The 144,179-nt window shown below is 39.3% G+C and overlaps 1 protein-coding gene, 1 long non-coding RNA gene and 1 pseudogene across 13 annotated transcripts; 1 reads left to right on the top strand and 2 right to left on the bottom strand.

The window, feature by feature from the left end:
* Nucleotides 1-52,737: 52,737 nt before the first annotated feature.
* Nucleotides 52,738-53,561, bottom strand: LOC101338079 (serine/arginine-rich splicing factor 3 pseudogene; annotated as a pseudogene).
* A 3,444-nt stretch (nt 53,562-57,005) lies between these two features.
* Nucleotides 57,006-141,953, bottom strand: LOC109547580 (uncharacterized). Of its 12 annotated transcripts, none has more exons than XM_073805902.1 (15): nt 105,258-105,632; nt 90,439-90,566; nt 81,205-81,311; nt 80,104-80,179; nt 79,001-79,128; nt 75,883-76,006; nt 66,676-66,994; nt 63,887-63,977; nt 60,450-60,512; nt 59,834-60,033; nt 59,230-59,362; nt 58,249-58,733; nt 58,071-58,154; nt 57,494-57,646; nt 57,006-57,368 (listed from the first exon to the last, which is right to left on the bottom strand). In XM_073805902.1, the coding sequence occupies exons 12-15, from the start codon at nt 58,611-58,613 to the stop codon at nt 57,326-57,328; spliced, it is 645 nt and encodes a 214-aa protein (XP_073662003.1). In that variant the 5' UTR covers nt 58,614-58,733; nt 59,230-59,362; nt 59,834-60,033; nt 60,450-60,512; nt 63,887-63,977; nt 66,676-66,994; nt 75,883-76,006; nt 79,001-79,128; nt 80,104-80,179; nt 81,205-81,311; nt 90,439-90,566; nt 105,258-105,632; the 3' UTR covers nt 57,006-57,325. The 12 variants fall into 12 exon arrangements, 3 of the variants coding, with proteins under 3 accessions (XP_073662003.1, XP_073662002.1, XP_073662004.1); XM_073805901.1 differs by having other exon boundaries at nt 58,249-58,801; nt 105,258-105,630; XR_012332425.1 differs by lacking the exon at nt 57,494-57,646 and adding an exon at nt 62,651-62,908 and having other exon boundaries at nt 58,071-58,801; nt 105,258-105,628.
* LOC141278948 (uncharacterized) lies at nt 68,779-71,532 on the top strand. Its single transcript, XR_012332432.1, has 3 exons — nt 68,779-69,028; nt 71,010-71,105; nt 71,434-71,532. It is a non-coding gene; the product is annotated as an uncharacterized lncRNA (long non-coding RNA).
* Nucleotides 141,954-144,179: the final 2,226 nt, after the last annotated feature.

Genomic DNA, 144,179 nt, shown 5'->3' with positions numbered 1-144,179 from the left:
GTGACCTAGTATGTTTAGGAAGATAAGCAATCAGAAATAAGAACCTTCTACCCTCCCCAAACTCACCCTATTTTTTTTATATTTTAATTTTTTAAATTTCAAATTGAGTTATAAATGACATAACATTACATTTTATGTGTACAACATAATGATTCAATATTTGTATATACTTTGATATGATCACTAAGTCCAGTTAACATCACCTTACATAGTTACACTTTTTTTCTTGTGATGAGAAATTTAAGATCAACTTTCTTAGCAACTTTCAAATATGCACTATGGTATTATTAACTGTAGTCACCATATTGTACATTATATTCCCATGACATTTTATGACTGGAAGTTTGTACCTTTTGACCCCCTTCACCCATTTCTTCTACCCCCATCCCTTTCCAATCACCAAGCTGTTCTCAGTATCTATGAGCTTGGTTGTTTTGTTTTTGTTTTATATTCTACATATAACTGAGATCATTTGGTATTTGTCTTTCTGACTTCTTTTACATAGCATAATACCTTTGTGGTCCATCCATGTTGTCACAAATGGCAAGATTTCATTCTTTTTTTATGACTGAATGTATTCCATTGCGTATATATATCCATGCATCTGTAGATGAACACAGGTTGCTTCCATAACTTGGCTATTGTAAATAAAGCCACAATAAACATTTGCATGTGCATATCTTTTTGAATTAATGTTTTTGTTTTCTTGGGGTAAATACCCATAAGTGAAATTGCTAGATTATATGTTAGGTTTATTTTTAGTTTTTTTGAGGAAACACCTTACTGTTTTTTATAGTGGCTGCACCAATTTACAATACCACAAACAGTATGTGATGGTTCCTTTTTCTATACCTCCTTGCCAACACTTGTTGGACGTGCAGGCTCAGCGGCCATTGCTCACGGGCCCAGCTGCTCTGCGGCATGTGGGATCTTCCCGGACCGGGGCACGAACCCGTGTCCCCTGCATCGGCAGGCAGACTCTCAACCACTGTGCCACCAGGGAAGCCCTCTCATTGTGGTTTTGATTTACATTTCCTTGATGATTAGTGACGTTGAGCATGTTTTTCATGTTGCTGTTGGACATCTGTATGTCATCTTTAGAAAACTGTCTATTCAGGTCTCCTGCCGTTTTTTTTAATCCTTTTATTTGTATAAGTTCTTTGTATATTTCAGGTATTAACCCCTTATAGAATATATTGTTCACAAATATCTTCTCCTATTCAGTAGGGGGGCTTTTAATTTTGTTCAGTTTCCTTTACTGTACAAAAGCTTCCTAGTTTGACATGGCCCATGTCTTTATTTTTGCTTTTGTCCCTTGGCAGAGGAGACAAATCCAAAAAAAATTATTGCTAAGATCAGTGTCAAAGAGCATACTGCCTAGGTTTTCTACAGGAGTTTTATGGTTTCAGGTCTTATGTTATCTTTTTAGTCTATTTTGAGTTTATTTTTGTAAACGCTGTGAGAAACTAGTCTAGCTTGATTATTTTGCATGTAGCTGTTCATTTTCCCAGCACCATTAATTGAAATGTCCGTCTTTTCCCCATTGTATAATCTTGCCTCCTTTGTTGTAAATTAATTGACCATAAAAGTATGGGCTTATTTCTAAACCCTCTATTCTGTTCCTTTTTTGTCACTACCCTACTGTTTTGATTACTGGAGATTTTTAATATAGTTTGAAATTGGGGAGCAGATTTGTTCTTAAGATTGCTTTGGCTTTTTGGGGTCTCCTGTGTTTGTATATAAATCTTAGAATTCTAGTTCTGTGAGAAATGCCTTTGGTATTTTGATAGGGATTGCACTGAATTTGTAGATTGCCTTGAGGAGTATGGTCATCTTACCCGTATTCTTTTAATCCATGAGTACAGTATATCTTTACATTTGTTTGTGTCATCTCTAATTTCTTTCACCAGTATCAGTTTTCCAAGTACAAGTATTTTACCTCTTTGGTTAGATTTATTCCTAGGTATTTTATTCTTCTTGATGCAATTGTAAATGGGATTGTTTTCTCAATTTCTCTGATAGTTTGTTGTTAGTATATAAAATGCAACAGATTTTTGCATTATTAACTTTGTACTCTGCAACTTTACTGAATTTGAGTTCTAGCAGTTTTGGGATGGAGACTTTAGGGTTTTCTATATATATAAAATCATGTTGTTCACAGATTACAGTTTTACTTCCCTTTTCCAATTTTTATTTCTTTTTCCTAGGATGCATTTTATGTCTTTTCCTTGCCGAGTTGCTCTGGCTAAGACTTCCAATACTATGTTGAATAAAAGTGGCAAGAACGGCTGTCCTTGTCTTGTTCCTGACCTTAGAGAAAATGCTTTCAGGTTTTCCCTGTCGAATGTGATGTGAGCTGTGAGAATGACATATGTGGCTTTTGTTATGCTGAGGTGTGTTTCCTCTACACCCACCTTGTTGAGAGTTCTTACCATAAATGAAGTATTTTTTCAAACTTTTTCTGCATCTATTGAGATGATCATATAAATTTTATTCAGTTTGTGAATGTGGTATATCAGGTTGATTTGCACATATTGAACCTTCCTTGTCTCTCTGGGATAAATTCTACTTGAACACGGTGTGGATGATCCTTTTAATGTATTGTTGAATTCAGTTTACTAATATTTTGTTGAAGATTTTTGCATCTCTGTTCATCAGGGATATTGGCGTGTAATTTGTGTGGGTGGGTGGTGTCTGGTTTTGGGATGAGCATTATGCTGTCCTAGTAGAATGAGTTTGGAAGAATTCCTTCTTAGATTATTTTGGAATAGTTTGAGAGAGACAGGTATTAACTTTTCTTTAAATGTTTTGTAGAATTCACCTGTGAAGTCATCTGGTCCTGGACTTTGGTTTGGGAGTTTTTTTGTTTGTTTGTTTTAACTGGTTCAATTTCATTACTGGTAAATTTGTTTATATTTACTATTTCTTCCTGATTCACTTTTGGGAGATTTTATGTTTCTAGGAATGTATCTATTTCTTCTAGGTTGTTCATTTAATTAGCATATAATTGTTCTTAGTAATCTCTTATCATTTGTTTTTCTGTAGTGTTGTAACTTATTTCTGATTTTAGTTAAACCTCTTTTTTTCTTAATGGGTTTTGATAAAGCTTTATTAATTTTTCCAAAGTAACAGTTCTTAGTTTTTTGTTTTGTTTTGTTTTTTTCTGCGGTACGCGGGCCTCTCACTGTTGTGGCCTCTCCCATTGCGGAGCACAGGTTCCGGACGCGCAGGCTCAGCGGCCATGGCTCACGGGCCCAGCCGCTCCACGGCATGTGGGATCTTCCTGACCGGGGCACGAACCCGTGTCCCCTGCATCGGCAGGTGGACTCTCAACCACTGCGCCACCAGGGAAGCCCAACAGTTCTTAGTTTTAATGTTTTCTCTATTTTATTAAGTCTCTTATTTCCACTCTGATCTTTATTTCTTTCCTTCTTCTAACATTGGGTTTTATTTGTCCTTTTTCTAGTTTCTTTAGAGGTAAAATAGTTTCAGATTTTTGTTTCCTGAGGTATGCTTGTATCACTATAAACTTCCCTCTTAGAACTGCTTTTGCTGTGTCCCATAGGTTTTGGATTGCTGTGGTTTTTTCTTCATTTGTCTCCAGGTATTTATTAACTTTTGTTTCTTCAGTGACCCATTGGTTCTTTAGTAGCATGTTGTTTAGATACCATATGTTTGTGTTTTTTGCAGTTTTTAACCATGTAGTTAATATGTAGTCTAATACTGTTGTGGTTAGAAGATATGCTTGATATTTCAATCTTCTTAAATTTATTGAGACATATCTTGTAGCCTAACATATGATCTATCCTGAATAATGTTCCATGTGCACTTGAATATAATGTGTATTCTCCTGTCTTTGGTGAAATATACATATTAATTTTACCTATTAATTGTATATTTATATCTGACCTACTACCTCATTTAAGGCCAATGTTTCCTCACTGATTTCTTTTTTGTCTGCATGATCTGTCCATTGATGTAAGTAAGATGTTAAAGCCCCTTACTATCACTGTATTGTCAATTTCTCCCTTTATGTTCGCTTCTAAATGCCAGAAGTGAAGAATGCACTGAGCACTAGACAGAGGTAAATAAGATGATACAGCAACAGTTCTGTGAAATTATTGAAATAGTGATGGTTTGAGTAGTGTGCTTTCAGGCCTACAAAATTCCTATAGAGTAGATTCTGTCAAAGGCCTTTAGTATTAGTGGTAAGGGAACTAACTAAATCTGCCACCAGAGAAAATTAAGCTTGCCTTTGTCATAACTCTGTGTGGGGCAACAATTCTCGCAAGAAATCAAAAGAGTAGCCCTGCAACTTTGATGTGTTTGAACATGAATTTACACTATGCTCATAATATGGGGATATTCTAAGCTGAGAAAGTAGCAATTAAAAAATGATCCTGGTGTCATGAAAATCCTAGGGAGTCTAGAAATCAAATGCAAAATTTCTCTGGAGGGACACATTGGTCCATGTAGGATTTATAAAGGGGAAAATCAAAAGAGGCCAGATTAAGATGAGCTCACAAGCTCAAAATCATAAATTACAAAGTTCATAGTAAGTGAAAGTCATCAGTCACAAGCACCAGGAGAACTCAAGCTATTGGATTTAAAACCTCAAAGTAAAACCCAAGAGCATGAGATCATGGGATGACAGAAAAACTGCACACACATGTATACATACATATAGCCTAAATGTCTAAAAGGATTAAAGAGATAGCAGTGCCTTCTGCTTACATGCAGTAAGCTTGGGAAGACAGAACCTTAATTTAGCAGTGGGGAAATTTAAGAATGAAGTAAACCTATCCCCATAGAACTTCCAGAAGCCATACTAATTGGTGGCAGTAAACTCTGAAAGGTAAAGGAAGGTGACCTTTACAGCAGGTGGACTGGTTGAAAGTCTAATTGAGAAGAAATTATACCCAAGTATCCTCCCCCCATTCCAAGCAGGCAGGAGATTGTAACTTCACTACTTAAGAGAAGACTCAGAATTATACTCTAGAGTGTAAAATATAAATTATCTTTCTTGGAGGAAAAGTTGAAGCTTGGGGGACGATCACATGAGGATTAAGGAACACCCAAGGGCTTTTTCTGCTATTTGGTATTCTAACTGGGACAAAGGTGTTCACACTTAAAGCAGGAGACGGACATTATCTTCTCTACAATATATGGGAAGTCCAAGCAAATGAAAAAATAAATAAATAAAAAATATTATCACCAGCGATTTCTACAATAAGTGCCAGCAAGATCAATCTACAGTAAGGATAGAGAGGCCAAGTATTCCCACACACCTGTTAGTTGACCTTGCTTTTTAGTATCCCTATCTTATACATAAGATGATTGATCAAGATCACCAGGAAACAAAATAATATGAAAACAAACCAAAGCAACTTGAGAGAATCAATTTATTTATGGGGAAGAAATACTACTATTATCCTTAAAGATATGAGAGAATACTGCATCCTTCTAAAGTCAGATGTAATATACCTTTATATTAATATATAATACATATATATGGCATAAATATATATATGTGTGTGTGTATGTATATATATGTATATATATATATATATATATATATATATATATATATACACTTCTGATACAATGCTGAATAGAAAGCAGACAGTCTTGTTCCTGAGCTCAAGGGGAAAGTATTCGATCTTCCATCGTAAGGAAGATATTTGTTGTAGCCTTATCAAATATGCTCTATATCAGGATAAGGATGTCTCTGTGGCAGCCAAGGGAGTGCTCCACTCAGAACTCTCTTCAAGAGAGAATCTGTGTTGGAAAGAGTAAAGTTACTTGAGAGCCTCCAATTGCCATAACTTAAGGATCTTCCAGAACATTTTATCAAACCACACTCTTCCCAGACTACTCCCAGCCATGACTGAACATGGTTCAGGTACTTGAGCTATGATACATATTCCTGCCTAATATGTGATTCCTTAAATGGGACATCTTTGTCCTGAGGCTCTGATCATCCTGGCCAATACTTTGTCAGAGCTGCATTACAGGCTGAAGCTCTTTCTATCCCTCCTTTTCTTCTCTCCCTGCGTTTAGGTTTGAGGGTCCATTTTTCTCTATGCTCCATTTTTCCACTACTGCTCCATTTTTCTCTATGCTCCCCAGTGTAGAATTCTATACCTAGTTAAATACCATTTAAAATGGAAAGAAAATAAATATTTTATAACATGAAATATGAGATAATTATCTCCAGGAGATCCATACTAAAAAATGTTAAATGTTGTTCTTCAGACAAAAAGAAAGTAACAACCAAATGGAAATAGGGATCTACACAAAAGAATAAAGAATACTTGGAATAAACATGGGTCAGAAAATAGACTCTGCTTAAATTATACTAATTTAGAGTTGTTTTTATGGTCCATCTTATTAATTACCTTAGTTAATTACTATGTACACTTGAGAGGAATATTTAAGCTTCAGTGGTAAGTTGTATTTGTCCTTTAGATGTCAGTTAGGTCAGTTAAATCCACAGAACTTAAGTTGGTTGATAGTACTGATCAAATATCTGTATCTTTACTCATTTTTTTACACTTTCTCTATCAATTACTAAGAGAGTATTATTGAAATATTTAACATTTATTATGGATTTGTCTACTATTTTTAGCTTTGTCAATTTTTCTTCAAGTATCTTATAGCTCTGTTAGTGGGTAAACACTTAGGATTGTTAGATCTTCCTGAATAATTGATCCTCCTTTAATTATAAAATACCCTTTTTAACTCTGGTAATACATTTGACTTGAAATCTACCTTGTCAGGTATTATTACAGCCACTACAGCCTACTTTAGCTTAGTGTTTTCATAGTATGTAATTTTCAACATTTTAGTTTCAGCCACTATGTCTTTTTTTTTAATGTGTTTCTTATAAGCAACATATAATGTGGTCTTACTTCATCATCTGGTCTGACAATCTTTGCCTTTTCATGAAGAATCTTAATTCAAACATATAAAATTAATAATGGATTTGTCTGGGTTAAGACTCCTGTCTTGGTATTTGGTTTTAATTTATTCCATTTGTTTTTGTTTTTGATTTTTTTTTTGTTCATCCTCTTGAACAATTTTATACAAGTTTCCTGGTTAAATATTTTATTCTTCTTCATTAACAATCTTGTCTCTTATTTTCCTGGCAATACCTTTTTTTAAAAAAAAAATTTAATTTTTTATACAATTTTTAAAAGTTACTTTCCATTTACAGTTATTACAAAATATTGGCTATATTCCCCGTGTTGTACAATACCTCTTTGATCCTATCTTACACCCAATAGTTTGTACCTCCCACTCCCCTATCCCTACATTACCCTTCACCTCTCCCACTGGTAACCACTAGTTTATTCTCTTTATCTGTGAGTCTGCTTATTTTTTTAATATTCACCAGTTTGTTGTATCTTTTAGATTCCACATATAAGTCATCTCATACCATATTTGTCTCTCTGTCTCACTTGTTTTACTTAGCATAATGCTCTCCAAGTCCATCCATGTTGCTGCAAATGACAAAATTCTGATCATTTTTATGGCTCAGTAGTATTCCATTGTGTGTATATATATACCATATCTTCTTTATCCATTCATCTGTTGATGGACACTTAGGCTGCTACCATATCTTGGCAATTGTAAATAATGCTGCTATGAACATTGGGGTACATGTATCTCTTCAAATTAGTGGGTTTTTTTTTTTATTTCTTTGGTTTTTGTCCTCTGCCTATTTGTGGTGAGTGTACCCTTTATTGACTTATTATCTATATATTTTTGAGTTTGCTATGCTAGAGATATTAATATATAATAATATGATATTTCATAATCATTTTACAAAACATCAAATCATATCACAGTAAAATATATTTACTTCCCTTCAAATATTTGTGGACATTTTATATTTTACTTCCTTCTGTATTATAAACCCGCTAACATATTTTACTCTAAAGAGTCACTAGGTTTTTAACAACTTAAAAAATCTAAATATAAAAATACAAATACTAAAACAATGATGTTCTGTTATTTCCCTAGAGATATTCTTTTTCTGGGTCTTCATCACATATATAAATCTGGCTTTTTATCTGTTAGTTTTCCATTCCACTTGAAGAATTTAGTTTAACCATTTATTATAGTGCATTTACTAGATGCAAATACTTTCAGGCTTTGTCTGGAAATGTCCTTTAAAATCCATTAAAATTTAAGCAATATTTTTACTGAATATAAAAGTGTAGCTAAAAATTAGTATTTATTTTCTATTTATTTATGTTTTATTTATTTATGTTTTCCCTGATGGGATGTTGACATCATTAGTCACTCATTTTGTTGTTCTACTATATGTAATGAGTATTTTTAGCCTTGTCCCTTAAGATTTATCCTTTTTTGGTTTTAAATAATTAATTTATAACATGCTGGGTGTGGTTTTATTTGTATATTATTTGCTTGGAGTTTTGCTGAATTTCTTGCACATATACAATAATATCTTTCATCAATCTGGAAATCCCCAACTCTTTATTTCTTCAAAAAGTTCTTCTGATATATCCTATCTTTCCTCTCCTTCTTGGATACTAGTTAGATACTAGATACAAGTTTTTCATTTGCTAATGTAACACATATCAGCCATGCTCTATTCTTCTTTGTTTCTCACTCTTTTTTCTCTTTCTGTTCCACTTTGACTAGTTATTTTCAACCTGTCTTCAAGTTTTCTGGCCTTCCTATTTCAAATCCAGTCTGAAGTTAAGGCTATCTAGTGGAAAATATTCAAAATGAAACACAGAGAGGAAAGAATAAGGCAGCACAGAAAGGAGCATTATAGACAAGTGCAAAGTGGTGAAAAAGTTTAGCCTGCATACAATTTGATTTATAGGGGAAAAGGAGAGAAGAAAATGGAGTAGAAGTAATATCTGAAGATATATTCACCATGAATTTTCTAAAACTGAAGAAAGATACCAAAACACAGATTCATAAAGCATTGTGAACACCAAGTAGTATAAATGAAAATAAAATGACATCTATAAACATCATAGTAAAATATTTGGGAAAAACAGGGAAAATATTCAAGAAAACAATTTTTTAAAGACAGTATTTTAAATTAAGAACCAGTAAAACTGACATCTGACTTCTCAGCAAAATCAGTGGAATCCAGAAGACAGTGGAATTATATCATTAAAGCAGTGCAATAAATATAAAATTCTACAAGTAGTAATCTTCAAAAATTAAGATATTTTATAATACTTTAAAACAAACAAAAATAAAAGTAATGTTTCATCAGCATTCCTATACTACAACACAATTCTGTAGAGTGAAGGAAAAATGATCCCAGTCAGATATGGGGATTAAGGGGAAAAAAGTGTACTTGACAAGGAATTGAATGTCAGGGTAGACAAGTTTGAAATTTTTAAATTAATGTGCCAAGTAGATGAATGGGTTGATAAAATGAATTTAAAGCAGACAAAGATAAATTAACAGAGAACTAATATACAAAGAAGATAGCTGTATAAAGGGAATAGAAACAATTATTCTACCACTTTATATTTTTAACTATCCCAACTTTAAAAAGTGATGAGATTATGTGAATTGAAAGGGACCATTCGTTTTCAGGGAAGTGAAATGTTGAGGAGCAATGTCCAGGCTGCCAGTATTTTGTTCCAGGGAAAGTTAATGAAAAGTGAAGCGGGTTGAAACCAATCTTATTTTTTTGGTTTTTTGTTTAATTAAAGTGCATTTTAAATAGTTGATAATAAACAAGGGGAAGGGAAGCACAATAGCAAAATAAAAGCAAAACTCTCATAGCTTTCTGAAAATTTTCTTCAAAATATGTCTGGTTTAGTACCTTCTGATTTACTCATATCCAAGATGAGAGATGGGTCTCAAAATTTCAAGTTTGTTTTCTTAAGTCCATTAGTGTCCATTTATTGGATTCTGTTGAAATGTGACACTAGTATTGCCCACCCTTACTTAATTGCACTCTCCATAACTACCAGCTGATCTACTTGACAATCTAAAATCGTCATCATTCTTACGATACTAAAGTTTTGCCTGCATTTATCTCTACATTCAGTATTTCTCAGGTGGATCAACCTCCCAGAATGCAATGTTACATTATTGGCCCCTCTCACTCACATCCTGTCTTGTTTCTTAAAGTGTCACCACACAGGGACATAAAATAAAAGATCTACTAATAAAGGATAGGTACAAAATCCATTTTTGAAGAAAAGTGTGGCTGCCATACAGCAGCAATTGCAAGAGAGGTGTGGCTATTTGGGTTTGTAACCAGCTTGAAGGCAGTAGAAAACCTTTTTTTTTTCCAAGCAGCAAAATTTCTGTATAGATTAATTAGTCAATTGTATCCTTTATTTATTGCCTATAAAATGTATTTATCTATGAAACCTTGAAAAATGTTTAACACTTTTCATTATATCTGTGCCTTTGTGTGCCTTAATTTATCGTTTTTCAAGTGTATTTAAAATATGTCTTTTATCTGATTTGATTCTTACTCAATGCTCTGAGATAAACTAAGTGTTACTAGCCACATTTTAAACATAAAGAAACTAGAGACTAGTGAGATTTTAATAGCTTGCCCTGGTGAAAGAAAGAAAATGGGACTGCAGTGGTTGTTGTCATTTCTATTGGGTTGGCCAAAACGTTCATTTGGGCTTTTCTGAAACATCTACTCCTGCCTCTCTGTCTTAAGAATAAAATGAGACCAACTGCTTTTTTTGAAACATATTTGGATAAAATATAGATCCAGTTTTTAAAGTCTATACTTCTAATTGCATCTATTGATATTGTCATTTAATTTGCTTTTAGTAGGCTACAGTTTGAATATATGGGAGACTTTTTGTGTATTCTTATGTTTCGATTATTTCCCCCAGGATTCCTTCCTTCCAGAGTATGATCTTATTTAATCAAAGAGAAATAGTCCATCATCTCAGTACTTAACCCTAATATAATGTGCATCATCAGCAAACAATATATAAAACATGATGCCAATATAATATATTACTGGTTTCTATCATGAGAATAATGTTATGGAAAAGTAGCAGCGGCAATGTTTTACTGAGTGCTTACTATGTGTCAGAATATTTTTATGTCTTTTACATACATTAGATCATTTAATTCTAAAAAAAAAGAGCAAAATAAATTAGAAAGGTATTATTGATTGATATCCATCCTCTAGAGATGAGGAGTCATTGGGAGGAAAGCAAATAATTTGCCCAAGGTCATCCAGCTAGTAAGGACAAGGTTAGGATCAAAACCTAGGCAGTCTGACCCCTGCTCCTCTACCTTCACACTCATCCACATTTCCATGTCCAGCTCCCAAATCTGCTTCTCCCCAACTTGTCTTATAAGCAGATTGAAAAGGAATTCCTTGATACTCCTATAAACCTCAGCAGTTTCCTCTAGGTTGCAACAAGATGTGTTGTATTTCCTGTTTTTTGGCTTCATCACACTAAGCTCCTTGACCTTATTTATACTTTGCAACCCAAGCACATCCTTAGGTAAGAATTCTTACTCAATAAACTATGGTTGAATAATAAATGATAGGATGAACACATTATCAAATTTTATTGAACATCTGCTATGTACTGGGCATGATCTAGATACAGTGAAAGCAGTATTAAACAAAAAACTAGCAAAATATTTTGTTGCCATGGAGATTATAATTGTTCCAAAGGTCTTAAACAGCTTCATATGATCCTGAAAGACTAAATCCTATTTCAAATTAGTTGAGTTTCCTGGCATCTGAGGCTGAAATAGACAATATTTACTAGTTTCAAAATGATACAAATGTCAGTTCATTTAATTCTTTTAAAAGTCTAAACCTGAGAACCAAGCTTGTCAAGATGGTGCAACATAAGTCTTTCTCCATACAGTTTAATTAGACTTTGTTAAGTAGAGTCATCTGTGCTTTTACTTACCACTTTTTTTATCCCACATTAAATAGGGTTACTCTGCTGTCCTTATCTACTTTTTCTTTCTGTATTTTGTTTCCACTCTGTATAAACACCTAGTCTTTGACTATTTCAAGTCAATCATAAATTTAGTTTAAAAAAATCTTCTTCTGCATGATCAAACCTATTTGAAGTGCAGGAATCAGAAATCATCCTGGTCGATCTTATAGTTTTTGTCAGAACTGAATTTACCTCTGAGAAGGGAGCTAAGTGATTCATTGAAATATTATAGAGTTGTCTCCTAAAAACCTCAGTATACTTGTGTGATTCAACTCATCACAAAAATCATCTATTATTTTAAAAATATATGTACTTACCAAAGGAAATAATTTATTATATCATCTCTGAATAGATAAGTTCAGTTTTTACTACCTTTAATATCACTTGTATATATATATATGAACATTTGCTAATTTATTTATAAAAATACATTTTAAAAAATGCTTTAATTTTTCTATGCTTTGTCATTTTACGTTCTATAGCAATAGGGTGCTACAAACTACGAGCCAAATTATGTGTCTGAATTTACTTAGAGTTTGTGTACTTTCTGTGATATCTTGTGTTTTCTTTCTTTTAAAAGTTATCTAGTTGATTCCCGTTGGTGTGTTGAAAGACTTGCCATTTCTCAACCATATAATTTTAGGCCTTTTACTTAATATTGTAATGGCTTATTCCCTACTACCACCACTAATGTAGAGATAATAATACTTGCCTCAAAAGGTTATGGAAAATGAGTCATAATATTAAACAACTAAATGTGTGAAGTATTGCCTAACATGTAGTTAAGTATTTATTAAATCTAGTTTTATTTTCATATCCTGATTTCATTCATTCATTCATGAAATCTTTTTGGATAACTTTTCATGCCAAGAACTGCATAATGGTTGGAAATTTAAAAAAATATATATATATATAATAAAACATTCTCTACTTCATGGTGCTCCCTGGGTATCATAGGCGTTTAAGATGATGACACAATACAATATGTTGAATGTCAGAAGTGGAATTATCTGCAGTCCCAAAGTATGCCATTCCATGTGTATGGGCACACAAAGAAGGGGCATTGATCCCAGTTAGAGAACTAGAGGGAAAGGAAGGAGAAGAATTGGGATTGGTAGGAAAGAACAAGAAAAGCAGGTACGTAGGATGAAAATGTGGTGACCACTAAAATCGCTGATGTAAATAGAGAAATCTAGAAAGCGGTTGAGATACATGTCAGAATCTAGAGAATTATTCTAAGCATGAAGTATACTTGGAGATGTAATCAACATCTAGAGTGAATAATAGCATCAGGGGAGGAGGGCAAGTAGAGTGAAACAGCCAGTTAGTGGCTAGAGAAGGGAATGCTGGGGAACCCTAGCCTTTAAGGAGCATGGAGAGGAACTCTTGAAGAGTGAGAGGAGGCAGCCAGAGCTGTCTCAAAACTACATGATGGGGCTTCCCTGGTGGCACAGTGGTTGAGAGTCCGCCTACCGATGCTGGGGACACGGGTTTGTGCCCTGGTCCTGGAAGATCCCACATGCTGCGGAGCGGCTGCGCCCGTGAGCCATGGCCGCTGAGCCTGCGTGTCCGGAGCCTGTGCTCCGCAATGGGAGAGGCCACAACAGTGAGAGGCCTGCGTACTGCAAAACAAAAAACAAACAAACAAAAAAACTACATGATGGGTATAAAGTTTCCAAATGCATAAGAACTGAGGAGCAAAAAATTTTGCAAAAAGGTCAGTCGATTTATATAAGGATTGAAAACCTTTTCAGATTTAGAATTAGAAGTTCCCCAGAGACTTCATTTTTTTTAGTAGTAATTTTTAAAAATTTTATTGGAGTATAGTTAATTTACAGTGTTGTGGTGGTTTCAGGTATACAGCAGAGTGATTCAGTTATACGTATGTTCATTCTTTTTCAAATTCTTTTCTCATATAGGTTATCACAAAATATTGAGTAGAGCTCCTTGTGCTATACAGGAGGTCCTTGTTAGTTATCTGTTTTATATTTAGTAGTGTGTGTATGATAATCCCAAGCTCCTGATTTATCCCCCCCATTTTTCCCCTTTGGTAAACATAAGTCTGTTTTCAATATCTGTAAGTCTGTTTCTGCTTTGTAAATAAGTTATTTTGTGTCATTTTTTAAAAATTAGATTCCTTATATAAGTGATATCACATGATATTCGTCTTTGTCTGACATACTTCACTTAGTATGATAATCTCTAGGTCCATCCATGTTGCTGCAAATGGCATTATTTTGTTCCTTTTTATAGCTGAGCAATATTCCATTGCATACATGTACCACATCTTCTTTATCCATTCCTCTGTCAATGGACATTTAAGTTGCTTCCCTGTCTTGACTAGTGTAAATAGTGCTGCAACGAACACTGAGGTGCATGTATCTTTTCGAGTTATGGTTTTCTCCAGATATATGCCCAAGAGTGGGATTGCTGGCTCACACATTAGTTCTATTTTTAGTTTTTTAAGGAACTTCCATACTGTTCTCCATAGTAGTTGTACCAACTTACGTTCCCACCAACAATGTAGGAGGATTCCCTTTTCTCCACACCCTCTCCAGCATTTATTGTTTGTAGACTTTTTGGTGATGGCTGTTGATTTTACGTTTCTCTGATAATTAGTGATGTTGATCATCTTTTCATGTACTTTTTGGCCATCTATATGTCTTCTTTGTAGAAATTCCATAATGATGAATATAAAAGCATCAAATCTCTTTGGACAAAAAAGTGTAGAGACTGTGAACGGCCTGTGTAGTGGAAAATACAAAACAGTGGAGGAATGTGTAAGATATGGCATTCACAAAAACTGATCTAATTATATGCATAGAAGGATGGTTTATTATTGCCAAGTAAAGGACCTGACAATTATCATCCTGTTTTTCTTTCTTTTTATCCTCTCTCCAGAGACTTTAAAATTAGAAAATTTCAGTAGATTATTTCAGTAAGATTATTTTATAGATTATTTCAGTAGAGTAAATGTAAACTACTCTCTCAAAACACAAGATAAAAAGAGAACATATAGGTAAATTTTTCCATTTGGATTATCAGTCAATATTATCACTAAATATTGACCACATGCAATTTAAAAGCCTGTTTCTATATTTTTTCTATTTAATGTTTCTAAATATGAAAATGTATATGTAAATATAAATTTTTAAAAATTGTTATTAAATCTAAATATTTTCTGAAAAATGAAGATATTCCTTTTAAGTTCTTTGCTCAAACTCTCCTATTTGATAAATTCTCTAGTTGGATTTTAATGGAATTTTTCTTCCAAATTGTGCATTTTTCCTATATAAAATTCAGGTCATTATCATTCATTTCTGCATTAAATTTCTTAATCTTTGAAAAATTTTTCATTTAAAAATTAATAACCTATATTCTGTATAAAATTCATATTCAATTTTTCAGAATAAAGAAAAAATTGAGTATTAGGACTTCACATTGTAAAAATTTACATATACATTTTAAAATGTTTATCTTTGCTATGATTTTTTCATAATCTATTGTTTTTTTCTTTACATGTACCCACTTACTTCCTGACCTAGTAAGGCAGCTATTCTATTTCATATACAAATGAAGAGAGGAAGGATGAGCAAATCTGAAATTTTAATTGTATGTGCTTTAAAAAGTCAAACAAAAATCCTTAAATGATCTTGGTGCTTAGACTATAAATTCAGTGACCCTATTTTGGTCTTTTTGGTGGTTAGTTTCTTAAAGTCTGAATATCATGTATGCTGAGTTGATAGTTATGGATTTTTTAAAAATCATAAACCACTCAGGTGATTGTGGGCTTCTATACTTTTTCTGCACCTATTATTCCTATATTCTACCCTGTCTTAAATTTTTTTTAAGTTATAAAAGGAATTCTTTGTATCATCTTTTTGTATCCTCTCTCCCACGTCTGCCTCTAACTGTAACCCGTTCTCGCTCTATTATCACTCAATTTTAGCCTCTAATTATGTCCCTGCTGTCTTTTTATTTCTCCCTCTTTGTCCATATTAGCCCTTTGAACCATAACTTTCTGAGAAAATGGAAATGCCCTCCATCTGCACTGTTCAATATGGTAATGAGTAGCCATGTGTAAATACTGAGCACTTGAAATGAGGCTAGCAAGTCTGAGGAAGTGAATTTTTAATTTTATTTAATTTTAATTAATTGAAATTTGAATAACTTCACATGGCTAATGGTTACCATATAGGACAATGCAGCTTTATACCCCTTATTCATTCTCATTTTCTCATTCTTTCTCCTCTGCCTTGGTATATATTTCTTCTTTGTCTCTGTCTCTAATTCTAACTGTAGTTATTTTTTTTTCAGAACTTAGGGTCACTTGCTTAACCCAAATGAAAGGCAGAAACTATACTTCAAGTGCAACCACAAGGCAATGATCCTGTTCATAACATTAACTCCTCTTCCAGCACCTCCAGGGGCTGCTGACTAGAGCTGTTTGAATCTTTTGCTGGTTCAGTTGTGATAAACTCTGAGGGGGTTTATCATACACTACTTTTTTTTTGGTTATTGTTCTTGAACTCCACAAAAATCAGAAGCCATTAGGACACTTTCAAGTTTATGATTCTTGAAGTGAGTTGAAGGCAAGGAAATGTTGCAAACGACTTTAAGCTTGAACAATGTAGGCCTTTACTCTCATGATCTTTTACTCTTTCCAACATTGTTCCTCACATTATTTGCCCTAACTCACTTATCGATCTTATACATTTTGCATCTTCTTTCAGATACTACTCTATTAAAATACATCTTCAGTCTATTCTTTCAATACTTAAGGCATGTCCAAAATTTGATATATCCCATATTTTAGAGATCAGGTGAAGCCTCAACTGAAGCAAAGACCATTCAATTTTAACTTTTACAGCATTATTTCTAAAACCACTGTATTATAAAGCTGTTTACTTTTCAAATTCTTAGATCCATGGGAAATTTTATTTTTGCTTATATACATTGTAGGATTTACTGCTTCGTTTAAGAAAAGTTAACTTACTAATCAGGAAAATGAATCAAAAGCCTTTAAGTATTTTGTATAACACTAGTAAGAACAGGCTAAGGATTTTTAAAAAGGGCTAGCTAAGCTTGGTCCCAGAAAACTTGTGAGCACATTACAATTGCATGTTAAATTGTAATCTCTCAGTAAACTGATTATGTCATTTTAAATTGTGTGAATCTGTGCCTTCCTAATGATTTTATTTTTCTTTGTGATAGAATGCCTCCTTTTCCCTTTCTGTCACATATACATGTGCAGACACACACACAAAGGTTTTCAAATTCTTGTGCTGGATTTGAAAAGCTCTGAAAGCCAACCAAACTAGTTTCACTCCCTTTGAAATAAAATAAGCAACCTGTCATCTACTGAGTTTAAAGCACTATTCCAAAAATATGTTCAATAAAATTTATATGTTTTAAAGTTTAACTTTGGAGTTTTTTTCTTTTTGTTTTGTTGCTTTTTAAAAATGGAGACATTCATATTTCATGGCTATTTTTTTGGAAGAATTTTCAGAAACATTTTAAAGAAGAAACTTTAAATTTAATTCAAAATTAATTTATTTATACATTCACACTTATAGACAAGTTTTAAGATTCCTGAGAAGCCCCAGTTTCCCAAACAATACTAACGCATTTATTTTCACCACAAAATGAAATCGATCCAAAAACATGACTTTTATGATTCTATAAAACCAATGCTTATCATCTTATCAACAATGACCAAAACTATATTTGCCTCTGAGGGGTGGGATAGGGAGGGTGGGAGGGAGGTGCAAGAGGGAGAAGATATAGGGATATATGTATATGTATAGCTGATTCACTTTGTTATACAGCAGAAACTAACACACCATTGTGAAGCAATCATACTCCAATAAAGGTGTTAAAAATAATAAAAGCTAAAGTGATATACACAGTGTTTCACTGCTCCAACTTCAGGTAGTGGGTAAATAAGAATGACAATAAAATACAGTGTGTGACAGGATGAAGTCAGGTAACAGGAATCCAGTAGATCTTACTGAAGTCACCATTCATCCTGCTTATACAGGTAACAAAGCTTGGCTGACATGCAGGTGATAGATGGCTGGCTCTATCCACTCACTGAGTGGAACATGTAGATGAATAATCATGATTCAGATTTGTACCTTAGTTATTCAACAAGTTACTCTGTATAGTGAATTTGGGGGGTATCTTGTGGGTATCACAAGAATAAACACAAAAGTAAAATCTGCCAATATTAAATATGTAAATTCTAATTTTTTCTTATCTGGACTATTGTCTCCTGTAAATAAGAAAATTTAAAAACTATCAGTGTTGGCTAAGAGAGTTTCATATATACTGTATCCATACTTTTTGTGCTCTTACTATTGTTTTAAGATTTTATGATTTTTCTTGTTTCTGTTAACTCAGGCCAATTAAAGCAATTCCTTTTGTGGGCATTTGGGTCATTGTTTTCAAGTTTATTGATTCAACTGCATTCTATAAATATTTGTGAAAAATCACTTCTTGTCATACTCCATGCCAGATGCTGGCAAAATAAAGATAAATGAGGCACAATTACTATGGTGAAGGAAGTAACTAGATACCATAGTAGATGATGGAGTTCTACAACTTGAGTACGGAAGAGGGCTGCAGTCTGTAGTACCTCATTACCCACAGAATTATGAAGACAGAACACATCAGGGTGGAGATTTTGGTGTGTATATTAGATGTCACCTCCAGAAAGAATTGCAGTCTTTTTTTCCAGTTTGCCTGGTGCTATTAAGAAAGTACGAATCCACTGAATTCTGAATACTAGTCTTGTGACAAGTACTTTCAAATGTATGACAACTATAGGTTTCATGTTGTGGACAGCTTGGCTACAAAACACTAAATAAATGGAGAGCCTAGGTATAGTGGCACTAGGTGGGAACACTTAGGCTTTCCTGAGAGTAGAGTGATGAGTATCCACACAGATCTGCATTGGTATCAAGGAGCAAGGCTAACTGTTTGATTGATGTCACTCCCCACTCCTTGATTGCAAGTCTGTTAAATAAAACAATGTAGGCTGTCTTGGACACATCATGTGCTATGGAAGATATTAAGTTTCAATTCCTTTTCTCATAAAGTCGACAAGTTCTTATATCATACCATAAAAAAATCCTCTGTCTCTAGCAGAAACCAATCAACATATAGGAAAGAGAAGATACTTAATATTATAAAAAGAATGTAAAGTTAAAGGCAACGTAGTAAAGAATTATTGGCAAACAGTTGCTATTTGTGTTGATCTTTCCTTTCTTTCCAAGTTTTGATTTTAGATTTTAAGGATTTTTAGGTTAGCAACATCATATCTAGGTTTTCTCATATTTTTGTATATCAGCAAGATTTCACACTTCTTGATATGTTATGATTTTAGACGTTTGTGCTTTAAGAGTCCCCCCAAAATGTATCTTGGGTATTGAAATTCTAGACTTCAAATTCACAGAACAGGAACCATGTCTTATTTCTTTTTGTATCCCTCACAGATTGCTTTGTAAATAACTATTTATTTACTAAGATATAGGGTTTACTAAATAATATCTGAATGGCAAGTCAAAAATCAGTAGTTTTTTTTCTAATTTGTCCAGGCACTTAGGAAAAATTCTCGCTAACAATTTATAGCATAACACCAAATGTAACACGTAGGGAACATAATGCATATAAAAGGCGTGGAACATATTTAAATGCTATGTAAGCAGGATTAGACATGAATTATCTGTGGAAAGATCATGTTTTCCTTAATTTACAATCTCTAGGTACATATTATTTATTATATATGAAACATAGTGTTCTAACACACTGTTTTTCCAAATAGTCTGAGACTTGGTAGGTGAATTAAATTTCACTGGTGCTACTTTCACTGGCCTAAGTCATTCCTAGTGATGGCTCACACTCTTGTTTCTTGAATTCAATGCTGCCCACAACCTGGGGTTATGCTTTTGTTATTTGATAAAGCAATGACCATGTTATTGAGGAATAAACATCTAAGTCCCTAAAATACGCACATATTTTTCTCCACTTACCCCAAACATAACTACCGTGTAATATAATAGATGCTGAAGAACTGAACATTTCCCACTGACCCTTGCTAAACACTAGCCCCAACTATTCCTCACTACCCCTCTTTTTTAAAATTAATTTTTTATACTGGAGTATAGTTGATTTACAATGTTGCATTAGTCTCAGGTGTATACCTATTCAGTTATACAAATACATATATCCATTCTTTTTCAGATTCTTTTCCCATATAGGTTATTACAGAATATTGAGTAGAGTTCCCTGTGCTATACAGGAGGTCCTTGTTGGTTATCTATTTTATATATAGTAGTGTGTATATGTTAATCCCAAACTCCTAATTTATCCCTACCCCACCATGTTTCTCCTTTGGTAACCATAAGTTTTCCAAGCCTGTGAGTCTGTTTCTGTTTTGTAAATAAGTTAATTTGTATCATTTTTTTAAGATTCCACATATAAGTGATATCATATGATATCTGTCTTTATCTGACTGACTTCACTTAATATGATAATCTCTAGGTCCATCCATGTTGCTGCAAATGGCATAATTTTGTTCTATTCTATGGCTAATATTCCATTGTATATATATACCACATCTTCTTTATCCATTCTTCTGTCAGTGGACATTTAAGTTGCTTCCATGACTTGACTATTGTAAATAGTGCTGCAGTGAACACTGGGGTGCATGTATCTTTTCGAATGATGTTTTTCTCCAGATATATGCCCAGGAGTGGGATTGCTGGCTCACACATTAGTTCTATTTTTAGTCTTTTAAGGAACTTCCATACTGTTCTCCATAGTGGTTGTACCAATTTACATTCCCACCAACAGTATAGGAGGATTCCCTTTTCTCCACACCCTCTCCAGCATTTATTTTTTGTTTGTAGAACTTTTGATGATGGCCATTCTGACAGGTGTGAGGTGATACCTCATTGTAGTTTTCATTTGACCACTCCTCTTGTTATACCCAAATTGACTCACCAACGGAGGCTAAGCCCGGCTTCAGACATAATGTCTTTATATATGATCCTGTATTTGTCATAGCCACATACAAATACTCAGAAAAAACAAATCTGACTGATCATCTTCAATCTAAGGTATATAGATTTGGCTGAGAATCAGAGCATGGCCAAGGAAGATAGAAGGAGAAACCAGAAAGTAGTTAGCTGAAATACAGGGCAAAGCTGATGAAATTGGAAACTTGAATTTATGTGGTTTTCAAGGTCACATATAATCTTTATCAAAATTGTCTATATTGGTTGCTGAGAAGTTATCAACAAAGATTGAAATCAGATATATATATATATATTAATCTATATTTATCCCCTTTTCTATAAGTTATTTACATGTTAAAATGACCAAAAATTTTTGTTATATAAAGGAATGATCAGGGTTGAATCTGGAAACAATTTTAACTTTTATCTTTTGCACTCTACTATATAGTAATATACACATATGTATATCTTTATTTTAATGTGTATATGTTTATATACATATATGTACATATATAAAATATATCCATATGTGTGTCTATATACACACACATATATGCAAAGATGCACATTTTCTAGAAATATATCCCCAAATTTCTATCCCTGTGCTTCTCCTAAGTGTATAGTACCCCAAGTTAGTTTTCTTTGACTCTTAGAAGCATGTAATCTGTTGGAAGAGAAGATATTGCATTAATAAGTAATTTTTATCTTTAAATGTCTAACTTCCTATGGATACTTACGTTTGTATACTCAAAAATAGTTCAAGTCAACAAAACCCAGTAGCAAAAACTACAGTTGATGGCCAGATCTTGTTTCGTAATACCATTCTCCAAAATGCAACCAGTACTCTTTGGAGAAATGGCTGTTTCTAGGACTGGGACAGAAAATGTGTATGATGATTGTAGAGTATTTTGTAGTGCCAGAAAGTAAGGAAGTGACACACACACACACACACACACACACACACACACACACACACACACGCAATGATGAAGAAATACAAAAGTGATACAGGGGCCAGCCAAAAGACCTGGCACAATTTGAGAAACAAAATAGAATACTTTTAGATTATAAGGTATAAAATATCCATGCATTCATGTCGATATAAAGAAATGATTGAATAAATGAGGAATAATAGACAAATTTCCTGCACAGAAGAATTTAAAACCATTTATGTAGATATGCTACCCTTCAGAAGGTACAGATTAACTCCCCACACCTTAAGTGTGAGCTGTGCGTAGTGACTGTTTTCAGGAGTACAGTATGGAAAGGGAAGAAAGTTACTTGACAGTGGAGAAACCTAATAAACACTACCTCAAGTTACATGAACAAGGTTAGCATCAAAAATGGTGTCATATTGACAGTATATACTCATGAAGCAATGTGCTAAGAATGGCATTTTACTTCTGAGCTCTTCCTCCAAAAAATACACAACCCCAGTCTAATCATGGGACAAAAATCAGACAAATCCCAATTGAGAGACATTCTACAAAATGATGAACAGTAATAAAAACTGTTAAGATCATCAAAACCAAGGAATGTCTGAGAAACTGTCATAGACAAGAGGTGTCTAAAGAAACAACACTGTTAGATGCAAGATGGTATCCTGGATGAAATCCTGAAACTGAAATGGGGCATTAAGAAAAAAATGAGGAAATCATAATAAAGCATGAACTTCAGTTAATAAAATATATCAATATTAATTGTGACAAATGTATCATACTAATATAAGATTTTAATAATATGGGGGACTGGGCATGGGGTATATGGGAACTCTTTATCTTCACAATAATTCTGTAAATCTAAAATTGTTCTAAGTTTATTAACACAAATAACTCAATTTACCAGAAAAATTATCTTTATATCAGTCCTTAAAGTATATTTTTGTGTATATGTATTAGTTCATAATATTTTTTGCTTTCACCCACTATTCCATATCCCTTGGGGTATAGTATGCTTTTCTTCTGCACAGATTATGGATTTGCCTTTGACTTGGTTTGTTCAATGATCTGTGAGTGGTTTTGGTTCTTGTGTGGTTTGGCTTGAACTCTTTTACTCCTGGGTCGACCATGAAAGTAATATCCCTGGGTAGTGCTTGCCCACGGAGAATGTGAACACATGTGGAATATATCTGAACCCTACTCAAATCCCAGAGCCAAGTTGAGCTCACTGAAATATGATGCAGTGTCACCCAGTTGTTAAACAGACCATGAGTAGAAGAATAAATGCTTGCTAGATAGGCCACTGAATTTTCTGGTGGCCTGTTAGTTTATTGCAACAATAGCAGAATAATTTAGTGTGTAACACAAATCTTCATGGAGATGACCGTTGCTCTTTGCTGTAATGTATGTGCATCCCTATTAATTGTGTGTGTGTGTGTTCAGTATGAGCACAAGTCAAATTTCTAAAAAACTTGTTCTACTGGGAAAATGCCAGCTAAGTGTATAATACTATTTTAACTAGTATTCAATAAATCAGTAAAACCATATGTAACTGACATACTTTGATTATAGTCTTTTATTTAGGAAATGATTTTAGTTCATCATAGTTAACGTGGTTTTTTTATTCAAGATTTTGTGAAGCAGACCCAGTCCAATTTCACAGTCATGCCATTTGTAAACTGGTGTAATCCAGTGAATTATGAATGTTGGAATGGACTCATATATTAGGGGCTGTCTCTCTCTGCGAATATTGAAATGTATTTTGCTGATATAAGTGATAATTGTTTAAAAAGAAATTTAACAGCATCAGCAGTAAATGAAGTACTATTTGAATATATGTGTATGTCTTGATTTTTTAAATACATGGTGCATATGTTTTTGTGCATATATAACGTCATGCATTTAACACACAGAGATACATAAAATCTCATGTACGCCCCCCTCCAAATATGTGTAAATGAGTAAATACCTAGGCAGTGCGCTAGATGGCGCTATAGCATATAAAAATGTAATTTTCCTTTAGAATCCATGGATTATGACCCCATAGGTCTAGGTCTTGAGAAACTCTAGCAACAATAGTCTGTATGAAATGCATTAAGTATTATTTTTCTCTTATTGAATAGAATTTAATTGTAAATATATGGAATATAATCTTCCTGAGTCACATAAAATGGCACTAATAGTAAAGGAAAAAGTTTTAGCAAAGAATATTTCTGTTATGCTCCTTATATGTTGAAACATTTTTCATAAGAGTTTATATAGTTAAATACTGAACTATCAAAATGTGTTATTTTCGGCAATGTGCTTTGCTGACGAGATAAGCATATGTTTATTGTTTTAATTTATATATTTCACTTTTTATTTTTACAAGCTTCTTTGAATAATGAAAAATATTTGGGGCATAATATTTAACTTAATATATGATATTACGTTGAATGGCAAGTAAAATGTTTAAAAGTTTTTCTTACTGTGGCTATTATATTAGCCATAATTTCAGGTTTCAGGGCCAAAAGAAGGATATCCTAAAAAGCACAGAATGTTTCATAGCTTTTCATCCTTCTTAACCTTCTACATTGTCCTCCTGGTAACACATCACATATCAGGAGATCATTAGGCAAATGCAGATAATTGGCAATTTTGATTAAACGTGGAAAAAACTATTTTGTAAAGAAATAAAAACATGTATCATAGTGGACTAAGTGTCCCTAATAACTGTGAGTAGGTTGACACATATAGTAATTAGAAAATGACTCTAAAATAAGACATTCTGTACACACACAGACACACACCCATAATTCCATTGATTTTTAAGTTACATGTAGCATCCTGAAGGAAAACTAACAAGAATAGTAAGTCAATACTTTTACAAAGGTCTGAAAATTTAAGGGACAAACTTAACAGTAATATCCAACATCAAATGTATGTGTGCAAAGCATTTCCTGAACAGAAAGGAAAGAAAAGGCATGGTGAGAATAGGTTGAGGATGGAATAATAATATTTGTGGACAGGGAAATTATTTGTCCAGTACTGTGTTAGTTTTCTTAATATTGACTATAATTATATCAAAACTCCTTTCATATTTATTTTCTAGGCATCTTTCAAATATGCCACTGAGAATTATTCTATTCCCAAAGTGATTTTCAATGTGTTTATTGAGATGTCAAATACCATAAAATTCGTGGCCCTTGTTTTCTAACAGTCACCATCGTGGAGGGTAAAAGTAGTTGGCTCTGTACTTTCATGATGCTGGATGTCAGCAGTGGAGGATTCCATGCTTTATAGTAGGAGATATGAACCTCCCTCCCCATTTAAAAAAAAAATATTTATTTATTTATTTTTGGCTGCGTTGGGGCTTCATTGCTGCACACAGGCTTTCTCTACTTGCGGCAAGAGGGGGCTACTGTTCGTTGCGGTGCACGGGCTTCTCATTGCGGTGGCTTCTCTTGTTGTGGAGCACAGGCTGTAGGTGCACAGGCTTCAGTAGTTGTGGCACGTGGGCTCAGTAGTTGTGGCTCGCGGGCTCTAGGGCGCAGGCTCAGCAGTTGTGGTGCACGGGCTTAGTTGCTCCGTGGCATGTGGGATCTTCCTGGACCAGGGCTTGAACGCATGTCCCCTGCATTGGCAGGCGGATTCTTAACCACTGCGCCACCAGGGAAGCCCTCCCTCCCCATTTTTTTTACCCACTCTGTTATCTTATCACTCTTAGTCTTCAGTTGGCTCTATACTTAGGGCCACACGGAGACAATTCAGGTATCCCTTTTAAGTTGCACCCTATTAACAGAGCCTACTGAACTGAGAAGTAGGAGTGTAAGGCCAATTAATAATCAAATGCTTTTGCTTTTTGTTTTTGTTCATGTTTGATGTTTTTCTCTGTTGAGAATCTCAGGAGAAGGAGTGTTGTCTTATCTGGTAACAATCCAGTATTCAGTAGTCTTAGGATCATCATATCTTATATTACATTTTGCCTAAAATGTATAATTGTGGGCTCTAAAAATAAATCTAAGATTAAAATATGATTGAAGTAAAAAAATATATATAAACAACATTTTTGAATGCTGTCAGAGACAATTTTCTTAAATAATTTTCTCTAAAAGAGAATAATAATGATGGTTGAAAATGTTGTTTCATGATCCAGGCAATGCAGGAAAGCAAAATTTTAGAATTGCTTAGAAAATAACACATTGATTAGAATTAAAAGTTTTATTTTCTGCTTTTTAAAAAAATTTTGGGTTTTAGTGTCTTCACTCCTTTATGTCTTGCCTACTTTTGACTTTTTCTTTTTACCTGGATTCAGTTGTCATCTCCTAGATGAACCAATCTTGATTACCTAAACAAGTTATGCTTAATTAATTGTAATATTTGTATTAGTGTTATAAACTGAACTGTGTTCCTCCAAATTCATATGTTCAAGTCCTAACCTCCAGTACCTCAGAAAATGACTATATATGGAGGTAGGGTCTTTAAAGAGGTAGTTAAGTTAAAAATGAGGCTGGTTTGGTGGGCCCTAATCTATTCTGACTTGTGTCTTTATAAAAAGAGGAGATTATAACATACAGAGAAACACCAGAGGCACATGTGCACAAAGGGAAGACCAGGGGAAGACACAGAGAGAAGGTGGCTATTTGCAAGCCAAGGAAAGAGACCTCAGAAGAAATAAGACCTGACCATATATTGATCATGGACTTCTGGCCTCCAGGATAGTGAAAAAATAAATTAGTCTTCTTTAAGCCACCTAGTCGGTGGTATGTTATTATGGCAGCCCTTGCAAACTAATACAAATAGTAAGCATTAACCTTAACATTTTGGAATGTTGACTAATACTTTATGCATTTTATGAGTCAATGCTCATGTGAAAAGTAGTTTTTCAATCACATAGCACGTTTTTCTTCTTAGGAAATAGTAAGATGGGCTGTTTTGCCCAAGAATCATAGTAGTTCAATATTACTGGCATGGTGCACATTTGATCATGCTCTTGAGTTTCCTCCAGTTAAATATTATGAAAATGTAGATGTCCAACATGACTAATGATATCACTAGTTTATTCCTTTTGTATGTCCTGAATTTACATTTTACAATTTGATTATATTAATCAGTAAAAATATATATATATATTTTAAAAATTCTCTCTCTATATATAGATATATATAGATAGAGTTTTAATACTTTCAAAGCAAACGAAAACCCTGCCGCCCTCCACATAAAAGAGTTTGTTTCCTTATTGAACAATTTGTTTTCTGCTTTGTTTACTAAGTTCTTAAAATATCACAATAATATAAGGCAGGTCATAGAGGAATTAATTTCTAATATAGCAAAATTAACTTTAGTGTTAAATAAAACCCACCAATATTCATTCATTTATTCAAAAACATACTCAGCACCTCTTAGGTACTAAGCACTGTGTTTTACATTGCAGATACAATTTTGAACCAGACAGAAATGGCCCCTAATCCCCTAGAGTACAAACCATATTGACTGAATAGAGCGTGTGATTTTCTTTTCCCAACACTGATAAGTAAAAAAGTTTTGAAACAGTGCCATTTATTAATAGTCTTTTATACCTAATGATTATCTAATTTATACTTATACCTCAGAAAACCAAATATTAATAATTTAACCTGTTATTATGATTTAATAGAAGAGATTGCAAAATTTGGAACGAAAACATTCCTTAGTTTACAACCTAGCTTTGCTGTGTCATAGTTTTATTATTTTGGGCAAATTACTTAAACTATTCAAACCTGTTTGCTTATGTGTAAGCCCCCATTATTAATATTTACGTTGAAGCTTGACTTAAAGTCAGAGATCATAAGAAGTACATGGTGGGCATATAATAATTATTACCTTTATTTTTATATTAAAATTAATAGTATTAGGTTTAATCAGATAAAATTATGTCAGAACACATATGTCAGAATTACTTTCAAAGCAATCTTGGGTTCCAGATCAAGCTACTTTTTTGATGGTCAGGTTTTTAACCATTGTGCATTTTACTTAGCAAATATATAAACTTTTAAAGAGACAAACAAAAAAACCTTTTATTATATTCACCAGAATTAAACACAGTATCCGATATGGCAATATGGTTCCAGTTTTTCATTTCCAAGTGTCATTCTAACAAGATTCAAATATAATATTTTTTAGTGAGGTTCTATATAAATTCACTAATGAGAACAGTTGTGTTGTTTTAGCTTAATTTTTTTTCTGCCTCACATTGTGCCTGAGAATTCTTTTTTATTCTTATGGTGTGTGTGTGTGTGTGTGTGTGTGTGTGTGTGTGTGTGTGTGTATGTATGTGTGTGTATGCATGCATGTGTTTGTGTGTGTTTAAAGTGTCCTGTTCTGATTCTATTACCCTAGGGCTCGATTTTCTTTTGTGAGTTTTGAGATTCTGTAGAAAGAAGACTGCTTTCAACATGTAAATGCTTCTGCCACTTTACATTTAGTGAAGCAGGTCGTTTTAGCTTCCTTCCAGCAGTAAGATTCATTATTTTAGTGAGTTTTGACATAGGCTCTGATTGGTTAAAAAACCCATGTTCATCATTTGCAGTTTTACTTTTGTTTTGGTATTAGGAAGAATATAGAACATATTCAGCAGTAAAACCCTAGTCAAGTGATTTAATCTGTAAGAAAAATAAGCCTTACCTTGAAATGCTTTTAAATATGTTTTTTGTTTATTTAGGGGTTGGAGGAGGGAAAGGTCACTGTTAATAGAGAGCTTTAACCAATTCTGACAAATCTGTAAACTAAAATGATGGTTCATCATAAGATTATGAAAACTCCTAAAAAGGGCATAATGGAAATATTTAAACTTTCTACTTTAGGATAAATGGTATTAAATCATGACCCTCATAGTCATCCTACATAAAGTTATGCTGCAATCACTGATCTTTCCTCAATCTCCTCTGGAAAGTGGTATCAACAACATTGACACATTAAAAAAGGAAAGATAAACCCACTAGCATTTGATGAGTTAATGTGATAATAATTGGCATTGTGCTATTCATTTAGAAGTATTTAGAAAAAGAGTAAAAACCTGCAGAAACCTATCATCTTTATATGAGGCTCCCAAGCTGTCTCTAAGCAGACTGGCTGTACCTCAGTGGTCACATGAAGCCCCCTTTGTCATATGACTTTAGGGGCATGAACATATAACTACCCTCTTGAAAACTCTATCTGAATTTAAGTTTTAAATGATACTAATTAAAATGGTACTAATTAAACGTAAATGGTACAATTACTCTCACAAGAATAGGTACAAAATATTTTTGAAGTAATCTGCACTTCTCAAATTTAGGACTATGTTTCTAATTATTTTTGTATATTTTCTTGAACATTCTTGTTTTTCCTATCTTCCAAATGATGCGCCACTGGTTCTTTTTTTTTTTTTTAATCTTTATTTTTGGCTGCGTTGGGTCTTTGTTGTTGCGCGTGGGCTTTCTCTAGTTGCAGCGAGCGGAGGCTACTCTTTGTTGTGGTCCGCAGGCTTCTCATTGCGGTGGCTTCTCTTGTTGCAGACCATGGGCTCTAGGCATGCGGGCTTCAGTAATTGTGGCATGGGGGCTCAGTAGTTGTGGCATATGGGCTTAGTTGCTCCGTAGCATGGGAGATCTTCCCAGACCAGGGCTCAAACCCATGTCCCCTGCATTGGCAGGCGGATTCTTAACCACTGTGCCACCAGGGAAGTCCCATTCCACTGGTTCTTGTTTTGGATTTTCATATTACCATTACTCGTTTTAGTGACTCTAATTCTTATTGAAAAAATAAAAAAGCTACATACCCATTCCTAACAAAAACAATTGGACTTCCCAAAAAACATAAATGGACTCCATAGATCAAGAATCCCAACTTTGACAACCTTTAATAAACTTAGAAAATGATAACCCATTTGTCTTAATATATTTATTCTAATATTTTCTACAATATACATTTTTGAGGCTGCTAAATACTGTGTGTGTGTGTGTGTGTATACACACACACACATATATATTTCTGAGATTAAATTTGACCAGCTCCTAAATCTGAGACTTGGAAGATTTGGATATACTTTTCTCTCTCTTTTTTTTTTTTTTTTTTTTTGGGTATGCGGGCCTCTCACTGTTGTGGCCTCTCCCGTTGCGGAGCACAGGCTCCGGACGTGCAGGCTCAGTGGCCATGGCTCACGGGCCCAGCCGCTCCGCGGCATGTGGGATCCTCCCGGACCGGGGCACAAACCCGTGTCCCCTGCGTCGGCAGGCGGACTCTCAACCACTGCGCCACCAGGGAAGCCCCTACTTTTCTCTTTATGTTAGAAAATGAAAGTCCCTTTGCACGCCGTGGAAAAATACACAATTCCCAGGCTTTTAAAATACTATATCCCATATAGTAGTATTTATTGATTTATTACAATATAACACAATTTCCACTTCATTGAGTGGACATTTATTACTATCTAGCCTTCAAGTTAATTTCAGTGATATTATTAGGTCAGTTTTAACTTTTTGCACAAAATGTGAGCCCATATCCCTTATTGGATGTCATTAACGTATCTAAAGGTGTAATCTGGCCATTGAATGTGAAAATAGGTATGCTTTTCATCGCCTGTCAGTGCTATTAAACTACAGTATTTTTCACTTCCATAGTAATTTAACTGTATGTTTTTAACTTGATGTTTCTACTATGATTTTTTTTAATTGCGCTTCATACTATGTCTGCCATCAAATTTCATCCAAAAACCTATCTCTGCCAGACTCAAATGGATACAATTATTTTCCTAGAAAAAATGTGAGCCTGGAATATGTCCACTTTGCTTCCGTTTGAACTAATCTAAGCTTTTATGATTTTAAAGTTCTCCATGGATATTCTTGGGCATGTCAGAGATCTTTTACCTTTGTTCATCAGTATATGTTGCTGTGAGTTGGTTCTGGTTTGTTAAGCACTTTAAAGAAATGGAAAACTTTAAATTCTACAGGGTTAAGAAAGGGAATCTTATAGAAGAAAATATGCTTTACTGTTATCCATGAATTTAATCTTTATCTTTTAAATATTTATTATTTATACTAAGTGAATTTAACAATATATGTGATCAATAATGAACTTTTTAAGTATAGAAAGATGTGTGGAGAACATGAACTGAACGTTTTATGACTATTTGACCAATGTGAAACTATCCCTGGCTAAAGAAATTTCATTTTCTGGCTCCTAAATCTTGAAATAAAGAATGTTTAACATAAAAACATCTTTATAATTGGCTCTAATATAGGCAGAAGGAGACCGAACACACAATTAATACATAATCTCAATTTAGGAATGATTTCAGAAATTTCTGGAAAAACAAGTGATTTCACAAGAAAAATAATAGTTGTAGAGCATCTTGGTCTGATTTCTCTGAGCTTTATTTGCAAAGGAAAGAAGTTATGAATGACTGTTGAAAGAAGGTAAAGTCCTATCTGATCCAAAAAGACTAAGCTTCCTGAAACACTATTTTTTATAATACAGTCAGGCCACCATTCAGTATGGTGTTAAAATAACAATCTGAACTCTTTTATTTAACTGAATATTCGCAAATAATAGATTTTCCTGTGACCTCACCAAGCTCTACAATGTCAAGGCTACCTCCTTAAGAAAGGAGACAGAATTAATGCCCAAGCATGCCTTCCAATTATATCTCACTTTGGCTTTCCTGTGTCCAAGGAAATACATTTCTGTCTCTTGTACCCTGCTTTGAGTGGCATTAATTTCTATTGATTGATTATTCCATTTCTAATTATTTCCATAAATGATACAGGGAAAAACATTAAATACATTTTATCTTCTAATTTGTGTCTGTAAGATATTTCGAGTAATCCACCTATTTGTTATTTGTGTTAAAATTTGACAGGTCAATTTGCCCAAATAAGGGTAACCTGGATGCCTCAGGATCTGAAAATAATATCAAATGAAAAATGATTTAAGAGTTGGAAAAGGCATTTAATCAAAAATCATGTGACATAAAAACCATGAATTTTTATCATCTGGAATCCTAAATTCCTGCTTCCAGCTCCACTATCTAGAGCCAAACCTGGCTAGTTCAAATCAGACAGGTTTAATTTCTCCCATATTGTGGAAGAGATACTCATATGCCTAAGAAGTTCAGTAAAAGACTGATGCAAAATAAAATCTTACCACATGGTGAGGGACATGAATATATCCTGATAAATTGTGGGAAGAAGGCAGAGGTTAAGCAAACAGTGAAATAGTGACCCCGTCTGCTCATATTACCTATGTAACTTGGAAGAGAATTAAAAGTTATCAAATGCTTTACAGAACATTGTCTTTAATATCCTATTCAAAATCAGTGCTTCAACTTGTCTTAGTAACAGAATATCTATTCCCATTTCCCAAATCTATGTTATAGAAAGGCAGCAGGGCTCCATGCACTTAAACACAGCTGTACAATAATACTTATTGGTTTACTATTCAGTATTAGCCACCTGAATAATATTTGGGATTTCTTAGAAGCTCTATTTGGTTTTAGTGTATATTACACTAAAGACACAGAGTTAAAATGTTGTATTCTAAAGTCATTTGAAATAATTATATTTTGTGCATGTATGTTTAGGTCCCCAATATGATATGTGGTTGGATTAATTTATTTTAGTTAGTTTTCAATTAGAGGAAATTGCTTTTGTAATTAATTTGGTTTTTATTTTTTTAATTGAAATACATTTGACATACATTGTTTAAGATGTACTACATGTTAAATATGTATTGTAATATGACTGACATTGTAGTGATAATTAGTAGCTCTTTCACATCACATAAGTATTTCTTTAGTTGGAATAATTAAGATAAGTTTGATGATTATAATACAGTATTGTTGTCTATATTGACTATACTGTGCACTAGATCTCTAGGGCTTATCTACTACTGGTTGCAAGTTTGTACCTTTCAACAACATCTATCCTATCCCTCCCACCTCCATTCTTAGCCCCATCCCCTGGTAACCACCATTTCACTCTCTGTTTTTACAAGTTTGGCTTTTTTAGATTCCACATATAAGTGATATCATATGGTATTTATCTTTGTCTGACTTGTTTCACTTAGCATAACATTCTCAAAGTCTATCCATGTCACACATGGCAGAATATTCTTATTTCTCATGGCTGAATAATATTACACACACACACACACACACACACACACACCCCACATCTTCTTTATTCATTCTTCCATCGATGGACACATAGGTAGTTTCTGTATCTTGGCTATTGTGAATACTGCTGCAATAACATGGGAATGCATATATCTCTTCAATGTCATGTTTTTATTTGGGTATTTACCCAGGAGTGGAATTGCTGGATCATATGTAAGATCTATTTAATTTTTGGATAAACCTCCATATTGTTTTCCATAGTGGTTGAACCACTTTATATTCCCACCAACAGTGCAGAAGGGTTTCCTTTTCTCTATATCCTTGCCAACATTTGTTATCTCTTGTCATTTTGATGATAACCATTCTAACAGGTGTGAGGTGATATCTTATTGGGTTTTGATTTGCATTTCCCTGATGATTAGTGATGCTGAGCATACTTTCATGTACCTGTTGGTCATTTGGATGTCTTCTTTGGAAAATGTCTATTTAGTTCTTCAGGGCATTAAAAATTTTTTTGTTGTTATAGAGGTGTATGAGTTCTTTTTATATTTTGGATATTAATTCCTTATTGGATATACAGTTTACAAACATTTTCTTCCATTCTGTATGTTGCCTTTTTTTTTAATTAATTGTTTCTTTTGCTGTGCAGAAGTTTTTGGTTTTATATAGTCCCATTTGTTGAATTTTGCTTTTGTCTGTGTTTTTGGTGTCATATCCAAAAACTCATTGTCAAGATCAATTATTTTCTTCTAGGAGTTTTGTGGTATCAGGTGTTATGTTTAAGGTTTTGAAATTTCAAGTTAATTTTTGTGAGTGGTGTAATACAGGGGTCCAATTTTATTTTTCTGCATGTGTTTATCCAGTTTTCCCAGCACCATTTGAGGAAGAGACTATCCATTCCACAATGGGTGTTCTTGGTTCTCTTGTCATATATGAGTTGACTATATATATGGGGGTTTAATTCTGGGCTCTCTGTTCTGTTTATTTGTCTATGTCTATTTTTATGTCAGCATCATACTGTTATAATCACTATAGCTTTATAGTATAGTTTGAAATCAGAAAGTGTGATACCATAATTTGGTTTTTAAATATGTAAAATTATACCATTCCAAAGGCAAAACTATAAAATGATAAATATTTAGAAAAACAAACACCATATTTCTCTTCCTATTCTCTCCAATCTATGCCTTTCACTCTTTAAAAGAAACAATTTGTATTATAATTGTGGTTATTTCAGTGTTTCCTTTTTCAAATATATATTTTCCTTCATTTCTTTCATAATATGCAGCTAATATGTGTACATACACACACAAACTCTCTTGCACCTTTTCCTTGTCTTCTTAAGAATATTTGCATGAAGGTATGACTCCATACCAATGTATAAAAATTTTCCCCATTCATTTTTATGGATTCTTTGTATTCAATTGGGCAGGTATAACAAAACTTATTCATTCAAGCCCTTCCATTAATTTGGGGTTGTTTTAAAATTTTAATGTCATAAATAACGCCAAAATGAACATATTTGTGTATAAGTCATTCTTGGAGAAGAGATCAGTATTATCTTTTACAGCTTAAAATTTTTAATTTATTTTAGGTTTGAGAAGAGAAAATAAAATTTATATATTTGAGGTCAGTGTGTACAGACAAAAATGGTTAACAGGCTGATTTTATCTCTTGCAGCCTAGGTTAAGTTGGAGGTTCAATATTTAGGTGGACACTGTGATAATGCTTTTCTTGCATTAGACTTGTGTCTCCATTGTTACACTGTAGTATTCATATATTGAGTAGAAGTACCCATATAATAGTCATATACTGAGTATAAGTACCATAGAATAACTAGTCCAAAGATAGAAGTTATACAGTGTTCAATTGCCAAAGACACTCCAAAAGTAAGCATTAAATGCCCTAACATAAGAAGAATGAGGTCATGTTGTTGAGTACAGAAATTCCCTATGCACTAAATCACTTACAAGATTGTATTTAGTGAATTCTTAATTTTATAAAAGGAAGTTTTCAAGAAAAGATGAAGAAACTGTTGCACAAATATATATCTCATTATAAAAAGCAGAATGAGTAGATTCTTAGAATTGAAATTGCTAGGTGAAAGGGTAAATGTATATATTGTTGATATCATCAAAGGAATATAACATTTTTCATTTTATTGTGGAAAAATGCCTATTTTCCCATAGTCTTGTCATTACAGTATATTCTCAAACTTGGATTTTTCCAGTCAGATAGGTAAGTAAGTTTAATATTTATATGAGTTTAATATTTTTAAATTCTATATTCAGTTCTAAATATATACTTAATTTACATAATCTCATTTTCTTTATTGATATTACAGATTCTAAGTGTGTGACATAAATTACAAATACTTTTCCTTTGTTTCCTATTTGTGATTTCCTTTTTGATTTTTATTTTTAATGCATGTAAAGTCTGATTTGGTTTGTTTGTTTGCTTTTTAAATGAGTTGTATTTATCAATCACTATTACTATTGCTTTGGAATTTTACAATGGTATTACGCATTCCAAGATTACAAAGGAATTTAACCATTTTTAACATCTGTATTATTTCACTGTTTACTATTTAGATCACTCATCCATCTGGAATTTATCCTTTATACAATACCATACAGGTTCAATTCTATACTCATCTGAATATCTATTAAATAATTTATTTAAAAAGTTAATCTTCTTTCATTGTAATGTGATGCCAAGTTTATCAGCTAGCAAATTTTACTATCTTCTGTGTATATTCCTGGTATTTTAAATTTTGATATGTTGCTCTTATATTTGTGCATTAATACCACACACAATTAATTATAGAAGCTATACATTTAAATAGCTGGAAGTATAGAGCTATACATTTAAATAGCTGGAAGAACCTAATATTGCTTTTCTACTTTTTCTTTGTCTATTTATTTTGCTTACTCATGCTTTCCAAATGAATATCATAATCAAGTTAGCTGGCTCCATGAAAAGCAATTGTTGGAAATTTTATTTTATATGAATTTAATTAAATCTATAAATTAGGTTATGGAAAATTGACAGTTTATGAAGTTACAACTTCCTATTCAAGAGCATAGACATTTCTTTCTGTTTAATAATATATACTCTGTGCGTTCCAGTTTTGCACATTACTGTTTAGGTTTGTACTGAGGCACGTTTCTGTAACTGTTTTTTGTTGTTAACTCAAATTGAATCTTCTCTCTCATTATATCCCGTATTTACTGTTTTACTTTTATTGTCACATTTCTGGTAGTTATTGTGCTGATATTGGTTTTATCCTAATATTCAGTCATATACTGTGATGATGAATGTAGTTTTATTTCCTTTCTAATTATTTAGATTAGAACTGAATTTTCTTACCTAATTGCATTAGTTAATACCTCGAATGCTGAGTAAAACTGTACTAGTCATAGTGAACATCTTTGTCTTATTCTTTAGTGAGGTAAGGGTTTTGTTTCTGACACTTGAAAAACAAAACAAGTATTTTCCTTTTCTCTTGACAAAAATAGTAATTACATTTTTATTGACAGATGTTGGAAGGAGCAAAGAAAAAGGCTTTATTAAAGAAACCAGTGAGCTTTACCCAAGGAATTTTATTATATACAGGAATTTCTCTCTCCCTATCAGAATCCATTTCAAATGGCAGAACAAATATAAAAATATTAAATCTGCAATAGTTCTAGAATTAAAAATCAGAACCCATTTGTTCTTGCTTTTAGCAGTATTTCATTTCTGTTAAGTTCTACAGCAAATTGGATCAGAAGGTGTTCAAATCCAAAGACCTATAAAATCTACCACTCAACACCAATAAGAATAAGTCCATCAAAAAAATACTCTTAGTATAATTCCTCATTATTAGCAAAATATATGTGGGAGAGTTGAGAGCTGGGCGATGGAATGAGCCTTGGATTTTCATTCCCAAACAATTGACTAAAGAACAATGAAACCACTCTGATATAATGAATGTGAGAGTAGGATTAAAAAGTAGCTCCCCCTCTTTAAATAAAAGGGAGAGAGAATTCAATGGAAGAAGCTGTTCAAATGTGAGTCCTCTCAACTCTCATGTAGAATCATGGAGCAAAGACATTTTATTTCTTATCAGAATTGTCTCCATACTCAGGAAAACATCCCTCCTTTAACTAAGGAAACTAACTAGAGTGATATCCCTCTAGATATCTGTGCTGATCAAGCAAAGGTCTGGATTACAATAAGAAAAACATATATCTGAGGTAGCATAACTATCAAAGAAACAAAGTATCATACTTAAAGACATGAGCAATACTCAAAATATCTTTTAGAGAAAAGAATTTTTGAAAAGTACATACAGTATTATTATCTATATTGTATTATAAACAGAAAAGCAAAAATAGATGAATAAGCATTTATTTTGGAAAGAGGCAAGTAGAGGTTTCAGATGATAAAGCCAAATGTTTTTTGATGTGGACCATTTTTAAAGTCTTTTATTGAATTTGTTACAGCATTGCTTCTGTTTTATGGTTTTTTGGTTTGTTTGCTTTTTGTTTTTGGCCACGAGGCATGTGGTATCTTAGCTCCCTGACAGGGGATTGAACCCCTGAAGGCAAAGTCTTCCTGCATTGGAAGGCAAAGTCTTAATCACTGGACTGCCAGGGAAGTCCTAATAAAGACAAAAATGAAAACAAAAAATCTACATGTAGTGTGAATAACAGAATGCACAATCCAGAAAAAGAATTAGAAAGCCAGAGGTAGTCAAGACTTATTTCTCTAACATACCACAGAAACAAATAAACACACAATATAGGATAAATAATTATGGTAGAAAATAAATTCAGAGTTCTTCATATATGCTTGGTAGGAAATACAGCAAAATATATCAGACATAGAGGAAAGTAATATTTAATGTAATAGAATGTCAAAAAACATTCATTTTTGTTTGAACTTTTTACAACAATCAAGTGGTCAAATGTTCCAGTAAAAATTTTACAATGTAAGCTTATACTCCCTGTGGTACTTGAATGGTATCAAAAGTAGATTATGCTGCTTCCTGACACTATAGATATAATCCTTCTAGAAAAGGAACATTAGCCTCTCAAACTCCTACATTACAAAGGGCTTAACAAAAGAGTTTGTTATATATGGGATACTGCTTAAAAATAATTTTTAAAATGAATAAATTCTAAAGATTTTTAAAATCTTAGAAATAGTATCTCAATAAATTTCCATGCATGTTGTAGTTCACACTACTTTTGATGTTTCATTTTTTGTTGTTATTTATCACTATATGAAACATGCCCTCATCCTTTAGCACAGCCTAAGGCTTTCTCTGGAAAAAAAGTGTTACAAGCAGCTTCTTCACAAACAGGAAAAACACTGCAAATTTGTGATTGCTATTCTTAAAAAGGTATGTATTAGTTAGTGTGCTATATAGTACTAAAAATGCACCTTTAGGGCTTCCCTGGTGGCGCAGTGGTTGAGAGTCCACCTGCCGATGCAGGGGACACGGGTTCGTGCCCAGGTCCAGGAAGATCCCACATGCCGCGGAACAGCAGGGCCCGTGAGCCATGGACGCTGAGCCAGCGCGTCCGGAGCCTGTGCTCCACAACAGGAGAGGCCACAGCAGTGAGAGGCCCGCGTACCACAAAAAAATAAATAAATTTAAAAAAATAGTACCTTTATTACTAAATTAAGATGATTATTCTGTCAATAATATTTATTGGGCCCAGAATTTTGAAGTTTTTGGTTAGCTATGATTCATAAAGATAATTTAGAAATATATGAATTGTAAAAAAAAAATCATTTGATCTTTCCTAATTCTGAAACCATAATATTTTAGACATCTTTAAAGCATGATAAGGAAATAATTTATAACTAACTGTAAAAAGAATCATACATGACAATTACTTCTCTTAAACAGCCACATCACTAGTAATAAAAATACAATATATCCTACATTGAATAAGTATGTACTGAAGCTACTACTCTTAGCTTATTTATTGCTTTTATTATTTGATAAACATATCCATTACTATCATTTAAGATCATTTATCATTTTAATAGAGAAAAATGTGCCAGTCTACCCAATTTCTAAGGAACTAGAAATCATGAAGTGTGATATAAATACATTGATTATCATCAAAAACAGTAACAAGTTGTTCACCATCTAAATTATAATTTTTTCTTAATTTGTACAAATAATTTTATAATTTTTGCATTCTTCTTTTCCTGAGACTAAATAACTTATATTATCATTGTATCGTTACATGATGAAGCAAAAACAAAAAGGGGAGGTAGGTCAATGTAACTCACTTTTTCTCGTTTTAAAGGCAGGATTATTGTGATTTAATATACCTAAAGTAAATTTCATCCTTTAAAGATGTACATTTCTATGAACATGTAGATACTTTTCTCTTACTAATGTTTCAGATATATCACAAAAACTTAAAAGGCCCAAAAGACAAAACTACCTCAATTTCCTACCCTCAATCCCCACAGCACATGCTCTTATTTTTTCTTTATTACTTATTGAACAGGAGGGGACGTCTGTCTTCTTACCAAACACTTTCCTGTCTTCCCCTCCACTCCCTTCCACTCCCTGGCTCTGGATCCCATCGTACCTGACATCTCAACAAAGTTATGCCATTATTTTTTCTTTCTTTTCTTTGGTATTGCTACCTTTTCCTTCTCTACCATTTCCATTAGCATGTATACAGGCATACCTTGTTTTCTTGTGCTTCGCTTTATTGCCCTTTGCAGATATTGCATGTTTTACAAATTGAAGGTTTGTGGCAAGCCTCCATCAAGCAAGTCTATTGGCACCATTTTTCAACAGTATTTGCTCACTTTGGGCCTCTGCATCACATTTTGGTAATTCTTGCATATTTCAAAATGTTTTATTATTTGTTATGGTGATCTGCGAACAGTGATCTTTGACGTTACTATTGTAATTGTTTTGAGGTGCCACAAACCACACCTATATGACAGCAAATTTAATCAATAAATGTGTGTGTTCTGACTGCTCCACCGATGGGCCATTCTCCATCTCTCCCTCTCCTTGGGCCTCCCTATTCTTGAGACACAATACTGAAATTAGGTCAGTAAATAACCCTTCAATGACCTCTAGGTTTTCAAATGAAAGGAAGAGTTACATGTCTCTTACTTTAAATCAAACTCTAGAAATGATGCAGCTGGGTGAGAAAGGCACGTTAAAAGCAGATAGACTGAAAACTAGGCCTCTTGTGCTGCCAGTTAATCAACTTGTGAATGCAAAGGGAAAGTTCTTGGAAGAAACTACAAATGCTACTCCAGTGAACACAAGAAAGCAAAGCAGCCTTATTGTTGATATGGAAAAAGTTTTAGTGGTCTGCATCAAAAAATCAAACCAGTCACAACATTCCCTTAAGCTAAAGACTAATCCAGAGGAAGACCCTAAATCTCTTCAGAGGAAGGCCCTAAATCTCTTCAATTCCATGAAGGTTGAGAGAGGTGAGGAAGCTGCAGAAGGAAAGTTTGAAGCTAGCAGAGACTGGTTCATGAGGCTTAAGGAAATAAGTTGTCTCCATTAATGTTAAGTGCATGCAAGATGAAGCAGCAAGTGCTGATTTAGAAGCTGCAGCAAGTTATCAAGAAGATCTAGCTGAGGTCCTTAAGGAAGGTGGCTACCCTAAACAACAGATTTTCAATGTAGACAAAACAACCTTATACTGGAAGAAGATGCCATCTAGGACTTTCATAGCTAAAGAGGAGAAGTCAATGCCTGGTTTCAAAGAACAGGCTGACTATCTAGCTAGGGTCTAAGGCAGCTGGTGACTTGAAGTTGAAGCCAATAATTTACCATTCTGAAAATCCTAGGGTCCTTAAGAATTATGCTCAATCTACTCTGCCTGTGCTCTATAAATAGAATACCAAAGCTTGGATGACAGCACATCTGTTTATAGCATGGTTTGCTGAATATTTTAAGCCCACCTTTGAAGCCTATTGCTCAGAAAAAGATTCTTTTCAAAATACTACTGTTCATTGACAATGCATCTGGTCACCGAAGAGCTCTGATGGAGATATACAATGAGATTCGTGTTGTTTTCATGCCTGCTAACACAACATCTATTCTGTAGCCAATGGATTAAAGAGAAGTTTTGACTTTCAAGTCTTATTTAAGAAATACACTTCATAAAGCTATAGCTGACATAGATAGTGATTCCTTTTATGGACCTGGACAAAATAAATTGAAAACCTTCTGGAAAAAATTCACCACATTCTAGATGCCGTTAAGAACATTTGTGATTTATGAGAAAAGGTCAAAATATCAACATGGGTTTGAAAGAAGTTGATCCCAACCCTAATGGGTGACTTTGAAAGTAGCAGGAGAACTGGAATTAGAAGTGGAGCCTGAAGATGTGACTGAATTGCTGTAATCTCAGGATAAATCTTTAACAGATAAGGAGTTGCTTCTTATGGATGAGCAATGATAGTGTTTTCTTGAGGTGGAATCTCCTCCTGGTAAAGATGCTCTGAAGATTGTTCAAATGACAACAAAGGATTTAGAATATTAGATAAATTTAGTTGATAAAGCAGTGGCAGGGTTTGAGAGGATTGACTCCAATTTTGAAAGAAGTCTACTGTCGGTAAAATGCTGTCAAACAGCATTGCATGTTATCGAGAAATTGTTCATGAAAGGAAGAGTCAGTTGATATGGGAAACTTCATTGGTGTCTTATTTTAAGGAATGCCACAGCCATCCCAACCTTCAACAACCACCACCCTGGTCAGTTGGTAGCCATCAACATCAAGGCAAGACCCTCCACTAGCAAAAAGATGACAACTTGTTGAAGGCTCAGATTATGTTTAGCATTTCTTAGCAATAAAGTATTTTTCAATTAAGGTATGTACATTGTCTTTTTAGACATAATGCTACTGCAATTTAACAGATTATAGTGTAAAAATAACTTTTATATGAACTGGGAAATTTTTTAAAATTTGGGACTCACTTTATTGTGGTATTTTCTTTATTGCAGTGGTCTGAAACCAAACCACAATACCTCCGAGGTATGCCTGTACACGTTCCATTCTCTTTGATCTAAAGACAAGCAATCACAAACTCTAAACCGCAGAACCACATATACCTCTTTAGCTCAAATCTAACTTGCTGAAAGCATTGTTTCCATTTAGGGTTCTGACTGCCGACTGCCTAACCTCCCATTTAGTAGTTCCACCCTCCTCTCCATTTTTCCCCGTCTCTCCAATTAAAATATCTACATCCCTTCCTTCAAATAATTGCTCCCTCTTTCAATCCTTTCTTCCCTTGACTTATATAGCACTAGAGTCTCTCACTTCTCCTACAAATGTTTTGTCTGAACTTTCTGATAGATTTCTTCTCCATGATCTTATTTTGTAAATTGAGATTCTCATCTCACCAAAAATAGTTCAATGTTGACAGAATGCCCAGATATTATGTACAGCATCTGGCAGAGTATAGATGAGAAATATTTGTTGAAAGAGTAAAAGAAAAAAGAAGGAAGGCAGGCAGGCAGACAGGTGAAGGAGAGGAAGAATTAATGAAGCTAATTTCCTAATTTTCCCATCAAAAGATAAAGTTTATTTCCTTTTAAGTAAAAGTAAGTCTCTTTTTCTATTAATTACTGTGACTGAATGTGCATATTGTCATTGCATTGAACCAAGCACTAGTTAGGACACAAGATTTTGTTTCCTAACATTGACAAATGGAAAATTTTAACTATTAGTGGCATATTTACTAAAGTCAGACATACAGAGTTCACAAATTGTATATTTTCACAAGGAAGGACACCCATCTAGCTATCAGTAGATGGAGAAATTGGTCATAACTAGCATACCAGATTCTTCTCATATGAACCCTCCTGTGAACTAAACCTCATTCTCTTTAAAATAATTACTCTTACCAACAAAAAATCCTTTAAATTTATATAAGTGTACTCATGCCTTATGTGTTCTTTTTTCTCTAGCTTCTTTGGCCAACATTTAATTGGCTGTGGTGGTGAGATAGATCTATATTACTGTGTTTTGATAATTTGGCTTATGAATTGGCAGTTACCTAAGTGAAAAAGTGGTGCAGAGTATCAGACTCACAATGATGCATTTCCTTCTTTTAGGACTTAGTCTATCAAATCTACTCTAGCTTTGTGTCTCTCTGATGCCCACAAATAATATTCTTTTAATTTAACGAACTTACCTATTTTTTTTCCAGCAGTTGAATTAATCTGTTACAAGCTATTCCAGTATTGTAAAAAGCAGAAAATACCTAAATCCATTCTTACCTCCACAATTTTGCTATGTATCTTCCTCCCTGAAATGTTTCTTATGCAAGTCTTCAAATGCTTTCTGAAGTGACATCATTCAGTATGAGTAAAGGAAAGGCTGGTGTCAGATTTAATATAAAAGACATTCTTAGAAATAATACAGTGATGTATTCTTGCCCTTTGAGAAAGAAAAGCACAGCTCATACCAAAGAGGATTCAAACTTGCAGTAGGTTTAAGTCTAGAAAACACAATATATCAGAGGCAGCTTGCCCAGTGAAATGTTGTGAGTTTTATCATTGTCATAAATATTTCTAAGAAACACTGAAGGATTTGAACCAAAAAGGATAAACTCTCTATTTATAATAGTAATATGATAAAGTTAAAGAGGATATTGTATTGAAAACCTGGCTTTGCTCCAGTCATTAGAAAAAGAAGTTGCAGACAGACATACAGAATGACTGAGAGAACCCCCACGAATATTATTGTTTTCTTTTTACTTTTATTGAGCATGCCACTCACTCTTATAAGGATATTACTTGTATTAACACCTTTGCATGCATTAACCTTCTACAGTAGTTGTCCCCATTTTGCAGATAGAAAAAAATGGCACAGAGACAGACAAAGTCAGAGCTGGGGTTAAAACCAATCTCAGGGATTGTAACAGCTCTGACATACTAAAGCTGGCATTGCATTGAGACAAAACTCAACCAGTACACTGACCCTTTGAGAGCAGATCTAACAAATGAAGTAATGAAACTAGAAAAGTAATGACCCAGTGGGGCCATAACACCAACATACACACACCTCCAGTAATATCAATCCTAAGGGAGAATTCAGGAAGCATGAAGATTATCTACCTTGTCATCAAGTGGAAAAGGGGTTCCACTTATTTGCTCAATTTAATGAATATCTTTATTTACTAGCTCTTCAGTGCCAAGTTTTAGACTACTAAATTCAGTTGAAACATTTCAAAGGCTAGAAGGAAATAAAATAATATTTCTTAGTTTATGTTGCATTAAACTCCCTTCCCCAACAGTTATCAACTTGCAAGTCAAGTTCAAAGTAATTCTTTCTCAAAATGTCTCCCCTCCTTGCATTGGCCTCCATGGAACTCGCTCTATAAAAATCTATGTCTACACATTTTTTTGTTTCCATTTTAATGTTAATTCCAATCTTATAAAATAATATTCAAATAAATAAAAGGTATGGCTGGTAACTTTCAGGCACATACCAACTATGAGATTTTAAAAATGATTGGCATTTATATGTCTGTAAAAAGAAAAGGAAGAAAAATTAGAGTTAGCAATTACAGTTCCTTTCACTCTCAGATTTTAGATAACTACTCCTCTACAATTCCCCTCATTTCTATAAATTTCCATGTTTTTCATCTTCTTGGGAATTCACCCAGACGATTTATATATTGTTATTACTATAAATATATATAAATGTATATAAATATTAATAAAGAGTAACTTAATGAACTCATATATAAATAATGTTAATTAAAATACATAGTAGGCTTCTATTAATTTATAAACTTTATATGAATAATATATTGTTGATATCCTTCTGGAACATGGGGTTTTTTTCGGTATTTTAATGTCAAGATGTGTATGTTTTATTTTTTTTAAAGGAATCTCATTATCTTTATTTTTTAAATTTTTATTTATATTGGAGTATCATTGATTAACAATGTGGTGTTAGTTTCAGGTGTACAGCAAAGTGACTCAGTTATACATATACATGTATAAGTACTTATTCAAATTCCTTTCCTATTTAGGTTATTACGGAATATTGAGGAGAGTTCCCTGTGCTATACAGTAGGTCCTTGTTAGTTATGTATTTTAAATACAGCAGTGTGTACGTGTCAATCTCAAAATCCCTATCTATCCCTCCCCCCACCCCTCCCTCCCCAGTAACCAAAAGTTCATGCTCTAAGTCTGTCAGTCTGTTTGTTTTGTAAATAAGTTCATTTGTATCATTATTTTAAGATTCCACATATAAGCGATATCATATTATATTTGACTTTGTCTGACTTACTTCATTTAGTATGATAATCTACAGGTCCATCTATATTGCTGCAAATGGCATTATTTCATTCTTTTTTTATGGCTGGGTAATATACCATTGTATATATGTACCACTTCATCTTTATCCATTCCTCTTTTGGTGGACATTTAGGTTGCTTCCATGTCTTGGATATTGTGGACAGTGCTGCCATGAACATTGGGTGCATGTATAATTTCGAACCATGTTTTTCTCCAGACATATGCCCAGGAGTGGGATTGCTGGATCATATGGTAGCTCCATTTTTAGTTTCTTAAGGAACCTCCATACTGTTCTCCATAGTGGCTGTACCAATTTACATTCCCACCAACAGTGTAGAAGGTTCCCTTTTCTTCACACCCTCTCCAGCATTTATTGTTTGCAGATTTTTTGATGATGGCCTTTCTGACTGGTGTGAGGTGATATCTCACTGTAGTTTGTTTTGCCTTTTTCTAATACTTAGCAATGTTGAGCAAATTTCATGTGACTCTTGCCCATCTGCATGTCTTCTTTGCAGAAATGTCAATTAAGGTCTTCTGCCCATTTTTTGATTGGGTTGTTTACTTTTTGATATTGAGCCACACGAGCTGCTTGTAAATTCTGGAGATTAATCCCTTGTTGGTCACATGGTTTGCAAATATTTTCTCCCATTCTATGGGTTGTCTGTTCATTTTGTTTATGGTTTCCATTGATGTGCAAAAGTTTTTGAGTCTAATTAGGCCCCATTTTTTTATTTTTGTTTTTATTTCCATTACTCTAGGAGATAAGGAAAAATATTACTGAAATTTATGTTGCAAAGCATTCTGCCTATGTTTTCCCCTAAGAGTTATATAGTATCTGGTCCTACATTTAGGTCTTTTATCCATGTTGAGTTTTTTTTTTATTTACATGAAGCTGTCCAGTTTTCCCAGCACCATTTATTGAAGAGGCTGTCTTTTCTCCTTTGTATAGTCTTGCCTTCTTTGTCATAGATTAGGTGACCATAGGTCTGTGGGTTTATCTCTGGACTTTCTATCCTGTTCCATTGATCTATATTTCTGTTTTTGTGCCACTACCATACTGTTTTCATGACTGTGGCTTTGTAGTATAGTTAGAAATCAGGGAGCCTGATTGCTCCATCTCTGTTTCTCTTTCTCAAGATTGCTTGGGTTATTCAGGACCTTTTGTGTCTCCATACAGATTTTAAGACTTTTTTGTTCTAGCTCTGTGAAAAGTGCCATTGGTAATTTGATAGGGATTACATTGAATCTGCAGATTGCCTTGGGTAATATAGTCATTTCGATAATATTCTTCCAATCCAAGAACATGGAATATCTTTCCATCCGTTTGTGTCACCTTTGATTTCTTTCATCCGTGTCTTATAGTTTTTGGACTACAGGTCTTTTGTCTTCTTAGGTAGGTTTATTCCTAGGTATTTTATTTTTTTGAGGTGATGGTAAATGGGATTGTTTCTTTAATTTCTCTTTTCAATCTTTCATTGTTAGTATGTAGAAATGCAACAGACTTCTGGGTATCCAGCAACTTTACTGAGTCATTGATAAGCTCTAGTAGTTTTCTGGTAGCATCTTTACAATTTTCTATGTATAGTATCATGTCATCTGCAAACAGTGATAGTTTTACTTCTTCTTTTATAATTTGGGTCCATTTATTTGCTTTTTCTTTTCTGATTGCTGTGGCTAGGACTTCCAAAACTATGTTGCATAAAAGTGGCAAGAGTGGACATCCTTGTCTTGTTCCTGATCTTAGAAGAAATGATACACACTTGCCTATGTATTTATATGTGTATGTACATGCACATCTTTACATATAGGTGTGTATGTGTATGTATCCTATATATGATATGTGTGTGTATATATACGACGAATTTATAGATGCAGTACATATATATTTTTATTCTACATGCTTTTATATGTAGGTGTATATGTGTGTCTATATGTATGTACGTGTATGTATTGCATATATTATATGTGTATGTATGTATACTGTATATATACACACCTAAATATCTTTGTATGTGTGTATATATGTAGGATATAGACGAACCTAGGTGTGTATATTGCATATCTTATACGTATGTGTACATACTGTATATATATACAAACTATGCATTTCATATGTGTGTATGTATAGTGTATATGTATGTGTCTATTGTATATATTATGTGTATATGTGTGTAGACATACTGTATATATACAAACTGCATTTTATATATATGTGTGTATATATGTATTTGCGTATTGCATATACGATATGTGTATATGTCTGTATGAGTACTGCATATATACAGAGCTGTATATTTTTGTATGCGTGTACATATGTACGTGTGTGTGTATATACACACACACCCTATGGATTCTGTTTGTCTGGAGAACCCTCACTGATACGGACACTTATGACAATTGAGCACCTGCTCTTTGCCAGCCAGGGAGCCAAACGCTTGTCCTTTCTGTGTCTCCCTTAAGTGTCACAAGTCCCGGGAGGGAAGGTGATGCCGCTCCTACCAGTTGAGGTGCCTCAGGGTCAGAGAGGTGCACAGGGCGGGGGGCTGGAGCCTGGTGGAGCCCAGGTGGAGTTCTAGCAGCAGTACAGCCTAGCAGTCCCACTTCCCCGGGTGCCTCTCACAAAGACGCCGAGGGAGAGACGGGGTCTGAAGGAGGGGATGAGGAAGCTTCCGTGGGTCTGCAAGCCCAGACCAAGGCTGACTCGTCAAGGGTGTTAGAGGTCAGGACTCTGGTTACCCTGGGGATGGGGTTACACAGAACCATTCCCATTCTGAAAAAGTATCCATTCTGCTCTTGTTTGTATGTTTACCCCCCATCCCCCAAATCTTTTAAAAACACATTCTCTTGGTTGCTGGGAGCACACAAGGGGAAGTTGTGTGTGAGGGGGTGTGATCCAGGGGACAGGGAGGATAAGCCCCCCACTCGTAGGGCCAGGAGTGGCTCAGCTTTGTGAGCTAAGGATGGCCCGCGAGGTCCCAGAGAGAAGGGTCCCTGCTCCGTCCCTGCTCCGTGCACCCCATTCCCAGCCTGAGAAGTCCAGAGCCCACCCCCCCTCCACACACACACACACACCACCAGGGAGGAGAGCCAGTCACCCTGGCTCCCAGGCTCCGGCTCCAAGGCTCCCGGCACTAGGAGCTATTTTCAGCTTTCATGCCCTAGGACACGGCCAGAGCTAGTGTCTCCGGAAACTCTCTGTCTCTCGCCCGCCCGCCATCCCTCCCTCCCTCCTCCGCCTCTTCCCCTCCCGCTCCAGCTGTCCTGCCCTCCACCCTGCATTTCTACACAGGATGGCTCACAGACAGCTGCTCCCCGTGCCCACCCGCCACCATTCGATGGATGTCAAAGCAAGCCCTGGGGACTTCCCTGGAGGTCCAGCGATTAAGACTCTGAGCTTCCACTGCAAGGGGTGCGGGTTCGATCCCTGGTCAGGGAAATAAGATCCCACATGCTGCCCGGCATGGCCAAAGAAATAAATGAATAAAAAATAAAGTTATAGTGATGAAACAGCCCTAGTGGTGCAAGGATGGGACGTATAGCTCTATGGTAGAGAATAAAGGTCCAGAAACAGATAGATGAGAACTTGATATGACAGAAAGTGGGGAAATTAAGGAGTTTTCAATAAATGGCATTAGGACAATTGCATATCCATGTGGGAAAAAGTAAATTAGAAAAAAAGAAAAAAAGCAAGCCCTGGTCAGGTGTGACCTTGGGCCCAGGGCCATTGGCACACGTTGTCGTGTGGGATGTTCTTCCTTAGACTCCTCCCTCCCTCCTGTGTCACTGTCACTTCCTCCAGAACCTTCCTGGACTCCCCTACACAAGCCCGGGGTGTGCCCTCACCCGCCCACCCTGTATCACCGGAATTCCAATCCCGGCCCACCCTTCCCCGCCAGGTAAAGAACTGGGCCTGGTCAATAAGACCGTAGAGGTCCTCGACCATTGCTATTGCAGTTGCAATTGTTACTGTGTTTACACAGGGTGACCAACACCCGCCCCCAGTTTGCCCAGGACCGCTCAGGTTTGAGCGCTGGAACTGTGGGGAAACCCTCATTTCCGGGGAACCCCAGAAGGCTGGTCACCCTATTTAGGATGGATCTTTCATTTGATATCCCAACCCCCGAGAGCCAGAAAGGGAATCTCCCCCCTCCTTCCATGGTAACCTTCATTCATTCATCCACTCATCCCTTTATTCAACTCCTTTATTCAGCAAGTATTTAGGAAGCATCTACTACATAGCAGACACTCTTCTAGGTGCTGGGGACAGTAAACTGAGAAGGTGTGATTTGTTACACGGGGATGATGTCTCGGAGACCACTGCAGGGCATGGGAGGTGGGAGAGGAAGGGGCAGTTCTAAATGCAGGCTCTGACGGGACTGGGGCAGAACTTGCCCTAAGCCAGGCTGGTTGCTTCAACACAGCTGCTTCAACACAGCTCCTCACCCAGGGCCATCCTGCTTCCGTCTCACCCAGTTCTTCGGTGATGTCTGGGGAAAATCTGTGGTTGTCACAACTGGGGGGGAGGGGCCCCTGGAATCAAATGGGTGGGGACAGGGATGCTGCTGAACCCCACACAGTGCCCAGGAGGGGCCCCCAGCAGAGAATGACCCGCCCCAAATAACCCCAGTGCCATGGGGGAGACCCTGCACTAATATTATTCAGACCCGCTGGTGCCCCTAGATTCCTGCACAGGCTGGGACTCTAACCGGGTCACCTCTGTATCCCGAGGTGACCTAGAGTGGGGCAGCCAGGAGGGCTGAGTATCAGGGATGAAATGACAAATCTCTGTGCCCACTCTCCCCGCCGCACCCCAGGGTCGATGGCCTCTATCTCCTCCCTGTGCAGGTAGCTTTTCCCTGAGCCATTTCTTCTTGTCAAGGTCCCTGTCGCAGGTTGTGTTCCCGAAGATGACGTTGAGAGCAAACAGTAGAGTGCAGGTGGTTGATGTGAGACGTGCAGAGAACAGATACAGCTGCCATAGGGTCCCGCAATTCCACTCCTGGGCATAGATCTGGAGAAAACTCTTAATTCAAAAATATACATACATCCCTGGGATTTCCCTGGTGGTCTAGTGGTTAAGATTCTGTGCTTCCGGAACAGGGAGCATGGGTTCCATCTCTGGCCAGGGAACTAAGATCCCACATGCTGTGTGACAAAAAAATAAAGAAAGAGAGAAAGAAAGAAAAAGAAAGAAAGAAAAGAAAGAAAAAGAAAGAAAGAAAAAGAAAGAAAGAAAGAAAGAAAGAAAGAAAGAAAGAAAGAAAGAAAAAGAAAGAAAGGAAAGAAAGAAAGAAAAGAAAGAAAGAAAGAAAGAAAGAAAAGATACATGCACCCCAATGTTCATTGCATCACTATTTATAATAGGCAAGATGTGGAAGCTACCTAAATGTCCACTGATGGATGAATGGATAAAGAAGATGTGGTACATATATACAATGGAATATATTCAGCCATAAAAAGAATGAAATAATGCTATTTGCAGCAACGTCGTGGATGGACCTAGAGATTATCATACTAAGTGAAGTAAGTCAGAAGAGAAAGACACATATATGATCTCTCTTATATGTGAAATCTAAAATACGACACAAATGAACTTGTCTACGAAACAAAAACAGACTCACAGACATAGAGAACAGACTTGTGGTTGCCAAGGGGGAGAAAGAGGGAGGGAGGGTTGGATTGGGAGTTTGGGGTTAGCAGACGCAAACTATTAAATATAGGATGGATAAGCTACAAGGTCCTACTGTCTAGCACAGGGAACTATATTCAATATCCTGTGATAAGCCATAATGGAAAAGAAAGAGAGTTTTATTTATAGGTTCCATCCCTAACTGAGCTGGCCCATCCCCTCCCATGGTTCTAAGTGCAGCCCGAGGCTGCAGACTTCCCACCGTGGTCTTCAGCTCCAGAGCAAGCCACCTGCAAACTAGCCGCATCTTCCCAGGGGCTGGCAACTCTCCTTTGCTACTGATTCCAAGAAACATCCAGATAGCACAAATGTGACCATGAAAACAAACTCAGGCATGTTCAAATCAGGGAAATAACATTCTTATCTCTGTTTAGTAGTTGCTTAATTTTAGAATAGCTTAGAGTTACAAAAAAGTTGCAAAGATCTGTACAGAGTGTGCAGAGTGCTGTGGACCCCCGACCCAGTACCCCTATTTCCAACACGTTAGTACTTTAGTACGTTAGTACGACATGCTTATCCAACTAAGGAACCGAGATGGATACGTTATTATTAACTAAAGTCCACACTTTACTAGAATTTCCCTAGCTTTCCCCTAACATCCTTTTTCTGTCCCAGTCTCCTCTGGGCTGTGACATTTCTCAGACGTCCCTGGGTTTTGATACCTTGAAAGTTTTGAGGAGGACCGGTCAGGTATTTTGTCCCTCAATTTGTTTGTCTGTTGGTTTTCTGATGTTTTTCTTATGGTTGGGCTGGAGTTACGGGGTTTGGGGCAGAAGATCCAGACAGAGATAAAAATGTCATTCTCCTCAGGTCACATCATCAAGGATACACACCATCAAGGATACACACATCAAGGATACACCCCATCAACGGGACTTGTGACAAACAATTTTACCCTTGATCACCTGGCCAGTATCGTCTTTTATTTATTTATTTATTTTTGCTGCGTTGGGTCTTCATTGCTGCACACAGGCTTTCTCTAGTTGCGGCGAGCAGGGGCTCCTCTTTGTTGCGGGCACGTGCTTCTCATTACAGTGGCTTCTTTTGTTTCGGAGCACGGGCTCTAGCTGTGCGGGCTTCTGTAGTTGTGGCATGGGGGCTCAGTAGTTGTGGCTCCCAGGATCTAGAGCGCAGGCTCAATAGTTGTGGCCCACGGGCTTAGTCGATCTGCGGCACATGGGATCTTCCCGGACTAGGGCTCGGACCCGTGTCCCCTGCATTGGCAAGTGGATCCTTTTTTTTTTTCTTTGTTCCTTTTGGAACCAAAACTTTAATCCCAAGGAGTCTCACAAAACATATTACAAATGACAGCATGAAAAAAAAAACTGCACAGTAACTCAAAGTTCAGCTCTACAATATACCCTTCATCTGGCAAGACAGTGGTATCTTGATAATCTCAACTTCCAGAAAACATTACAAAGAGCTATGTATTCCTGTACAGCAATCACAGAGGGGACTTATGACCTAACTCAAAGGGAAACTAACTTCCTTGAAACTTCTTAGATTCTAAACTCACTGGACAACCTCTTGTCCAGTGTGAAGACTAGTGGAATTCTTAAACCTCTAATCTAGGGTAAGGGTGCGGCTTTCACTTCTACCTGCTGGCTTGTGTTCACAGTACCTTTTAAAGACTGCTTGCTTAACTACAGCTGCATACCATATCCCAGCTACAGAAAGTCTCTTCAATGTTTGCCAGTGTTGTTTCCATAATAATAAACATCACACTTTAGGTGGGCAGGAGTTAGAGTTTTATTATCAGTCTAGGCAAGACCAAAAATTCAAAGCAAATTCAATTTTGCTTAAGAGAACATTGTAAAGAAACAATTCTTCATATTACATGCCTCATATGACCCATTTCAAACCATAGAGAATGACACCTTTATGTGTCACTGTCCCAAGAGACAAACAAATGTGAACAGCTAAAACATTTAAAAAGTGCATCAAGCTTCGGAAGTCTCAAACGAAACCTGAATTTTCTGTACATACTCCTGTCAAATGAAGTTATTTCCTGTGCACCACTCCTCTTGCAAAGTGGTCTGCTATTTCCTTTCATTTGACCTGGATCGGCTAGGAGACCTAGAGAAAGATCGGGACGGCTTGCGATTTCTCTCCTGGGACAGTGATCTCTCTCTTCTCCTATATCTACTAAAGGGACCTGCTCCGGCTGCGGGAGAAGCTTCTCCGTCTTGGACATCTGTGGTGAGGGGGAGGACTCCTCCTCCGATAATCATCTCGAGGGCGACGACCCCAAGAAGGAGGCGGCCACGATTTCGACTTCTCCTTTCCCCATTGGACAGGTCCACTCTTACTCGGCAGCCACAGAGTGTTCTCCCGTCTAGTTCTCAGACAGCATCCGCTGCATCTCGGGGATCTTCATTTTCAACAAGAGCGAAGCCGGGAGGGTTTTTAGCAACCCACACACTTCGGAGTGGTCCATAATATCCTAAAGCTCGTTCGAATTCACTCTTGTTACCACTGTTTCCAAGATTCCTTACACAAACGTTACAGTCCAACGGACAGGAATCCCGATGCAAGACCCTCCTGGCTCCTGGGTTTCATGGGCCACAGGGTGATCCCGGGCCTCTAGAATCTCGCAGCTGAATCGGCTCGCACAAGCTGTCCTGTGGGGATGCTTTTCCCCCCATGTGTCCAGCCCGGGGCCCTGCTGTCTAGGCCCGACCTCCAGGGTGACAGGGTGAACCCCAGGTCCCTGGAGCAAACACTCAGAGCCCTGGTGACCAGACTCAGGGGGCTGGGGCGGCAGCTGGACATGTGTGGCCACCCTGGTGGTGTTTGGCCCCATCTGCAGTTCCAGTTCCAGCTGAGAAAGAGCCTCGCTGTGTTATTTTCTCCTGGTTGTGTAAGAATCCCCGGTGTCATTTGACAGAAATGTACATGGTGTGTTCTTTCTCTCTTTTCTCCCTGCTTCCTCTCGTCCCTCTCCCCCTCCCTCTCTCCCTCTCCCTCTCCCTCTGTCCCCCTCTCGCTCTCTCTTCCCTCTCCTTCTTTCCTCTGCGTCTCTCTTTCCCTCTCTCCCTCCCCCCCTTCCCCCCTCCCCGTCCCTCTCCCCGTCCCTCTCCTAACTCCCTCTCCACCTCCGTCTCCCCCTCGCTCTCCCACATCCCTCTCCCTCTCCCCTCCCCCTCCCTCTACCTCCTCCGTCTCCCCCGTCTCTCTCCCGCCTCCCCCGTCCCTCTTCCCTGTCCCTCTCTCCCTTCCTCTCTCCCTGTCCCTGTTTCCCTGTTCCGCACGCCCTCCCTCTACCTCTTTCCCTCTCCCTGTCCCTCCACCTCCTTCCCTCTCTGGAGAGGGAAGGAGGTGGAGGGACAGGGAGAGAGAGCAGGATGGGGGGAGAGGGAGAGAGAAGGGGGAGAGGGAGAGAAGGATAGAGGGAGGGAGTGAAAGACGTCTCTCCCTCCCTCCCTCTATCCCTCCCTCCGTTTATCCCTCTCTCCCTCCCTCCCTCTATCCCTGTCTCCCTCTCTCCCTCCCTCTCCCTCCCTCCTTCTCCTCCCTCTCCCTCTCCCTCCAACTCTCCCGCTCCCTCCATCTCTCCATCTCCCTCACTCCCTCCCAGAGAGGGAGAGATGGAGAGGCTGAGACAAGTTAGAGGGAGAGAGAGAGAGGGAGAGATGGAGGGAGAGGGAGGGAGAGGAAGAGAGGGAGAGAGATATGGAGAGGAGAGCGAGAGAGAGAGGGGGGGAGAGGGAGAGGGAAAGAGGTCTCTTCCTCCCTCCCTCTCCCTCTGTCCTCCTTCTCTCCCTCTCCCTCCCTCTCTCCCTGTCCCTGTTTTCCTGCTCCGCTCTCCCTCTCCCTCTTTCCCTCTCCCTCTCCCTCCACCTCCTTCCCTCTCCAGAGACGGAAGGAGGTGGAGGGAGAGGGACAGGGAAAGAGGGACAGGGAGAGCACAAGAAGGAGGGGGGAGAGGGAGGGAGAGGGGAGAAAGGGAGAGAGGGATAGAGAGAGGGAGCGAAGATGTCTCTCCCTCTCTCCCTCCCTCTCTCCTTCTCCTCCCTCTCCCTCTTCCACCAACTCTCCCTCTCCCTCCATGTCTCCATCTCCCTCACTCTTTCCCACATAGGGAGAGATGGAGGGAGAGGCAGAGATAAGGGAGAGGGAGAGAGGGAGAGGGAGAGATGGAGGAAGAGGGAGAGAGGAAGAGAGAGAGGGACAGAGGGAGAGAGAGAGGGAGAGGGGGGAAGAGAGAGAGAGAGGGAGAGCGGGAGAGGGAAAATGGTCTCTTCTTCCCTCCCTCTCCCTCTCTCCTCCGACTCTCCCTCTCTCACCCTCCCTCCGTCTCCCCCTCTCCTTCCCTCGCCCTTTCCCTTCCTCTCTCCCTCTTCCTCCCTCTGTCACTCCCTCTCCCTCCATCTCTCCCTCACCCTCACTCCCTCTCAGAGAGGGAGAGATGGAGGGAGAGGCAGAGACAAGGGAGAGGGAGAGAGGGAGAGAGGGAGAGGGAGACCAGAACAGGGAAACAGGGACAGGGAGAGAGAGAGGGAGAGGGAGAGAGGGAGAGAAGGAGGAGAGAGGGAGAGGGAGGGAGGAAGAGACCTCTTTCTCCCTCCCTCTCTCCCTCCCTCTCCCTCCCTCTCTCCCTCCCTCCATCTCTCCCTCTCCCTCTCTCCCTCTGCCTTATCTCTGCCTCTCTGGGAGGGAGTGAGGGAGATGGAGAGACGGAGGGAGAAGGAGAGTTGGAGCGAGAGGGAGAGGGAGGAGAAGGAGGGAGGGAGAGGGAGAGAGGGAGGGAGAGAGCGAGGGAGGGAGAGACATCTTTCGCTCCCTCCATCACTCTCTCCCACTCCCCCCTCTCCCTCTCCCCCCTCTCTCCCTCTCCCCCCTCCCTCTCCATCTCTCTCTCCCTCTCCCCCCTCCCTCTCCATCTCTCTCCCTCTCCCCCCTCCCTCTCCATCTCTCTCTCCCTCTCCCCCCCCCTCCATCTCTCTCTCCCTCTCCCCCCTCCCTCTCCATCTCTCTCTCCCTCTCCCTCCACCTCCTTCCCTCTCCAGAGAGGGAAGGAGGTGGAGGGAGAGGGAGAGGGAAAGAGGTAGAGCCAGAGCGTGCGGAACAGGGAAGCAGGGACAGGAAGAGAGGAAGGGAGAGAGGGAGAAGGGGAGAGGGAGGGGGAAAGGGGGAGAGAGAGAGAGAGGGACAGGGAGAGAGGGAGGGAGAGAGGCAGGGGGAGAGATGGAGGGAGAGGGAGAGGCAGCGAGGTAGAGGGAGAGAGGGAGAAAGGGAGAGAGAGAGGGAGAGCGGTAGAAGTGCTGAGGAGGGGGGCTCCCTCCCCCTCCCACTCCCATCCTCTCCCTACTGCTTTCTCTTTTCTCTGCTTCAACAAACACCAGGCGCCTTTTAGATCAGCCCTGAAGTCAACGTTGATGCTTGGACAGCCTGACCTCCCCGCTGACTTCCAGCCCAGGACCACCGCTGGGAGATGAAGTCTGCGGGGCCCTGGGCGCAGGCTGCACAGGCACCTCCCCTGATGCCCAATCTCTCCTCGTTTACGAGGCAGCCGACACTCCCCTCCCTGACTCCCCAAGATTTGGGGCCTTTTTAGTATGTGTCGATAATGCCATGAGCTACTATTTAACTCTTCCACGAGGACCCATCTCCCCAAATGCAGTGGTTTTCAGCCTTGGCTGCACTAGAGAACCCCCAGGGAAGGGAGAGACGTCTCTCCCTCCCTCTCTCTTTCTCTCCCTCTGTACTTCTGTCTACCTCTCTCCCTCTCCCTCTGGGGTGATGCCCGATGAGCTCAGAATCGCAGATGGCCCCCCCATCCCCTCTCTGTGGCTTGCATGGGGGATGCACCTTCTCACTGTGGCCCGGGCATGGCCTTGACATTCAGACATCGGGTCCTGCACGGACACTTGTGTTTGTTCCATAGCGCAGGTGGCTGCAGTCTGTGCTTCTGTAGATGGGGGCTGTGCGTGAGCCCTTCATCTTCCCCGCAGACACCACTGGTGCTCGCTCGGCCTCGCGGGTGATGCGGGGGGCACGGGGGACAGTCTTGTGTCCCCACCTTCTTGGGCTACAGACAGGCCACGCTGGTCCCGTGGTGACTGGGGGCTCCCAGGAGAACCCCACTGCAGACCGGAGAGGTGGCCCCAGAGAAGGTGGCGTACGCCTGGGGCCGGGCCTCATCAGTGAGCCACGGGCCACCTGCAGCAACAGCTGTCTCACCGTCCAGGGGCTGGGTGTTCGGGCGCCGTGGGGTTGAGCCACTGTCTGCACGGCAGCCGTGTTTGTCTTGTTGAGCCCGGGGAGGCCCCTTGGTGGCTCCTGGAAAGACTGGCCACATTTCTTCCTGCCCTTGGCCTTAGAGCCCATCACGTTCATGCCGTTTCTGGTTCCAAAAGGACCTGTGTTAGTAAAGACCACATGTTAGGACAGCACCAAAGTGTCTAGAAATCCGGGCCAGGAGGAGGAGGGAGGGGGATTGGCTGTGCCCGCCAGTGGCCTGGGAGCCCTGCCCGCCTGCAGAGACCTGGCCCGGGGCCCGTGGGGAGGCCGTGGCCCTCGGTCCCCAGCGCCTTCCGTCTCTGGGTTCCAGGAGAACTGCGTGATCCTCAGGGAGCTGGTGAGGCTGCAGGCCCTGAAGTCCCGCCTGCTGGGGTTCCGCACGCATGCCGACTCCGTGCTGGAGATGAACATGGACAAGACCAGCCAGGTGGTGGCCACTGTCCTAGGTAACACCGCCTCCCCCTGAGTCCCAGTGGGGACGGGATCAGGCGGACCTTGACCGGACGTGGTGCTGCCTGAGACCCCACTGTGTCAGCCCTTGGGGGTCACCTTCCCAGACCCTTCATTCTGCCTCGAGGGGCGCGGGGTCGGGGGTGGCTGGGGGGCCGCCCCAGGGACGTAGCCGAGCCTCTCCCCTCCGCCCGCAGGTGAGCTGGCCCAGAAGCTGAAGCCCCTCGGGGAGCAGGAGCGGCCGTGATCCTGGAGCTAAAGGAGGCCGAGTGCCAGAGGCGGGGCCTGCACTTGGACGGCCCCATCAACGCCTGGGACCTGCGCTACTACATGAACCGGGGGAGGAGACGCGCTACCACGTGAACCAGTACCTGCTCAATGAGGCTTTCCCCATGCAGGCGCTCACACGCGGGCTGCTGGGCATCTCCCAGGAGCTGCTGGGGCTGACCTTCGACCTGGAGGAGGGCACCAGCATGTGTCACGAAGACGTGAGGCTCTAAACGGTCTGGGACGCGGCCTCGGGCAAGGTCACCCATCGGCAAGTTCTACCTGATCTCTATCCTCGGTGCGTGCGTGGGGGAACCTGTCGGCCGTGGGCCGGGGCTCCTCTGTGGAAGCGGGGCCCCATCCACGTCCCTCCGCAGGGTGGGGAAGTCCAGGCACGCGGCCTGCTTCGGCCTGCAGCCGGGCTGCCTACAGCACGATGGGAGCTGCCAGATCGCCATCGCGGCCATGGTGGCCAACTTCACCAAGCCTACGCCCAACCTGCCCTCCCTGCTGCAGCATGATGAGCGGGAGACCAACTTCCACGACGTCGGGCACGCGATGCACCAGCTCCGCTCCCAGGCGCAGGGCTGCAGGCAGGGGGCGGGGAGGGCCCGGGCGTGCGTGGTCCTCAGGCAGGCCCTCGCCATGGGATTCTTCCACTGACATCACCCCGCACGTGGTGACGCCCTCGGTGTCAGCTTCCATCATCAGACCCCAGGCACTGGGCGCGTAAATAACGGAAATGGATGTCCTCGAGGCTCTAGAGGCTGGAAGACCCAGATCAAGGAGTCAGGGCTGGTTCCCTGCATGTTAAATACATGCACTCAAGAGTTGCCTTGAAAAAAGACAAAAGAAAAGAAAGGAACGTTGCCTGCAAGTCTGCTGACAGCCGGTGATGAGAACCAGAGGGAAGGCTCTGGGGCCGGGGGCGCAGTGCCCTGTGAGCTCGGGGGCTGCTGCCAGTCTCCGTGGAGGCTCAGCAAGTCCCCGTGACTTCCCCACGTGGGGGGCGCCAGCTGAGCGTCTGGGCCCAGGACCCACTGCTCGTTCAGTCTTCCTGTGGTCAGCCCTTCATCCTGAGCGCGATGCTCTCACAGGCTGCACCGGGGCGTGTGGGGACAGTTTACTGAGCTGTACAGACGTCACTACTGCTTTGGACCATTTCCGTCACCCCGAAAATGTCCCTCACGCCCTTAGCTATCACTCCGTCCCCTCGCCAGCCCCTGACAACCAGGAACCCACTCGCTGACTCTGTGGATCTACCTGCTCTGGACGTTTCTCCTCAGTGGGGTCACGCCCTGTGTGTCCTTCTGTGTATGACTTCTCTCGCTGAGCATCGTGTTCTCAGGGTGTATCGACGCGGCAGCGAGCGTCAGGGCTTCACCACATTGCGTGGCTGAGGGATGTAAAGACGACAAGAGAAAAGAAAAGAACGTTGCATGCAAGTCTGGTGACAGCCGGTGACGAGAACCAGAGGGAAGGCTCTGGGGCCGGGGGCGCCGTGCCCTGGGAGGCCCTGGCGCTGCTGCCAGTCTTGGTGGGGCACGGGCATCACCGTCCCTCAGGAGCTGCCGGACAAGCTCATCAAGTCCCGGGAGGCCAACCCAGATGCGGCCGGACCGAGGGAAGGGAAGGGGGCTTCCGGTCTGCCCGGCTGGAAAGCGCGGCCTGGACACGGTGCCAGCCCCCCGTCTCCTTCCTCCCGCCCCCCAGGCCTCTTCAACCTGTGCCAGATCGTCCTGGCCAAGGTGGTTCAGGCCCTGCACACGCAGACGCCCGAGGACCCGGCCCAGGAGAATGCCCGCCTCTGCCAGGAGATCCTGGGGTTCCCAGCCATGCCAGGTAGCCAAGCGCGCACCGGGCTCACCTCAGCGGTCGGTTGGCGGCTACTGCCCAGGTCAAGAGGATCGTCTGGTGGTGTGTGAATGGGGACCGACTGACGGGCTCCGGCCGAGGCCCGCTGACCTCTGGCCTCTTCCTGCCACGGTTCCTTGGCTGGTCCCTCCAGCTGTGGCCCGCGGAGTCCGAGGGTGGGGTGGGAGGCTCTGCACATGCTTTCTAGAGAGCCTGGAAGAGGCAGGAGAGGGCTTCATACCCCGAACAGAAGGCATCGACGAGGTCTGCCCGTGCGTGTCGGTGCGGACACGCGGTTCACTCCCTCGTGAGCGCTTTAACCAGCGATCTCCCCGTGGTGGAGGGCGAGCCCCGACTCATCTCTCGCAGCCTCGGCAGCTGACCTTGTAAGAGGCTTAGGAGTGAACCCTCCTGAGCTTCAGCAGAAAGTCGGCAAAGATTTATTTGTGTCCCTCCACTGAACTGCCAGCAAGGTCCCCGTTTTCTACAAGTGTTGGGCCAATACTCTCTCTAGTGGCAGGGGACTCAGACAAGGCTGCTTTGGGGCCCCCACCCCCGCTCTGGGGCAGGGGCACTGAGCGGCCAGGGAGCCGGGCAGGAGCCCCTCCGCGTGTGTCCCAGTGACCCACCTGCCTGCGACCTTCGGCCACCTGGCAGGAAGCTACGACGCCCAGTCCTGTGGCCAGTCATTCCTGCAAGAAACACTGGAATCAGTTTCTGCCAACCCGCCAAAGAAAAACGACTTCAAAGGCAACGTGGTGTCACAGGAAGGGCTTGTTTCTGTGCTTCTTTGTTTTTAGTTCATTAGGCCTCACTTAAAATTCTGATTCCACAATGCACTTGCTTTGGGATCTTGAACAACACTCATAACCTCTGCAAGTTTCAGTAGAGCAAGTTTATGTGATTACCTTCATCTGTAATATCCCTGTGTTGCAATCTTAATTAATTCAGATTAATTCATCTTAATCTTAATCTCAAGTTCAGATCAAAGACTAGTTCCTCTGTAACTTCTCCTCTGAACTGATTCAAAAGCCTCCTCTCCCGTCCTCATCTGGCTTCTCTTCTCTTCTGGAATCTCATAAGAACTTCTATGACCTCTCTGGTTTTTTGTTGTTGCTGTTGTCTGTTTGTTTGGTTTTTAATTGAAATATAGTTGATTTACGATTTCGTGTCCGTTTCAGGTGTACAGCACAGTGATTCCGTTTTCAGATTTTTCCCTTATAAGTTATTACAAAATATTGAGTACAGTTCCCTGTGCCATAGAGGAGATCCTTGTTGTATCAACTCTATGCCTTCTTTGAATGACCGTAGCACTTGTTGTCTGTATCATTTTTATGTCTGTTGTGGCTTTGTGACTGAAAATGAAAATTTTCTATTTGTTCATGTCCTGGCCCTTCCTTAGAAATGTGTTCATTTACCTATTTCATATTTATTGACTACATCTTAGACACCGTGTTAGCTGCTTGCTCTAGATGTTAGTAAAACATAGACCTTCCTGCTCAAAGGGTCACAGTATTTGTGGGAAAACAAACAAACGAACAACTTACGTCTCAAATAGCTTTGTACTTCCCAAAGAGAGCACACCTCGTAGGTACAATAAATATATGTATTATACATAAATGTATAAATAGTTAATGGCATTAAAAACTTGAGATAACTGCTTTTCTATTCTGAGGAAATGATGATAATATTTCACCAGGAGCTCAACACCACTCTGAGAATGAGGGATTAACCCCCGACCTGGCTCACTGCATCGCTTTCTTATATGAAAATAGACAAGTCTGTACATGCTCTCTACAAAAAGGCTTATCTGGCATGAATTTCAGATAGCAAGAAGAAAAATTCAAGAGGGTCAGAGAAGCATCCAGAAGCTCAGGTGATTGTCTGGCACTAATACAACTTGCTTGACAGGAAAATAGAGCTGTAAATCTCACAAAATTAGATGATCTTCTAAGAATTTCAAAACCGCCTGCTAGTAATTAGAAATCCTAGAAGAACCGCTTCTTTTAAAGCATACTGATAATATGCTTTACAGCTTAATATTCAGAAGCCTATGTTTTGGCTAAGTGAGCTTCAGGAATGAAGGAAACTTGTGGTTCAGTTCCATCTACTCTGGAACCTCTGGTCAAAACACCTACTTCTGTGCTCAGCCATCTTATCATCTGTAAAATGGAGGCAACTCTAAGAAAACATAGTTACAGAGATGTTGCACAGTTTCCTGTGTCACTGTCTTCATTTGTTTCAGAAAACCAATAACGTCTAAGCTACTACTGCAAAGAGTGCAGTGTTACTTGGGGTCATCTAGTGCAGCTCTGTCAAAGTAAAGAAAAGGAAAGGGGCCTAGAGTAACTATAATTTTCCCAAGAGGACACTATTATTTTATGGCAAATCTGAGTCAAGAACCCTGATCTCTTTGATGCCATTCCATTGTTCTTTCGTTGGGTTCTCAGCAACCCAGAGAAAGAAAGAGAAATAAAACTCCTATGTGCTGTGTCACTGGTACAGGACGTGGCAAGATTGGAATTGGAGAACTACATATTAACAGGTATTTGGGAAATTCTTCAAACTAATTAAGATATATACCAGGTACATAAAAAACAGTTATGTTTTCCCAAGATGATTCTGTGGAATGAACAGAACTGGTAACTGAAGGTGCCTGTGTGCTGCAGTTCCAAACAGGACGGGTGAATGCTTGTTTTCTGGCACCTTTAAGACTCCACCCCAATATACACATTAAAATAAAATTAACATTTCAACTGGGTCATATTTAATTCTGCATGCTCTTGTAAGTCAGCAAAATAGTCCATATATCATTTAAGTTGTCACTCACTTTCTTTTCTTTTCTTTTCTTTTTTTTGCGGTACACGGGCCTCTCACTGCTGTGGCCTCTCCCGTTGCGGAGCACAGGCTCCGGACGCGCAGGCTCAGCGGCCATGGCTCACGGGCCTAGCCGCTCCGCGGCATCTGGGATCTTCCCGGACCGGGGCACGAACCCGTATCCCCTGCATCGGCAGGCGGACTCTCAACCACTGAGCCACCAGGGAAGCCCGTCACTCACTTTTTAACTTGAGTTTTAATTTCTAAAAGTCTTTCCAAACACAAAACAGAGGTGGGAAAATGGTATATGGGAAGCTGCAGAGATGAAATAAGCTTACTGCATTCGGCATAAAGATGAATACCCAAACAACTTCTGCATAGCTGGAAGTGTCCAAATCTACTATCTTCGTTTTGTAGTCAAGGCTTCCGGAAAAATATGCTAACGGATTCCTAATTACCCAAATGCCCCATATCTGTTTCAGTAAGTATCATTATATATTATGGAAATTTTTCTCAGTGACAGAGAAAGACATCCTGGCCGAGCATCCCCCTGCCCATGACACACAGATGATGGGTCTCAAGCTACCTTGAAGGCGTTGGAGCCCACTTTATCCATTACTAATATTAATGGAGGACAAAACTTCATATTCTGTTTGCTCTGTGTTTGTTAAATCACTTCTTCCCTTCATTAAAATGGATGACACATAATTGAGTCTGTAGTGTGTGTATCACTGGAAACTGAACACATTTTTGTTGGTTTTATTAACGTCATAGGTTTCTAGGGGGGGTCTACTAAATAACTAAGTCTAGTTTCACAGTTACAAATAAATTATGATGTAATTTTGAATAAAGTAAGCTCATCATAAAGGAAGGATACTGAGAGTTGCTACTACCCCTTCCTTGAGGGGCTCTTGTAAAGCACTAAATCAAGTAACAGAGGTTTATATGCATGCATATATTTTCAATGATATTTGAACACACTTGAAAAGAACTCTACAGAATGCATTATAAAACCTCGATGCTGTGTGTCCCTAGTTCCCGGCTCTCTCGTTCAAACTATTTAAATGAACAAAATGTTATCTATTAGGATAGCTATCAGAGTACTCCAAATACTACTTCTTGCAGTACCCTGTCCCAACCATTTGCCTTCCTCTTCCCATTAGTCCTTAATTCAGAAACCCCAGAGATTTGTTCAGTAATTTATGAACATATTTCTTCATTCAGCCAAGAAAATTGATGGATCCCTTACCAAATTTCAGGCACCCTTCTTCAGGATGTTTTCTAGGCATGTTCAGGAAACACAGCAGTGATTAACACAGATGAATATAGCCTCTCTCGAGCTGAGGGGAGAGACAAAAGTAAAGAAGCAAATATAAAATCATAAGTGTAAATACGTAAATAAAAATTGAATAAATGGGTAGAATAACTAGTATATCAGGTAAGTGCTGGAGAAAAACAGCAAGCAGGGAAGGGGGATGGAGATTGTTAGCTGGTAGGAGGAGGCTGCGATCGGAAACTAAGTGATCACTGAGGGCTTTCTGGGGAAGATAAAATTTACGAGGGAACCTAAGGTTGTGAGAGGGAGCAAGGTGCATATCTGGGAAGTGAATAGTACAAGCAGAGGGAACAGTCAGATGGAAAGGCAATGAGGCAAGAGTGGGCTTGGAGTATCCAAGGAGCAGAAAGGATGTCAGTGTGTGGAAAACAGAGGAAGCAAAGTGGAGAGGAGAAGGAAACAGCCAGAGAGGAAACAGAGGCCCAGATTTCTAGGGCTGTGGAGGCACTTTGAGGACTTTGCTTTTCCTGTGAAGAAGCCATTGAAGAGACTTGAGTGACATGACCTGACTTATGTTTTAACAGGATCTCTCTGGATGCCATGTTGATTAGAGACTGCAGGAGAATAAGGACAAGCCCCAGAAGACCAATAGTTGATTCAAATGCCAAGAAACATTTATGCCTTCACCCTTCAACTTCACAAATGATGCCATTTCCATTGAGCTATTGAAAAATATCATCTGGCTTTCAAAACAATAAACCAGAAGGCATTTTCTCACATAAGCAAGGTCACAAACAACTGTCAGCTAAAGGTGAAATAGCAACAAATCAAATAATAACAAGAACATTTTTTATAGATTTTAAAACCTTACAAAGCATTTTCTTGTCCATTATCTAAGTTAATCCTCAAATCAACGCCATGAGATAGTTATTATTTTCCCATTAGAAGTGACCGCATATTAAATCCTTAGTGATTGCTCAAGAAAAGCTGAAATCTTGAGTGTACATCTATTAATGCCAAGGTTGGGTTTTTTACCCATGGGAACTTTGGATGCTAAAATCCACAGGGATTTTCAGCTCAAGATGGCAGACTAGGAAATATATTTACTTTCTGGTCCTCCTGAAACCATGTTTAAATAAAACTGCAGAAATACCAAAATTAATCAACCAATAAAAGCCAAGACATTGTGGAAGTCATCAACCACAGAAAGATTTCAACACATTTCAAGAAGGCAAACAATGAAATGGAGGGGCCATGAATAAAATAATGAAGAAAAGACTACCCTAAGTAGGGTCTGCACAAAGCCAGGCAGCTTTTGCTGAGCCCTGGTTATAGTAAAGGACAGAGGAAAGAAGAGGGGCTGAAAACAAGGAGACAAAAGTCATTTTAGGAAAAAACGTTCACTTAATGAGCTCCAGGGAACACTCAGCCTGCTGCCATACTCACTCATGGATTACAGTGGATTGTTGGTAAGCAAGACAAGAAAACAGGGAACCAACAAACAAAAATCAAGACACGGTTTCTTACTGAGCTCTTCTCAAATGAGATCAAGAAATTATGGTTCAATGCCATAGCTGTAAATCATTTCTGCTCCTGGAGAGGTTAGAAAGGGCTTATAATAGTTACCCTTTTTCTTCAGACAGAATTTAGGTCTGAGCAAAAGCTTTTGTGTCCTCCAACCTCAAAGTTTATTGGGGATGGAAGTCCAAATTTGCTTTGACATACCATAAAAAGAATCTCATGAGCAGAGGGTCAAACTACTTTTGGAATATATGAATTATGCCCAGTGTGATTTTAAATAGATTTTAAACAAAAATATATAAATTTTCACTGATCTATATGATTCTGGGTTCTGAAACTTCTACATGTTACATGCCTGATATATAACACACAATGTCAGTCCCAGGAGAGAGAAAACACTCCAATGAGGCAAGCCAAAGAAACAAGATTCGAACAAGGTAAAGTGATGTGTAGACCAAGACCAGGATTTTTCAGTTCTTTCCTGTCATGCTGTAGCTTCCAGCTCCTGAATAACAACACATGTTTCCCTTGTCCTAGACACACAAGAGTATGTCTCCTCTATGGGGCGTAAGAAGCTCTAGAGTTACATATGTGTAGTAAAGAGTGGACCCAGCCGGCATACTCACAATGACCAAATTGTGTTGATCGTACTTTATTTTAAACCAATACATCGCTCCATGCTGAAGTTGCAATAAATGATATATTTGCTTTCTAGACATGAATGAGATGCCTTACTGGATATACTCCAGGAAGGCCAGAGAAACTGGCTTCTAATCCATACAGAACAATTCATTGATGAATTCCTTTCAGGAGAGCCCCTGATTTATCTAGAATATAAGCTTTACATACCTGGATCCTTCAAACTAGACCAAAGGGACAAATCTAGGCTGCAAGCCTCAATTAGAAATGTGGGATGGTGCTATGCTGACAACTGGTGGTCCCTGACCTATCTTCTGAGATTAGAACCCAGTGTGGTGGATGACCAATTCACGCGTTGAACAAAAGAACACCTCCTACAGGGCAGTGTATGTGTTCATTACAGGTATGGCACTTAGGGCTAAAAGTAACACATGAAGCATATATGATAAGGAGGCACCAGAGTCCAGAGCACGAGCTCTGGAATCACACAGGCTTGCTTCAAATCCCGGCTAAGCCACTACCATCTGTATACCCTGAAGAACAGTCGAAGGTTTAAATGTTCTTTTACCAAATTTCGAAAAACAAGTGAAGAAAGAACCTACCTGCCAGGAAGGGACATCGTGGGGTGCAGCATCCAGTCGCGTCAGGGCTCTGCATCCCCTGCTCAGAAACCTTCACCGCCTGGCTCATGGTGATGCTGGCAGCTCAGCAGCCCTGGAGAAGGCGCTCCTGTCTCCAGGGCTCGCGGACAAGCTGGGGAGGTCCACGGAGGTGGCGGGCCACAGCCTGGCAAACTCTGGGTGCCTCCTCCACTCAGCTCTGGGCAGGCTCTGGCCTCTGGGCCCCGTTGCGGGGAAGGGCTGGCCGATACATAGCCAGGGCTGAGGGGTCTGCAGAGCCGGTGCCCAGGCAGGGTGAGCTCTGGAGGAGAAGACTTCCACAGTCCCCAACAGTCTCCGCATGGTGGCCCATCCGGTGCCAAACACCTGCCACCCACAGCGACAAGTCCCAGCCGCTAGAAAGCCCAGAAGGGGTCGGGCTCTTTGCCCTCGGGCCGGGTTTCTCCAGGGGCTGGGCTTGTGTGGGGCCCCCATACCACCCCCTGACCCGCCCTTGCTCTGTGACACGTACAGTGCAATGTCAACACCCAGGCTGAGCCGGCCAGTGTTCACTGCGTGCTAGACCTTGAGAAGACTTAGCAGCTAGGGAGAAGCTCTCCCACTTTCACTCACTTTTCTCAGATCAGGCAGGCAGCCCATCTCACCCCAAAGCTATGGACACCACACCTCCTTCCCAGGCTATCGTTTTCCGTTCTGCCCCTGTTGTCCCTTTCCATTCTGCCCCCCTTTTCCCCAGCACCCCATTTACGGCTTCGGGTGTCATCGGTGCTGCATCAGGCAGCACCTCTGACCCCGAAGCTATGGACACCACACCTCCTTCCCAGGCTATCGTTTTCCGTTCTGCCCCTGTTGTCCCTTTCCATTCTGCCCCTCTTTTCCCCAGCACCCCATTTACGGCTTCGGGTGTCATCGGTGCTGCACCAGGCAGCACCTCTGACCCCGAAGCTATGGACACCACACCTCCTTCCCAGGCTATCGTTTTCCGTTCTGCCCCTGTTGTCCCTTTCCATTCTGCCCCCCTTTTCCCCAGCACCCCATTTACGGCTTCGGGTGTCATCGGTGCTGCACCAGGCAGCACCTCTGACCCCGAAGCTATGGACACCACACCTCCTTCCCAGGCTATCGTTTTCCGTTCTGCCCCTGTTGTCCCTTTCCATTCTGCCCCCCTTTTCCCCAGCACCCCATTTACGGCTTCGGGTGTCATCGGTGCTGCAGCAGGCAGCACCTCTGACCCCGAAGCTATGGACACCACACCTCCTTCCCAGGCTATCGTTTTCCGTTCTGCCCCTGTTGTCCCTTTCCATTCTGCCCCTCATTTCCCCAGCACCCCATTTACGGCTTCGGGTGTCATCGGTGCTGCAGCAGGCAGCACCTCTGACCCCGAAGCTATGGACACCACACCTCCTCCCTAGGCTATCTTTCTCCGTTCTTCCCCTGTTTTCCCTTTCTATTCTGCCCCTGTTTTCCCCAGCCCCCCCCCCATTTACGGCTTAGGCCGGCATCGGTGCTTCAGCAGGCAGCAGCTCTGACACCAAACCTATGGACACCACACCTCCTTCCCAGCGCTGTCATTTTCCAGTCTGCCCTGTCTCCACGTAGAACCGCTACCTATTTCACACGGCTGTTCCTAGTTCTGGGAACACACCACTCACTGGTAGCAATGCCTCAGCCCATGCCTCGACTCATTTACCTGCAACGCTGGCCAACAGATAGACCAACACTTCAAAGTTATGACAGAAAGTTGAGTAAGTTATACGCTTGGAATTGCATTTATTATTATTAACAAGCACAACTGTAGTGCTTAGACTATAACAAGTAATCTTCTAAGTGCTTAGCAAATATTAACTCACTTAATCCTCATAATGGCAACCCTATAGGTAGGTAATGTTCATAATATTCACCTTTTTTGGGGGAAACTGAGGCCCAGAGGGGTTGAATAGCTTGTCTAATGCCACATAGTAAATAGCGGGCAGAAACCCAGGATGAAAACCAGACCGTCGAGACTTTCATCACTTTGCTGTGTCACCTTAATAGATGTTGTGGTTAGGGAAGGGACTAAACTGACAAGACTCTGAATTTGAGAAGGGAGAAATTAGAAAGTGACTGATCCTAGAAACTAGAGAGGATTTCAGCTCAGAAATTTCTGGTGATGAGACCCGGAAGAACAAGAACATGGTTCGAATATTAACTTGGGGTAGCATCTGAATCCATTGAGAAATGGTTTTGTCTTGTTTTTTTTTTTAACTTAGAAAGGCCAGTTGGATGAAGATTAATGAAAAAAAAAAGTAGAAAGGAAAAGACGAAGGTGCCTGAAGTGAGACATAACCTCTTCCCTGTAAGTACTAGGGGTGGGTATTCTGTGGGAAAGGATGGAGCTCTCTCTACAGGTTTGTCACCAGGATGAACAAGGAGGAACATGGCAACCATTGTACTGGTTTTGATGATTCCTCAAAAACCAAGGCTTTAGTTTCCAAGAACTACCCACAGTAGCATACCTACCGGGTGTCAGACATGCCACCAAGTGTGTTTCCAGTCACACATTTTAATTGGAGAAATAGTTCCTATGAGGTACGCATTAGTTCCCTATGGCTGCTGTAACAAATTACTACCAATGAGCTTGCGTAAAACAAAACACACTCATTCTCTTATGGTTCTGGAAGACAGAGGTCCAAAACCAGTTTCCCTGGGCTGGAACCAGGAGTTGACAAGGCCGTCCATCCACCTTCTAGAGGCTCTAAGGGAGAATCTGTTTCCTTGACAGCATTCCTTGACTTCTGGCCACATCAATCCAACCCCAACTTCATCATCACATTCTCTTTGGAGTAAAAACTCCCTCTGCCTCTCTCTTACGAGAACACCAGTGGTTACATCTGGGTCCATCCAGGTAGGCCAGAAGAATCTCCCCATCTCAAAACCCTTACTTTCATCCCATTGGCAAAGTCCCTTCTGCCATTTAAGGTGACATTCACAGGTTCTAGGGATTAGAAGGTGGACATTTGGGGGCAATGGTACTATTCAGTCTACTACAAGGTAGATACTATTATCTTCCTCAGATGTAGGAAATGAAGTTTAGGGAAGTAATTTGTCTCAGGTCTACAATTTCCAGAGTAGACATTTAAATTCTGCCAGTGAGACTTTAGGACACACTCTAAACAACTTTAACCTGTGTCCTTAATTACTGCATAATCCTTGGTTAAGAGTCACACTTAGGTATCAAGACCCAACTGAATATAACACAAGTACTGTCTCCTCTTTCACTATGTTTGCCTGGTGTATTTATGAATCTTGCCCAGAGCAGAAGAGTTCAGAAAATTGTTATGCACCTTTACTAGGAGAAAGCATTTACTGTTTGATGTGCACGGAGTAATGGAAGGCTATTTAAAGTAAAATAAAATAAAATAAAATAAAATATGCCACCAAATCGTCAAGTGTCACAACAGAGGTAACCCCGTGGGAGTCTTGAGGAGACTAAAATTATCTCCAATTGTGCAGGTGAGAAAAGTGTCACTAAAGGCAGTTGTAGTTCAGCCAAGCCCTACGGCACAGAAGTAGGAATCTGGATATGTACGAATGGGAAAAAAAGACATTTTAGGCATGGGAAACAGTTTAATGCTGAATGTATGAGAAATATACGTTAGACCTTTCTAAATCAACTGGCTTATTAACTCAGTAAATCAGATTTGGTCAGTCAAACTAGCTTTAGCTGATTACTTATCCAGGGCATAGCTGTTGAGAGTAATTTTTGTCATAGAACAGTAAATAAAATTGTTGAACTATAGCTTTAGGCTTGCTAAGTGAAATAGATTGCTCTAGCTGATGTTCAAGTGACTAACTTGGTACTATTCACGAAATTGGGGGTTAACAACTGCTTAAGACAACATAGAGAATTGATCTTAAATAGTACTTGAAGTAGTTACTGTGTAAAGTATCTGTTCAGTAGCTCATGGTAAATGGATGTTTGTAATCCCCACTGGACAACCAACTGCTTTTTTGCAAACTGTAATGTGAATTGCTGTCGCATAAACTATAGTAATGACCACCTATCTAATTTGTTGTCCAAACCAGAAATCTTCTAACAATACTGGTCTCCTAATAAAAGCAAGCATGAAGCCAACACACACTGGGTGTCTCCCGTGTGCCTGTGCATGCATCTATATCTCACTGAACCCCCATAACAGCCCCCAAGAGAGGGACTCTGAGTGTCCCCATGCTGCTGGTGGAGAAACAGGCACACAGGAAGGTTCAACAGTCTATCTACCTAAGATAACACAGAGGGTGGGAGAGCCTGTTTTTAAACCATCTGCCTCCAATTCCAGGTGCCAGGAGCCAGATTCAGCCTACAGGCCTCTTCTGCTCATCTGGAGGCGAAACCACGTGTAAGGATTAGTCAAATCCTGTCTTCACTCCTCAAGGTAGCTTGAACACTTGCACGTCCTCCAAATAGCATGTAGCATAAGCAATAAGATGTTTGCCCCGGGTATTGTCCAGGAACTTGAAATCAGCTGTGTCTAGTTAGGCTGAGCTGGTTGAGACTGGAGAGGACCACCGATCTTCCACCTGGGCCAGTGCCTTTTGACCTCCTGCCATCAGAGGGCCGAAAACTACAGCCCGAGAATGTGCTGAGCCCCGTAGCCTAGTTACACCAGCTCAGAACAATGATGAGCACACCTTTTTCCAATCAGCTTTCCTCATGCTCCCTATGCCTCATACTGCCCTGCTTCTTTATTCTTTATCCCATAGATACCCCAAGCCCCTTGCCTTTGGGGAGGCGGATTTGAGACCTATTGTCACGTCACTTCCTCGCTTGGCTGCCTTGTGAATAAACCTCCTCTTTGCTGCAAACCTCAGCGTGTCAGTGTTTTGGCTTGCTGCGCCTCAGACAAAATGGTAGGGAGCTGTGGTAAAGGTCCCTTGCCTGTGAGGGAAGCTGGTTACTAGTAGTCACGTTGCGGATGTTTTCTCCTCCCGGGGTGGGGGGGCAGACGTCCTGCTCTTCCAGAAAGAAGGGAGAAAGGCAGGAGCTGGACCCTTGCTCTCAGGGTCACCGTCACCTAGGAGCTCGTTAGAAGCACAGCATCCAGGCCCCACCCAGAACTACTGAATTACAGCCTGCATTTAACAAGATCCACAAGAGAGGCATACCCATAGTAAAGTTGGAGAGGCACCAAGCTGGAGTCCACGTAGCAGAGAAGCAGACAGGATTCTAGACCACGCAGAGTGTTAAAGGCCAACAGTTTGTTTTCTATTCTCAAAACAATGTTTCTGAGCCATGTTTATGAGCAATGTCCCAACTTGCTTTTAAGGTTTCTTGTGTGAAGAATGGATTGGAAGAAGCAAGATATATGGACACTGGTTAGGACCTCATTGCAACAGACAGGCAAGTTCAGTATTAGGATGTTGAGGAAGAGTTGACAGATTCAGAAGAAATTCAGGAGATAAACTGAAGCGGGCTTAATGGGGTATGAGATGGAGGAAAGGAAGGTCTTAGGGAATTAAAGGGTTTACTACACGTATGAGCAAAGCCTCAAAATTAATCCTTTGAACGTACAGAGGTAGAGCTCTCAAAGGACACCGGTTAGGAAGCAACTGTACGCCCTTTATAATTCCAAGAGACAACACAGATCAACTGTTGCAATGGAAAATTCGGCGGTACCGGTGCCTTTTTTCACTCAAACTTAGTTCCAATGACTATTACTCACATTTTCTGTGCCTAAACAACACAGCTTGAGGAACTGAAGGGGATTCCATCCTGGTAATTAGGAGGGTCCCCAACACTGACAGTCCCATCTTAAAAAGCAGTCCCCCTGCATTTTACCCGAGGAGCAATGGCCAGAGCCTCCCTTTTAAAACGATGGGGAGAAACCAGAACATCACACACTGTCCCTTTCAGCTACTGTGAACTGAGCCGCGAGACGACCAGTACCCCCTAGCACAGCGCGGACGGGCCAGCGCGCGGGGGCCACTGTGACAGGCGACAGCACAAGAGACGAAGCCCAGGCCCAGGGGCTCTGAGCTCCACCGGCAACGCCCAGGGGCCAAGGCGTATTACCTTTCCGGGATGTGCTTTCCGCCCTTCCTCGTGGCCGACGAACTGGCTCATGTCACCCCCAAGATACCGCCCACCCAACGCCAGGACTGCCAAAGTCGCCAACCCGGCGTCCCCGGTGCCAGCACAAGGCCACGAACCACAGGCGCCTAGGCACAAGCCCACGCAGCTCGCGGACCTCCTTCTACCTCGCATGCGCCACCGCGGGGCGTGTCGCGATGACTCTCAGCACGCAGGCGGGTTAACGCGCTTGATTTATCTGATGCCTGCAATTTCCCTCCTTAGCCGGAGGCTGGTAGCACACGTCCATTAGTTCGTGTGTGTACCCTTCAGAATTCCAATCATACGGGACATGGAAAGTTGTCCGACTCTCCCAGTTCCTTGTGTGGTTCTTCCAGATATTTCCCAAGTGCTTACATTCACACTTGTATCTTGTATGTAAGTATTTGTACGTAACAGGTATCCTGTAGTTTACAGAAGAGCAGCACACTATACACATACTATATACATAGTCTACAACGTGTCTTGGATAGTGACGCTGTTATCTTTCTAAAATATAAACTTGGCTGGATTGCTCTGTTGCTTGAACATCTTCACTTAGCACAGAATACAGCCCAGGTTGTTAGCATAGCATTGAGAACTCTTTATAAACAAGTATCAGTCTGTCTCTCCAACTGAATTAGAAGTTCAAACTATGACTTCCAAGGACCTACATCATCCACCTCCCTCCTTTGCCTTGCCAGCCTCCCCTGATCTCATTCTCTACTGCCCTGCCCTCACTCACTTTCCCATGTCCAGCCACACTGGCTTCCTTACTATTCCTCAAACATGCCAAGCACAGTCGTGCCTCAGGGACTTTGCACCTACTATTCCTTCTGCTTCAGAACACACCCTCCCATCCCATCTCCGCTCTCCCAGAACACACCCTCCCACCCCATCTCCACTCTCCCAGAACACACCCTCCCACCCCATCTCCACTCTCCCAGATAGCCAATGGCTTGTTTCTCACTTCAAGGCTCTGCTCAATCGACATCTTAATAGAGGGGACTTCCCTGATCACCTACCACATTCCCTCACCTCTTCATCTTCTTTTGTTATTCTCCAAAGCATTTACCACCGCTTGACACTCCATATATTGACTTATTTATTCATCTCTCTCCCCCACTATAATGGAAAGTACGTAAGGGCAAGAACTTTGTTCTCTTCCTACTTCCTAGAACAGTGCCTTCAATTTAGAAGGTGTTATACAAATATTTGCTGAAAATCAATGTATGACTTCTTTGCCCTTTCACACTACCCTCTAGTCACACCAGAGGCTGCCCCTCCAGAGCACAAGTTCAAGCCCTGTGCCTTCTGTACCTGTCCCCAATACCTGGGCTGTCCTTTCCTCATTCCGGCAAAATCCTCTTCCCCCAAGCCCAGCTCAAATGCTGTCTCCTCAGTCAGGCCTTCCTCAATTTCTCCTCTATGTTCCTGCTGCACTTGATTCTTTTATCATAATTAACCCACTTATACTCACTACATGTTTCTCTTCCTAGATAACTGTAAGTTGCTACTGAACAAAGACTTCTACTCACCTTTGTTTCCCCGTGCCCTAACAACAAACCTATAAGGCTCTCGGTGTTTACTGAAACAATTTATTTTCTGAGTCTCTACCAATTCTAGGGAGTGCATAGTATAGTCTCCTCCTCATTATCAGTGAGCCTGGCACCTGTGGGAGGGCCTTACAGCAGAGGAGAGTCACCAATGGATCATAACTAAGGTCCTGAGACTGCAATGGCAGACAGCATGGTGAAGTTAGCCCACTGCATGCAGAAGACCCACAGAGGAGTCAGCATATGCAACGGACTACACTTGGTATAACATGTGAACAATCAAGGTTTACAAATGTGTTCTCATGCACTTGTAAGGATCTTCTAGCCCACGCGGAACAGACAGAACACACACAAAGGAGCCTGGAGGAAGTGAGTAGGCCGGCAGCTGCGCCCTAACATCTTAAGAGGGAACATTTCTGTGACTACAGTTGAAACAAATCAGATAATTTGCCTCCTTTCTAGACACCCTGGTTATCACAGGACAGGCCAAGCCTCTCAAGTTTTAAAGCTAAAGTACACGGAAGATCTGTGAATAGGGCTTAAGATATTTAAGAGCTAGTACCTGCATTAAGCAACCAGGTTATAGAATGAAAATTTATCTTGAAATTCCCGTCTCTCCCTCTCTCTCTCGCCTCCTATCCCCTATCTTCCCACCTCCATCTCTATTCCTTCTCCCCTACTCCCTGTTTTATGTATATACGTGCATCATTTTATATATACACGGATATTTACTGTCTGTTACGTTTATTTAATAAAGTGCACACTCCTCAGGCTAAATTTAGAAAGAGGACAAAATGAACACTTTCACATGGGTGTCAGTGGTGTTCCAAAGACAAAAGATTCCTCAGTCTTAAAACATGGCAAACACCACGTTCCTTCTGATAGTTAGATGCTAGAAAAAGGCAAGTGGATCCTTAAAATTCACACGCTATTAAGACCTACTATCAACAGAGTAGATCTTAAAGCGGAAACAAGAAAACACCAGCCTTTTAAGTTCTTCCTGTCTGAAGATAAGAATAAGAGGTGGTAGTGTTCTTCCTCACTTGCACCGAAGTGTAAAAGCGGCAAAAATATCTTCAACACATATATGATGAGGAAGCCGCTCTTCTGGTCCACTCTGTTTTGTTTTGCTTCTAGGGATCTGTCTCACTCGGAACCTTTGCTTTTTGTTTTCTCTTTTATGTACGCTAAGAACCCGAGAGTCTTAACCTTTTCTTCCACCTCTCAACCAATAAATAGGACAAAAGAACATTTTTATGTTTTTATGTATTTTCCATTCAACTTTTTAAAAAAGAGATAAGTAAGCTAGCTCAGTTCATATTTCTCACAAAAATCACTTTCCAAACTAAACTAAATTGTTTGTGACCATAAACAGGAAAAACACCGTACTCTATTAGCACCATCTGACATTTCCACCTTAATGTTACCAAACACAACTTGACACTAATGTCAGAACTATTAAAAATGTTAAAAACCCCCAAGCCCACTCAAAATGCATACCAAAGTTCAGGTAAAGGAAAAACAAAAACAAAAACAAAAGCAACTCACCGTTATCTTTATGTTCTTTCAGAAACCCATTAACAGCACACTGGAATTTAAAACTAGCGTCGTCATCTGACACCTGATGCCCAATTGTACAAATTTTTAAATAAGGAATAGTTTCTGGTAAGTCCTATAAGGCAAAACCATGAAAATATGTATTATTTCCTTTGTAGGGAAAGAATAAAAAATTAATTAGAGAAGGCAGACTATAAACCAGGAGAGTACATTAAACTTTGTATGTCAGTCATTCTGATGAGAGCCATTTTTTCCAAAGCTGCTTTAACCAGTAATTATCACTTGATTTTCATTAAAACTGCAGAACGGACAGTTACCAGGCATGCAAAAGGAAAAGCAAATCTATGTGAATGAATGCACATGTAACTCAAAATGATATAAGCAGTTCTACCTACACTTATGTTCTATCTTACATTTCAAGGGCCATAAAGCGGCTGTGATTTAAGGAGAGTAGTAGAATAGAGTCAGAAGAACTTGGATTCGAATTAGGAAATAGAGGCAATTTCAGGCATTGTTGAGAACTGGTATTCTTGAGGTGGGAGAAAGTAGACTATCAATAGAAGACAGAAAAGGATAAGTGAAAATTCTCTAGTTCTGAATTTAAATGGAAAGTAGCAGCAGGAACCTATGACATATTTTAAAAATATTAAAAACAAACATACATATTTCCTAGCTCTGACCACTGAAAAAGTCTAGAAACAACTGATGTCATGTCAAAAGGACTCAGGAGTCACCGAGAAGCTCCAACTGGCCAAAGACAGGGTCTCAGTTAGAATAATAACTGTAACGGAGTCCACGGTGATAGGAGTAAATAAAATTTTTACAAAACTGGTCACCACTGGAGGATATTTGTGAATCAACTCATTATTCTGAAAACTGTTAAATAGAAGAAGAGAATCATGCCTCTACAACTGGGCAACCAAACAGTTGATGAGGGGAATCTTCTCCTCGTACAAATATACCCAGCTAATAAGTGAAAAAAAGAACAACAGAATTCACCATTCTTTGAAGCCTCAACTGAATTAATGGATGTAGGTATGAATCATCAGTGACTGCTAATACCACAGAAAGACACAATTATATATGTCTCCATGGAAGAACACATCATCACCTATGAAACTGTCTTGCCAAAACAAAACATGCAAGCTTCATTCGGATCAACTACCGATTTACAGGAAATAAAAGGACTGAAGAATATGTTACCAACACATGGAATGTAATCATCGACATCTAGATGGGAAAAATTACCTGGTTTCTTTAAAAACAAAATTCAAGGAGGAAAAAAAAAGTGAGAGAGACATGGAGGGAGAACCTATAGATGAAACAAGACTTCAGAGACCTAACAATCCACGGCAAAGTGTGGACCTTATTGGGATCTAATTCAAAATTCTTATAAACAATTTTTTATGACGTTTAGGAGACAACTGCAAATTTGAGCACTCCCTGGGTATTTAATATTAAAAAATGATATTAAGGAATAAAAGTCCTATATTTAAATGCACGTACCAAAAACGTACAGGTGTAATTACATGCTGTCTCGGAGCTGCTTCAAGATAATATGGAATGGGGTGAAACAGGTGGGGGTACAGATAAAACATGACAGCCATCAGTTGGTAAATAAGAAAGCTGGATGAGTTCATGGGTATACAAGGAACACTCACAGTATTTTTATACTTTTGTATATGCTTAAAATTTGTGATAATTGTTTAAAAACAAGACGACACTGTAGAAAACAGTTTGGCACTTTCTCAAAGGTTAAGTGTAGAGCTACCGTATGATCCAACAACTCTGCTACTACCTACGCTGCACATCTAACAGAACTGAAAGCAGGGATTTGAACAAATATCTGTACACCAATGATCATAGCAGCATGATTCACAATACCTACAAGGTGGAAAACAACCAAGTGTCAATCAACCGTTGAATAACAAACTATGGTCTATATACACACAATGCGATTTTCTAAGCCAAAAAAGAAACGGCATTTCGTTACGTGCTATAACATGGATAAACCTTGAAAACATGATGTCTAGTGCAATAAGCCAGACACAGAAGGACAAATACTGCAGATTCCACTTACACGAGGTACCTAGAATAGGCCAATTCACAGAGACAGAAAGTAGAATAGAGGTTACCAAGGGTTGGTGGGAGGGAAAATGGGGTTGTTACTGTTTGATGGTTACAGAGTTTTTGTCGAGGATGATGAAAAAGTTTTGGTTATAGACAGCGGTGATGGTTACACAACACTGTAACTGTACTTAATGCCACTGAACTGCATATTTATAAATGGTTAAAATAAATATGATTTATCTATATTTTACCACAATAAAAAAAAGGAATGACAGAGCTGAAATTCCAATTCTTCCTTTTCCGAGAGTCAGTTTCATCGTCTGTAAAATTAGTAATTGTAGTTGTCTATCCTCTGAGCTTAGTGCAGGGTAAGCACTCAGTAGGAGATAGCAGTACTACTTCCACTTCAAGAGCAAAATATTGCTGTGAAGATTAACTAAGTCAATGGATATGAAAGAACTTTCTAAATGGCAAACTGCTCTATAAATACTAAAAGACATTAGGTGTTACTGTCTCCCAAGGCCATGGAACAGGTCAGAAGAAGGATAATTCTTTTGCACTGGAATGTCCTACATGGGCCAAGAGAATATATGGGTTTCTGTACTATATCAGAAGGCATTAGGAAAAGGAAGCATAAAACTTAGAGAACAATTGTCTTTTACAGTGATGCTTAAACACGCTCAGGCAACTGCTTAAAATAAGTGCTAAAGACATAATGGACATACCTTTCTTTCTTTTTAGGATACTACTGTAACTACTAAAAGTTTACTTCATTTTCAAAATATAGAACATGGAAGCTTATAGAATTTCTTAAGCATATCTAGAGCCTACTGCCAAATACTATAGTTCAATTCATATCTTTAAATATCATTTTGAAACAGCAATTACAAACGTGTATTTAAGGAAACCACTAGCTTCCCTTTTTGAACCCACGAGAGAAGGCCAGGATTCACCTTAGCATAAGATGATAACTACTGAACTACTATGAATTATTACAGTATCAGAAAGAAGGTCATTTTCAATTACGGCTTCCATTTACCTCTGGCTTGTAATAGCGAGTATTTGTTAAGTCAATAATCAGCCCAAGTTCTTCATTCCGTCCTTGGATTTTGTTAAGAGATCCAAGGGGGAGAAACGTTCTTCTGGAGCAAGATTCTTTTCAAAACTCTGTCAGAAAGAATAAAATAAGGAAGAACATATGTTTAAAATCCTGTACTACATTATCCATTTATTCAAACCCTGTGATGCTAACATATGAGATTCAAAGTAAAGTTTCCTCCTCTGGAGTTTACAAGCGATATTACAATCCTTTCTTCCAGAGAGATTAGACGGAAGAAAATAAGCTCACTTCTATATAGTTATTTCTGTGTTTGTTTATTTCATGTTGGTCTCCTAACCTGACTCTAAACTCCCAGAAGGCAGGGACCACATCCATTTTGCCTACCACTGTATTGCCAGCTCCAAGCAGAGTGCCTGAAAATAGACACAGAAATAAATACTTCTTGAATATCTACATATAGGAAGGATGGCTTTCACTGCTAAATATTCTTTCATGTATTTGGCTTATACATGTTCCCTGTTCCATTGATCTCTTTGGTTATTCAAGTGTCAGCAACACATACTTTTTTTAAAATTAGTAGACTCGTTTTAGAGCAGTTTGAGATTCACAGCCAAACTGAGCAAAATGTACACAGTTCCCACTTATACCCTCTCTCCTTCATCCCACACAGCCTTCCCCATTATCAACATGCCATACCAGTGTGCTTCATTTGTTAGAATTCATGAACCAACACTGACACATCATTACCAATCAAAGTCCATAGTTTATTGCATTCATGCTACAAGTAACTGACTATTTCTTTATTTCTAGTATAGTCATCCCCAAACATTTACATACTGAGATACATATTACTTTCTTATAAATTACTTTATTCTTTATTTATAGTTAGGGCATTGCATTGTTTTTTAATTAAGTACAAAAGTTGGTTGTATTTGTCTATGAATCCCATTTCTGGATAGTAAAACAGGTATTAAAAAGTATTTGCTATAAAAAGGGAAAATGGAGTACGACGGGCTTGAGAGCCAGGGCTCTATATGGTGAATTCAGATTTCTGGAAGAATACGGTATTAACTTTTGCTCACCTTTTTTAAAGGAACTTTGAAAGCAATGAAACGAGTCCCAGGCATCCGCCGTTCAACTGGGAGATAGTCTTTCCACCTGTTAATATATTTTTTGTTAGGCAAATTTTATGTTAGGCTGTCTCCCTGCATAGGATGAATGCGCCTTGAAAATGGAAATCATATCCCTCTACATCGGCTCCCAGGTGGTCCCAGCGTCCCGACCCCGACCCCGGCCGCGACACACTTTCCACAAACTGACACACACGGAGCCCACGCGAGGGCCGGGTCGCGCGGGCCTCCCCGCCGGGTCGCCTGGAGGCCGGTCCCCCGCAAGCCGAGCGCACGAAAGGGCGCCCCAAAGGCGCCGGCCCAAGGCGCCCGCTGCGCTTTCCCTTCGGAAGGTGGGCTGCGGGGCCCAAGCGTAAACCCTGAGACAAGGAACACGCGCACCACGCCGCCACGGGGGACGAGAGGCCAGGCGCCCATCTAGCCCGACACCCTGCATTTCTGGAATCACCGGACGCCTGTGTACATTTCCGTCTGGCCTGTCATTTTCCAAAGGCCACTCAAGATCAGGGGACAGAACGCCTCCTCTCCAAGTGTCCTGCCAGCCCACCCACTCAAGATCAGAGGGACAAAATGCCTAACTAAAACAAAACAAAACAGAAACACAAAAAAACTGGAGAGAGGGAGGAAGGGTGACCTGAAAAAAAAAAACAAACAAAAAAAACTAAGCACGTTGACGGCGCTAAGAATAAACTACCAGGAAAAAGAAACCCTACATGTCAGATCCTAAAGTACAGAAGGGCAAGCCCGCCGACATTCCAGGCCCGGGGGGACCGGGGTCCCCAGCCCTGCAGAGCCAACCGCAGACCGGCTCGGGCGCCCCGCAGAAGCGCGGGGTCCCCGCGGCCGAGTCTGTGCCCCCCGGCCGGCGCCGGCTCCCCTCTGCCCACGCTGCGCGCGGGGGCTGGAAACTGCCGCGGAGAACCACGGCGGGGAGGGAAGGGGGGCTCCAAAGAGGGTCTGGCGACTCGAGTCGCTCCGTTTCTCAGTGGGCTCAGCGCGCGCCGTTGGGGAAGAGGAGCGGGGTTCCGGGAGGAGGGGACGGGCGGCACTTACGTAGACCGGCAGCGGCCACGGGCAGACGGCGGGCTCGGTCCCCAAGAGCGACTCCAGCCTCAGCTCCAGCTTCTCCCCCATGTCTTCGCGCGCGGCCCATATAGCAACTTTGAATTTTAATAATAAATACATATATGTATCAAACATTAATAAAAGAATAAAATGATCCAATATGAGTACATTTGCTCTTGTTTTGCAATTAGTTCCAGGATTCTATTTTAGATTACTACTTCATATCTGCGAGAGTTGGCTGTGTGTTTGTGTGTTTGGTTTTGTGGAAGCTGCATTGTGCTAAATTTTACATTTTTCTTGAATTAAATGGCTTTTGTTATCCCTTGGGAATACAGCAACAGCAGATTACTGAAGACAGCAACAGCAGATTACTACCTACCAGTGGAAAAGTGTAAATAGCAATTTTAGCCGCTAGTGATTCTGAAATTGCCTTAACTTTGTCCTTATAAAAATGCTCCAAATGCAGCTGCAAATGCTGCAAATCCACAGATTCACTATCCATAGTCAAGTCATTTCTGTGGAGAAAGAATGTAGCCAGCCTTATCAGTAACACAGGATGTTATAGCCATCAAGCCATCAGCCACTGAAGCCACACCCAGCACCCTGAGGGGATTCAGGATGGAGAAAACAGGATACTGGCCCTAGATAATTAAAGTGAACATCAAGGGACTGATTTCCAGGAGACCAGATTCTTGCATCTCATCATATATAGAAAAGTGCTACATTTATTAACTTAAGATGTCTAGTTTCTTTAACTAACAGTAATCTTTTGATGTTCCAACTACCTGGTTTTTTTTTTTTTTTGCAAGAACCTCTAAATACCCTGTGCCCTCCCTTACCTCTTCAGAACAGTCCCTCAGAGCTATCTGAGAGGCTGTCTCCTGACTTCAGTCCTCAGTATGTCCTCCACATAAAACATAATTCTCAATTTCTAGGTTGTGCATTGTTTTTCAGTCAACATTTAATTGTATGGCTCATGTAGGTACTATGCCTAAATGTAATGGGATGGGCTGTAAATTATGAAAACTAGATAAATTCTGTCAGCTCTACCACTAGCTGATGTGGGACTTGAGGGACATTGTTCCAGCTAATGATTAAGAACTCTCCAGACAATAGGGGCTTCTTAGACAATGGGTGAATTTCCAGGATGTCCGGCCCCCTTCCGAGAAGGAGGGAGATAACAAAATGTAAAAAAGGTGTCTGTCAAAGACCAATCAGGCAGCTGGGGAGAAGGAGGGAGATAACAAAATGTAAAAAAGGTGTCTGTCAAAGACCAATCAGGCAGCTGGGGAGAAGGAGGGAGATAACAAAATGTAAAAAAGGTGTCTGTCAAAGACCAGTCAGGCAGCTGGGGACAAGTTCCCTCTCTGGTCCGAGCCTAAGCCGGGACCAATCAGCAGGAGAACACAACCAAATCTATAATTTACATACGGGGAAGTGGGAACCTATAAAACTGACATATTCGCGCCCAAAAGGGTTCCTTCTTCGACCTCCTGCGTGAGGACCAAGGAACCCCGGTGCACCGGCCTTCAATAAACCTCTTGCGTTTTGCATCGACTTCCGACTCTTGTTGTTTCCTGGGCGAGTCGAAACTCCTAGGAGACCGCGCAGGTCTAACATTTGGGGGCTCGCCCGGGATTCCACTCGCCCCGGACCACAAGAACATCGGGAGTTGGAGGTACCAGGTAAGCTCGAGCTTGATTGTCTGTTTGTCCCTTGTTCTTTGTGGGCCATTATCGGAGGAAAGCCGTAAGAATCGGCTTATTATGGAATCTGTATCGGACCTCTGGCTAGGCAGACGTGCTAATAGCCGGCGTCCATGAGCCCTAGGGGACGCCCTGGTGGCTCATCTGGAAGGAGAGGCAAACTCTGTCTCCCCTTCACTCGGTTTCGGCAGTTCCCTTGGTGGTAACTGCCATCTGAAGAAGTTTCGGTTTTGAAGCGAGCTCGCGGTGGCCCATACGTATATGTGTTTCGTGGAGTTTTAACTGTTTCTGTATTGTGGTCTATTCTTCTTCTCTGACGGACGACAATGGGACAAACTATGACGACTCCTCTTTCCCTTACCCTAAGCTATTGGACCGAAGTTCGGGCCAGAGCCCATAATTTTTCGGTAGAGGTAAAGAAAGGAAAGTGGCAGACTTTGTGTGCCTCTGAATGGCCAACATTTCAGATAGGATGGCCCCCCGAAGGATCCTTTTTATTAGACAAGATTAAGCTACTGAAGTCTAAGATATTTAATATAGATCCCCACGGACATCCAGACCAAGTACCATATGTCTTGGTCTGGGAAGATTTAATTCTCTCCCCACCTCCGTGGGTCCGGCCCTTTGTTTCCTCAACAGGTACGTCCGCGCAAACATCAGCAGCGTCGGAGATATTAGCCTTAAAGAAAAACCCCAACACGGAGAAGCTACCCGACGCCCCGGATCTACCGAAGGCGATTTATCCTGACCCGCAGTCCGATTTGCTTCTTTTGGATTCCCCACCCCCTTATCCTCCGGCCCCGAATCCCCTACCACCTAGAGGACCCCCAGCTCCACTGCCCTCGGCACCAAGGGAACCATCATGGAAGAAGAAAGGGGTCCCTCAGTGGGCACTAGGAGCCGGAGGGCAATCTCCCCGGACTCCACTGCCCTACCTCTTAGAGAATATGGCCCCCCCGATGGCCAAGGGAATAGACCTCTCCAATATTGGCCCTTTTCCTCTGCAGATCTTTATAATTGAAAAATGCATAACCCAACTTTTTCCGAAAATCCACAGGCCCTTACCGCTTTAATAGAATCTCTTGTTTTCTCCCACCAGCCCACATGGGATGATTGTCAGCAGCTGCTCCAGACTCTCCTAACGACTGAGGAGAGGCAACGGGTTCTTTTAGAAGCCAGAAAAAAATGTATTAGGCGCCAATGGGCAACCTACCCAGCTGCCTAACGAGATTGATGCTGGTTTCCCACTCGTCAGGCCAAACTGGGATTTCAATGCCCCGTAAGGTAGGGAGCGCCTGAAAATGTATCGCCAGGCTCTGGTGGCGGGTCTCCATGGAGCGGCCAGACGGCCCACTAATTTGGCTAAGGTAAGGGAAGTAACTCAGGGGCCCCAGGAATCGCCAACTGTGTTCCTGGAACGTTTAATGGAAGCCTTTAAACGCTTTACCCCTTATGATCCAACTTCGGAGGGACATAGGGCTACTATAGCAATGGCTTTCATAGATCAAGCGGCCCCTGATATTAAGAAGAAATTAGAGGCTAGATGGCTTGCAGGGATTTTCGCTTCAGGAGTTAGTAAAAGAGGCAGATAAAGTATGTAACAAAAGAGAAACAGAGGAAGAGAAGGAAGAAAGAAAGCAGAAAGAGCAGGAAGCCCGTGAAATAAGACGGGATAAGAGACAGGAGAGGAATTTAAGTAAGATACTGGCCACTGTGGTTGGAGGAAGAAATATAGGGGATAGAAATAGGCAGGAAGGGCGAACGGCAGACAGAAGGCGGCCATTAGACAAGGACCAATGTGCCTACTGTAAAGAAAAAGGACATTGGGCGAGAGAATGCCCTAAGAAAAAGAATGGAGGAAGGCCAACCAAAAACAAAATCTTAACATTGAAAGAAGACGACTAGGAAAGTCAGGGCTCGAACCCTCTCCCCGAGCCCCGGGTAACTCTTAAAGTGGAGGGGGAACCTGTTCAATTTTTGGTAGATACCGGAGCCCAGCACTCCGTCCTTCTCCACTCAAAAGGTCCTATCTCAGCTAAAAGGTCATGGGTACAAGGAGCCACTGGGAATAAACAATATTCATGGACCACACGAAGGACAGTAGATCTTGGGATTGGACGAGTAACCCATTCATTTTTGATTATTCCGGAATGCCCCTATCCTTTGCTGGGAAGAGATTTACTCTCCAAAGTAGGGGCTCAAATCCACTTTCAGCCAGAAGGTCCCACCATAACTGATAATAAGGGAAGGTTACTTCAAATATTGACTATGAAATTAGAAGATGAATATAAATTATACGAGCAGCCTTCATCCTCACGAGTTAATGTTACTAATTGGGTAACTCGGTTCCCTCAAGCCTGGGCAGAAACTGCCGGAATGGGGATGGCCAAAAATCGGCCCCCGGTGCTAGTGGAACTCAAGGCAACTGCCACCCCAATAACAGTCCGTCAATACCCCATGAGTAGAGAAGCCAAAGACGGTATCCGTCCCCATATACAGAGGCTACTAGACTTGGGCATCTTAATAAGATGTCAATCAGCATGGAACACCCCTCTCCTGCCGGTAAAGAAACCAGGAACAAATGATTATCGGCCGGTGCAGGATCTACGAGAGGTAAACAAACGGGTGGCAGACCTCCACCCCACAGTTCCAAACCCTTACAACCTCCTGAGCACTCTTCCACCTCAACATACGTGGTATACTGTTTTGGACCTTAAAGATGTTTTTTTCTGTTTAAGACTCTCTCCCCTGAGCCAACCCTACTTTGCCTTCGAATGGAAAGATCCAACATCGGGAATGTCTGGTCAGCTGACATGGACACGGCTACCTCAGGGATTTAAGAACTCCCCGACCATCTTTGATGAAGCCCTCCATCAGGATTTGGCATTATATAGAGAATCAAATCCCCAGGTAACATTACTCCAATACGTTGATGATATTTTATTAGCTGCTGAGACCCAAGAAGATTGTATCAAGGGTACTGAAAAACTGTTAACGGAACTTGGAACCCTGGGATATAGAGCCTCAGCCAAGAAAGCACAAATATGCCAACAACAGGTCAGTTACCTGGGGTATCTATTAAAAGGGGGGCAAAGATGGCTCACGGAGAGCAGAAAGGATACGGTGGCCCAAATTCCGGCTCCCAAAAACGCCAGGCAGGTTAGAGAATTTTTGGGGACGGCCGGATTCTGTAGACTATGGATTCCAGGGTTTGCTGAGCTGGCAGCCCCATTGTACCCCCTAACCAAAAACAGCACTCCTTTCATTTGGGGCGATAAGGAACAACGGGCTTTTGACCAAATCAAACGAGCTTTACTTTCAGCTCCAGCCCTAGGACTGCCAGATGTAACCAAACCTTTTCATTTATATGTGGCCGAAAATAAGGGCATTGCAAAAGGAGTATTGACTCAGAAATTGGGTCCCTGGAATCGCCCAGTTGCTTATTTGTCAAAAAAATTGGACCCTGTGGCATCAGGATGGCCGACCTGTTTAAAGATAATCGCTGCAGTGGCCGTTCTAGTCAAAGATGCTGACAAACTAACTTTAGGACAAAATCTAACGATAACAGCTCCTCATGCCCTGGAAAATGTAGTCCGTCAACCACCGGATAGGTGGCTAACTAATGCCAGGATGACCCATTACCAAACCCTGTTGCTAAACTCAGATCGCATCAAGTTTGCTCCAGCCACAGGACTCAATCCAGCCACCTTGCTACCTGATCCTGACTTGGAAGGCTCCACCATCATACATGATTGTCAGGAAGTACTGGCCGCAGCACACGGCAGTAGGCCAGATCTGATGGACCTGCCCCTCCCTGATGCTGATTTCACCTGGTTCACGGACGGGAGCAGTTTCCTGGAGGAAGGTAAGCGTCGAACTGGGGCAGCCGAGGTAGACGGAAATCAAGTCATATGGGCAGCGGCGCTACCACAAGGGACCTCAGCCCAACGAGCTGAATTAATTGCCCTGACGAGGGCATTAGAGATGGCAGAGAATAAAAAAGTAAACATCTACACAGACAGTAGATATGCGTTTGCTACCGCTCATATCCACGGTGCCATTTACCAACAGAGAGGGCTACTAACTTCAGGTGGCAAAGAAATTAAAAACAAAGACGAAATCGTGGCTTTGTTGACTGCACTCATGCTTCCTACTAAAGTCAGTATCATCCACTGCCCTGGACATCAAAAAGGAAATACCCCAATAATTAGGGGAAATAATATGGCTGACCAAGTGGCCCGAGAAATAGCATCGGGAGAAGTCATTTTAGGACTGTCAGATAAAGTTCCTGAAAAACCAGGCCGCGATGAAGAAATCATCCCGGCCACAACAAAAGGAACTTTGTCCCCTCAGCAAGCAGAATCCATGTTACAACAGATGCACAGATGGACACATTTGGGGACTAAAAAGATGGTAGCCTTGTTACAAAAAGCCGGGTACGAAACCCCTGGAATGACAAAATTAGCTGAACAAATTGTGCAGGAATGCGTCCCATGTCAACAGGTAAATGCTCACAAAGGGAAACTTGAAACTGGAAAGAGACTCAGGGGGGACCGCCCAGGAACTTACTGGGAAGTGGACTTTACCGAAGTGCGTCCTGGAAGGTACGGTAATAAATACCTTTTAGTTTTTGTAGACACTTTTTCAGGATGGATAGAGGCTTTCCCAACAAAGAAAGAAACAGCTGCTGTAGTAGCCAAGAAGATTTTAGAAGAAATTTTTCCTCGATTTGGAGCATCAAAGGTAATAGGGTCTGATAATGGTCCAGCCTTCGTCGCCCAGGTAAGTCAGGATGTGGCCAGATATTTGGGGACTGATTGGAAATTACATTGTGCCCATAGACCCCAAAGTTTAGGTCAGGTAGAAAGAATGAATAGGACTCTAAAAGAGACCCTAACTAAATTGTCCTTGGAGACTGGCGGTACCGATTGGACGGTGCTCCTTCCTTTGGCCCTATTCCAGGTTAGAAATACACCTTCCCGATACCATCTTACTCCTTTTGAAATATTATATGGTGCCCCGCCTCCCCTCCTCACTTTAGGAAAAGAAATAAAACCTGATTGTCAAAATAACACTGACTTATATGCTAGGCTACTGGGACTCCAATTGGTCCAGAAAGAAATATGGTCCCAACTCGCCAAGGCCTACCAACCGGGAACACCGGGAGAAACTCATCCTTTCCAAGTCGGAGACTCCGTATACGTCCGTCGGCATCGAACCCAGATGTTGGAACCTCGATGGAAAGGACCATACACCGTCCTCCTCACCACCCCAACGGCCATAAAAGTGGACGGCATCGCTGCCTGGATCCATGCTTCACATGTGAAGGCTGCACCAGCGACGGCATCATCAGGATGGCGGGCCCAAAGAACCGACAACCCGCTCAAACTCAAGCTTCTACGAACCTAAGACTTATAATTTTGGTTTTACTGCCTTTACTGACTGACTAGGAATATCTGCCGGGATAGGAACAGGAACCACAGCCCTCATACAACAACCCCAGTATTATGCAAGTTTAAGACAGGCTGTAGACATCGACCTTCGAGCATTAGAAAGTTCCATAACTCAACTAAAGGAATCACTCACCTCACTTTCAGAAATGGTGTTGCAGCCTAGATTTGCTGCTTCTTAAGGAAGGGGGATTATGCGCCGCTCTAAAAGAAGAATGTTGCTTTTATATTGATCATTCAGGAACCATTACCAAAACCATGGATAAACTAAGGGAACGCTTAGATAAAAGGCAAAGGGAGAGAGAGAACGAAAAAGGATGGTTTCAATCATGGTTTGATAAGTCCCCCTGGTTTACCACCTTAATCTCTACTCTGTTGGGACCTCTTATCGTTTTATTGTTGATTTTAACTTTTGGACCATGTGTTCTAAATCGCTTGATAGCATTTATTAGAGAACGTATCAGTACTGTACAAGTTCTAATGTTAAGACAACAGTACCAAAGTTTACGAACAGAAGGTTGAGATTCCATGATTGGAATCAATAGTCACAAGAAAAAGGGGGGAATGTGGGACTTGAGGGACATTGTTCCAGCTAATGATTAAGAACTCTCCAGACAATAGGGGCTTCTTAGACAATGGGTGAATTTCCAGGATGTCCGGCCCCCTTCCGAGAAGGAGGGAGATAACAACATGTAAAAAAGGTGTCTGTCAAAGACCAATCAGGCAGCTGGGGAGAAGGAGGGAGATAACAAAATGTAAAAAAGGTGTCTGTCAAAGACCAATCAGGCAGCTGGGGACAAGTTCCCTCTCTGGTCCGAGCCTAAGCCGGGACCAATCAGCAGGAGAACACAACCAAATCTATAATTTACATACGGGGAAGTGGGAACCTATAAAACTGACATATTCGCGCCCAAAAGGGTTCCTTCTTCGACCTCCTGCGTGAGGACCAAGGAACCCCGGTGCACCAGCCTTCAATAAACCTCTTGCGTTTTGCATCGACTTCCGACTCTTGTTGTTTCCTGGGCGAGTCGAAACTCCTAGGAGACCGCGCAGGTCTAACACTGAGATCCAGGCTTTCACCTCTGGATACCTCTGGCAGATATGGGGTCTGTGTTGGTCTTAAAATTATTCTTAGAATAGTGGGGACTCATTCATTCTTTCAACCAATTTTATTGCTTATACTCTATAGGTCAGTTACAGTGCTGGGTCTTGAAATACAGAAGTCAACACACGAAAATACAAGGATAAAACACATTTTCTACCATATTAAATTTTTTCATTCATTAATTCATCCCTAAGTCATTCAACACGCATCCTCTTACTGAATACTGATGAGGGGTCAAATGCTATGCTAAACACTCAGTATATAACTGCAAACGAGATGGATAGGCCCTGATTTTGATGTCACTACTATCTTTTGTCCTGCCATATAATGGGACAGCTTCATTATTCCCTTTACCCTAAGTTTTTATCACAAATTGCTAATGAAAATAAAGCTGTTAGTGGAGTTTCAACATGCATAGGTAAATGAGAACACAGAACTCCCCTTTCGCATGCCCCATTCTCCTCCTTCTAACTCCCTATGTGAACTCACTTTGTGCCAAGACCAAGAAGCTGTGCCCCAATAAGAACCAAGCTGATTTCCTCACACTGACTGGGGCTATTGCTCACTTAGAAGACTTGATGCTTAATTTTGATAAGCAACTAGAAGACCATGGAGACAACCTATAAAAATGATTTGTCTTGGGAGAAAATACTAAAGAGGGTTAATGTGCTGTTCCACATGTCTAACCTCCTGGGATTAAACCACAGGCACCAAGATCACCAAGTGTACTTGGCAACAATGAGCTAAAAATTTAAAAAAAAGCATCATACTGTTATTGTATTCATTTTCCCCCAAGGCACTCTCTGATAAACACCACAACCTCTAAGGGAATTGAGAACAGCTTCCTTGTGGGGTAGGTTATATAATACATATGCATCTTTTTCCAAGCAGTTAAATCATATCCAGCTATCAGCACACCTTACTTAAGGTGATCGTAATGTATGAGATTAAATGTTCCTACCTGATTGGAAACCTTCTTGTCCTCAATTCATTGGCTGTACTGGATTTGTTTTTCTTGGGTCAGACCTTCAGACTTCTACCAGAAATCGTTCCTTTGGGGAAACCAGGCCTTCCCAGAAACTCAGGAAACTGAAATGGAGACAGCAAGAGAGAAGGGAATTATTTGGACATATAGACCTCAATGGTTTGGTTTTAAGTAAACGTCCAAGCAAACATCTTCTAAATGGTATAATAACTTTAGGGAAATTCACAGTTTATAAGTTTGTGTACTCATGAACTGAACATATTATGGTAAGAGTACAGGTTGCATTTTGTGTCTTCAACTCAAGCAAAGGCTTCAAAAAAGTCCCAGTTATCCTTTGTTCATTTAGACACAAAGAGAGGGCAAAAAGGGCAAGTTTCAAAGTCTTTTTCTTTACAATTTACTTCCTTTCTTCAGTCTTCCACAAGATCTTCAGGAAATTAACTTTACTAAAGTTAATTATTCATAAAATAAACATAGGAACCTGCAGAAGACTATTTCACAGAGACCTGTAATGTACAATATCCATTGCATACATGCACCATGAGCTTGTCTTTTCTAGCACTGGCATACACAAAACTCTGTGTGTGTGTGTGTGTGTGTGTGTGTGTGTGCGCGCGTGCGCACGCGCGCACATGTGTGTCTTTTTTTGTGATGGAGCCATAGGGAGAAAATAAATCTATTGGCTGCAATTCAGTGATGTAGAAAGATTTAAGGATAAAGGAGAAGGTTACATCAAGTGAAACAATAAAGTCATGAGGTTGTGGTTCCATAATAATAACAATAGCAGTCTTCTGTAACCAAGGGAGCAGGCTCCTCAAATTACAGTCACACCTGTTAGACCATCTGCCCATACATTTCACACTATCATTAATGGAAAACAAATGGCACTGTCTCTCCTTCCCTTTATCCATTGGCCATCCTCATATAAACTCTTTTTCTCTTCAAGGTCATGCTCTTTCCTATCTGTTTAAAAATATTAGGATTTAGGAGGAGTGATACATAATGTGCCGTGCCTTGGTACTTGTACAAGTGACGGCTCTGTAGGAGCACTGGGTTGTTAGGAGGCTATCAATTGAATTCCCCTAGAAGCAGAACTTGAGGCAATAATTTGAGTGCAAACTGCTCATCTGGGAGGTGCTTCCAGAAAACTCAGAAGTGGAGTGGGAATTGAGAATGGAGGCATGGAAGGCAGCCAACAGAGGTGCATTACCGAATAAAAATTACTCCTGCAGGGAACTGCTGCCAGTACTTCAGGGGAGTTCTGTGAAACTCTACAGAACATGTCTCAGAGTTATCCCAAGAATCGGTGAGAAACTTGAAGTACTTATCTTCCAGTCCCCTCTGTCCTTGGTTGAAAGCTACACCCAGATACATTAACTCCTGTACACTTCTGGCCTGCCCTAAGGTGGATAATTGCAGGTGGCAGCATGATTCTATCAGCATATACTGGAAGGATGAGTGCTGGGGAGATATGAGTGGAGCATCAAAACCATCTAATACAGTCGGGGCAGGAGATATCAATTATTGGCTTGAAAGTCCAAATGGATAACCTTAAATTCCTGGGTTTATGGTTTTACTTTGAGGTATTTAAGCATGATGTATGAGTAAAAATTTCCTCTGTTAAATCAAGTTTAAGGTCCTAAATCCCTAATCTTCTGGAAAACGGTGGTATCTTTTAACAGATTTTGGAAAGGTAACATGATTAAGATTTCAAATTGACCATTCATTCATTCACTCATTCAACAAACATTTATTGAACACCTAAAGTATGTCATGGCTTAAACTAGGCACCAGTGTTACTGTTACTAAAATCATTAGAGTGCCACCTAGAATTCAATGTACTGTGACACTCAAATAAGAAAATCCATAGTTACCGTAAAAGATATTACAGAGTGCTATAGGAAGACACGGTAAGACCTTAATTCATGCTGTGGACAGTAGTATATGGGCGGTATCAGTAGGGCTTCCTGTAGAAGGCAATTGAAATGGATATGTAACATGAAGGAAGGGTGAAGTTTTGAGGAAAAGAGAAGATAAATTCACGGTTGCCAGAAAATGAATGGTTAAGGATCAGTCCAGAAAGGAGTTCCATTCATAATCAGTATAAGAAATGCTCACTGGGGCTTCCCTGGTGGGGCAGTGGTTGAGAATCCGCCTGCCGATGCAGGGGACACGGGTTCGTGTCCCGGTCCGGGAAGATCCCACATGCTGCGCAGCGGCTAGGCCCCGTGACCCTTGGACACTGAGCCTGCGCGTCCGGAGTCTGTGCTCTGCAACGGGAGAGGCCACAACAGTGAGAGGCCCGTGTACCGCAAAAAAAAAAAAAAGAGAAATGCTCACTGGAGTGTAGGAAAAGAAGACAATGGAGAGGGTGGTAGAAGCCAGATCATGCATGGTCCATGTATGTATAGTAAGTGCTATGGTCTAGTCTTTGTGTTCCCCTCCAAATTCATACGTTGAAATCTTAATTTCCGTAGCTGATAGTATTAGTAGGTGGGGCCTTTGGGAAATGATTATGGTATTAGTGCTCTTATAAAAGAGACCCCACAGAGCTCCCTAAGCTCTTCTGCCATGTGAGGATACAATGAGAAGTCTGTGATTCAGAAGAGGGCCCTCATCTGACCATACTGACACCCTATTCTTGAACTTGCAGCCTCCGGAACCGTGAGAAAAAAAAATTCCTGTTGTTTAGGAGCCACCCAACCTGCAGGATAATCTTACAGCAGCCCAAAAGGACAAAGAGAGTTTGGATGGGAGCTTTTACTCCAAGAAAGATGGGAATCCGTTGAAGGGTTTTACCTGGTAACTTAGAAGAGAGAAAAGTTTCATAACACAGTCAGGTATTTTTATAAGAAAAATTTGTTTCTTTTTCAGAAAGATCACTCTGGAAATACTGTGACTAGATTTTTGGAGAAGTGTGATGGCAGGCCTGGATATAGAAAGATGAGTTAGTAGTCCATTAATATAAGTCAAACAAGAAATGGATATAAAAAGTGTGAATTTGTGGCTGAGAGTTCTTTTCTTTTACTACTTGAAAAATGTTATGTCAATGCTTCTGACTCCATAATTTTAGACAAGAAATATGCTGTCATTGGAACTGGTTTCTCAATAAGTGATGCATCGTTTCTGCCTGTCCACTTTCGAGATTTTTTTTGTCTCTACTTTTCAGAAGTTTAATTATGACGCATCTTGACAAGGATACCTTTGTGTTTTTCCTCTCTGGATTTGCTCAGATTCTTGAATGTGTGCTTATGTCTTCTAAAAAATTGGGAATTTTTAGTCATTATTTCTTTGAATACTTTGTCAGTCCTACGTGCTCTCTTTTTTCATTCTGGAACTTCGATGATATGAATGTTAGTGCTTTTGTTACTGTTTACAGGTTCTTGAGATCCTGTTCTTTCTCCCATCTCTACCCCTCAGCCTATTTTTCTCTGTATATTTGGTACACTGTATTGATCTCTTCTAAGTTCATGATTCTATGCTTCGTAATCTCCAGTCTACTCTTGAGCAGTTTTTTGATTGTATTTTTCAGTTCTACTGTTCTCATTTGTTTTTATTCTTTTAACTTCTAGTTCTTTGTTTACATTTTCTATTTTTCCCATTTCCGTCAAGGAACACATAATTGCTAACTGAAGCATTTATGTGACAGCTTATTTAAAATCCCTGTCTGATAATTTCAATAGATGTTTTATCTCAGTGCTGGTGTAGGTTTATAGTCTTTTCTCATTTATTCTGTGATTTCCTGGCTCTTGGTGCCATGAGTATTTTTCAATTGGATTCTAAACATTGTGAGTTATTACATGACTCTGTATCCCATTTAATTTTATTATTACTTTTTAGAAGGAAGTCATCCTATTGGAGGTGTAGTATGAGGACTGGGGGGTTACGTACAGATTTCCATTGGGCCCTACTGTCAATACCCCAGCAAAAGTGGGCACTTACATTCTCTCACTGCAGACAGATCAAGTAGAAGTTCAGCTATCCTATTGGCCCTTCTGACACCTTCCCCCCAAAAGTGGGAACATTAATATCATTGTGTTGCCTTTTAGTACGAGTGGAAGTTCATCTCCCCAGTAGATTTCTTGACACCAGGGGAGGGGAGAAGTGAAGTGTTTGCTGTCCTTCCTCCCACTTCATTCCTTCTTGTTGATGCCGGGTGTGGGTAGAGGGTCAGCTACCTGCTGGCCCCACTGACACCAGGGGAAGAGGAAGAGAACTGCCAACTAGCCCTGCTTGTGCCATCTCATTCTGTCTTACTGCCTCAGGACGGTTATGGGGATTCAGCACCCCATTGGGTCTCACTGGCACCATGTGTTGGGGGTTAGTGGGGTGCCTACTCCCTCCAACCTGTAACATCCTATTCTTATCGATGTCAGGGAGAGACGGAGGCTAGGTCCCACCATTGGACCCCACGACTGTGTGAGGGCAGCCCAGTGTTAACTAGCCTGTCAGGCACCACCTTTGAAAGTCTCTTTGCTAATGCAAAGGGGTGGAGGCTCAGCTCACCACTGCACCACACTGAAACAGCCCTGATGGCGAATCAGAGCGCTGCCTCTTCTGGAGGGCAGGAGTGGGGTGGTGTGGAAGATCAAATCCTAGCTTGGCCCAACTGAAACCACAGGACATAGGGGACGGGTGCAATATTCCACTGGCACTTGGCTCGAGTAGTGTGTATATTATTGCCCAAACGCTTTTCTGTCTTTGGCAACCCCTTTCCTCACACCTTGGCTAGGGGGAACGGGGGTTTTGTGTTTTCTTTTTTGAAGCTTTTTCGTCTGTTGTTCTGTTGGTGGTTATTGATTGGGGGTTCCTGTAATACCCTCTCCAGGATGTATGGGAAGCAACAGGAAACACAGGGGACTCATCACCATGTTATTCCTCAAGTCCCAAAGTCCCTAGTTAAGCCTGCCTTCTCATTTCCACCTTTCAGTGTCTTCCTATGTTTGTCTGTTGTTATGTTCAGGGTTTTAGTTTTAAGTGGAAGAACCTGGGAGAAATGGGCTACTTCATCTTCTTGGAAGCAGAGGTCTGGAGGCCTATGGATGTTACAAAGTGCTGCTGACTGTAAATTAAAATTTGATGATATACACCTTGCCCTTTCAGAATTATTCTGCTAGATGATGTGGCTTCCCAAAGTAGCTACAATTTGATTTCCATACTTCTAAAAGTCAAGTGTTTTGCTGGAGTTGAAATTTAAAGATAAGCAAGAGATGAGGCTAAGATGATCTATGTGGTAACAGATTAAAGTTGGAAACATCAATATACATTCATGTTTAGCTTAATATTGCTTCATATTACCTTAATACACATGGTTATGTAGAGAGATACTTATAGGTGTGTGCATATACATGGATAATGTACACACATGTTACCTCTTTGCTCTGTCAGCTGAGAAGATCTAGAAACAATGACATCCGGGCAGCAATCAGCACACCCCACACCCAGATCCTGCTGTCTAATACTGTTCTCCACTAAAAAGACCTGGTTATCCTTGAAGAAGTAGCTGATTCTAGGACTGGGGCAGTAAATATACAAGATTTATATACAAGACCGTCTTATAGTGTCAGAAAGTAAGGAAGTTCCAAAAAAATATATAGGATGGGGATACCTCAGAGTGGCACACGAGCCACTGAACTGAAAAGAGTTCACAAGGGTCAGGACTAGAGCAATTTGAGGAACAAAGTAACTAACGTAGAATTAGATTATAACCCAAAGTATAAAATAAAAATCCGTGAGTTCTTCTGATATAAATAAATGATTGGATACGTAAATAAATGCGGGAGAATAGATAAATCTCCAGTGCAAAAGAATTCCAAATAGTTTATGTAGTACTCCATCTTAAGCATAACTCTCCATTCCTTAGTTGTGGGCTGAGCATATTGACTTCCTTCCAAAAAGTACAATATGGAGAAGGGAAAACACTAATTTTACAATGGAGAAACCTGAAAAACACTACCTCAGCCTGGTGATCAAGGTGGACCTCAGCATTCATAATGCATATTGATACTTTGTACACTTGATGTGATCTGACAAAATAACCCTTCTACTCTTGTGGTCTTCCTCCCCAAAACACATAATCCCAATATTATCATGAAAAATGCATCAAACAAATTCTAGTAGTGGGCATCCTACGCAAACCTAACTACTCAAAATTGCCAAGGTCATGCAAGGAAAATCTGAGAAGCTATCAAACCCAAGAGGAGCCTAAGGAAACATGGCAACTAAATGTAATGTGATGTTTTGGATGAAATCCTGGAATAGAAAAAGGACATTAGGTAAAAACTAAGGAACTGGACTAATGTATGGACTATAGTAAACAATAATGTATCAATATTTGTTCATTGATTGTAACAATGGAACATACTAATATAAGTTGATCATCATAGAGGGAAATGGGTATAGTGTATATGGAAACACTTTATACTATCTTCTCAATTTTTCTGTAAAATTAAAACACTTCTAAAAAATAAAGTCTATAAAAACATTGTGTTTTCTTGTTTTATGATTATGTGCCTGTATTTCCTAATAAATATGCAAATTTGCTTTGCCTTCCTTGATACTGATATTAAAGAAAATACTAAGTAACTCTGAAAGAATTTGTAACTCCAATTTAACAAGCAATAATTCTTGGTATTAACTTTTTAGGAGAACCCACTGAATAAATCAAAGCAAATTGTCTTTAAAGGCTGAATTTCTTTTCAGTGTTTAATCTTTTATATGATTAATGCATACCACAAGCATGGTTCTGTTTCAAAGGGCAGAGAACATTGATTGTAGGCCATGTCTAAAATACAGTGAAACATTAATGTATGATGCTATAACAACTTTAATGTATTTTATGTTTTCAAAATAATGAATTGTTATTTCAGTCAATAAAGTATTCACTTTTATACATTTCCTACCCACCTTTCCCCAGAACACCCACAAGGAAATGATACTATCATCTGATATTAGGTTCATCAATTTAAATTGGAGTTTTTGGTAGCTGTGGTTGCCAACGGTACTGGAACGTGTGATACTTTTACAAATCCTCTCCATGGCAAAATCTGATCTTCACAAGGTAAATCACAGTACGTGCCTAAAGCCAAATAACATAGAGCTTTGTAGCTAGATTACCAAGCATTTTACTTAGAGGCACAATAGAATGTAGAAAAGGCCATTTCTCCTTCTGTCTTTTTCTGCTCAAAGGTCACTCACCATCTCAGAAGTTTTCCATAAATTTAGACTATATAATGTCACTTAATGTGAATGTAGCTCAACATTCTGTTTTAGTACAGCTAATCTCACATTATTTTATTGGTCCTAAATATGTAAATCATCAGCAAATTTTTGTACTTAACTTTTTTTTTTGATGTGGACCACTGTTTAAAGTCTTTATTGAATTTGTTACAATTCTGCTTCTGTTTTATGTTCTGGTTTTTTGGCTGCGAGGCATGTGGGACCATAGCTCCCTGACTAGGGATTGAACCCACGCCCCCTGCATTGGAAGGCGAAGTCTTAACCAGTGGACCGCCAGGGAAGTCCCTGTACTTAACTTCTAAAAATAATTAAAATAAGCTATTCAACACATTTTTCCTAAAAAAAACAAAAAACAAAAAACAAGCAATTCTTCTTAGGCTGGCCCTGGGCACATACATGACTTTGCCGTTTTTTCCATGGATTATTTTCTTATCTGTTCTACTGTGTCACATTTGTTCTACCTTCTCAAAAAGAAGCATTTAAAAATTCATCTACGCGTTCATGCATTCATACATTTATTAAATAAATCTACTGAACACCTACATACGGCACAGAAAAAGAGGCAGAAAACTAATCTGGGTTGCACAGAAAGTAATGAACTCAGTTAAAATTTTTGGTGAAAACAGGTGTTACTCAATCTACTGGAAATTACATTTCATTATGGGGACTCACAGACTCAAGGAAAACCAAGACCGAAATAATGATAAAGTAATAAAAGCACTAGCCATTTACTGAGTGCCTGCTTTTACCTGACTCTGAAACTCTAAAATCATTACGGATGTTTTGAGGATTGTCTGATATAATTGTAATTTCTATTTTACAGATGAAAACAACAAGGTTCAGAGACATTAGGTTACTTGCCTAAAGTGAAGTGGCCCAGAAACTACAGAACTGGAAATTGAACCTTAGATTTCATAATGCCAAAATCTGTGCTTTTAATCACCAAGTGTGTGTGTGTGTGTGTGTGTGTGTGTGAGAGAGAGAGAGAGAGAGAGAGAGAGAGAGAGAGACAGAGACAGAGACAGAGACAGAGAGAGAGAGAGAGAGAGAGAGAGGGAAAGAGAGAGAATGTGTTTAATAGAGAACGTCCGAGAAATGGCAAGAAAACTGCCAGGTATCCATAAAACAATAAATTAGGAGCTTCTTACTATACAAGTAATTGTTAATCATATGGCTGAACTAAGGATCTCTCACTTTTGAACTAAGAAATCAAAAGCTTCCAGAAGTTGAGTCTAAATTTTACACTTACATAAGATACTTCATGCAGAATGCTAAAGTATACTAACTAAAGAGCTCTGAAAATACTGGAAGCATTCATACTAGTATGATTTCATAATTTAGATAAGAGGATTTAAGAAATTGGCAGATGCAACTGCAGACTCATTTGTTATCATTTCTGTGAAGGGCAAGGTATATCAATAAAATGAGAAAAATGAAAGAAGAATGGCTAGGAATTTTAGGTAGTTTGCTTCATCTCCATACTAGGAAAGACTAAGCAAAAAAAAAAAAATTCTCGAAATTTTATTTTGAAAGCACCTACAAGTGTATATGGTCTTTTTATACCAAATAACTTGGAATTATGAACTGTCAAATAAGTCTAATCTTCTCTGATAATAAAATTGCTGACTTTATTTGAAACTATGAAATGAAAAATGGGGTAAGAGTCAGAAATTCTTAAGAAAAGGAGTAGACAAAACAAAATTATAAGAGTTATGTTAAAAAATATTTTAAAACAAACATAAAATCCCCATTACTGGTACAGAGCTTTTAAAACTTTATTTTGGTTTTAAGTTTTAATAAATATTGATATGTTTACATAATTACTGTCACAAGGAAGACACAATTTTAGGTCAGCTTTCTTCATTCTTTCTTTATTAAGCATTACTTTATTTTGCTCCATCATCGTGTAATTATAATATAGTAACTGTGTCACTTTCTACTAAGTCGATATAATTTCCTAAACCGTTTTCCTATTGTTAACAATTAAAGGTGTTTCCAATTTTTTGTTATTACAAATGACATGACAATGAGCATCTTTATATAATAATTTTCTGGATTATAAATTATTTATCGGCATAAGCTTCCAGAATTAGAGTTAATGTGTAAAAAGCTATTAACATTTTTATCTTGCTAGACATTGCCAAATTACTTGTCAAAAGACGGAACCAAATTATATTGCAAAAATCTTTGCCAACAGAAAACATTATACACAATTTTTGATTTTGCTAAATTAATAAGTTGGAAACCTATGTTCCATTTCTTTGAATTCTTTGATAACAGAGTGCTGCTGGAGGCTGGGAGGGCAGCCATGTCCATGAAGGCTCCCCCGAGTTGGAGCGGGGAAGTGGAAAACGGTAAAAAAAAAATACTAATTGTATTTTCCCTCGATTGTTATCTCTCATTCTTTTCTGCCTCTGTGTAACTTATATCCAGGCGGCTGGAGAAAAATCATGTGGCAGGGCAAATTGGTATTCCAATAAATTAATAATCACCAAGTCCAAATGGATTTTCGAGACTGGAAATATTGCTCTGACTTACAGTAAGTTCTTTCTAATTCTCCTTAAGGACTATTTTCTTAGAAGCTTTCCCTACCCTCCTCAAATTTTCCTCCATCCTCTCTACTTCCTTCACTCTGAGCTGGTGAGGCGCTTCCTAAGTCATTAGGAACACAGAAGTCAGTAAATAGTCCACTGCCAAATCCGTTAATTCATTAGCATTTGCATTGATCTTTGTATTCCCTTTCACTACAGGAGTTCAAGTTCAAAGGCCACGTGCACTACAGATAGCATTTCATTTTCTCTCATCTTTTCAAGTACTTCACAGCACTGCATTTTCTACAACCCATCTACTCCTTATGAATGATTCTTGCCAAAATTCAACCTCATTCTAGACTAGTAACTCCAACTTAAAATGTTGAAAACTGTACGTGTAACACGAAAGCATCCCTCCTCCTCTAATCCCTGCATATCTTCTTTAGCCAACTCATGTCTGAACTTTTCAAAATTGTTATCATCATATATTGTTTCCATTTCCTCACGTCCCACTTACTCTATAATTTACATCCACCTGACTTCTCTCACCGTAATCTCTCTGCCCACTGTCCTGAAATTTTACTTATGAAGGTCACCAGCGATCTCCATGTCAGTATAGCCAATGAATAGTTTTTGTCCTATTTCTAGGCTCTTTCCTTCTTTACAAAAGAAAAAGAAATACAAAAACCATTTTTTTCCTCTATGCTTTCACACTCTCATCATCTTCTGTCCTGGTATATTTTACTGGCTTTCTGCGTTTAATCTGATTTCTCATATTCTATGAGTTTCCTTTATCTCCAGTGGAATAAACCACTATATGAAGGAGTATTCTCAACAGTTAGTTCTCATAATAACAGTACTAGTAGCAGCAGTCAATACTTCTATAATGCTTATCATGTGCCAGACACTATTCTAAGACACTGTTTAAATACATATATATAGACACACACACACACACACACATATGTAAAGTTCTCCTCCTCATAGGCATATGAAATAAGCCGATTATTATACCCATGTTACAAATGAGAAAACTGAGGCAATGTGAGGCCAAGGTCACATGGTCAGTACTTGGTGAAGCCCCGCCTGAGTTAATGCTGGAACTTTAGAGTAGACAAGTTAAATAATGTCTCACAGATTGGCCTTAAAAGTGAGCAACATTTAATCAATGACTTGTGAAAGTATCAGAAAAAAAAGGGAACATTTTAAATTGAATGGGATCTACTAAGTCACGTATCAGTAACTAAGAATGACTGATTGAATGAAATTATTTTTCATTATTCTTTTGAAAGAAGAATATTCTTGTGTTAGTGTTTCACAGTTTTTTTTTCATTCACGTATTTATTCTTTATTAGACACACATTTCCTATACACCTATGTGCCAGTGTGTGCTGCAAGCCTTGGAAGATTCAGTGGTGAGCAAAAAATTACAAAGTCCCTGCTCTTAAGCAAATGTCCAGTGGTGGAGGAAGACAGAGTAAACATGTAAATAAATGTTGTACGGTGACAGAAATACCACTGGACAAAGGGATGGAGAGGCACTGAGGAGGCAGGTCTCTTTGGTCAAGATAGTAGTGGTGGCGTTTGAACCGAGACCTTAACGATAAGAGGGAAATTGGTCTGGGTACATGGATTAGCCAATCTAAAGCTGGAAGAGCAAGAAGTAGAGCTTGTTGCATCTGAGGGACTGAAAAAGACAACTGTGCCTCGAACCCCATGAAGGTCAGGGAAAGATGTAGTAAGTGACCAGAGCACATGGTCTCTGTGAGCCTGGCTAAGTAGTTGAAAATTTAATCTCTTTACAATAGATAGCCTTTAGAGGTTAGAAGCAGTGCAATAATAGCGTCTGATTTGTGCTTTTTAAAAGACTACTTTGACTGTTGAGTGTCCTACAAAAGCAGAATACTTGTGTCTCTATGAAGCGCAGATAGTAAATTTTAAAAAGCCCAATGAGCTCATAAGCAGTTGGTTTACTAACTGTAATCATTTATCTTAACTAGACTTCATTAATATAAGCTTGGTGACCTTGGGGTCCTGGGACATATTAGATCTGGGCAACCCAACTATTTTCAAATAGTGTGATTTGAAAAATTCTTGAAATTGTTGGGGTTCAGGAAGATTATTTTATTGCTGGGGCTGGATGGGAAGTTTAGAATAAGAAAAGAAAGTATGATGGCTGGCTTCCATCTATTCTCCCTTTCCCTGGGAGAAATGATGGTGGGGTGACTACTTTGCTGTTGACCCAATGCTTAAATTTCAGAGCTGGTTCAATCCAGTAAATATGTGCTGAACAACTATTATATGTTAGGCACCTAGCTGGAACTGGGAATAGAAGGAGAATAATTAATAATAAAAGCAGGTATTACTAACAAGAGACAGGCACTGTGCTAATGCTTAACATGCACCATCTCAAGTTACATTAATTTACACACTAACCATATGAGGTAGATGCATTTGTTATACCATTTTCCGGGTGAGAAATCTAATCCCTTTAAGGGGCTTAAGTTACTTCTCCAAGGTTACACAGCTAGTTAGGGGCATAGGCAGTATTTGGACTCAGGTCTGGTATCAGCACCAATTCTCTTAGCCATTATGCTCTCTAAGGACCTTACTTGAGAAGTTCAGGATTATACATATATGGGTACAACCAACCCTAAGACCATCTGGCAAAACTGGCTGCTTGAGAAGTCCTGGATTTATGTAAGATGCTCTTGGAATGCAGAAGATCGTGAAGGAGGGTCCCCAAAACACACTCTCTATACTAAGGGGTGACAGAAGAGAGAAAGAATTAGCCTGCAGCAGTATGATATTGAGGACCAAGAAACAGTGTTTCTCTCTTTTGTGAACAGTTATTAAATTATTTCTACTTCAGAATATCAGAAAGAAATCACAGGACTATGGAGTTTGCTGAGCCACCCTATCTATCTTAGCGTGAATCCTGGCAGGTGTAGAGCTCATAGTATGACCCTGGCACCTAAGTGTAGTTAAGTAAGCTTTCATTTTTTCTTCAGCCTTAAAGCAAAGCAGTTTTCTGATAGGTATAATTTAGGAAAGTCTTCCAAGAAAATAGTTAAAGTCCACTTTAAATATCTCAGAGAAAAGCAATTTTGCAAAAGATCAATCAACAAAAGCAAGGCCAAACAACACCAATTATTTCGTGAGACTTGTATTGTTATGTCATTGCTCACGTTGTTTCTTCATGCATTTACCTGGAAGGCGGCTTTTAATGTTCAACAATTCTCAAAGAGATAAAGACCCACACTGATGTGTCAGAAAGAGCTTTGCCCTGGAATTAGATCAGTTTAGGTTTGGCTGCTTACTAGAATTAGGTAACATTCTTAATCTTTCTGAGCCTGTTTCCTATCTGCAAATAGGGATAACACTATCTATTACAGAGGGATGTGGTTAAATTAAATGACACATGTCAGTGAAATATATCCTTCCAGACTGAGAACATACCTAGTAAATGTTAAGTGATCTGCAAATATTCTGCTTCCTTGAAATGGATGAAACCTGTTATCATGATTTTAACCAATGGTCTAAATATCAAGACAATATTTAGTTAAAAGTTATATTTGTTCTTTCACTGTCCATCTGCATTTTAACATATTCTAACATATTCTCCTCGATAAATTGTGTCCATATTAGTAACATTTGTCATTTCAGCTATTACTGTTCATATGTTTAAAATATTTCAATGTGATATAAGTCATTACGCAAAGGGATGCCTAGCTGGCTTTGTCAAAGATTTATTTTAAGTAAAAATGAAAGACTCATTTTCACCAAGTTTTATTGAACAGTGGATTCATTAACTGTATGAACTTTCTGGCCAACCCAATACAGGAGCCAAGACATGGAAACAACCTCAGTGTTTTTTTGTGGATGAATGGATGAAGAAAATGGGATGCATACAACCTACTATTATTCAGCCGTGATAAAGAAGGAAATCTGCCTATTTGTGACCACATGGGTGGATTTGGGGGGCATTATGCTAAATGAAATGTCAGACAGAGAAAGATAAATACTTTATGATCTCATATGTGAAATCTAAAATACTGAACTCATGATAGAAAGAATGGAATGACGGTTGCCAGAGCTGGGGGTTGGAGGTGAGGAAAATGAGGGAAGACGATCAAAAGGTAAAAACTTCTAGTTATAAGACAAGGGAGTAATGGTGATGTAATGTACAGCTCGGTCACTACAGTTAACAATACCGTATTTTATGTTTGAAAGTTGCTAAGAGAGTACATCTTGAAAGTTCTCATCACAAAGATAACATTTGTAATTATGTGAATTAAGGTTAACTAAACCTATTGTGGTAATCATTTCACACACACTATATATATATATATATATATATATATGAATTATCACATTGTACACCTTGGACAGATACAATATTATATATCAATTAAGTTAAATTTCCATCTGGCCTGTCATTTTCCAAAGGCCACTCAAGGTCAGGGGACAGAACGCCTCCTCTCCAAGTGTCCTGCCAGCCCACCCACTCAAGATCAGAGGGACAAAATGCCTAACTAAAACAAAACAAAACAGAAACACAAAAAAACTGGAGAGAGGGAGGAAAGGGTGCCCTGAAAAAAAAAAAAACAAACAAACTAAGCACGTTGACAGCGCTAAGAATAAACTACCAGGAAAAAGAAACCCTACATGTCAGATCCTAAAGTACAGAAGGGCAAGCCCGCCGGCAGTCCAGGCCCGGGGGGACCGGGGTCCCCAGCCCTGCAGAGCCAACCGCAGACCGGCTCAGGCGCCCCTCGGAAGCGCGGGGTCCCCGCGGCCGAGTCGACGCCCGCGGCCGAGTCGACGCCCCCGGCCGGCGCCGGCTCCCCTCTGCCCACCCTGCGCGCGGGGGCTGGAAACTGCCGCGGAGAACCACGGCGGGGCGGGAAGGGGGGCTCCAAAGAGGGTCTGGCGACTCGAGTCGCTCCGTTTCTCGGTAGGCACAGCGCGCGCCGTGGGGGAGGAGGGGCGGGGGTCCGGGAGGATGGGACGGGCGGCACTTACGTAGACCGGCAGCGGCCACGGGTAGACGGCGGGCTCGGTCCCCAAGAGCTACTCCAGCCTCAGCTCCAGCTTCTCCCCCATGTCTTCGCGCGCAGTCCCCGCACCGCGCTAGTCTGGCGCTTCGGGGAGGGGCGCGGCGCCGCCGGCGGGGGCGGGGCAGACGGGCAGGCGGGAGGCTGAAGGGAGGGGGCCTGGCCTGGGCCTCAGCTGCCGCCCCCGCGCTCCCGTCCGGCCCCCGGCTCCCTCTTTGTGGTCAGAGGCCCGGGGCCCCCAGCGCTGCTCCGAACTCGGGCCGGCGTGAGGCGAGCACAATGAGCCGGGAGCCGGACTGAAACACTCCCGGCGCGCGCGGCCCGCCTCGTCGACTCGCAGGCTCTCACGCACGCACGCTCCCACGCACGCACGCACGCACGTCATCGGCTGCCCCTGGCCACACCCACCGGCCCGAAGTGGGGACCTGGCCAAACCTCTCAGGGCCAGTGGTGGCGGGTTCGACTCCTGACCTCGACATACCGTGACACACACACACACACACACACACACACACACACACACACACACACACACACACACACACACACACACACACACACACACACACACACACACACACACACACACACACACACACACACACACACACACACACACACACACACACACACACACCCCTCCCCTATAATTCCTATTAAATATGACAGCTGGAATCCGGGCTTCTGTTCACAAAAATGCCGTGTATTTAGCCTATGCTAGGCACCAGACCGCGGACGCTCAGTACTGGCAAAAAAGGAAATGCCCTGCCCTCATAGCACTGCCATTTTAATTGGAATAGTAGTGACAATGGTCAAGGGAGAAAATAAAGTGTCATCATCGCCACGGGGATGGTTAATCTCATGTGCGCACTGCGTGGGGCCCCGGCAACCACAAACATTATTCCAGATGTGGCCAGGAAGGTATTCTTCAGAAGAGATTAACACGGAAATTGGTCCACTTTGCGTAAAGGAGATTGTCAATGCCGCGGCGTGGGTGGGCCTCGTCCATCAGTTGAAGGACTGGAGAGAAAAATGAGGTGCCCTAGAAAGAGGGAAGTGTTCCTCCAATGGACTTGGCACATCAGCTCTTCCCTGTGTCTCCAGCCCAGAGTCCTGCCCTGACTTGCCTGCCTCACGGTCACAAGAGTCAACTCCTTAAAACGAAACTATATATGTAAAAATATTGAATATATACAAGCCTATTAATTTGTATATGTGTGTATAGATATTATATATATGTGTACACATGTTTATATGTGCATGCGTTTGTAGTATATATGTAAGTACTACATACAGTATACATACAAGCCTATATATTTGTGTATATATTGTATACATGTATGTATGTGTATATATACAGTATACATATAATAAAGGTGAACATGCTGTATATATACACACACCCATATATTGATATATGGGTGTGTATATGTACAGTATATGTACACTGTATGTATGTATGTATACAGTGTATATTGATATATAGGTGTGTATATATTTTGTATACCTGTATGTGTATAGGTATTATATGTATATATGTATGTACTATATATATATACACACTTGCGTGTGTATTTATGTGTATGTAATGCACATATTTACATATAGGTGTGTGTGTATACATTGTATATATGTATGTGTATGTATCCTATATATGATATGTGTATGTATATATACGACGAATTTATAGATGCAGTACATATATATTTTTATTCTACATGCTTTTATATGTAGGTGTATATGTGTCTATATGTATGTACGTGTGTGTATTGCATATATTATATGTGTATGTATGTATACTGTATACACACCTAAATATCTTTGTATGTGTGTATATATGTATGATATAGACGTACCTAGGTGTGTATATTGCATATCTTATACGAATGTGTACATACTGTATATATATACAAACTATGCATTTCATATGTGTGTATGTATAGTGTATATGTATGTGTCTATTGTATATATTATGTGTATATGTGTGTAGACATACTGTATATATACAAACTGCATTTTATATATGTGTGTATATATGTATTTGCGTATTGCATATACGATATGTGTATATGTCTGTATGCATACTGCATATATACAGAGCTGTATATTTTTGTATGCGTGTACATATGTACGTGTGCGTGTATATACACACACCCCCTATGGATTCTGTTTGTCTGGAGAACCCTCACTGATACGGACACTTATGACAATTGAGCACCTGCTCTTTGCCAGCCAGGGAGCCAAACGCTTGTCCTTTCTGTGTCTCCCTTAAGTGTCACAAGTCCCGGGAGGGAAGGTGATGCCGCTCCTACCAGTTGAGGTGCCTCAGGATCAGAGAGGTGCACAGGGCGGGGGGCTGGAGCCTGGTGGAGCCCAGGTGGAGTTCTAGCAGCAGTACAGCCTAGCAGTCCCACTTCCCCGGGTGCCTCTCACAAAGACGCCGAGGGAGAGACGGGGTCTGAAGGAGGGGATGAGGAAGCTTCCGTGGGTCTGCAAGCCCAGACCAAGGCTGACTCGTCAAGGGTGTTAGAGGTCAGGACTCTGGTTACCTTGGGGATGGGGTTACACAGAGCCATTCCCATTCTGAAAAAGTATCCATTCTGCTCTTGTTTGTATGTTTACCCCCCTCCCCCAAATCTTTTAAAAACACATTCTCTTGGTTGCTGGGAGCACACAAGGGGAAGTTGTGTGTGAGGGGGTGTGATCCAGGGGACAGGGAGGATAAGCCCCCCACTCGTAGGGCCAGGAGTGGCTCAGCTTTGTGAGCTAAGGATGGCCCGCGAGGTCCCAGAGAGAAGGGTCCCTGCTCCGTCCCTGCTCCGTGCACCCCATTCCCAGCCTGAGAAGTCCAGAGCCCACCTCCCTCCCCCCCACACACACACCAGGGAGGAGAGCCAGTCACCCTGGCTCCCAGGCTCCTGCTCCAAGGCTCCCGGCACTAGGAGCTATTTTCAGCTTTCATGCCGTAGGACACGGCCAGAGCTAGTGTCTCCGGAAACTCTCTGTCTCTCGCCCGCCCGCCATCCCTCCCTCCCTCCTCCGCCTCTTCCCCTCCCGCTCCAGCTGTCCTGCCCTCCACCCTGCATTTCTACACAGGATGGCTCACAGACAGCTGCTCCCCGTGCCCACCCGCCACCATTCGATGGATGTCAAAGCAAGCCCTGGGGACTTCCCTGGAGGTCCAGCGATTAAGACTCTGAGCTTCCACTGCAAGGGGTGCGGGTTCGATCCCTGGTCAGGGAAATAAGATCCCACATGCCGCCCGGCACGGCCAAAGAAATAAATGAATAAAAAATAAAGTTATGGGCTTCCCTGGTGGCGCAGTGGTTGAGAGTCCGCCTGCAGATGCAGGGGACGTGGGTTCGTGCCCCAGTCCGGGAAAATCCCACATGCCGCGGAGCGGCTGGGCCCGTGAGCCATGGCCGCTGGGCCTGCACGTCCGTAGCCTGTGCTCCGCAACGGGAGAGGCCACAACAGTGCGAGGCCCGCGTACTGGAAAAAAAATAAAATAAAAAAAAAAAAAATAAAGTTATAGTGATGAAACAGCCCTAGTGGTGCAAGGATGGGACGTATAGCTCTATGGTAGAGAATAAAGGTCCAGAAACAGATAGATGAGAACTTGATAGGACAGAAAGTGGGGAAATTAAGGAGTTTTCAATAAATGGCATTAGGGCAATTACATATCCATGTGGGAAAAAGTAAATTGTCTAAATAAAACAAAACTTGGTAGAACTGAATTGGCAGCTTTACAAGTTGGCCTTCCTCTCTAGCTACATTTTTTCCTTATTAATTCATATAAATTACTCATTTATACTTCAAAATTGAAAATATGTTTCCACACTCTATATAAGATATATCTGGTAACTAGTTTTCTATTTAGAGAACTGAAAATATTCCATAAAGTTTAAGAAAAAACTCAACCTAATGTTTTATTCTAATATTTACACATAGCCAGTAAATGTAACTTTTATAAAGGCATGCAATTATAATTCAATTATTATTCTCTTCAGTTCAGTAAGATTTTCCTGAGCAAACTATTTAAAACATTTTATGAAAATACATTACAGTTTTAGTTACTTTCTTCACATGAACACTTTGAAAATATACTTAGTTCCAGGCTTCTTAAAGCATTTTGATACAATACCTCTCCTTTCTTCAGTACATTACATAGCATCAGATTCACAAAGTATACACAAACAGTACTTTTAGAAAATATAACCAGTAGTTATTATAGAATATGAAATCAAATATTTTAATTTGCAATATTTGCTTATAAGTTTGGTATTTTTTCCCAACACGGACTTAATGAGAAATCTAGAACTGTATTCTAATTCTACTCATTCAAAATATTTTAGCATTTTCATTTCATGTATTTCCTCCTCCAAAGCAGTGAGTCCAAGCTAAAATGAACTATAATAGATTTTATGTATTTGATTCTTGTACTAAATACTAATAAGTGGAATTCATTAGTTGCAATGCTTGTACAGTCTTCAGGAAATAGACAAAATATACATATGTATTAAGATTAGGTTTTTTAGAGAGAATGATGTTTGTGGATGACATCTGTATTCATCAGAGTTCTCCAGAGAAACAGGATATATTGATATATAAGAGGAGATTTATTATGGGAATTGGCTCATGTAATTTGGGAGGTTGAGATATCTGACTACATGGGGTTTGCGAGTTGGAGATCTAGGAAAGTCGGTGGTATAATTCAGTCAAAGTCAAAAGGGATGAAAACCAGGAGTTCTGATGTCCAAGGGCAGAAAAATGGATGTTGCATCTTAAGAGAGTGAGAATTGCCCCTTCTCTGTCTTTTAGTTCTATTTGGGCCCTCAATGGATTGGATGATGTCCCCATCCACCACCACATTGGTAAGGCAGATTTTCCTTATTCAATCTACTGATTTAAATTTTTATTCCTTCATGAGACTTCTTCATAGACGCACCCAGAAATAATGTTTTACCAGCTATCTGGGCATCCCTTAGACCATTCAAGTTGATACATTAAATTAACCATCACAGTACCTCATAACATGTGTGTACCACAGTATATTACACAAAGTTGGTGTAACTGGCAGTCACTGGAACAATAATTTGCTTCTTATATCCACTGTTTTTAAACTGATAATTGATCATTACTTATATGCAAGCATTATGATAAAGTCAAGAGACACAGGTACAGATATTTTGAAAGACATGGCTCCATAAAACAAAGGCACCACAGGGTAAAGATCTTGGCACAGAAAACAGACATTTGACATGTTTTGTTAAGAGGAAAATCATTCTTATGCGTGTGACATCAGTGTAGCATGAGGATTTTAAATTCTAACACATTTTAAAATTATTTTTGAGGAAAATATTTCTAAAATGAGTACATCTTTCCTTTTTTCTTTTTTCATTATTATCAGAGTCATACACATCCATGTAAAATATCTAGAAAATACAGATCAATGAATTTTATAAATTTTATTAAAATGTTATTATAATAATTTGATAAACACAAATAAATAATGTATAACATTATACTTCTGAACCTGTCATTTATGGTCTATGATGTGAATCCAATCTGGCTTTAACTTTAATCACACGTTGACCTCCAATTATGGATATTCTGTACTCAATATTGTTGATATATGTGATTTTTCATCCAACCTTGAGAGTGTCAGATAGGAAAATTCCAATGCAGCTATGTAAAGATGACAAATTGATATGTGTGCACAACTATTTCTCTCATGCTTCATTAGTCCTAGGATGAGGTGAGCACAGTAATTGTGTCCCATACTGCCCTTCTTGCACTACATCTATAGATTTACTTTGGAGATTCAAGAATCTCCACGTATGTGCTTATGTATTTAGGATTGTTTATTAAAGAAAAAGAAGAGACTTCTTCTCTACCAATGTATATTATTTTGTTTGGGATGATGAATTCCTGAAAGGGGTCCTTAACTTTTACTTAAAATAAATGTCTTCATAAGGCTTGTGATATAGCTCAGTATTTCACAAAGTGCATTCCTCAGACCACTAATTATCTTTGATATTAATAAATATTAAAGGGACTCCATATAGTCAGGATGTGCAAAACAGAGTATTGTCTGCAGAACTCTTCATGGTTTTGGATATGATTCATTAATTTTGTCTTGTGAATCCGAGGGAGAGCTACATTTAAGATTTAATTTATTAATTTATACAGGTAAATTATGCAAATTGCATGTGAGAGTTAAAATGTTGAAAAAAAAGCACAAAAACTCTTGTGAAATCCTGACACCAGTAGATTGTACAGAGGTTCTTCAATTTTCTCTCATAATAGTAACCTGTTTTGTCTGCATGATATCAGTTATATATTGTTTAATGTTGAATATAAAAACACATATGTGAGACAATGTATTCAAAGTAAATTTCCAAAAACAGAATTAATAGGGAAAGCGTATGTGTTCCAAAAGTACTGTACCGATTTAAATTCCCAACGCAAATATTTGGAAGAGCCTGAACCAAAACTAGGCTTTGTCTTGTTTTAAGTTTTGTTAATCTCATCAGAGAAAAATATATTTTCTTATTTTATGTCTTTAATAATATCTGAGAATTAAGTTCTTTGAATAGAATAGAATGTTTCTTTCAATTCAGGGTGTTTTTTTTTAATTCACTATTCTTGTCTCTGCCAGTGTTTCTTTGAATGTGTCCACAGTCAGATGCAAAGCAAACAGACTTCCCTATATTTTTGTACTTTTTTAGTTTTTTTCTTTTTTTTAATCCATTATCATTTCCATGCATTCCTTAAAGAATAAATATTGTTGACAGGAAGCCACTCTGGGCTTTAAGTTGCTTTTATTATAAATCTGTTACATTTATCTTTAGAGTTAGTAATCAGAATGATATCTCTTTAAACATATTCAAATGTTTTGTTCTATCTTTCTATTTAAAAAAATATTATTGACAGAGAATAATATTCTTAACACTGAAAGTTGTCAAAATGCTGTCACTGTTAATAATTTTTGTTTAGAGACTTGTAAGTGCTCACATTGTGTATCATGCATTTTGTGTCTGCGTTACGGACATGGACATTTTCCCTCTTTTATGTGAATCTACTTACTCCTACATAATTAATTCTATATTTTTATTCTCATGGTAAACTGTAATCATGTTCTAAATTCATGTTAGATGTCTCCACTACAAAGGGCTTTCTGACTTTTATCCAATACCAATAATTAGCCTCTTTTTTCTTAATATTACTGTTGCACCTTCCATAATTATTCTGCATGGCAAATAACACACTGTTTGCTTATCCATTTATCTGTCTGACTCTCCAATTATATAGAGAGCTCCCAGAGGAGAGGAGCTATATTTTAATCATTATTGAATTGAAAATTGCATTTAAAATACAAAATACATTAAAAATGTTATAATAAAAATGTAAAACTAATAAAAATTAGAAAATTCTTGAGAATTTTAAAATGTGCTAAAATATAATTGGGTGAATTAATTCTATTTTGATAAAATTTGATACTTTTATGTTTTGATAATATATTATGTTTTACAAAGGTGAAATTTGTACAAAGAAAATTTGCAGATATTAAAGTCAGTATAAGAATATTAAAGTTGGACTTCCGTCGTGGCACAGTGGTTAAGAATCTGCCTGCCAATGCAGGGGACATGGGTTCGATCCCTGGTCTGGGAAGATCTCATATACCTTGGAGCAACTAAACCCATGTGCCACAACTACTGAGCCTGTGCTCTACAGCCCATGAGCCACAACTACTGAGCCCATGTGCCACAACTACTGAAGCCCGTGCACCTAGAGCCTGTGCTCTGCAACAAGAGAAGCCACCACAGTGAGAAGCCCACACACTGCAATGAAGAGTAGCCCTGCTCACTGCAACCACAGAAAGCTGCATGCAGCAACGGAGACCCAATGCAGCCAAAAATAAATAAATAAATAAATAGTTAAAAATAAAAATTTTAAAAAAAGAAAATTAAAGTTGATCCATTGTCTTAAAAGCACAGGTAAATATGATATTTGATGAGTCTTGACTTCTTTCTAAATCATCATTTAAATGTTTAAAAAGTGACATTTCCAGGTAATGGAACTACCTAGAAAAAAATAATATTTTAGCTTTAAATATTATACTATATTCTATAAAATGAAACATTTTAATGAAAAATAAAGAATTCTATTTTAGGTTTTTCAAGTGTCACATGATTTTTGATAGTTACTGATAGATTCCAATCCAAATTCCTACTGATTTTAGAAATAGAAGATTTTTTAAATGGGGCAAATTTCTATTGATACTGGAAAGTAGTAGATAAAGCATGTTAACCATGAATTCAGGGAGCCTAGATTCAATTTTCAGATTAAACAAGTATGAGAATGGAAATTTAGAAATGTACATGATACACTAGTTGTTTAATCTCTTCTTCCATAAATGGAAATAAATGAAAGTACTCAACACAAATTAGTTATTTGATTATTAAATGTCTGAATCTCTTAAGTGATCATACAAATAAAGATACCAAAACAATGGTTAATTTTGATAATGATAGAGATATTAGTGTTGCCTAGTGAAAAGTAATTAGAATTATTCAGATGACAGCAATATTAATACATGAATATTTGAAGTAGGAAATTTTGGAGATAATCAGTCCATGGAGTAGACTCATCAGAATTTTACTAGCACCCCTGTGAGGACTGATGATGGATGTAATATCATATTTCCTTCTTCTCAGCACTTACACTTGGTTGGACTGCTAAAATAGGAAAACAGAAGAAGATCTGTCCATCCCCTAGTGACTCTTATTAATACCAAAAAAAAAAAGCAGGTCATGATGGCAGAGTAGAAGGATGTAGAGCTCACCTCCCCCTATTAACACGTCAAAAATACAATACATGTAGGGCAACTGTCACTGAAAATAAACTGGAGAATGGCAGAAAGAATCTCTACAACCAAGGCTGTAGAGAAAGATCTACATGGAGTCAGGTAGGAAAAGAGAAGCAATCACGTCAGGACTTGTGCCCCTAGGATAGGACACAGAAGGGGTGCAGTGTATCACAAGCTTGGAGAACTTTTCTGAGGAGTGAGGGATTCCAACCACATGTGTACCCCAGCCCTAGGGTCTGACTCCAGAAAGATGAGTCCCCTTAGCTGGTTTAAAGCCAGTGGGACTTATAGGAAGGCTGTAAGAAACCAAGACTTCATTTGTGAAGAACATGCAAATGCTTACTTACTGCTTATTCCCAGCAACAAGGTAGATGAAACAGACTGAAACTGTCTGGAGGTCTCACTGATGTGCCAGGATCATCCCAGCATGTGCTCTACCCATGCTGAGTGCCAGCTCTGCCTCCTTTAGCTCCAGCACTAGGGCAAATGCTGCCATTATGGAGGAGTGCCCACTTGGGGGCACAGAGCCTCCTTGGACATGGCACTGCATCTGAAAGGGCAAGGGCAGCCATTGGTGACACTCGCAGAGATGGTGGATTGGGAGCTATCTGGAGCTCTGAATGGTGAGCTGGAACTAGCCCAGTATGTGCCTGGGCTTGCACCAGGCACCCACTCCAGCCCCTCTTGCTTCAGTGCTGCTTCTGGGGCAAAGGTGCTGTTGCCAGGGAGAGCACACACTTTGAGGGAATGGAGCCAGCTTGGACCTGACCCTCAGGGCTTCTGCTCCAGCAACTTGGGACCTGCACCCATCCCTGATAGGTGGCTGATGGCCACTAAGTATAGAAGAAACCCAGGCTCACATCTGGCTCTGGGTCTAGCCCATTCATCTCCAGCTCTACCTCCCACCCACCCATGATAAAAACTCTCATCAAAGTTGCTATAGAGGAAACATATCTCAACAGAATAAAGGCCATTTATGACAAACCCACAGCTAATATCATACTCAATGGGGAAAAGCTGAAAGTGTTTTTCTAAAATCAAGTGTAAGACAAGGATGCCCACTCTTGGCACTTCTACTTAATATAGTATTGGAAGTCCTATCCACAGCAATCAAAAAAGAAAAAGAAATAAAAAGCATCCATATTAGAAGGAAAGAAGTAAAACTCACTAATTGCAGATGACATGATACTGTATATAGAAAACCATAAAGTCTCTACTCAAAAACTATTAGAAGTAATAAATGAATTCAGTAAAGTTACAGAATACAAGATTAATACATAAGAATCTTTTGCTTTTCCATACATTAATAATGAACAATCAGGAGGATACAGAAAGAAAACAATCTCATTTAAAGTCACATCAAAAAAATAAAATACATGGGAATAAACTTAACCAGGAGAGAAAAGACCTATACTCTGTAAACTAATAAACACTGATAAAGGAAATGACAGATGATGTAAAGAAATGGAAAGAGATGCCTTGTTCATGGACTGCATGAATTAATATTGTTAAAATGTCCATATTACCCAACACAATCTACAGATTTAACGCTATCCCTATCAAAATACCCATGACATTTTTCACCAAACTAGACCAAATAATCCTAAAACTTATATGGAACCACAAAAGACCCCAAATCACCAAACGAATTTTGAGAAAAATGTACAAAGCTCAAGTGGCCATGCTCCCTGACTTCAGACTATATTACAAAGCTACAGTAATCAAAACAGCATGGTACTAGCACAAAAATAGGCAAGTAAATCAATGGAACAGAATAGAGAGCCAAGAAATAAACCCACGCACTTCTGGTCAGTTAATTTATGACAAAGGAGGCAAAAATATACAATGGGGAAAGACAGTCTCTTCAATACGTGGTGCTGGGAAAACCAGACAGCTACATAGAAAAGAAAGAAATTAGAATATTTTTTCACACCATGTACAAAAATAAACTCAAAATGGATTAAAATCGTAAATCTAAGACCAGACACCATAAAACTCCTAGAAGAAAACATAGGCAGAACACTTTTGACATAAATTGTAGCAATATGTTTCTGAATCTGTCTTCCGGAACAAAGGAAACTAAAGTAAAAATAATCAATTGGGAACTAATTAAACTTAAAAGCATAGGAAAACATCAACAAAACAAAAAGACAAACTACTGAATAGGAGAAAGTATTTGCAAATAATATGACTGATAACGAGTTAATATCAAAAATATATAAATACTACACACAAGTCAATAACAACAACAACAAAAAAGCCAACTAAGAAATGGGCCGAATAGATATTTTTCCAAAGACTACATACAGATGGCAGCAGGTACATGAAAAGATGCTCAACATTGCTAATCAGCAGAGAAATGCAATTGTAAACCACAAAATATGACCTCACACCTGTCAGAATGGCTATCATCAAAAAGTCTAGAAATAGCAAATATTGGTGAGGATGTGGAGAAAAGGGTACCCTTGTACCCTTTTGGTGGGCATGTAAATTGGAACAGTCACTATGAAAACAGTTTGGAGTTTCCTCGAAACAATAACAATAGAACTACCATGTGACCCAGCAATTCCACTCCTAGGCATATATCCAAAGATAACAAAAACACTAATTTGAAAAGTTACATTCACCCTAATGTTCACAGCAGCATTATTTACAATAGCCAAGATATGGAAGCAACTTAAGTGTCCATTAACAGATGACTGGATAAATAAGAAGTGATAGACACACACACACACACACACACACACACACACACACAAAATGGAATAATAGCCATAAATAAATTTCGCTGTTTGCAACAACATGGATGGACTTGGAGGGTATTACGCTTAGTGAATTAAGACAGCAGAGAAAGACAAATGCTGTTATCACTTGTATGTAGAATCTACAAAATGAAACCAATGAATGAGTATAAACAAACAAATAAATTTACAGGTATAGAGAATAAATTAGTGGTTACCAGTGGGCAGAGGAAAGGTTGGAGGGGACAAGATAGGGTAGGAGATTAAGAAGTACAAACTATTAAGTATAAAATAAATAAGATACAAGAATATATACATATATATATTTTTTTTTTTTTGCGGTACGCAGGCCTCTCATTGTTGTGGCCTCTCCCGTTGCGGAGCACAGGCTCCGGACGCGCAGGCTCAGCGGCCGTGGCTCACGGGCCCAGCGGCTCTGCGGCATGTGGGATCTTCCCGGACCGGAGCACGAACCCGTGTCCCCTGCATCGGCAGGCGGACTCTCAACCACTGCGCCACCAGGGAAGCCCCACGAGAATATATTTTATAGCACAGGGAAAATAGCCAATATTTTATGATAACATTAAAAGGAGTATAATCTATAAAAATATTGGATCATTGCGCTGTACATCTAAAGCTAATATAATAAAGTATATCAACTATATTTCAATAAAAAAGGTGTGTTTATGTTATATAGTAGTTAGATTTTTTAGCAGTTAGTTGAAATACATCAGAAATACATCTACATGTGGAACAACTCCTACAGAACACCTACTGAATGCTGGCAGAAGACCTCAGACCTCCCAAAAGGCAAGAAACTCCCCACGTACCTGAGTAGGGCAAAAGAAAAAAAAAAAGAGAGAGAGAGACAAAAGAATAGGGATGGGACCTGCACCAGTGGGAGGGAGCTGTGAAGGAGGAAACGTTTCCACACACTAGGAAGCCCCTTCACTGGTGGAGACGGGGGGGGGGGGGGGGGGGGGGGTCGTGGGGGGGAACTTTGGAGCCATGGAGGAGAGCAGAGCAACAGGGGTGAGGAGGGCAAAGCAGAGAGATTCCCACACAGAGGATCGGTGCCAACTAGCACTCACCAGCCCGAGTAGCTTGTCTGCTCACCCGCCGGGACAGGCGAGGGCTGGGAGCTGAGGCTTGGGCTTCGGAGGTCAGATCCCAAGGAAAGGACTGGGGTTGGCTGCGTGAACACAGCCTGAAGGGGGCTAGTGCCACACAGCTAGCTGGGACGGAGTCCGGGAAAAAGTCTGGACCTGCCAAAGAGGCAAGAGACCACTGTTTCAGGATGCATAAGGAGACGGGATTCAGAGCACCGCCTAAACGAGCTCCAGAGACAGGCATGAGATGCGCTTATCAGCGCAGACACTAGAGAGGTGCATGAAATGCTAAGGCTGCTGCTGCAGCCACTAAGAAGTCTGTCTGCAAGTACAGGTCACTATCCACACCTTCCCTCCCGGGAGACTGTGCAGCCCGCCACTGCCAGGGGCCCATGATCTAGGGACAACTACCCTGGGAGAACAAACGGTGCACCTCAGGCTGTTGCAACGTTATGCCGGCCTCTGCCGCTGCAGGCTCGCCCTGCATTCCGTACCCCTGCCTCCCCCTGGCCTGAGTGAGCCAGAGCCCCTAATCAGCTGCTGCTTTAACCCCATCCCGTCTAAGTGAAGAACAGACGCCCTCAGGCAACCTAAACGCAGAGGCAGGGCCAAATGCAAAGCTGAACCCCAGGAGCTGTGAGAACAAAGAAGAGAAAGGGAAATCTCTCCCAGCAACCTCAGGAGCAGTAGATTAAATCTCCAGTGTCAACTTGATGTACCCAGCATCTCTGGAATACCTGAATAGACAAGGAATCATCCCAAGATAGGATGTGGACTTTGGAAGAACTGTAGACCTGGGGTTTGCTTTCTGCATCTAATATGTTTCTAGTTTTATGTTTATCTCAGTTTAGTATTTAGAGTTTATTATCATTGGGATATTTGTTTATTGATTCGGTTGCTCTCTTCTTTTTATATAGATATATATTTTTTATCTTTTTCTCTTTTTGTGATGGTACATGTGTATGCTTCTTTCTGTGATTTTGTCTGTACAGCTTTGCTTTTACCATTTATCCTGGAGTTCTGCCTGTCCGTTTTTTTTCTTTTCCTTTTTCTTTTTTTTATAGTATAGTTTTTAGCGATTATTATCATTGGTGATAATGTGTTTTCATTGGTGATAATGTGTTTTCATTTGGTTGTTCTCTGCTTTCTTCTTTTTCTTAATTTTCCTTTTTTAATTACTTTTTAATTATTTTAATTTTTATTTTAATAACTTTATTTCCTTCTTTCCTTCCTTCCTTCCATCATTCCATCCTTCCTTTTCTCTCTTTCTTTCTTTCCTTTTTTCCTTCTTTCCTCCTTTCCTCCTTTCTTTCTTTCCTTTTTTCTTTCCTTCTTTCTTTCCTTCTTTCCTTCTCTCTTTCTCTCTCTTTCTCCCTTATTTTCTGAGCTGTGTGGCTTACAGGGTCTTTGCGCTATGGCCAGGTATCAGGCCTGTGCCTCTGAGTTGAGACAGCCGAGTTCAGGACACTGGTCCACCAGAGACCTCCCGGCTCCACGTAATATCAAAGAGTGAAAGCTCTCCCAGAGATCACCATCTCAATGCTAAGACCCAGCTCCACTCAACGATCAGCAAGCTACAGTGCTGGACACCCTATGACAAACAACCAGCAAGACAGGAACACAACCCCACCCATTAGCAGAGAGGCTGCCTAAAGTCATAATAAGGTCACAGACACACCAAAACACACCACTGGACGCAGTCCCACCCACCAGAAACACAAGATCTAGCCTCATCCACCAGAATACAGACACCAGTCCCTTCTACCAGGAAGCCTACACAACCCACTGAACCATCCTTAGGTACTGAGAGCAGACACCAAAAACAATGGGAACTAGAAACCTGCAGCCTGTGAAAAGGAGACCCCAACCACAGTAAGTTAAGCAAAATAAGAAGACAGAGAAACACAAAACAAATGAAGGAGCAAGGTAAAAACCCACGAGACCAAACAAATGAAGAGGAAATAGACAGTCTACCTGTAAAAGAATTCAGAGTAATGATAGTAAAGATGATCCAAAATCTTGGAAATAGAATGGAGAAAATACAAGAAATGTTTAACAAGGACCTAGAAGAACTAAAGAGCAAACAAACAATGATGAACAACACAAAAAATGAAATTAAAAATTCTCTAGAAGGAAGCAACAGTAGAATAACTGAGGCAGAAGAACGGATAAGTGACCTGGAAGATAAAATAATGGAAATAACTACTGCAGAGCAGAATAAAGAAAAAAGAATGAAAAGAACTGAGGACAGTCTCAGAGACCTCTGGGACAACATTAAACACACCAACATTTGAATTGTAGGGGTCCCAGAAGAGGAAGAGAAAAAGAAAGGGACTGAGAAAATAGTTGAAGAGATTATAGTTGAAACTTTCCCTAATATGGGAAAGGAATTAGTCAATCAAGTCCAGGAAGCACAGAGAGTCCCATACAGGATAAATCCAAGGAGAAACATGCCAAGACACATATTAATCAAACTATCAAAAAGTAAATACAAAGAAAAAATACTAAAAGCAGCATGGGAAAAATAACAAATGACATACAAGGGAATACCCATAAGGTTAACATCTGATCCTTCAGCAGAAACTCTGAAAGCCAGAAGGGAATGGCAGGACATATTTTAAGTGATGAAAGGGAAAAACTTACAACCAAGATTACTCTACCCAGCAAAGATCTCATTCAGATTCAACAGAGAAATTAAAACCTTTACAGACAAGCAAAACTAAGAGAATTCAGTACCACCAAACCAGCTTTACAACAAATGCTAAAGGAACTTCTCTAGGCAGGAAACACAAGAGAAGGAAAAGACTTACAATAACAAACCCAAAACAAGTAAGAAACTGGTAATAGGAACATACATATCAATAACTACCTTAAATGTAAATGGATTAAATGCTTCAACCAAAAGACAAAGACTGGCTGAATGGATTCAAAAACAGGACCCATATATATGCTGTCTACAAGAGACCCACTTCAGACCTAGGGACACATACAGACTGAAAGTGAGGGGATGGAAAAAGATATTCCATGCAAATGGAAATCAAAAGAAAGCTGGAGTAGCAATTCTCATATCAGACAAAATAGACTTTAAAATAAAACTATCAAGGGATCAATCCAAGAAGATGATATAACAATTGTAAATATTTATGCACCCAACATAGAAGCACCTCAATACATAAGGCAAATGTTAACAGCCATAAAGGGGAAATGGACAGTAACACAATAATAGTAGGGGGCATTAACACCCCACTTTCACCAATGGACAGATCATCCAAAATGAAAGTATATAAGGAAACACATGCTTTAAATGATATATTAAACAAGATGGACTTAATTAATATTTAAATACATTAAACAAAATGGACTTAGTTGATATTTATAGGACATTCCATCCAAAAACAACAGAATACACTTTCTTCTCAAGTGCTCATGGAACATGCTCCAGGATAGATCATATCTTGGGTTACAAATCAAGCCTTGGTATATTTTAAGAAAACTGAAATTGTATCAAGTATTGTTTCCAACTACAATGCTATGAGACTACATAAGAATTACAGGGAAAACAACTGTAAAATATACAAACACAGGGAGGCTAAATGATACACTACTAAATAACCAAGAGATCACTGAAGAAATCAAAGAGGAAATCAAAAAATACCTAGAAACAAATGACAATGAAAACACCATGACCCAAAACTTATGGGAGGCAGCAGAAGCAGTTCTAAGAGGGAAGTTTATAGCAATACAATCCTACCTCAAGAAACAAGAAACAACTCAAATAAACAACCTAACCTTACACATAAAGCAATTAGAGAAAGAAGAACAAAAACCCCAAAGTTAGCAGAAGGAAAGAAATCATAAAGATCAGTTCAGAAATAAATGAAAAAGAAATGAAGGAAATGATAGCCAAGATCAATAAAACTAAAAGCTGGTTTTTTGAGAAGATAAACAAAATTGATAAACCATTAGCCAGAGTCATCAAGGAAAAAAGGGAGAATACTCAAATCAAAAGAATTAGAAGTGAAAAAGGTAAAGTAACAACTGACACTGCAGAAATACAAAGGATCATGAGAGATTACTATAAGCAACTATATGCCAGTAAAATGGAAAACCTGGAAGAAATGGACAAATTCTTAGAAAAGCACAACCTCCCAAAACTGCACCAGGAAGATATAGAAAATATAAACAGACCAATCTCAAGCAGTGATATTGAAACTGTGATTAAAAATCTTCCAACAAACAACAGCCCAGTACCAGATGGCTTCACAGGTGAATTCTATCAAACATTTAGAGAAAACCTAACACCTATTCTTCTCAAACTGCTCCAAAATATAGCAAAGGGAGCAACACTCCCAAACTCATTCTACAAGGCCACTGTCACCCTAATACAAAAACCAGACAAAGATTTCACAAAAAAAGAAAACTACAGGCCAATAACACTGATGAACATAGATGCAAAAATCCTCAACACAATACTAGCAACCAGAATCCAACAGCATATTAAAAGGATCATACACCATAAGCAAGTGGGGTTTAGCCCAGGAACGCAAGGATTCTTCAATATACTCAAATCAGTGTGATAAACCATATTAACAAATTGAAGAATAAAAACCATATGATCATCTCAATAGATGCAGAAAACGCTTTTGACAAAATTCAACATCCATTTATGATAAAAACCCTCCAGAAAGTAGGCATAGAGGGAACTTACCTCAACATAATAAAGGCCATATATGACAAACCCACAGCCAACATCATGCTCAAAGGTGAAAAACAAACTATTTCCATGAAGATCAGGAACAAGAGAAGTTTGCCCATTCTCACCACTATTATTCAACATAGTTTTGGAAGTTTTAGCTAGAGCAATCAGAGAAGAAAAAGAAATAAAACAATCCAAATCGGAAAAGAAGCAGTAAAACTGTCACTGTTTGCAGATGACATGATACTATACATAGAGAATCCTAAAGATGCTACCAGAAAACAACTAGAGCTAATCAATGAATTTGGTAAAGTAGCAGCATACAAAATTAATGCACAGAAATCCCTTGCATTCCTATACACTAATGATGAAATATCTTAAAGAGAAATTAAGGAAACACTCCCATTTACCACTGCAACAAAAAGAATAAAATACCTAGGAATAACCCTATGTAAGGAGACAAAAGACCTGTACACAAAAAACTATAAGAGGGCTGCCCTGGTGGCACAGTGGTTGAGAGTCCGCCTGCCGATGCAGGGGACACAGGTTCGTGCCCTAGTCCGGAAAGATCCCACGTGCCGTGGAGTGGCTAGGCCCATGAGCCATGGCCACTGAGTCTGCGCATCCGGAGCCTGTGCTCTGCAACGGGACAGGCCACAACAGAGAGGCCTGCATACCGCAAAAATAAAAAAAGTATGAGGCACTGATGAAAGAAATTAAAGATGATACAAACAGATGGAGAGATATACCATGTTATTGGATTGGAAGAATCAACATTGTGAAAATAACTATACTACCCACAGTACTCTACAAATTCAATGCAATCCCTATCAAACGACCAATGTCATTTTTCACAGAAGTAGAACAAAAAATTTCACAATTTGTGTGGAAACACAAAAGATCCCAAATAGCCAAAGCAATCTTGAGAAAGAAAAAGGGAGCTGCAGGAATCAGGCTCCCTGTCTTCAGACTATAGTACAAAGCTACAGTAATCAAGACAGTATGGTACTGGCACAAAAACAGAAATCAAGATCAATGGAACAGGATAGAAAGCCCAGAGATAAACCCACGCACATATGGTCACCTTATTTTTTATAAAGGAGGCAAGAATATACAATGGAGAAAAGACAGCCTCTTTGATAAATGGTGCTGGGAACACTGGACAGGTACAATGTAAAAGAATGAAATTAGAACACTCCCTAACATCATACACAAAAATAAACTCAAAATGGGTTAAAGACCTAAATGCAAGGCCAGACACTGTAAAACTCTTAGAGGAAAACATAGAACACTCTATGATATAAATCACAGCAAAATCCTTTTTGACCCACCTCGTAGAGAAATGGAAATAAAAACAAAAATAAACAAATGGGACCTAATGAAACTTAAAAGGCTTTGTACAGCAAAGGAAATCATAAACAAGATGAAAAGACAACCCTCAGAATATGAGAAAATATTTGCAAATGAAGCAACTGACAAAGGAGTAACCTCCAAAATGTACAAGTAGCTCATGGAGCTCAATATCAAGAAATCAAACAATCCAGTCCAAATTGGGTAGAAGACCTAGATAGACATTTCTCCAAAGAAGATATACAGATTGCCAACAAACACATGAAAGGATGCTCAACATCACTAATCATTAGAGAAATGCTACAATGAAGTATGAAAACTACAATGAAGTATCACCTCACACCAGTCAGAATGGCCATCATCAAAAAATCTACAAACAATAAATGCTGGAGCGGGTGTGGAAAAAAGGGAACCCTTTTGCACTGTTGGTGGGAATGTAAATTGATACAGCCACTATGGAGAACAGTATGGAGGTTCCTTAAAAAAGTAAAAATAGAACTACCATACGACCCAGCAATCCCACTGCTGGGTATATACCCTGAGAAAACCATAATTCAAAAAGATTCATGTACCTCAATATTCATTGCAGCTCTATTTACAATAGCCATGACATGGAAGCAACCTAAGTGTCCATCAACAGATGAATGGATAAGGAAGATGTGGCACATACATACAATGGAATATTACTCAGCCATAAAAAGAAATGAAATTGAGTTATTTGTAGTGAGGTAGATGGACTTAGAGACTGTCATACAGAATGAAGTAAGTCAGACAGAGAAAAACAAATACCATATGCTAAAACGTATATATGGAATCTAAAAAAAAAATTGTTTCTGAAGAACCTAAGGGCAGGACAGAAATAAAGATGCAGACGTAGAGAATGGACTTGAGGACACGGGGAGGGGGAAGTGGTAAGCTGGGATGAAGTGAGAGAGTGTCATGGACATATATACACTACCAAATGCAAAACAGATAGCTAGTGGGAAGCAGCCGCATAGCACAGGGACATCAGCTCTGTGCTTTGTGTCTACCCAGAGGGGTGGGATAGGCAGTGTGGGAGCGAAACTGAAGAGGGAGGAGATATGTGGATATATATGTATGTAGAGCTGATTCACTTTTTTAAAAAGCAGAAACACACATACAATTGTAAAGCAATTATACTCCAATAAAAATGTTAAAAAAAAAAGGAGAAATGAGGCTTTGGAATGAAGGACTGGAAGGATTAAAAAACTTAGATCCTCCCCCAGTGATTGTGCGGTTGACTGAGCAGAAGGAGACTGTGGTTTTGCCAAACAATTGGAGGCAGACAGTTCACAAGTGTAGCCACACACTTGGATGTTTGATTTTCTCCCTAAAATCTTACAGCTGGCCTAGGCCTGGAGAAGTCAGTTTAAAGAGTATGTCCAGAAGTAAGTGTAACTGGGCTGAGACTGTGAAAGAAAAACAGGCAAAACACTTTCTCAAGCAGTAGGAAAAGAGAGGTTGGAATCAGAAGCCAAGGGATTTAAAATATAGAAACAGAAATGAGAAGATGATGGAAGGAGGTCGAAATGTGAATGGACTGGAAATCCCAGTAAAGAAGAGCAGGCATTGTGGGGACTTGGACCACAAAAGGCGGAAGTATGGTAAATGATCCTAAACTTCCTCTCCAGACTAATTTTATATTATTTAATTAAGTTTCATAATACCCATTGAGATTTTTCATTTAATTTTATTATACGTATACATCCACAAGGAAAAAGTAATATATTTACATTGTTAGACATTCTCAGTCAAAAGCATGTTAAATATCTCAGTCCATGCAAACCTTATTTTCTGTCACTTTGCCATGTTTGGTTGTTGTCTACAATACAAATTGTAATTGCGTGCACAATTCTCATTCCACTGGGTGTTCGCTCTTGTGTCTTTAGAAAATTAAACGTTTAAGTCACCAAATTGATGACTGTTTCTTTAGTATTGAGCAGAATTCAATAACAGGGACTCCATGGTCTGTCAGTGAAAATCCTTTACCCTGCTTGTAGGGATGGATCTATTTGAGCCTATAATTAAATCTTACACGGGCTTATTCTGACATATTTACTTTTGACAATTTAAGAAGCCAATATTACCCATTATTATGTATACATTATTGATCTTTGAATTTTAGTTTTCAACTCCATATCATGGATTAAAAATATAGAATTTTATTCTAATAGAAAAGTTATCTTCTTTATTTCCTTTCAGCCAGCCTATTGTGAGGCTAAAAAATGGTCAAAATCAAACAAATATTATACAACATAAATTATCATGAAATGTAATAGATTACCACCAATATTTATCAATATTTACAATATCTATCAATATTTAATATATACACCAAATTTGGATTTAAATATGTGTGGGTTTAAATATTTATATGTTTAAATTTCAGCACCATTTCTTATTTATGAACTGTGTCATCTAGAGCAACTACTCATATCTCTAAACTCTCTATTTCCTCATATGTAAATTGCATGTAATAATACAGGCCTCAGGGACTTCTCTGGTGGTGCAGTGGATAAGACTCTATGCTCCCAATGCAGGGGGTCCGGGTTCAATCCCTGGTCAGGGAACTAGATCCCACGTGCATGCCGCAACTAAGAGTTCACGTGCCACAACTAAGGAGCCCTCCTGCTGCAACGAAGGAGCCCACATGCTGCAACAAAGGAGCCAGCCTGCCACAACTAAGGAGGCCATCTGCTGCAACTAAGAACTGGTGCAGCCAAATAAATAAATAAATATTAAAAAAAATAATATAGGCCTCAAAGAATAGTGGTATTTATTTGTCAGTTATTAGTAATAAATTGATTATTATTGATGTGGAACTTCTTAGACAATATATTTTATAAGAAAGATTGATATATAATATCTTTATAAACGTTACATGATTGAGCTGAGAATTCTGAAGATAGAATATACTATATTCATCTTTAGTTTGCATTTTTATGTAACAATGTGCATAACTTATATGAATCATTTTTTTTTCATGTTAAACTGAGAACTTCAAACAATGCCTAAGGAAAACCAGTCTAAGAGCACAGTGATGGATTTCTTGAAGTGTTTTGTTCCCCATCAGAGGAAGAAACAAAGTGAGGCCCAAGAAGATATAAGAAATAAGTAATCTGTTTAAGAACAAAAAAATGGCACCATGTTGGAACACAATGTGCCAGAAAAAATGGATTTGAAATGATACAGAATCTAGGCATACACAGTAAAGAGGAAAAAAAAATAGATGTGCCATAATGGAAGAGAAAGATTACGGAAAAGGCAGTTCAGGAAGCACATTTCTATGTTGTTATCCTATTTTCCTTTCCCTCTTTTAGAAGTAATAACTCTCCCAATTAATTTCCATCTATGCACATATTCACTGTGTATTATTTAGAAGAGAATCAGTTCCATATTTTAAAAAGGGATGAGATTATAAAAGGAGGAAAGTGTAATGAGGTAGAAAACTGAAGGGAAAAAAACACGAAATAAGATTAGATAAAGAGAATGAAAAAGAAACCATATAGTTGTATTTTAATATGTTAACCAAATAATTTTGCTGCAAAAACCAAAAACTGGCTAGGCCAAAATTTAACAAAGGGCCGTTTTATGTAAAATGTTTCTTCACAAGTAAAAGTTTATGAAATTCTGAGATCGTTCAGTAGATTAGATATATCTGCAAATCACTATCAATCAAGGTGAAACCTCTGCAGTATGTACTTTTATGAATATTATTTTTTAAAAAACAAATTCACCCCTATGAAACAAGAATAGCTCTTTTCTTCTCTTTGCTTAATAAAATTAACAAACAAATACACATATATAGGAAAAAAAACATGTAAAGTGTGTTCACTGCATGACCCAGTTGTGCACACAGTTGAATGTCTTTCCTGTGTCTTTCTTGTGTTTTCCTGGAGAAAATACTTCAGTGCTTCCTTTGTCTTGTTTTCTGTAACTATTTTTAAATTTTCCCCAAATGATCCAGAGATCTATTCTCCTTCTAGAATTAGACTTTTTCCCAACCATAATATTTTCTTGCAGATGGTTCTTCTGTTACACTTTGAACTGGTTGTTCTCCACTCATGCAGCAGTCTTCTTCCTTGAACTTCCATTCATCTTCAACTTAGGACTTCCTCCACTACGTCCCATCCCTTGTTTCCTGATCTTCATGCTTTCCTGTTTTTAACTCAGTAATAGTGTTGGAGTCCATCCCTCAGTAATTATCTTGGGTCTTGGTGTTGAATCTTTCTTGGATTCTTTATCAAATTGACTGGGTAATGGCCAGGATGCCTTAAGCAGTCACTCTGGGTGGTAACTTCTCTGACCAGCTGTAACAGTTATTACTCTTTCATTGTATTTCTGCTTCCTGAACATGTATTCAAACATATCATCTAGGATTTTCTTCTCTTTCAAAGAGCTGGAGGGCTGGAGTTGGGTATTTCTCTTCTGCCAGTGAGGTTAGGCTTAGATAAATTCCAAACTGTTTGGCTCTGGTAAAAGTTTCCCTTGAGGGTGCATTTTGTAAGAACAGGGACATGTGGGCATATTTCAGAATAGTGACTTTTCCCCTCCCCCTGCCAGAAGTATGAGAGAATTTTTCCTCTATTCTTCACAGTAAGAATCTAATGGGACTCCTAGAGGTAAAACGTATAAAAGATTGGGGCCACATGGAGATTTTAACTCTCAAGCTAGTGCACACTGAGCCTCTAGCACTCTGTCAATACAGTTTGTGTTCCTACTGGGATTGGCACCAGTGATGGGATTCTGTTCCACTTCTGGGTTTATACTCCCAGTAAGCTGTGATTCTCTGTATTCTCCTATTTCTCCAGGTTTAAGGGCAGCAGTTTGCCTTGTGGCTTTAGCTCCCTGATGACTCTAAAAAGAGTTGCTGCTTTTCAGTTTATTCATCACTTTTCCTGTTGTGAGGAAGCAAGTAACAACTTTCAGGCTCCTTACAATTTGGACTAAAACCCAAAAGTACAATCAACACAATATACAAAAATGCTTTTACGAATTTTTCTCTTAGATCGTCAGTTCATCTCTTAGATAGGTCAATAACAGTTATTATTTCCTATGTGACTTTTAAATCTTTTCAGTGTTAAAATGCATGTTTCATTTTATCCTTTCCCCAAAAGGTACATCTAGATAATTGTTCAATTTTGCTGACTTTTCACCAAATCAGTATTCTTAATCATTGTATTTAGGAACTGGGTCCAGAATAATTCTCTCACTGATGATGGCATTTATTAATCCATTTGGGAATTTTGTTCTAGACCTTGCTAAATGTAAAGACTTGGGCGAGGTACTGAATTCTACACAAAGAGGAGTAAGATGTGATTTCCACTTTCAAGGTTGTAACAGTCTATCGATAAGTTGCCAAGATACACTTGGAATGCACAAAGTGATAAAATGGCAATGCATTAGTTACCTGTGGTTCCTATAGAAACATCAGAAACAGGTGCCTTAAATCTATAGAAATTTATTGTCTCACAGTTTTAGAGGCCAAAAGTCCTAAATCAACGTGTTGGCAGGGCTACATTCCCTCCCAAAGCTAGAGCGGAGCATCTATTTTTGCCACTTCCAACTTCTGGTGACTCCACGTGTTCCTTGGCTTGTGGCTATACTGCTCCAGTCTCTCTGGGTCACACCGCTTCTGCCTCCTGTGTTTCTCCTTTTCTGTCTGTCTCAAAACTGTTTCTCTCTCATAAAGATAAATGTGATTGCATTTAGGGCCCTCCTGGTTAATCCAAGATAAGTTTTTCCTCTCAAGATTCTTAACTTAATCACATCTTTTACCATACTAGGAATAATTCAGACATTCTGAATATAAGGGCATGGACCTATATTTTGGGGGCCATGATTCAATTCATTATGGCCAATAAAACACCAAAATCTATAGAAATAGAGAAAGAAGTCAGGGAACCCCTGCTTTTAAGGTAGGTATATTTAACCTGGCAGAGAGAAAGAGTTTTAATGTTTTTTTGTTTTTAAAGACAAAAAAAATCCATGCTGAGTGATTACTTCTGTGTCTCTCATAATCCTAATCATGAATACATGTTATTTAAACATCACAAAATCTTAATCAGCATATGATTATACCAAGTGATTTGCAGCTGAGTTCAAGAATTTCAAGGACATTATAGGATTATTCTAATTTCTCTAGTCATAATGCTCATAGGTTATAAAGTCAGGACTTCCACCCACATTTTTCTGACCCAAAGCTCATGAGCTTTTAAGAAAAAAGAATACGATAATAATAATATTCGTATAATTAGTGTTAACTAGAAGAATATGTTTTCTTTTATCTTCAGAGTATGACGTGTTTACTCTAAGTTTGTTTTCTCTTCATTAACTCAGAATTTGAGGGCAGCACTTTTTGGATTATTCTACTAGCTCCCCAGTTATCATTAGAACTGCTACTACACTCAACTGGTGAGCCAGTAAAAGCCGGCTTTAAAAGCAAGAAGCTTTATGCCATGTGCCTATGGGGCTTGCTGTCAGAGCAGTCCTGACACATCCCATAGAAGCAGAGAAAATGGAACCTCTGAGCCAGAGGTAACGGCAGAACTGATGAAATGAGCAGCTGTGCTCACAGGCTTCAGTAGCATCATCATTTCTTCCTATTTATTGTTATATTCTTACTGAGGATACGAAAAGACTTTTTGAGGTAGGCTTGCCATCAATCAGTTCCAGAATGCTTGGAGGTGAGGGGAGCTTGGCTTATACATGAAGAGCAAAGAATCTACATTCCATAAAGCTGAGCATCACATAGCCTGTTTTGCCTTAAATCATAAATGAAGATCAAAGTAGAGAAGAGATTTAGTGGCACAGTTTGATAGATCCTTGTTTTTTGGAAAATAAATCATATGACAAACTAATAATAGAAGACAAGAGACTTGAAAACTTAAAGAAAACTGGGCTGTTTATCTCCAGTTATAACACTGTTTGATGAAATTATTTTGAGGTTTTAGTAAGCTCTAGGCTTTGAGAGATCTAGCTATAATCCTGATAGATTGACCCTTTCTAATTTGTAGTTTTGTTTTCTTGTTCTTCATTTTGTGATGGCATGAGTACTTCTAAGCCACTAGTTGATAAAATGAAAAGACAAAGAAAAACAAATAATTTTAATAAAGTGAACCTTGATCTAAATTTTGTACACTTATTAAAAATAGAGAAAGTTTAATTTATGGCCCAAGAGCTATCAAAGATGGTCATTCTTTTCATGGCTTTGTTTATCCTCATTTTGTAGCTTTAGTGTTTGGAATATAATAATTCCTTAATAAAGAAAAATGTGGTGAGTCTAAATACATTGCATTTATAGGATCTTCAATGTTAACCGGCAGGCTCAAGATCTTTTATGTATTCTTGGCCTCTCCTCTTCTCCAAATTTCAGCCTAAGCAGAGGCACAGCTTGTTAAAGGGAATTTATTTTGGCCGCCCCTGCTCACAGCTGATCCTCATTAGGGAAAACAAACCTCACTTTAAAAAGAACTATTGAGGGCTAAGGAAGAGGTCAATGTAAATTAGTTCACAAAGTGAGACTTCAATTGTTACCTAGCAGAGGGGCAGGAAGTCATATAAAGAGACATCAATTTGAAAGAAAAGGCCTAAGGCCTGTTTTGTTCAAAGTTAAGCCTTTAAGTGAGTTTCTCTCTGTCTCTCCTGCTTTCTTTTTTCTCTCTCACAGATGTTTACCTGCCTGTAAAAGAGCACAGAGATCCTTTTTGAAGTCTGTTTTCATGCAACATCTGTGAGAATTTTGGCTTTAGGTCTTACTTCAAAGCTTTTGTACCTAATGATACCACAGAAAGATGATTCAACAGTAACAGCACACCCTCCCAGGAAGACATTTCCATGTGATATAATTTTTGATGTTTAATAGCAGCATAAATTGTCAAAAGGCAAACAAGGTATGTTAGGTGCATGTGAGGAAAGAATCAACTTCCCTGTGCCAAAGAATGATACCAAAATGGTAAAATGAGCTTCTGACACTACCTTTTCAGCAAATCTCTACTAGAATTTTTCTTAGCTCTAAAAAATAACACATTTGAAGTGAGCAAAAACTCTCCCTGATCCTCTTTTCTTACTGAAATAGAAAAGAATGCACATGCGAAAACAATGTCCATATACCAGAACCTGAGGCTCTATCTGTTCTAACAAAGTTACCACATCCATCATGGCAACTTCAATCAGGGCAACTACTGGGCTGAGCTTGCAGCGGTCTAGAGTCACCTTCCAGGATCCATCTGGTTTTTGCAAGATCATTGCTAGGTAACTTAACTGGGGATGTGATAAGGACCACCATCCTTGCATCTGTTAGAAACTCATGGCTGATATAAATCTCCTAAACTCTATATAATACATATATGATACAATTTTTATTTATATATTTTTACTTACTTTCTCATTACAGGAACAGTTTCAGAGGCTTCCATGTGGCTTTCCCTATTTTGGTAGTTATCTACAACCAAGGACCCAATCTGGAAGTTGTACTAACTTCCAAGTATGTTAATACCAATTAAACATTCAGGGTCCAAGGAAATGACCATCAGGTGGTCTATGTAAGTGATTTATTACCTGTCTCCCATATGCCCCCATACATATAGGAAGGCCACAATAATGTTTCAAAGTATTCGTAGTTCAATATCACAGAAACCCTATAACCTATACCAACAGTGCTAAAAATATGAGTAATCCCCATCTCCCAATTTATAGTCAAGTGAGTAAATGGCCATAATTTTCTTGAGGAAAAATGCAGCACATTCACCAAGATACATCACATTCAGGGACATGAAACACACCTCAAACACATTTTAAAAGAATTGAAATCATCCAAAGTATGCTCTCAGAACACAATGGAAATAAACTAGAAATCAATAACAGAAAGTGGCTAGAGAATCTCAAAGTATTTGGAGATTAAACAAACAACACACTTGTAAATAATACATGGGTCAAAAAAGAAATGCCAAGAGATATTAAAAATAATTTGAACTTAGTGAAAATTGAAATAAAACCTATCAAAATTTATGAGATGCAGTGAAAGCAATGCTTAGAGGGAAATTTATAGCATTGAATGCATATTTTTTAGAAAAATAAAGATCTAAAACCAAAAATGTAAGATTTCACCTTAGGATACTTGAGAAAGAAGAGCAGTATAAACCAAAAGAAAGAAGAAGTAACAAACTTAAAGCAGATATTAATGAATCTTAAAATAAGAAATAGAGAAATATCAATAGAGACAATGAGAAAATTAATGAAACAAAAAGGTGGTTCTTTGAAAACATTAATATAATCAATAAACTTCTAGCCAGGCTAAGAATAAATATAAAGACGTAAGTTACCAACACCAGAAATGAAAGAGGGACCATCATTTAAAAATATAGTAGACTATTATGAAAAACTGTATGATCCCAGATTTGACAATTTGAATGAAATGGACTAATGCTTGAAAGACACATCATACCAAAACTGACACAAGGAGAAATAGATCATCTTAATAGGCCCATATCTATTACAGAAATTCAAACAATAATTATCCTTCCAGAAGAGAAAGCACCAGGCCCAGATTTTTTCACTGGTGAACTCTACCAATCATTTAAGAAAGAAATGATCCCAAATCTCTTTAGTATCCTCCAGAAAAGAGAAACAGAGGGCACACTTCCTCACTCATTCTTTGAGACCAGAATTACCCCCATAACAAAACCAGAAAAAGACAAGAAAACTACAGTCCGATATATCTCATGGGTAGCTGCAAAAATCCTAACCAAAATTATAGCTCACTGCATCCAAAGATGTATAGAAAGAATGTACGCCATAAGCAGCTAGGATTATCCCAGGTATTCAAAGCTGTCTAAACATTCAATAATCAGTGTAATCCATTGCATCAAAAGGCTAAAGAAGAAAATTTTGCAGCAGTATTACCTCAGACATGTTACCTTGCATTCTCGTGTCTCATTTTTCACATTTGTATAGTATGGTTTATAATAGGGCACACCTCAAACAAGGCAGGCCGTGAGGAGTAACTGCTGATTCCTTTTTCTCATTCATTTTAGGAGGAGACCACCAAGCACTAGTCTGAGTCTAGCAGGGGAATCAGACATGGCTGTCATAGAGTTCAGGAAATGATGGTACAGAGATACAAATACAGGCCTGGAATACAGTAGGTAATTGCTAAGTGTTTGTTGAAGGAGTGACAAAATGAACACAATACTATGGGGACTCAGATGAGGGGCAGCTAACTCTTTCTGGTAGTTTCATGAAAGACTTCTTGGCAAAAGTGATTTTTGAGCAGGTCTTGAAGGATGCATAGGAAGCTATCCAAAGGAGGAGATGTATATACCAAATTTCATAGTCAAAGAGCAAGGGGAGTCCCAAGTGACAGCAAGCGAGGCAGTGAGGCCAGTAATGCCCCTCCCTCCCTCCCTCCTTCCTTCCTTCCTTTAGGTTTATGGCTGGTATAGATTTAGGGCTTTATAGTTGTTGAGATTATCTGGTCTGGGAAACTTGCATTGTATCTGTTTTTGTAATATAATTTTCTTCCCATTGTGTAACATAGCAAGACTTCAGGTACTCAATCTAAACGTTTTGTCTTTGGGCTGAGCTGACATTCTGTTTTAGAAATACCACTCTAATATTTAGGTGTTATATAGTTATGAGTACTGTTTACTACTGTCTGCTCTCATTTGCCAGGTCTAAGTTCTACCAGTTGTTACATATTTAGAAAAATCACAAGATAAAAATACTAATTTTGATGCAAAATTTTGGCCAAGTGTAGACAACAGTATCCATTTGATATGACTTAAAAATCTTCTGCTTTTACTTTTATTTTCTTTTGCCTTTATTTTGACTGTGTAAATATTTCCAAAATTTTGATATTTTTACAAAGAAAAAATACGTGCATAGTTCCATCCATTTTGTAAGTAGACTTTTAATTTTGTGTTTATTTCCAAGACTTCTTCTTTGAACACTACCATTTTGTCATTGAACTATCCAAACTATGTGAATTAAAAAATTTTTTGATTATATATTTATTAGTAAACTTTATTTTTTAGAACAGTTTTAGATTTACAGAAAAATTGTGAAGCTGGTACAGAAAGTTCCCAAATAGTTCATATTCAGTAGCCTCTATCAAAGCATCGTACATTAATATGGTACACTTGTCACAATTAATGAACCCAAATTGTTAATTATTAAATAATTATTAACAAGTTCCAAACTTTGTTCAGATTTGCTTAATTTTTACTTAATGTCTTTTCTCTCTTCCAGGAACTCACTGAGGATACCACATTACATTTAGTTGTAATGTCACCTTAGGCTCCTCTTAGCTGTGACAGATTATCATACTTGTATTGACTTTTGATGACCTTGAAAGTTTATTTTTTAATTTTTAAAAATTTTATTGAAGTGTAGTTGATTTACAATGTCATGTTAGTTTCAGGTATACAGAACAGTGATTCAGTTTATATATATATACATATTTCAGATTCTTTGGCCATATAGGTTATTACAAAATATTGAGTATAGTTCCCTGTGCTATACACTAGGTCTTTGTTGGTTATCTATTTTATATATAAAATATATAACTATGTATTTGTTAATCCCAACCTCCTAATTTATTCCTCTTCTTCACCTTTCCCCTTTGGTAACCATAAATTTGTTTTCTATGTCTATGGGTCTATTTCTCATTTGTAAATAAGCTCAATTGTATCTTTGTTTTTCAGATTCCACATATAAGCAATATCATATGATAACTGTCTTTCTCTGTCTGGCTTACTTCACTAAGTATGATGATATTTAATCCATCCATGTTGCTGTAAATGGTGTTATTTCATTCTTTTTATGGCTGAGTAATATTCCATTGTATATATACCATATCTTCTTTATCCATTCATCTGTCAGTGGACATTAGATTGCTCCCATGTCTTGATTACTGTAAATAACTCTACAATGAACATCAGGGTGCTTGTTTCTTTTTGAATTATAGTTTTCTCTGGATATATGCCCAGGAGTGGGATTGCAGGCTCATATGGTAACTCTATTTTTAGTTTTTTAAGAAACCTCCATACTGTTCTCCATAGTGGCTGTATTAATTTACATTCCAAACAAGAGTGTAGAATGGTTCCTTTTTCTCCATACCCTCTCCAGCATTTATCGTTTGTAGAAGTTTTGATGATGGCCATCCTGACTGGTGTGAGGTGATACCTCATTGTAGTTTTGATTTGCATTTCTCTGATAATTAGCAATGTTGAACATTTTTTCATGCACTTTTTGGCCATCTGTATGTCTTCTTTGGAGAAATTTTTATTTAGGTCTTCTGCCCATTTTTTGATTGTTTTTTTTCTTTTTTGATATTGAGCTATGTGAGCTGTTTGTATATTTTGGAGACCTTGACAGATTTGATAACTGTTCAGGTATTTTGTAGAATGTTCCTAAATTGAGAGTTGACTGATGTTTTCTCATTAGACTGGAGTTTGGGATTTGGGGGAAGGAAAACTATAGAAGTAAAGTGACACTTTCATGTCATATCAAGGGTACATATTATGAACATGACTTAGCACTGTTGATGTTGACCTTGACCACCTGGCTGAGGTAGTGTTTGTCCAGTTTTTCCACTATAAAGTTTTTACTATTGAAAAACTTTTATTTTAACTGCCTCCTTTCCTTGCTTATCTGTAAACTGCCACTCCAATTACGTTCTTACTTTTCAAAAATAACACATATAAAACTTGGAGAATACAAATGTATCAAGAAAACTGAAATTACTAAAAATCTCCCCACAAACAATACATCAAAGTAGTCTCAATTTTTTTCTGAACATAAACAGCTAAGATTAAGTTATCAGTTTTCTAGGGTGATTACTATCATAATAGTAGTCATGGGAAATTTCCCATATCTAATGGAATGTTTGATTTAAAAATAATTAATCCATGTTGTGAAATCTAAGAAATTTGCTCCAAATGGAAAAAAAAAGCTCATCTTTTTGCCCCCTTCAACACATCTGCATTTTAGCAATAGTAATAGCTACCATGAATTTCAATGAATCTTACATACCAGGTATCATGTTAAGTACAATGCACATATTATCGTCTATAATACTCAGAGCCATCCTTTAATTATTTCTCTCATTTCACAAAGGAAACACCTGAGTTTTGTAGAGATAGACTACATTGTCTCATATCATAGTAAGTATGCAGCAGAAAACTGAGTCAAACAGAGCAAAAAACTCATTCCTTTACCACTCTTTTATATGACATCTTGCATTTTGGTCCTCTGTTCACCACTAGTACATTTAGAAACTACAACTGAACTGTATTGCTGATTATTTTAGTCATATAGAGTAGGTCGACATGATAGTGCCCTGAAATGTAGCAACTGTAGGTACAATTATTGTATGTGAACTTTACAGTTCAGAGATTATAGATATACTTTTATACATTGAATACTTAAAAACTTCTGTCAGGGTCACTGGCTAGCTCTAAAGGGGAAACCCAAATTAAAGGAAGTGTTTGATTATTTTCTGTCTCTATGCTAGAATGAAGTTCTATGAGGGCAGGGAGTTTATTTTATTAAGAGATCTATTCCTAAATCCTAGAAAAGTTCCTGGCATGAAGATACAACGTTAAACATTGCCAAATATTTGTGGGGAAGTATAAACTTAATATAGAGTTATTTTTCAATGTAATGCTACCAGATTTTGCTCCTATTTGTATAGATGAACAAAACCACAGCAACAAAATACTGCCTTCATAGAGCTCAAATTTCAGTAACTCATAATCATTCCTTCTCATTTCGCTGAGGATCCTTTCAATTTATTCATTTCTAGTGATATTTTAATGGAATTGGTTGATCTCAATAAAGTATAGTCTTAATTATGTTGAGCTCTTAAGAATACAATGGCCACTTCATTTCGTAGTCGTGAAGATCTTCACAACAAAAAAGAGTATTTAACATATTTTAATCCTGGTTGGAATAAATTAAATGAAATGTGCAATACAAAATCATTTACAAAGCTCTTTTAGGAACTAAAATTTTGTTTCCATTTTGGTTTTATTCAGCTAAGAAAGTTAATTTTCTGTTCTGAAGTGCTGTGTGAAACAGGTTATAAATGAACTGAATTTCATAAGCCAAATGAACCTGCAATTCTTGTCCAAGTTTAGATAAAAATGTGGTATATAATACACATGCAATTAAGATAGTGAAATCGTGCAGGGCATATATTATTGGCTCTATATCTAAATACATATATCATACAAAATTGCAATCCAGAGGTACAGTGTACTTATAGACGGAATTATGTCTCCCCTAAATCCACACATTGATGTCCTAACATCCAATGTGCCTGCATTTGGAACTAGGGACTTTACGGAGGTAATTAAGGTTAAATGAGATCATAAGGATGGGGCCCTAATCCAATAAGACTGGTGTTCTTATTAGAAGAAGAGAAACCAAATAAAAGGTCATATGAAGACACAGAAGGCAGAAAGCCAAGGAGAGAGGTCTCAGGGAGAAGCCAAACTTGCCATCACCTTGACCTCTAGCCTCCAGAACTGTGAGAAAATACATTTCTGTTGTTTAAGTCATCCACTCTGTGGCATTTTGTTATGACATCCCTAGTTGCCTAATACCACTGCCTAAACCCTAAAGACACAAGGAAAAAATCCCCTAAGGAAAACTTAATAGTGCGTGTAGAAAGCTTTTTTCATATATTTAATAGTTTTAGAGTTTATGCGTGCATGTGTGTGTGTGCGTGTGCTTGAAAATACAGCTCATGCAATATATACATTTCTATGTATATACACACACATATACCCCAAGCAACTTAAAATCGGCAATATGTATGCTTTTTTTGTATGCTTTTTTATTTTGTATATTTAAGAATGAATAGTTATTACTTTATAGGTGTTATACAAATGAGCCAAAGATGTCCCCTGTTTACTGTGGCCCCCATGTTTTTACTTCATCACAGCAGTCTAGACTGTTAGCTCAAAAGCCTACTGGTGCTAAACTCAAATTCTTACACATCCAATTGCTTTAAATATAGCCCCAATAGGCCTATTTTTAGTCATTTAAAAGCCAGTCTTCTCTGCAAACACCAAGAAACTGCACCCAACATCTACTAGCCATAAATAAGGTAAACCATGGCCCTTTAAAGATCCCAAGTCCCTGCTGGCTTTGAAAGCTCTCTGACCCAGGCATCACCTAGGCACTTAAGCCTCCTCTCCAGCTCTCTTCCCCAGTCATTTATTTGTCCTCTTCCCTTTATGGATGGTGGACCTAGGCTGCTGTGTCTAAGAGGTCTCCTGCTGTGAGGGATCTCCCCTCACGTGCATCCTGTCCAAGTGCTGCCCACAATGCAGCTCCTTGTGTGCTACTGCCACACCCTTAGCATATGTCTTGTCCTTGATTAGCCACCCAAATCCTTTAATTCAGTGCAGTGGGTATGAGTATCTTAAATATGGATAAGCTTGTAGTCAAACTTAGAAATACATATATATCAAATGGAAAGCAAACATTTATTAGAAGTGGCAAAGCTCTTATAAAGTACAACTATCTCATAAGGGTGTTGGGAGGAGTAATTAATGTAAAATAGTTAGAATAAAGTTCAAAACACAGCAAGTACCTAATGATATTAAGCAAATATTAATAATCTTGTCAGTCTAGACTTAAAAATGTGGATCTAATTTATTCATCTTTTTTTGCTTTGCTAACTTTTTATTATCATTTTATAACTTATTCAGCAAACATATTTGAGTACTTTCATTGTGCCAGGTCACTACATGGTAGGAATTTTCCATAACTGTTCCTCTTAATTTAAACAGAGTATTTCACATGGAACTTTTTTATTATATAAAGAGAATTTCCTGTCCAGATTAGTCAATTTTAATCATAAATCATTTAAGAGATCATTCTATAATCACTGAAAAAAGCTGACTAAATACATGTAGATTAAATGAGTTTAAAGTCATTAAAGTTATAATGTAAGAGAAGATGATTCTAGGACAACTTATAAAAGCCTATGCTTTCCTTCCATATTATTTCCTTTTGTGATCATGTTTACTATTTCCTTTGGGTTTGAGGTTTCTAGGGTACTGAATACACTGGTTTCTTTGATTCTTCAATTTTTATCAAAACTTATCTATTATGTCTATTTATCTATAATGTATTAAAAAACATCAAACCCAAAATGTATAAGAATTTTCGTATGTTAAATTCCTTTGGAAAGGAGAGTCAATGTAAAAGACACATGGATTCCAAGTTGTGTCAGCACCTTGTGTCCAGGAATGTGTTAAACTTTATCTCAATTAACAGGGATGTTTATTAAAAAATTAATAGCAGTTAACACTGCTGTATGATATATCAGAGAGTTGTTAAAAGAGTAAATTCTAAGAGTTCTTATCACAATGAGAATATGTTTTTCTTATTTCTTTTCTTTTTATTGTAGCTATATGAGATGATGGATATCAGCTGAAACCACTGTGATAATCATTTCAGAATACATGTAACTCAGACCATCATGCTGTGTGCCTTAAACTTATACAGTTATATATGTCAATTATTTCTTAATAAAACTCGAAAAGAAAATAAGTGGTGGTTTTAAAAATTTACCAAAGTGAAATTTACTAATCGGAAACTAGAACAGCAAAATAATGGAATAAAAGTTCCCACATGGCAGTGTGAATTTTCTCTTTGCTACCTCTCTTCAAATATCAATATTTAAGCCTTTGAAGAGAAGCTTTATAAACAACTTAAGTGTGTTTAAAAACATAGAACTATTGTGGTAGAAAGTCATTTATATTTTGATTACATCATGCTCAGACTGAAAAACCAATAATTAAAGATTAGATAATTAGGAGGTTAAAAATCTTCAGGTTTGGGGGCTTTTACTGAATTGCAATGCTTAAAAAGGAAATTTGCACATAAGAAGATGCTGAAGTGTACCAGTATGAAAGTAAAGTAAGGAACAATCTATGTGACCTTGAACTTGGTGACACATTTTTAGACACAATACCAAAAGCACATTCCATGAAAGAAAAACTTGGTAGTTTGGATTTTTAAAATTAAAAATTTCTAAGCTCTGAAGTAAACTTTTAAGGGAATAGAAAGACAAGCCATAGATTGGGATAAGCTATTTGGAAAACCCATGTCTGATAAAGGTATTGTATGCAAAATACAGAAAGAAATTTTAAAACTCAACAATAAAAAAAAATTAAGGCAAAATATCTGGATACCTCACCAAAAAGGACATACAGATGGCAAATAAACAGGAATATGCTGAAAATTATTTGTCATTAGGGAACTGCAAATTAAAACAACAAAGAGGTATCACTACACAACCATTAGAAAGATTTTAAATCCAAAATTTTAACAATACCAATTGCTGACATGGATGCAGAGCAACAGGAACTCTCATTCACTGACGGCGAGAATGCAAAAGGTTCAGCCACTTTGGAAGACAGTTGGCAATTGCTTACAAAGCTAAACATACTCTTACCACACAATCCAGCAGTCATGCTCCTAGATGTTTACTCAACTTATTTTAAAACATATTCACAAAACCCCTGCAGACTTCAGGTTTTTGATCTGCATGAAAGAAGCTTGGAAGTCACCACTCTGTCCTAACAACCAGTAAAACGCTGAACAGACTGGAAAATCAACAACTCTTCTTGAATTCATAACAGAGGGGGAGGACACAGTGCAAACTGCTGTCTCCAGGACTGGAAAGTCAGACAAGTGAATACAGAGAGTCATGACTCACCTGAGCAGAGTCTGGCGGGCAGAAACTGGCAAGGGAACCAGCGCAGGAGCAGGAAAACCTGAACTGGAATTGTCTAATTGCTGGAGGCTCAGTGTGGACAATCCTGATGGTTAAAAACTCCAGGGGAGCCCAGTCATAGTGGGGCTCCCACACTTTAGTGAGTTTTACCTCCAGGAGCTCAACTGGATTCTCACAGTAAGTGTCAGAGAAAAATTCCCTCGTGCTGTCAGCAGCAGGGAGGGAAGAGGAACCATTTTGAAATATGCCAGAGAGCAGGCTGTTCTACTTAACAAGGCCAGCACTCAGGAGAAATTAATTAACCGGAGTCTAATTGGCTGCGATATTAGCAGAGCCTAGCTCACCTGGGAGAAGGGAAATACCCAACTCTAGTCAGCTGTAGCCTTCCACATAGGAGAGGGGGAATACACAGCTCTAGCCCACTTGAGCCATCCTCATTCACCTAAGGAGAGAGACAAAAACTGAAAAACACTCGTGAAGTTCCAGAGGCACTGGCCCACTAAACAACTGAGAGCTAGTTATTAGAGATTACAGAATTATAGGTATAGAATTATAGAACACTTCCCCTCTCCCCACACCTTACCACCACATTACTAACGGCCTGTTTACAGCAGTTCTTTGTTCAAATCTGGCTGTCAAGAAAAATTACAAGGCATAGTAAAAGGCAAAGAAAACACAAGAGATAGAAGGAACCACACATCGCAGGGATTGGGAATGATCATACCAGGATTTTGAAAGAACTATAATTAATATGTTAAGAGCTCTAATGGATAAACAGCATGCAAAAACAGATGGATAATGTCAGCAGAGAGATGGAAATCCTAAGAAAGAACCCAAAAGAAACACTAGAAATGCAAAACACTGCAACAGAGATGGGAAGAAAGCCTTTGATGGCATTATTGGTAGACTAGACATGACAGAAGAAAGAATCTCTAGAATATCCAAGGTCTGTGGGACAACTACAAAAGGTGTAACATACACGTATAAGAATACCACAAGGTGACAATAGAAAATAACAGAAGAAATATTTTAAACAATAATGACTGAGAATTTCCCCCAAATTAGTGTCAGTCACCAAATCACAGATCCAGGAAGCTCAGAGAACATCCAACAGAATAAATATCAAAAGATTACATGTAGGCGTATCATTTTCAAACTATAGAAAATCAAAGATAAAGATCCTAAAAGACACCTTCATGCAAATATTTATAGCAGCTTTACTCATAATTGTCAAAAATCAGAAGCAACCAAGATCTCCTTTTAACAGGTGTGAATAAACAGTTGTGGTACATCCCAACAATGAGATGTCATTCCATGAGAAAAAGAAATGTGGTACCAAACATGAAAAGATATGGATAAATTATAAATGCATATTGCTAAGTGAAAGGAGCCAGTCTGAAAAGAATCATGAAAAATTGTATGACACTCTGGAAAAGGCAAATCTATAGAGATAATTTAAAAAAGTCAGTGGTTGCCAGGTGTTTGGGGACTGAGAAGTGTTAAATAGGTGAAGTACAGAGGATTGTTTAGGGTAGTGAAACTACCCTGTATGATACTGTAGTGGTGGATACATGATACTGTGCATCTGTTAAAACCCACAGAAATTTACAGCACGAAGAGTGAACCTTAATATACATAATTAAAAAAAAAACTCATTTAGATATTCTGGAGAATCCACAATGGAACACAGAATGTGACAAAACATCTAACTGTATTACAAGTATGAAATAACTTCACTTAAGAAGTTTTGGGGAAAATGGTGTTGACCTAAGTAACTGTGGAACTGAGTGGAGGCTGTAAAATGAAAGCCAAAGTAAACTATATAAAAGCGCTGTAAAAAATTAATGAACAGATACTTTGCTAAGAAAAAATAACTCAGATAATATATTTACTTGAATTAAAGCATAACATCATTGATATTCCCAGTCTCTGACTAAATTGGCACTGAATGACTCACCCTGGATTGTCACATCTGTTGCCTTTGAAGTCTGTGAAACACCAGTGTCTCAAGCACATGTTTAAGGCTTTACTTGAGATTTCACATACACTGATCTCAGGGACAAATTTACCTAAAATGGGATTTTAAAAATGTATAAATGTATTAAAGCCATGTAGGATCTTTACTTTGGTGCTGCCTGCACTCAAGTTGCAGATTCCCTTAAGACTCTAAATGTACACTTACCACAGCTGATGGGTTCAAGCAGACGTGTTGGTTGCAGAAGCTCAGAGACGAGAGAAGTTGAAGAAACCTGCAGAGATTTCTTGGAACCCAGCTCCTATTCACTAAAACCAATGACAAATGTAAAGCAAATAGGAGGTGACAAAGGTTGCAAAGACATTCATTGT

Source organism: Tursiops truncatus, chromosome 6 (genome assembly GCF_011762595.2).
Source record: "Tursiops truncatus isolate mTurTru1 chromosome 6, mTurTru1.mat.Y, whole genome shotgun sequence".
Classification (NCBI taxonomy): domain Eukaryota; kingdom Metazoa; phylum Chordata; class Mammalia; order Artiodactyla; family Delphinidae; genus Tursiops; species Tursiops truncatus.
Note: the sequence above shows the minus strand (reverse complement) of the source record. Positions and strands in the feature narration are given on the sequence as shown.

What these genes read in the sequence shown, in the direction of transcription:
- LOC109547580 (XM_073805902.1), bottom strand. Translation starts at nt 58,613, where the DNA reads ATGGCGAGGGCCTGCCTGAGGACCACGCACGCCCGGGCCCTCCCCGCC. An exon ending in GGGAAAGCCTCATTGAGCAG is followed by an intron (nt 57,647 to 58,070) that starts GTACTGGTTCAC and finishes GTTCATCTCCAG; the next exon opens with CACGGAGTCGGCATGCGTGC. An exon ending in CCCCACGGGCCCCGGGCCAG is followed by an intron (nt 57,369 to 57,493) that starts GTCTCTGCAGGC and finishes TTACTAACACAG; the next exon opens with GTCCTTTTGGAACCAGAAAC.